Source organism: Apteryx mantelli, chromosome 3, assembly GCF_036417845.1.
Source record: "Apteryx mantelli isolate bAptMan1 chromosome 3, bAptMan1.hap1, whole genome shotgun sequence".
Lineage (NCBI taxonomy): Eukaryota > Metazoa > Chordata > Aves > Apterygiformes > Apterygidae > Apteryx > Apteryx mantelli.
Genome location: NC_089980.1, coordinates 14,319,952 through 14,464,130, shown reverse-complemented (window position 1 = coordinate 14,464,130; position 144,179 = coordinate 14,319,952). Strand labels below are relative to the sequence as shown.

At 40.5% G+C, this 144,179-nt stretch overlaps 3 protein-coding genes across 5 annotated transcripts; 2 read left to right on the top strand and 1 right to left on the bottom strand.

Moving 5' to 3' along the window:
• The first annotated feature begins 23,716 nt into the window (after positions 1–23,716).
• Positions 23,717–64,382, top strand: PAPOLG (poly(A) polymerase gamma). Of its 3 annotated transcripts, XM_067294662.1 has the most exons (23): positions 23,717–23,750; positions 27,425–27,583; positions 27,655–27,721; positions 28,473–28,554; positions 28,640–28,749; positions 31,225–31,278; positions 32,804–32,915; positions 33,560–33,649; positions 34,295–34,433; positions 34,596–34,668; positions 34,751–34,871; positions 35,046–35,130; positions 35,579–35,632; positions 38,153–38,272; positions 38,626–38,735; positions 41,339–41,460; positions 41,545–41,714; positions 42,650–42,756; positions 42,843–43,069; positions 43,925–43,996; positions 44,499–44,555; positions 45,395–45,510; positions 45,665–46,705. In XM_067294662.1, exons 2-22 carry the CDS (start codon positions 27,432–27,434, stop codon positions 45,491–45,493), a joined length of 2,223 nt encoding a protein of 740 aa, XP_067150763.1. In that variant the 5' UTR covers positions 23,717–23,750; positions 27,425–27,431; the 3' UTR covers positions 45,494–45,510; positions 45,665–46,705. The 3 variants fall into 3 exon arrangements, with proteins under 3 accessions (XP_067150763.1, XP_067150762.1, XP_067150761.1); XM_067294661.1 differs by lacking the exons at positions 23,717–23,750; positions 45,665–46,705 and adding an exon at positions 64,229–64,382 and having other exon boundaries at positions 27,568–27,721; positions 44,499–44,585; XM_067294660.1 differs by lacking the exon at positions 23,717–23,750 and having other exon boundaries at positions 27,568–27,721; positions 44,499–44,585.
• A 1,630-nt stretch (positions 64,383–66,012) lies between these two features.
• Positions 66,013–103,999, top strand: REL (REL proto-oncogene, NF-kB subunit). The gene is made up of 10 exons (XM_067292729.1): positions 66,013–66,039; positions 71,677–71,819; positions 75,041–75,189; positions 79,794–79,885; positions 93,320–93,460; positions 98,450–98,554; positions 98,847–99,059; positions 99,432–99,500; positions 99,610–99,684; positions 100,594–103,999. The coding sequence occupies exons 1-10, from the start codon at positions 66,033–66,035 to the stop codon at positions 101,379–101,381; spliced, it is 1,782 nt and encodes a 593-aa protein (XP_067148830.1). The 5' UTR covers positions 66,013–66,032; the 3' UTR covers positions 101,382–103,999.
• A 95-nt stretch (positions 104,000–104,094) lies between these two features.
• Positions 104,095–141,507, bottom strand: LOC106494997 (pseudouridine synthase 10). The gene is made up of 18 exons (XM_067292731.1): positions 141,481–141,507; positions 139,161–139,297; positions 137,488–137,754; positions 135,595–135,681; positions 128,429–128,463; positions 125,429–125,540; positions 123,881–123,942; positions 121,163–121,208; positions 118,566–118,630; positions 117,423–117,508; positions 114,345–114,470; positions 112,127–112,183; positions 111,108–111,184; positions 110,960–111,015; positions 110,717–110,834; positions 109,401–109,543; positions 108,722–108,821; positions 104,095–106,920 (listed from the first exon to the last, which is right to left on the bottom strand). The coding sequence occupies exons 2-18, from the start codon at positions 139,284–139,286 to the stop codon at positions 106,882–106,884; spliced, it is 1,602 nt and encodes a 533-aa protein (XP_067148832.1). The 5' UTR covers positions 139,287–139,297; positions 141,481–141,507; the 3' UTR covers positions 104,095–106,881.
• Between the last annotated feature and the right edge of the window lie 2,672 nt (positions 141,508–144,179).

Sequence of the window (144,179 nt, the reverse complement as noted above, 5' to 3'; positions counted from 1 at the left end):
TGATTGCTATCAATGATTAATTCAAGCAGAGTTCCAAGACGTAGAACTTACTCCATGCTATCCTGCAGATGATTACTCCTGGCAGTTTGTATGACCCTTTATCCTCTTAGTCTATGGCCTGATCGATAGCTCCTACACTTGCAGCAAGTTCCTTCCCCCCCCCTCCCCTTTTTGGAACTAGGTTTGACCAGCGAGCAATGGCAAGTACAAGAAGAATCTATATAAACACTGTGCACAAGTTTCCTATTCTTTCAATATCTGAAGTTGAAATAACTAAACTGCATGGTTCTCTGGGCCACATCACACCTGTGTATAAGCTGGCTATATAGCCAGGAACTTTAAAGCCAACAACATATTCAAGCAATCCAAACCATCTCAGAGATGCCAGCTACAGCTCAATAAAACAATTGCAGAAAGACAGCTGTACTGCTTCAAAGTCGCTATCATACTCAGAGCAGAATCATCAGTGAACTGGTATCAGGGAGCAGATAAAAGAACAGCCCCAACCTTCCCTGGTTCCTAGTGACACAGAAAACTGTTAAAGGCAGAGCACAAACAGATGGGACAGACCTTTGGGAAAAGCGTGCTAAGATTTGTGAAAGCACAGTGAGATATGATGCCATAAATGAAGAATTCTTGGATCATTTCACGGACAAACTTGGGAACTTCCAGGAGGGTTTGCAGCCAGGCCTGTGCTCCTTGCTGCTCAAGCCACCCGGAGCCCAGTGCGTCTACGGGCCAGCTTACAGGCCACGGGTACAGTGCACAAGTCGTTCCACTGGAGCCGACTGCACTGCCTAAGTACATCCTTAAGTGCACTAAAATGACCAACGCTAGAGTGCTCAGCACCTTGCAGAATCAAACCCTAAATTAGTCATGTGGGTCAATAACAAACGTGATGAGCAAGTTACAGCACTAAGGAAGAGGGCCAAGAACAAAAAGTAACTGTGCAATAGCAAGTCTCATGTTAGAGGAGACTTTCATTTATTCTTGTTCAAGCATCATTTTGGGGCAGTCTGCAAGTATTCTATTACATAATTTGATCTCATGGTGGGGGGGCGGGGGGAAGAGGATTTATGGCTTTTTATGGCTAAATACCTTACTTTCTACCTGTACAAACATACCAGTACAGCAAACATATTCTAAATGCAACCACCTTTCTAGTACAAGATTTTGTTTTCCAAGAACTGCTACTAATAGATCCCAAATAAAAAGTCATAGTAATAAATTATCATTTATCCTAGGGCACCTACTGATTTGCAGTGGAGTAAAACCGTGCTCAAAGCACACACCTGGGCATCATCTGACCCAAAACAAAATGGCAATCTTTACATCCTGCTGCAGTCAGCCCTGAGGAACACCATCTGGTGCAAAGAAGTACAAAACAGCCATGAAATGTAAGACTATTCTTCTTCTTCTGCAACAGTCAGTAATCCTAAAAGATGATCACACTAGGTATAGGGGAGGAATGTGTTTGCAGGCAGAATCTTAACAAACATAAGCTCAGTCACTAAACCAGAGAAGAGGACTGACTGTCTGGCCTATGAGTTTTCTCTCCACAGTATCTTTTTAACCTATTCTATTTTTTATTTTGTTGCCATTGCTTTGCTTGGTGGATTAATTGTAATTTTTTTATCTGCTCATGTTTTATTTTTATTTTGAGTTGACAATAAGTATGGATTACGCTTAGTAGATTCCTTCCTTATATTTTCAGCTTCTTTCTATAATCCTTTTTCTGTTTCTCCTTTTCATTTTGACTTAATCCTTTTCAAATACCCCGGCCCAAGACTTTACAGGAGTACGTCTACACTGGCAATTTAAAGCATAACGAGCTTGAGTATTTGATGCAAATATTTAAATCCAAATTAACCTCCCACCCTGGCTAAGTAGAGATATGAGGAGCTCAGAAGCAAGTGCTTCAGGCCAATGCTTTTCTGCCATTACCATGAGAAAATTGACAGTGTAAACACTGCCTATTTCTCTGCAGCTTAGTGATTACTCATACATTTCTTAAGTGGGTTAGCAGTATCTGGTAGTGCCTTGCACTCACTTTCCTTAAGTATAAAAGACTACAGGAGGTAACTGGCAGCAGTGAAAGATCACTCAGGAGGTTTTTTTGTTTGTTTGTTTACTCAACTATTTTATGGTCACCTCTACAGCTACTCTAAAGCAGCATACTTTAAAAGATCTGACCCCTGAATCTGTTTGTTGTGCAGTCTGTCTTCTAGTTATACCTTCTAGCTTGGGAAGCATCTTATCCCACCCTAACACTGCATTGCACTTAATCAGATTCTGAAGTGTAAATAACAGAAACCTGACTGAAAAACAAGGTTTTTTTAGAACATAGTAACTAAAGTATTCTGTAATCTTAGTGCAGACAGGGGAAGTCATAATTTTTACATGCATAAACTAGATGAATTGAATCCCAAAGAAGGAGAAAGAAGTGAGTCTTTAGGCAAGAGAAAATTCTATTATTTCAGATAGGATCCAAAAAAAAATACATTTGATACAATTGTTTTCCCCTAGTCACCCCAGAATATTAATAGCAATACATATTAATCACCATATCTATATGGGGCTATCTTATCTAATCGTAAGGACCATACCTAGTATTTTCTTCACTAGAAGAAATAAGAAATAAAAATATTACAAAGACCTGTGAGAAGCAGGGTAAACCTAGATTATAAACAGGGTTTATCAGCACCTGTTTATTAACAGGTTCAATCATTGGAAAAGCATCAGTGTAAATTTGCTCTGAAAGAAGAACCAGAACTGTCGTATATAAACTATGGGGAAAATGATGAATCCATATTAAATCCATAAGTGCTCAGGCATACTCAGAAGTGAACATCTGTCTTTCCTGAAATTTCTTAACACAGAAGTTTGAAACCAACATCCTTCTCGATTTGCTTAGTCAGTCCTGGATTTGTTCCTGTTTCAATGAGTAAGAATTACCCAGAGCATCAGTCGTTTCTCCATTCCCAGAGGCACGTCTAGATTTGCTGTAGATAAGGATTTGTCCATTCAAAAGACTCGTATAAAACATGCAGAGTTTGCCCAACTATAACTAGGCAACTCTACATATGCCAAGTCAAACTGCAAAATCAGTTGTAGTACATTCTCATACCAGGCTGACAGGACTTTGTCACATAGAGATTTTCATGGATATATTGAGAATTGCCCTTTTATCATATTTAGATGTTTAGATGTTTATTTTATTTATATATGTGTGTGTTTGTGTGAGTGTGTGTGTGTGTGTGCACACACATGGTTTTAGAGGAGGAGAGTTACTGTGCAGTGGGCATTTTCATTAATTAATAAAAGCTTTGGGTAAACCTTAGGTCAGATAAAAACCCTCTGTGCACAAAAGGAGAGATTAAATTAGTCTGTGAACCACTTCTGATATTTAATATTCCATCTGTTCTATTTGCTTTGGCTAAAGACTTTGTCAACTTAAGCAATTTCTGTTCTATCTAAATGACAGGTCTAACTATAACAGTTCATTTTATGACTTATTTTTCATTTGTCTGAAAAAGCAAGAATGCCCCCTTTTGACAATTCCATATATTTCCCTTATGAGGCCAGGAGAGGGAGTAGTAGGTGTATGTTCCCCCCAGAAAAATTAATACTATGGGTTGGGAAGTATTGTATTCTGTTCCCCAGCAGACAAAAGAGTTCATCCCCCCCCCCCTTTTTTTTTTTAAGACCAAATAGAGATTTATTCCAGGAAAAACTGCACATGGAGAGAAAAATATCTACCACAAGAAAGTTTCAGGCATGAACTATATGCTCTGTAAAAATCAAATCAGTCACATCAGTGGATAGAAAGAGATGCATGTGCCTACCCAGGTTAATCTGTGTAAGTTCTGTGCTCACTTACACAGCTGACTGAGCAACATAAATCCAGATCACCTGCAATCATGTAACTATGCACATGCTGGCCAACACGTGATAGCAATGCCAAATAAAAATAGACCCTCCCAGTCCTCTGCCTTCAGTTATACAACTTACAATGAAAAACCCCCCAACAGATGTTTCTCCAGAATCTCACCCAAATTTTAGGGCTTTTGAGCTCCTGATGGATTTTGAGTTCCTGATGGAAAGCAAAGACTGTATGCATGAACTTTTGCTTCAGGTTCATCTGCTGCAAAACCTGAAACATGCCTTCTCAAATTTTCAAGAGTTCTGAAAATTCACTGCCCGATCCTGAGCAACACAAATAAGTCCCTGTGTTAGGAAGCTAGTCTTTGTGACCTCTCTAAATGGACACTGCAGAATGACACGGTCTTCCAGAAGGTGATTCAGAGAGGGGTGAAAAAAATCCTAAAAACTTACCTGTATATTTTTCAGCTCTTCCAGAGGTGATTTTCTCAGCCTGAAAAAAAGAAGAGAAAAAAAAAGAAATCATAAAATGTATCAATTCAGGTGATAGAGAGAGAAAGAGCGAGGGGGGTTATAAATAAGATGGGAGAAGGCACTAGTCAGATACCAGCTATGGTTATCCTCACCCACATCTAAAACAGCAGAACTAAAAGCAGAAGGACTGCACAGGCCCACACTAGCGAACGGGTCTCCCCTGAGCTCAGGGACCACGCAAGCGACCAGCTTTGAGAGGTATCTGTTAGGTGAGTCACCCACACACAGCAACGCCAGTCTCAGTCTCTCACACCCAAACTGAGAATTAGCGTGGTCTACTGGATGCTGGGCATTGAAAGCCAGTCCAAAGTCCTGGACTGTTTCTCTAGCATAACTACAAGGCAAGTCCCTGCACCTCTGTGACCCTGGAAATTGGAGATGATTATACTTTTCTTGAGACTGATTAATAAGTCATCCTATATAATAACTAAGAATTACTATGTGAAATTGTAGCCTCCTCCTGCAAGAAACATGAAGGTGTTTATGTTATTTAACTAACAATATACCACAGCTTTACGACAAGTGCAAAATATCTTATTCAGCTGAAAAAGCACAAATGTTAGCCAAGCAGGGTGGAATGGACACAACTGGAATCACAGGTAGGGGGGGAGAAATCTCAGCTCAAACATGGAACAAAACTTTTTTTTTTTTTTTTTTTTTTGCCTCACCAACTCAGAAAGGTACTTGAGAGCTAGCTGGTTTTATATATTTGCACAGGACCTTACATCTACAGTGCAAGCACATGCAGCCATGGAGGAAAAGAATAGGTAGGAGCAAGGAATGGGACAGGAGCTCAGAAGGATGGCCTGGCACACACCCAAACCCTGTCACCCTGGACATGCTGTGTTCAAGACTACAAAGCATATTAAGCTGTCTGCCTTGTTGTCTGGGCTGTGTCAGCCTTAAACCAGCCCAAATTTAGGTGAGTTCAAAGTTAGTTTACAGCTGCCAAAAAGAAAACATCATAAAATCTTACCCTATATTCCTCAAAAGAAAAGACTCTTTCTCATGAAAGAAAAATTCTTTGTCCATCAGAAAGTGAAAAATAATTTGACTGATTCCTGATTTCAATTTTTGGACTACCAGGTAAGTTTCCTCTAACAGCACTTCTCTACAGTACTGGGTTTGAAGTGCTCATCATGATCTGTTGAAAACATAGCTGGATTGTGAAGCTGCATGAGTATTTAGTCACATACCTCCCATTAAAGTTAAACTGTCTTAGATAAAAGCAGTCTTATGTGCCTAACTTGCATGTGGCTCCTTGAGAAATTTTAAGAAACTACATTTACATTATATTCTCCCCTCTCCCATACAACAGGAAAACATTTGGCTTTTTCAAGCAGTGTTGCTTGCAAGCTAAGTTTTCATGCAATGCATCAGTGTGTCATTCACTGTTCGCAGAGGCCTTGATAATTTAAAAATTATAGTGTCCACAGTGCTAGCTAGAGGTACTTGAGGTGGCTCCAATTAAACTATGTAAGTTTAAATAAATATACAGATTTTCACCAGCTGAGGGTCTAGCTCATCACTTGTAAGTGAAGAAGAATCTATGAATAGGAAACAAGGTGTTTCATAATAGCATGGCACTGAATAGCTCTGTTTGTGAATACCTCTCTCATGGCGCTTCATCACCCATTATTTACCTAAGTGTGATGTGACTTAGTTCACATTGATATTTTTAACTTTCACTCCCTAAATTCATTCATAAACATTCCAAAACAAGTTACCTATAGGAAGGAGTGTCCCAAAAAAGCAAAGATCCCCTCACCTCAAAAACCAAAAGCATCTTGGAGCAAATCTTTCCCATCACCTCCATCTTTTGCTTATCTTTCTCATTCCACAAAAAGTAAGGGAGAAGTGATGAGACTTTTACCAGAGTTTGAAGAACAAGTTCAGGTTCAGTGTAATACTTTGGTCTGAACTTGGCTTCATACCAAATCTTGCTCAAATTTAAGCAGGTTGTTTGCTTTCTCAAATGACTTTCACCTTAGACTTATCTTTTACAGTAAGGATACCTTTTCACCTTCCTGAACCTTTTCATCTTCCTTGTATTATCCAGATTCTTAGCTGCCTACATAGTCTGCATTGTTTCCACTCCTGTTTAGTGTTACAAAAGTTTTATTTTCCCCTTTTGTAAATGCTGTTAATAAGTATACTTGGTTTTGTTTCTAATTTTCTAAAACAGGGCTGTCATCAGAGAAAATAATCACTTGATGATAGATTTAGAAAATTAATTTAGATCATTTTAGCCTTTTTTCCTACCTCTGAGGACATTCACTGCTACACTCCTCTGACCACTGTTTTCATTATTAAGCAGCTTACTGAAGATATTACTCTGTGATTTAGAGAATATTTTACTGGCAGCAAGTTCCAAAGAGCCTCTTTCCTTCCATATTCAATGTGTTTAGCATTCGCTATCAGCTCTGGGATTTACTGAGAACTCTGAAAAGTCTGTTCTCATTCTCCATCAAAGATTAGAAAATCTAGGTATTTCTATAGATACAATGGATTGGTTTCTAGAAATCCCTTTATCATGAATGAACCCTGCTTCACTGAAATTAGATTCTCCTTATCATTATTTTAAAAATTCTCAAGATCATCTAGTCAGCATTAAAGGGATTCCACATAGTCACACAGTGACTATTCAACCAGCATTTACTACGCTCTGTCCTCTCCCAGGAAACTGAAGGCTTATCTATTGCCAGCCAAGAAGTACTCTCTAGACTGCAAGTCTACTGTATAGTTTTGGAAAAGTGCAGAACTGGAGGCAAAGACTGAATAGCAGACAGGTTTCTTTTCTAATCTTATTCAAGTTTTGCACTTCACATTAGGGGGCATTCTTGAAGGCTATTAATTACAGTGCAGTATGAAACTAGCAATATGAAAACCTATTTATTCTCAATCTAAGTCATTGAAGGTAATTACTACTTTTATCTTCCTACACACTTCATTGATGGGCTACATAAAAAGAGAAGTGGAACAAATCCACACGTAGTTAAAAAATATCAATCTATAAAGATACAGTCCAAGAAAAGAGGTGTGTCAGCCTACAGGTTAGTCTCCTGCTGTAGTGAAAAATACGGAAGATTTCTACACGAGTAAAAATAAACACCAAATTGCTGAGCTATAAGGTAACAGTTCCTGATCTGTTTCTATGCTATCACTTTAGACCCAACCTCTAGGAGAGAAGTTCACACAGGATTTAGATTTTATTGTATGATTACAAGATATGCACAGCATAGTCATGAATCAGATATTTAGCAAGTTGGCTCTCTCCCGACCACGATTAACCAGGGGCAGAGCATGCATACCACTTAAACATCTAAGTGCCTGATCACATTACAGGCATACCTCATTTTATTGCGCTTCGCTTCATTGCGCTTCGCAGGTATTGTGTTTTTTACGAATTGAAGGTTTGGGGCAACCCTGCGTTGAGCAAGTCTATCAGCGCCATTTTTCCAACTGCATATGCTTGCTTCATATCTCTGTGTCACATTTTGGTAATTCTCGCAATATTTCAAACTTTTTGTTATCATTATATCCGTTATGGTGATCTGTGATCAGTGATCTTTGATGTTACTACTGTAATTGTTTTGGGGCACAATGAACCATGCCCAAATAAGATGGTGAACTTGATCAATAAATGTTGTGTGTGCTCTCGCTGCTCCACCGACCGGCCATTCCCCTGTCTCTCTCCCTCTCCTCAGGCCTCCCAATTCCCTGAGACACAACAGTATTGAAATTAGGGCAATTAATAACCCTACAATGGCCTCTAGGTCTTCAAGTGAAAGGAAGAGTCACACATCTGTCACTTTAGATCAAAAGCTAGAAATGATGAAGCTCAGTGAGGAAGGCATGTCCAAAGCTGAGAGAGGCCGAAAGCGAGGCCTCTTGCGCCAAACAGTTCGCCAAGTTGTGAATGCAAAGGAAAAGGTCTTGAAGGAAATTCAAAGTGCTACTCCAGTGAACACACAAATGATAGGAAAGCCAAACAGCCTTATTGCTGCTGATATGGAGAAAGTTTTAGTGGTCTGGATAGAAGATCAGACCAGCCACAACAGTCCCTTAAGCCAAAGCCTCCTCCAGAGCAAGGCCCAAACTCTCTTCAATTCTATGAAGGCTGAGAGAGGTGAGGAAGCTGCAGAAGAAGAGCTGGAAGCTAGCAGAGGTTGGTTCATGAGATTTAAGGAAAGAAGCCGTCTCCATAACCTCAAAGTGCAAGGCAAAGCAGCAAGTGCTGACGTAGAAGCTGCAGCAAGTTATACAGAAGATCTAGCTGAGATAACTGATGAAGGTGGCTACACTAAACAACAGATTTTCAATGTAGATGAAACAGCCTTCTGTTGGAAGAAGATGCCATCTAGGACTTTCATAGCTGGAGAGGAGAAGTCAATGCCTGGCTTCAAAGCTTCAAAGGACAGGCTGACAGCAAGAGAACTAGAACTGACAGCAAGAGAACTAGAGTTAGAAGTGGAGCCTGAAGATGTGACTGAATTGCTGCAATCTCATGATAAAACTTTCACAGATGAGGACTTGCTTCTTATGGATGAGCAAAGAAAGTGGTTTCTCGAGATGGAATCTACTCCTGGTGAAGATGCTGTGAACGTTGTTGAAATGACAACAAAGGATTTAGACTGTTCCATAAACTTAGTGGATAAAGCAGTGGCAGGGTTTGAGAGGACTAACTCCAATTTTGAAAGAAGTTCTACCGTGGGTAAAACACTATCAAACAGCATTGCGTGCTACCAAGAAATCCTTCGTGAAAGGAAGAGTCAATCGATGTGGCAAGCTTCTTTGCTGTCTTATTTTAAGAAACTGCTACAGCCACCCCAGCCTTCAGCAACCACCACCCTGATCAGCCAGCAGCCATCAATATTGAGGCAAGACCCTCCATCAGCAAAAAGATTACGACTCGCTGAAGGCTCAGATGATGGTTAGCATTTTTTAGCAATAAAGTATTTTTTAATTAAGGTATGTACATTGTTTTTTTAGACATAATGCTATTGCACACTTAGTAGACTACAGTATAGTGTAAACATAACTTTTATATGCACTGGGAAACCAAAAAATGTGTGTGACTCACTTTATTGCGATACTCCCTTTATTGTGGTGGTCTGGAACCAAACCCTCAATACCTCTGAGGTATGCCTGTATTTACACCTCAGAAAATTAAATTTTACTTCCTGTTATTTGCCTCAAGAAATCAAAGGCATTAAAAAAAAACTAAAGCAAAACCAGCCAATTCATAGACACTGTTGCACACATGTGGGTGCCATACCGAGGACAATCCTCCCAGCAGCAAGATCACTGTAGTTTCATTGCTAGAAGCTCTCAGCCCTGAGTTCAGAGCTGAGCTCTGCTCGTACTGTGCTCCTCAGATGGGTGTTCTGCAAAATTGCCATGCCTGTGACTGGGGAACTACATGGCAGAGCCACGTGCCAATGTCTCCCAGGAAGTCAGATTAGAGAGAGTTGCAGCAGAGTCCACTTCACACAGCATCTGTGGAAAAACCCTCTGCCCCACTGAAAAAAAATCTGATGCCTGAAGTTTATACAAGAATCATCATTCTATCATTTGTTTCGGAAACAAACAAAATGACATGGATAGGGTAGGGTAATCACCAAACCTAACTCAAGAGTTAGAAAGATAATACGTGAACTAAAAGTTTAGTTTAACCATTATCCATTGTTTTCTAGGATCATTGCAACAAGTTGTATTTATCCAGGCTGTAGAGTGTATTCAGTGTTATTATTCTTATTTATTAAGCAACAGTCCCCAAAAACCTTAAAGAGCATCTTGGTCATCCATCAAGACAAGGAACCAGTATTTTAACTAATAGAGTACTTGCACATATGTGGACCACATCCACCTCTGAATATACACTCCTCTTCCTGTGCTGCATATTCTCCTGGCAGATTTACTGGCACATGAAGACCACAGTTGTACTCTCCCCCCACCACCCTCCCCCCAATTAATTGCAACAGAACATATTTTTTCAAGCATAGTTTTCAGCTCTCTTACAATGGCACACTTTATTTTCATGGCCACGTCAGTGTGGCCAGAATTTTTTCTTCACCAAGGTGTGTACGGATGTAGCTGTGCAACTGTAATCCCTGTAAATGCTGGCTGTTTTCACAGGTGATATAGCAAAGTATGTACCAAAGCAAAGTGTTCAAGCATGACTTTTGAATTCATACTTGTCTCCAGCTTTATACTACAGTAAAACATTCCCAGAGCTTGGCAGATGAGAGCATAAATAAAAGCAACCTCACACAAATTAATATCATTTCCTACATATCTGGAAGAATGCACTATTCCTGTGCAAAATAGCAAAGAACTGCTAGAGACATCTTTCAAGAGTGAACTGAGCCATCCCAGAAGATGTTACCATATCTAGTTCTCATCGATTCAACAAGAGCTCCTCAACAAGAGGAAAACATAGTGCTTCAAGATAGAAAATTTATCTAGCAACAAATTGCTACTGAATCAATATTGAACAATCTCAGAAAGCAATAACACAGAACATCTGAGATCTTCACAGGAACCTTCCTTGTGAACCTCCCTTTTATTATATTGTCATAAACAACAAGAATATTAAGTAAAAGCTTTTAAACTAAACTGAAATATCTGTTAATAATAAAAAAGAGCAAATATACATTATTTAAGAGAAACCAGATGGATGAAAGTGCAATATAGACATAAATGTGACTGCTAGACACAGAATAACCTGTGTATTCTCATAGACCATGGGCTTATTTGTACTACGGCTATTTTATGCTTTTCTTACAGCATAAAGAAACCTTAGAACAGGATTAAATTATATTTATACCATCTGAAGCCCCTTTGTATTTCAGTAGAAAGTAGACTTGATGTACATGAGAATGAAACCTGTATTCAGGAGCTCTGAGTGTTTCAGGGTTCTCCCGCACACAGCAGCCTTCACACTGCCTTATTCCCCAGCAATTGCCATGAACATTATGTTAATCTCTTCTGCTATTCAATATTTAGTCTTTTTTGTTTGTTTGCTTGCTTGGTTTTGGACATTATTGTTCTTTAAAGTGGCTTTATAACCCTTCTCTTGTTCTTTCTTTTCTCTCACAAAGAAAGATTTTACTTGTAGCTGAGAGAATACATAGTAATAGATGTGTTAGAAAATTTTAAACATAATTGAAAGCACTTTTGTATTTGATGTTGATTCTGTCCCATACGTTTGTTTGCCAGTCATCAAGGCAAAAGTGATTGGATATTCATGTCCACATGTACAAACACAGATACACAAGGTGTCCTAAAGGATGTTCAAATAAACTATGTAATTGTACAACTTTGTTCTGTGATTTCGTAATCCTTCTCTTACATTTTCCGAAGCTCTCACTCCATTATTTGTCACTCTTCATTACTTCATCCTCCCTTCATTTTGGGTTAGAATTCAAGGCAGAAGACTTTTTTTTTAAATTTGTTTATGAGGAATTCAGTGTTATTCTATGCTTATCTTGTATATCAATTGCGTGATTAGACAATTGGTCAGAAAAAAACTACCAGAAAAGATTAAAATGAACAATTCCTTATGGTTTACTTGATCATGTACAATGAACAAGTCCCATGAACCAGCACCAGGCTGGGTACAAGTAGTATTCCATCTCCTTCTGCGTTCCCATTAAAAAAAGAAGAAAAAGAAAATAAAAAGCCCTAGAAGAAGATGATCTCTAGCTGTGTCAGTAGTCATCTCTTTTCTAGCTCCTCTCCAGCTACTCTGAATTATATTCTTTATTTTAGACGAAAATGGCAGTAAGCTTTAGTGAACTTTCAGTACACTTTCTGCCCTAAACGTGAAGGTATAAATACAGTGGAAAAGCCAGAACAGCGCTTATGTCACACTGCGTTTTTTAAAGCTCTCATCCCCTCCATCATCCTCTAATACGGCCCATGTGATCCCTGTGATTTGCCCCTTCATAATTACCCAGGAAAGACACCACAAATATACAAATATGGGATGGAAAGCCCAGAACAGAAGCAAGCATACAGAGAACATCAGGAGTTTGTACAATTCGTCTTCACCTTTTATTTTGTCCCCCTCTACTTCAGTATAAGGAATGTTGAAACACATATACTGCAGGAAAATACATATTGTGAACAAACAACAACAGCAAGAACAAATAGTATTTTCCCTGGAAAACTCCTTGTCGAGACCCACTGACTCATGAACACATCTCCACCCAGACAAAGATCACTGCAAGATTATAAACTTTTGGATGCACTGCCCCATTCACATGGCTGTCACAGGAGCAATTATTGAAAGGGTCAATTTGATTTACTCATGTTTTATGTTAAAGCAGAATTACTCAGTATTTGTTTTCTACTATTATTATTTGTTTTCCTTCAAACAAAGGGCCAAATCAAGAGCTGGTTAAAAACCAGTACAGCTATATGACTTCCCTAGAGCTTTGCCAGTTTTCCCCAGCTAAGGAGGTACTCTGTTTCCTCAAGCACAAGAAACCAGCTAGATGAAGCTGGCCAGCTGAGAGCTCCCTACTATGGGCTCAAATTCTGCAAAGACAAACTGACAATCAAATCAACTTACTTTTTGAAACAGAACAGATGCTAAATTTGTGCATGAAGTTAAACAGATTGCTATCACGTAAAAAGGTGAGGAAAAAAAAATTCAACAAGGTCTTACTACAAGGTTAATGGATATGAAAATTTCTCCTAATTTTCACACAGAATTGAGGTGTTTCGGTAATTATCGGTATCCATTACTCTCTTTAAAGTTTCCCAGCAAGCAGCAATCAGAATTATATACAATCTCTGCATGAAATTAATGAATTCATGACAAAGACAAGTCCTAGACATGATAAGAGACACTGCATCAGGGTAGTAGTATCAGACTTTAATGCCCAAAACCAATCTCATGGCCACGTTCAAACTATAATGGAACTAGAACAAATACCGGAGCTACACAGCATCAACTGTCCAAGGACTTGGGTCTCCCCCACTCCAAAATAAGAGAAAGTAAAGAACAATATGAAGATTAAACAGGTTTACTCTCTTCCTCTATCAGGAGAAAAATAATAAACATTTCTGCTCACTATGTATAGCTAGTCATAGACAAAGATACAGCATGCTCATCTATAGCAACTTCCACTCAAATAAGGGATAGCACTTTTTAAACATTAATAAATTATACCTCTCAGAACTCCTATGAAATAAATACAACTATCTGCATTTTAGAGGTAAAAAACTGGGGGGTGAAGCAAAGGAGGCAAAGTCTCTTAAGTTTGGCCAACATCTTCCAGACAATTATTCCTGAGCCAAGAGACTTTCTAAACTAAGACCTACCACATCAGATTTTTCCTTCCTCGGGTGTTTATAAGAACAGTGCTCTTTGCTAGCAATCTTTAAGATTATTTCTCCAAAACAAGTGCATTGCTAACTCAACTTTCTTCCCCCAAAGGAAACATCTTGAAGGTAAACAGCAAAGGCAAAGAATTTTATGTGCATGATACCTTTGAAGGGCATCAGAGTTCAAATCAAATCTTTACAAGGCACCCAAGTTGCCTATAATAAATCCAGACACTTCAGATGTATGGGCGGTCAGACTCACCATGTTAATCTTTCTCTTGCAGTGACACCCCAAGAAATTGGGGGGGAAAAAAAGCCTGTATGGTACCTACAAAAGAGATGAGCTACTAGAAAGTTTCTCATGCTTTAGGACTATGCAGTCCTATGACATTTTGGGTATTGGGTCCTGTGATTCCCTCTGCCAGCTGATTATCCAAATGCCAGGGTACATAGACCTTGTCAAACAGACCCTTAGCTTGGGATAAGTTGTCAAGCAAAGGTCCTGTCAGCACTCCTACATAAACGAACATCCCCAACATACTGTTGCTATGCTTTTTTTCTTTGCTGCTAATCTTTATGTGACAAACAAGTATCAGCTCTGTGCTATGCAGAAGTATTTTATCTAAATAAGTAGAAGTTCTGGTTTGTCTCTCTTGCAACATAGGAGAGTAATCAGATTGAATTTAAAATTTCCCAGAAGTTAATATTCAGTAAAGGGGAGAGCCTGAACTTAGTTAACTCCATTGCAAAGCTCTCATTGACTTCAGCTGGGGGGGTGGGGGGTGGGATTTGGATCCCCTGCAGAACGGTTAGAGGCCTGCCTCAAAAGAATACAGCGACACCATGGTTTAAGTTGTAGATAACCTCTGTTAATATAGCATCTGAGCAGTTTGGGGTGTTGGTAGATACTAAGGAAAATGAAAATCAGAAGTAATTCATTTAAGTGAATGAGGAATTCTGTGTGAGAGAAGGGGAAGCTAACTGTGAATGGAGGTTGCATATTGGATACTTTCCTCACCTTACATTTGCTGTGTTCCAAGTACTACTTCTAATACGGGCTGAAGTGAAATAGAGTTAACTTTAATCTTTACAGAGTCTTTTATCTATTATAGAGTAAATGCTTCATAAGCACTTGTTAATTTATTTTCACAAGACACATTAGATGATGAAATATGTTCCCAGTTGAACTATTGTAGGTCCAAAAAAAGAGACCAACACCAAAAAATTACTAATATTTAATCTGTGGTTAGACACCTTGCACCTAGTTTTCAGACTGCCTAGCACCATACAGTCAGATGTTCAGAATGACTCCCCAGTGACTACAGATGAATTTGGGCTCAGCATCTCTGCAAATTAGAAAATGAAACATGGAAATACAATTCCAACATCCATCCCCCTAAATCAGTATTACGCCCATGAACACTGCTTTAAATGACTTGCCCTGCATCACATGAGAACTCTGGCAGAGACAAAATCCTCCCTGTTGGCATTTGGCTACCTTAGCTATACATTTCTCCCTTTATTCCTTCTTTCTTGACTGCATACTTTGCAGCACCTACAACAAGTAAGCACTCGTGCTGACAAATCGAGACCGCATAAGAAGGTAAGGTTACAGTTATTCTGAAAGCGCGGGAAATGAATGAGGCCGGGGTAGTCTGAGGGGGCTTCTGAGAAACAAATCCTGTTCAAGTTGGCGCTTTTAAACCTGCAGGAAGTTAGTCTTCAGTGACCAGGGTGACCACCTGTGTCATGTAGTGTCATCAGCAAAGTTGCAACCTCTGCTGTGCTTTCCCTGTACTTTCCCACACAGATTTGTACTGCTTGAGCTGAGGGATGACTTGTACAGCTCAAGCCATTTGCTCGTAGGTTTAAGAAAGGGTTGCAGGGAGCCCCGAGTTCTCCTGCTCAGGTTTCCCAGCCCATTCCCTTGTCACTGAATCCTAGGGGAAACGGGGGTGGAAGGGAGCTCCACTTCATCAAAGCAATTTGTACAATTTTTCTTAAAAAAAATATTTTTTCTGCATTTTCTTTTTTTAATTCCTTTTTTCTAAAATATTTTATCTTTAAATATTTAAATATTTTTCTAAAGTATTTTAAAATTTTATATATTCTTTATTTTTCCTCATTTTTCTGAAAATTTAAAAAAATCTTTATTTTTTTAAAAAATTATTTTTCCTAAAATGTCTTTAATTTTTTAAAATACTTTTAAAAGCATTTAATTATTTTTTCTAAAGTGCTTTTAAAATTCTTCAATTTTTAAAAAAGTTAACATTTTCTAAAGCATTTTTTTACTTTTCTAAAGTTTTTTAAAAATTAAATTAAAAATCTAAAGTATTTTGATTTTTTCAGATTTTTTTTTAAAAAAATTTTTTTTCTAAAGTATAGACCAAGGGCAGAGAGCCAAGGAGCCAGGTGTCATTTTTTGCTAGTTAATGTTGGAATTGGGTCTAGGGGATCCCCACCTAAAATGAAACCTTGAAGCAGTTATCTGGCAGGCACTTCAGCATGGATTTGTCCTTTGGTCCCTTAAGCCCATGTTCTGCTGTGCCTTGGAGGTAAGTATCCCAAAGCTTTTAGTGGCACTTTGTGGGCACGAATTTGAAACCTCTCTGTTTAAAAGCATAAAATAAAGAATATTGCTAATGCAGGATCTGAGGTTATGCAGCCAATTAGGAGGCGACTTAATGGAATAAGTATAGAACAACCACATTACTCTTTCGGGGCTGTGAAACTAGAGGAAAGTGGAGAACTGGCCTATGTCAATAAATAAAAAGGCGGGGGGCTTTTAAAGGTCAAATTAAAAGCCCCTTAAAAAAATCATTCACTTAAATTCAGACTGGTGTTATATGCAGCATACCGGCACTACCAGGTTAACTCTAAATCTTTCTATTAAAGGAATTTGCAATGACAATTTGCCAAAAGCCAAGCCGCTGCCTAGCAGAAGCACCCATGGGTGGCATCTGAAAAACCCGACAGCTCGCAATCATTTGCATCACTGACTGTGACTGACTTTCCCTGTTCCTCCTCTTCCATTTCTGATCATGCCTGATCTTTGCCTTGACCTCCTCCTCCTCCATTGATTATATACTTGGAAACGTTCCAGGAATCTAGGTGCTCCTACCCAAAGGGTTGCTTGGCTTGTTTGCTGGTAGCCAGATGATTATAAGAGCTAAGCCCACATAAGACACCTAAATTTGTGTTGATTTCCAAATCTGTCAGCTTAAGAGATACACAACACCCAACAACTCAGACTTGAGTCTTGAAAATGAAATCTTGCTAATTCACTTAGGTGTGTTGGTAGGAATTAAGCTACTTCAAAAGTCTGTCTGAAAGTCTCTGGTTAGAATACACCGAGTTAAGATTCCTCCTCCTTTTTTTCATTTTTTATTTTCATGTTCTGGATTTGAGTGGGTTAGCAAAGAAGTGAATCTCTGCTCCCTATTTTTTTTTTCAGCCATTGAGTTCTGGGTTTCCTCCCCCCCCCCCCCCGCTTTTTTTCCTCTCTTTCTCTTTTACAGGGCTCTATATAACTTTTTGAAGTAAAGGATACAGAGAGCTGAGAGGTAGCACTAATCACTTGTGCCCCATTACTGTCATCTTTAAAGGTGTGTATGGTTGCTAACACTGTTCATGGGAGTGATGAGCTGGTCAGCTCTTTGGGTGAGGAAACTGAATTCATGGCCTTCTTATGACTGACAGTAGAGGGTGTTCTGGGTAATAAAACAAGTTTTTCCATACAGTACAGTAATTTCTGTAAATATGAGCCACTCGTTTGTCATTTGAAACAAGTTTCTGATTCAGAGCTTTGATTCGCTCTTTCTTGAACGTAAATTGTAAAAAGAGGTTTTCATGCATCATGTATCTTTTTGCTTGTTGCCTACCTCTGCAATTCATGACTGCAAAGCAATACAAAAGCAACCAAACCGTCCTGTGTGTCAGAGGACTCTGCTCATGTGGAATGGGAAGCATTACTTGTAGAGATGACTAGAGAAGTTTATTTCCGCTCTTCTACCCCTAAAGATAAGGAGCCTGGCTTTTGGTGGGAGAGACTTGTACAAGTTTATATTTAGCTTTTAGAATGTCTGGTGCACACTGGTGGAATCAGGGAAGGCTTCTCTTTTATGGTCAGAGCAGATTGTTGTATGGGCAGGAGGGAGCGAAGCAGAAGAGCAAACAGCGACTTTGGATTTGGGCATGGTTGCAGGAGACAGCAAAGGAAAGAGTCGGAAAAGCAAGGAAGTTCCTCAGCTCTCTTTCCTAGCATCTTGCTGGTTCTGAGACATTTTGGCTGTACCCTACTATCACATGGAAAAATCACGCAGCCTTTTAGATGATTGGCTCAAGTAATTGAAGTAGAAAACAGCCAGAAATAATACTGCCAAGCAATTAGAAGAGAACTGGTTGTAAATTTAAACACCATTTTTATTCATTAATCTCCAACAGCTAAAGACAAACCTAAAGCAAAATTAACATGATTGTAAGCTAAGCACTCATATCCTGTGGCTATTTTTTGGCCTGCTGAGAGAGAATGAGCTGATCAAAGACAGCCAGCTCATTGAGAGCAGCAAGATTAGTGCTGCTTCAGTGAGCTCACAGTTAGTTCCTATTAACTAACCTGTTTTACAAGTTGGTAACACCATAATTAATCTTAGCTTCAATTTGGAGTGAAACAAGGGAGTGACCTGTCCATAAACTGATGACATTGTACCCTGTAATCCAATGCAAGTTTAGTCTTCTGTTTTTGTCGAGCAGGTGAAGAACTGTTACTAATTTCACATCAAGAGTGCAAGCATTAGACTTCCCTGGGAAAGCAGATCAGAGGTACTGTCCTGCTGGCTCAATGTAACACGGCAAGTTGGAGTCTTATCAGGTGATTGCAAATAAGCTAGGAATCCACTATAACTGTCAATATCAGGAACTAATTGCTAATAGCGATTTGTAGCAAACCAGCCTAGAAAGACATGCAACAGCCTAATAGCACAGTACCACAACCGTGCCCTCGGATGCAAGAATAGTCTTTCAGCAGCAGCAGAGTTAGGACTGACTTTTAAAACATGAATATTTTAAATATTTACATTTCAGGGTTTTCCTCTTAAAGCTTGTAAGGCTACCAATATTAATATTTCACAGAATTATATCCTTTAAAAAAAAAAAAGATGAATTTTACAAGGAAGGGAAAAAAAAAATCAAATCTTCAACCACTGTTGTTTAAATCAGTCTATATGAAATCTGTCTTTAGCAACCTACCTTCTACCGTTCGCTGTTATCTCTTACCATACATCTTTCCACCTAATGTAATAGATTGGTAAATCTTGAAAACATTTATTACAAAGTGCAGCCTTCCAGAATAGAATTTCATGTTATTTTTAGCTGATATTCATCAGGCCATAAATGTATATATACAAATTATTGCTGATAAAAATCTTTCCCAAGTGAAATATGGTCCATTATACAGATAAGATCCTCCTCATTTGTAAGAAAAATACAGTTTGGATACAATCTTTGTCTGATACATTATTCTGTTCTATGGATAATATTTTAATATTATACAAATATTTTCTCTGTAGCTGTTTCAGTTTTCAGTCAAATTTTGTATGCTGAGGTAGAAAGGTTCAGGTGCAATAGTTGGTACATAACATTTCCTGCACATACTTGAAGTTCCTCCAAAATTGCCTTCAAAAGTCTGTTTAAACTTGCACTGTCATTTAGTCATTAAAACATTAAAACATTCAAATGCAAGAAGAGCCATGAAGCACTTTATCAACTAAAATATGATATGGTATACAGATAAAAAGAACTTCCTGGATATAGTCTTCTTGGTATGGGTTGCAACACATGTAATGTATCTGATAAAAAGATACAAAACTAAGGAAATGACAGAGTAAATCATCACACCCTTTTCATTCACACAGAGGCACACTGCATATTGTTATCACTGTCACAGAACTCCAGCTGCACACTCCCTCATAAATATCAACCCTTCTGACATCCCATTTAGTAAGAGAACTATCTCCAAACACAAATATATTCAAGCAATAGTGCCAGTAGGTCAGCTGATAGATGGTAGGTGTGTTAAAGGGCAGATGTGAGTACATAATCCTTCACACACCCGTAAGATACAGAGAGCTCAACCTGTGACTCATGCATCACAAAATACTTTGAATGTGGTAATATTAAGGTGCATGCCTCAGTGGATAAGAGTTGATCTTATAAGGCTATTAGCTTTGAGGTCTTCTTTGGGGGGAGAGTAAATGTTCCTGTGCTAGTGAGATACTTTAAGTACTTCACAAGAAGTTGTGTTCACCTGGACATCTACATATGTGCTTGTACACAGATACAAGACACACACCCGGGTGCACACACTTTTTAATGCATGGGATTGAAAAAGGAGGATAAAAGAAGCCGAGTTTGTAGCAAGAGATGATAACTTTTATGAGATCAACTGATCCAAGATGCAAGTTTTTGGGCATGCCACCTTCCAAGGGTGCACCATAAACCAATCTAAATCCAGACTGCTACCATCCCAGCCCTCCACTCCTGCAGCCGTGTTGTGGTCCTTCTTCTGTCCTTGCACCAACAGTAGTTCAGGAGCCTGCAGGTGCTCAGGCAATTTGGAAACTGATCTGGCTCGACACCAACTTGGCACAGCCTTCTTGGGGGTAGAGGAGAAAAATCAGTTAAACCCAGGTTAGGTCAGTTTAAACTGCCATGGAAATACTCTGTAAAGATGTAGTTTAAATAAGTGAGAAGGATTTTAATTGTGTAATGCAGGCATATTGAAAGAAACCGCCCCATCCTCCCCTCTCCTCACAATATATTCTTTCTCCTTCTGTTCTGTCAGTGCTTCTGATCACATGGCTACCAGATAAGTCAGGTCAGCTGCCTGATCTAGCTGAAAGTTAACATAGCAAGGACTTAAATATAAAAGATGAGCCTGAACAACTTACAAGAATCATGCACTGGGCACAAAGCTAGTTAGTACACTTTGAATACACAAGAAGTGTTTGTTCGGGAAAAGGGGACAAGATTGCTATCTTCTGTCAGAGAGGGACAAAAACACACAAACAAGCATCCTCTATGGAATATGTGGGCAGAAGCTGAATATATGAGTGGAAAAGGGATTACAAACTTACAACAGCAGCAAACCTAAACAACAGCAAAACCTATACCGAACATATAAACAGCTTCTTTCTACCTGGAATAAATCTTTGGACTACTGAATTTTAGAAGTCTAACAAATACATGGTTCCCACAAGCTTTTTCTAAAATACACCGCACGACCACTAACTTAACAGATAAGATACAAAATACTAGCTCACAGAATATAACACACTAAAAGCACCAACATATATATTTATAGTGTACATCTCCATAAAAACAGTAACAACCTGTAATACACTAGAAGCACTCAGACATAACCTCATTTGCACTGAGAAGAACATTTTCTCCTTTAGAACATACCAACAATTTTAGAAAAAATATCCTAAATATCCTATATTACTTTAGGGAAATAGATTCCACTTTTTAATAAGCTATCTGAATAACTCATATACCCATGTTAAAAAAAAAGGAAATCCCTGACCAATGATTATTAGCATTCTATAGCTCAGACCCTACACAAAAACATTATTAAGCTGCTATAACAGATGCAGCCATCCCCAAATTCTACACATTCTATAACAGTGAGCTTTAGCCAGTGCTTCAGATGATGTTGTGGAAACTGCATCGGTATAATTCAACAGGTACATATCAGAGAATTACGTAAGTAGCTGATAAAGGATCCCATTCTCTATGAAAGAATATTACTCACAAAACAACCAGTCCACATACTGCTCCCCAGTGCTATCCTCCACAGAAGATTTTCAAGCACCTTTAAGAGATAAGATTAGAAATTAGAATTCATATTTCTATCAAACACTAAAAAACAGAGTTACTACTGAACTATTGCTTTCATACTATCTCATAATTGTTTATTTTCCACAAGAAGTAAATTATGTCTTTAGTCTGTCCCCAGCCCCTATAGGAACAAACAACCTTCTCATCACCCCCCCCTTTTGTTAACACCCTTCTGCGTTTCCCAGACACCACATATCTTTTCTCTTTAATGATATATCTGATTTAAGCAATCAAGTTAGGCTTGACTACTCTCCATTTATATTTAACATTAGAATTGCTGCTTCTCTATTACACCTGAACAAAAAGTTGTTTGCTTGAAGACTTGTTAATTTTTCCTGTTGAAGGTGTTTTAATAAAAGGTATCACCGTTCCCTTAAAAACCTTGCATCACTCACATCTGTAGGCAAATGTGGCTACTATAGCAATACTAAAGCACACAGCAGAAGCAGATAAAAAGAACATGGAATAATCAGCCATCTAAATTCAGAAAAAAGGAAGGTAGCTGTTTTCCTCACACAAAACAGATCATACTAATCTGAGAGAAAAGAACAGAAGGAAGTATACAAGCAATAGTTTTTCTGATCATAGAACAACAGGAGAACAATAGGGCATGACTAGAGATTAAAAACCTCTTAAGAAATTTGTTTGGAAATGTTTTTATGGCTTTACTAGTGCAACTCACTGCAGAAGCACCTGGTTTTCGAAGACTTTGAAAAGTTAGCACAAGTACTGCCACACAAATGGTCAAAAAATTTAAAGTTCTTAAATCTTTATAGCACGAAGTCATCTGAGAAGGGTATGTAAGGCTATCCTGCTAGAATTGCCTTCATGTCTGAAAATTAAATATCTGTTTTATTAGTTTTTGAAACTTCAGGACAAAAGACAAGTTTGGATTTCTTGAGAGTATCTTGTGAGATTAAATGTATTTTACTTAAAGGCACTACAGGCAACCCAGAAAAGTACAAAAATAATGCTTATGCTTGTCTCAGAGAAAGGCTCTGATATGGCAAGATATCAAAGCAGTTGCAAAGCAATTTTCTCCAAAGATTTGGTTAACTTTTCAAAAAACATTATGAAGGTTTTATCTGTAAATTTTTGCAGTCTCAAATATGGGAGTGGGGAATTGCCATCTAACTGTCATAGTATAGGAGAATACTCCTCAGGGTATTTTGGTCACCTTAATACTGTTTGCAATAGGCAGTGTTGGCCCCAAATGATAAATGGCAATAAGTTAACGTGAATAATCAAAACTATCTGCTGACTCTCATTAACAATGTATGTTAAATCCTCCCATGGATCCAGTGAACAGAGGCATACACGCTGACCACATTTTAAGATACAAGTTCTCAGCAACTACCTATGCCCGTCGCTGCCCTCCTGTATTAAGCCAGAACAGCAGGCAAAGCACCACTAAGCAGAACTGACCTCCAAAGGAAGAGGAGGGTGTACAAAGCAAGGTCCGAGGGGAGAAGTTTCTGGCCATTCTCTGTATCAATTTGAGAGCAAGACATCTGTGACGAACAGCAGCGACAGCTGCACCGGCCGAGGAGAGCCGCCCGGAGCCTTAAAGCGCGGCGGCGGGCCGCAGAAACGTCTAGGCGCATGGAAAGGGGCTGCCAGCTTTGGCGGGCAGGACAAGCGCTCGAGCTGCGGGTGACAGCAGGGCGCCAGGCGGCCTCGGCCTCGCCGCAGCGGCGCCGCTCCCCCGCCCCTGCCACCTGCGGCTCGGGCGGGGGCCGCTGGGGCGCGGCGTCCCGGCCCCGCTCGCCGGGCCACCTCTTCCAGCTCGTGCCACGGGGCGAGCGCGGCAGCGCCCGTGTCTCTGCCCGTGTGGGCGCCGAGCCAGCCCGCCACGGGGGCCGCTAACGGCCGGCGGGGCGGCACCGGCACCTGTGAGGGGAGGCCGGGCGCGAGCGCCGCGCGCCAACGGCCACCAGGGGGCAGCGAGTGGCGCGGCGCGGCGCAGCGCGGCGCGGCGCAGCGCAGCAGCCGGGGTGGGGCGGGGCCTCTCGCTGAGACCCCGCCCCGCCGGGAGCGCTCCCCCGCCCCATTGGCCGAGCCCCGCAGCGGCTGTCGGGAAGGAGGCGGTGGCCGCGCGCAGGGTACAAGGGGCGCGGGCGGTGGGCCGCGGCCGCGGGTTGGGTTGTGCAGTGCGCGCGCGTGTGGAGCGGGGCGCGGTGCGGCGTCGCGTGCGCCATGAAGGAGACGTGCGGGTGAGGAGGCGCGTGGGCGGCCGTTGGGGGAGCGCCCCTCCCCCCCCCCCAAACCTTCCCGCCTCGCGTCTCCCCTGCGGCCGGTACCGCCGCCCGCAGGTACCGTGCGAGGCGGCCTGGGGCCGCTTTCCCCGCCCGCCCGCCCTGCGAGGGGCTGCGTCCGTGCTGGGGCGGCTCGGCGGGAGGCTGCGGCCCGCCCGCGGGGGCTGCTTCAACTAACGGATTTTTTTTTTTTTTTTTAAGTAGTAGTATTTTTAAAAGGACCGATCTTGCTACTGTGAGGCCCGTGAAGGCAGGTCTTGTGGGCACAAGTTAAAGGCTTAGCGGGTAGCAAAAGTGGGGGCCTCCAGATGCTGAGGCGAAGCTGTTTGTTAGCCCTAGTTGCCTGGCATCTGTGGTTTTAGGGTGACTCCTTGGTTTGCATCTCTGTCTTGTCATACAGTTATTGCTTAACAGCCAGGTTGTCAAGCTGTTGGCTTTAAAATGGTTTTGTGCAGTATAAGGGGTAGCAGAAGCTTAAGTGTGAATAAATAACTTCCTCTGAGTGTGGATGTCTATAGCAAGATGCTCTGGCTTGCCAACAGGTGCCCACAGGCTTTTTGTATGAGTCTCTGTAACTTCCTAGGAATGAAAGTTGCAGCTTGTAACCAGAGCTGTTCAGTCTGGGTGGGTAGCTGGTGTTATTTCAGTGAAGTCTGAAGTCACTGTGATTACTTTATTTTGTCCTGTGCTGTCAATTGTGGTTCAGGAGGTAATTTCCAGTCATTTCTGCCCTTATGTGGTGAGGGTGGAAGAAAGTTGAATGTTAGTTAACCTTATCTGCAGCTCAAGGCAGGCTGACCTCATCAGTTAGAGGAATATATTCACAGTAAACACTTATACAGTGATGACTGAAGACAATTCTCTGAACCCAAATAATGTAAACTTATCTATTCTCTCCCAGAATATGCAGGAGAAGATAGTTTGCTGCTCAGTAAAACCATAGATAAGTAGGAAAACCTGAAACAAATTTTTTTAAATTCTGGTTTGTCATATGACACTAGGATCTGTTAGAACTGACAGATTTTGGACCTGTTTGCTGCAGTGTAGAAACTGAAGCAAAAGATTGGGAAATATTAAACTAAATAGATTCTTCATTTAAACAGAAGGCTTAAGGAGGTATAGATAACATAACATGCTATGCTACTTTTTGTCTCTGAAACTTTCTTCTTTGTGTATGCCTGGCAGCCTGGTAAACTTGAAAGAGAAAAGTAAGATTTTTTTTCTTTAACTTTCAAAGGAGGAACAAATTCCATTGGATATCAGTCGCTCCTTCAGTAAAGCTTTCTAAGTGCCTTTTTACTTCAACTATTAAATCATGAGATCACACTCTTTAGTAATGCATGCAAGAGACTGAAAAATATCTACTAATGACTAAAAGAATTTGTCATCAAAACTTCTGATTTATCTTTCCATCATGTGATGATGCATCTGGATGATATTGTTTATTATGTCAATCTCTAATTATAGTCTCTAGGAAGAACAGGAGCAAAGAAAGGCAAATGGTGTACTTCTGTGTGGTGGAAAGTTCTCAAATGCTAAAAGGTCTAAAACACACTCCTGCTTTGAGCAAACTTTCTGAAGTACAAGTTTTATGATGTAAATAATGCCTAAAACACATAAGTAACTGCTATAGATGTTTTAAACTTAGATGTACTGCACAGCAGGGCCTCTTTGAGAGAGAAATCCATCTTCCTTCAATGGAGAAGTGAAGCCAACAATGAGAAATAAAAAGACAGGTGGTCCTGCTCCCATAAATCAATTGCTGAAGGTGCCCTATGAGTGTTTTCAAATCCTATTCCAGTCAAAATTTGTCAGATATCTTAAATGGTCTTAAGTATTTCTTGGCTAACCCAGCTAATATTTGAAGTTGTCCATAAGTAAAGAAGAAAATATCCATTTTGAATAATGATGTGATTAATCACTTTAACTTTAGAATCTGGATATGGACTCTCTGACAGAGTAAGCTGAGATGTATTGACATTTTAATGTGTCGTCTTTTGCTACCAGTGTTTCTGTAGAGCCCTTTAATAGATTAAGTAGAGCTCCTGTCTCCCATCCTAGGTCTTTCTCTCTCCTCATCTTCAGCTGGTACATGAAGTCTTTTCTCTCCATCTTTCCCTTCTCACATGGTCTTCTCCTACAGCTTCATTGGGAGCTAACTGTGCCAGGCTAGAAGGGGATTTGGAAGTAAAATGGAAAGGCATGTCAAAACTGGCATGTATTCCTTCATTAATGGGTGTATGAGTTTAAAAACCACTTCATTGTCAGCATTGTCGTAACCACTGCTATGTGATCCTAAACCAGGGATAGACTCTCAACAGGAGAAGTGCTTGCCAAGGAAGGCTTGACAACCTCTTGGTAGCCATTGGCACTGGGAAAACTGCCATGAAAGTCATGTCAGAGGCTAGGGTGAAGTTCATTATGCAAATTTGCACTCATTAATAACCAAGACATGTGAATAGCTGAGTTTAAATTTAGAAACCTGTGAAATCTGAGACATGTAATGGCTGTGATATGAGAAGTAGGGCTGTAGTTCATTGACAAGTCATCAAATGCCATACTTCACAGTTGCCTTCACTATGTAAGGCCATATGCGTGGAAGGATTGCAAAATACTTGTTTCAAAGGCAGCAGAGCTAGAAGAGGAAGAGAATAACAAATAGTTGCATCTCCTTGCAGGGGGAAAAAACAACCTTACTTTGAGACATTTTAGTGTCTCAAACTCAGTATAAAAGCTAAGCTGCCTTTGACCGGCCTTTACAAGCACAGCTGGACTTGTGCTACTTTAAACACTGGAATCTCTTGGTTTCAGATAAAACTGATGCATAGTTTGTGTGTACAGTTAAGCTGCTGAGCTATAGAAATTAAACACTCAAAATTAAGAGTACAAGGCACTCCTGGCAACATTGCAGATTGCTGTTTCCATTCACATTCTTTCTTAACCAAAAATAAGGTAATACTTAAGCATCACTAATTCACTGCATCAACTCTATTTAAGGTACCGCTTCATTATATACCCTTCCTCTGTATAATCAAGTATAATGCCTTTCCAGAGTCAATAAAAGCACAGCAAATCTGTTCAGTTTTCTACTGGCTTGTTGTGATAGCATACCCCATCTAACTGAAAGGAGCCAGTGTTAAATGGTCTTGGTTTCCAGTAACAGGAAACTGATGGCGTGGGGAAAACTTCTGAAGTACGCGGTGTTGCCCTCACTGGGTTGCAGACCTTTTTATTTCCTGGCCATGAGTTATAATTATCTAGAGCAATGCATATAGATTGTGTTAAGGTAGCAGTAACTTGGTCTTTTCTTATATCCAGAATTTAAAAAGTTGTTGTGACTCTTAGTATTGGCAACTTGACCTCTAACTTACTATGCATAAGCAGGAGTTTCTTTTACTCATCTTTATAACATAAATGAGAAAAGGGCAAAAGCTTAATTGGAAATCTGTAAACTGAAGTGTGGTGCCCAATAAGATTTTTTTGCTTTTGTGAAGTCTTCAGCATTTTATTTTCTCCCACAGGACTTCTATGCTGCGGAACCAGCCTCAAAGGCACTATGGAGTTACCTCTCCAATTAGCTTGGCTCCTCCTAAGGATATAGATTATATTCATACTCAGAAGCTAGTTGAGGCAATGAAGCCATTTGGGGTATTTGAAGATGAAGAAGAACTGAATCACAGGTATAACAAGACTGTAAAATTTGTTAATCTCTTGTTTCTTGGGACAAATTTAATATGATTTTTCTTTACAGGCTCATTGTTCTTGGTAAACTGAATAACTTAGTCAAAGAATGGATTTCAGAACTTGGTGAGAGCAAGGTAAGAATTTTATAAGTTCTTCTCAAAACAACTAAAACCTTTAAATTTTTAAGTGTCATGCTACTAGAGCTTATGCTGAACTTCAGCTTTTGACTTTCCTCTTGTGTATCAAGTAGAGCTGTCGTAACAGTCATTGTAATAAGGTATTAAAGATCTTTCATATCAGGATCTTGCAGTCTTCAGGGCAGTGAATGAATTTGTAAAGTGGCTGTAGCAATTGACTGTAACTATGCACAAAACTGAAACAATATATTGTGGGATGAGCTAGATGGTAAACAGGCAATGGTTTTTGAATAATGCCCCAAGGTTTAAAGCACTCAGTCTGCTTAAACTACTTCATTAGACTTACCTTTTGTATAGCTCTTAGATTGTGTTAACTTATGTAAATCTGCTGCAGAGGAGAGTAATGATTTTAACTTCTATAAATTAATAGAAAGACTACTGCATTACTTGTACGTTTCTTGAGTGGCAAGCACTTGCTTTAGAAAAACAGTAACAATCTATTGGAGTAACAACTCGGTACCTACATAAAGACCTGTTTAAGGAGACAGGTGTAATCTTTCTAAATAACTTGGATGTTGCTGGGATCTTACTCTCAAGTACTCAGGAGTTACAAGCTGTGATCTATTGAGAGCCTAAAGACTTCAGCTGGGTGTCAAAACAAGCTCAAGCCAGTTAAGCTTGCACATAGGTCCATATATCTTGTATCTTGTATTCTAAAGTAAAGTATTTCTTTTTTTTTTACCCACAGAATCTTCCCCCTTCTGTAGTAGCAAATGTTGGTGGCAAAATATTTACATTTGGTTCTTACAGGCTTGGAGTACACACCAAAGGTAGAACTTTAGTTGTCTGGTCATAATACCAGTGTTTGAAAGTTGCTAGCTATGTTAACTGAAGAAATGGAATATCTCTTTGCAGGTGCTGACATAGATGCTCTTTGTGTTGCTCCTAGACATGTGGAAAGATCGGATTTCTTTCAGTCATTCTTTGAAAAACTAAAGCATCAAGAGGAAATAAAAAATCTAAGAGTAAGCTTTCTCTTTCATAGACTGCAACTTCTGCAAATAACAAGAATATTCATGTTCAGGATTCACACTGGTACAGACCAAAATTAAGTCCAGCTTTCAGTTCCTGTCCCCAGTGACTACATCCTAGAAATCTTTGTTGTGGTACTTATCCCCCCCCCCCCCCCCCAAAAAAAATATAAATAAATAAATAAAAGGTTTGGGAACGAGTCATCACTGTAGCAAAAAGCAAGGTTGTCCCTAGAACCCCTGCTTTACTGCTAGATGTATGAAGAGGTCTGGAAATAAGGCAATTGCAGGCACTGAGAGGAGAGGACAGCCTGAGAACTTAGGCAGATGAATATGATGTGGAAAGGCTTCTCCCAGTACCTTTGCCATAGAGTTCCTCTGGATGCTATCCAGGACTCCTAAATCATTCTTCTCCAGTATTGTTCCTTTCTGGGTACTCCAGCCTGAGACTTTTTGCTGAAGTGATGCATACTGACAGCTTTATATGAAGTCAGTAGGAGCTGTGCTGTGAATATGTAATACTAACTGCTTTGTAAAATCACCTTCAGGGTGTTGCAAATCTTGCATGCAAAACTAAACACCTGACCTGTCATTTTTTGAGCCGTAAAATAGGGATAATACCACTTCCCTTGTGCAGAAAAGGGAAGTGAAGATGCTTTTCTGGTAAAGTCCTTAAGGTGCACATTACTCAGGTGTCTAGGGAAAGCTTGAGGGGAAACTGCTAGACTATGTATCTTACACAGGAGATAAAATATGTTCAAACTCCTGTCTGTAGGACTAATCAAGCTGAAACATGATCTTAATTGCAGTATGGTGACATGCTTTCATAGCTAAGCTGTAAAAACTTCTTTTTTGTAACTGGCTGGCTGTTTTGAAAGATCTAGCAAGTAATACTATAGGTGCTGCTAGAACTGCAACTTTAGCATCAGTTGTCACCATAGTTAAACTAGCTGCCTTTGACATCTCTCCTGCTGTTGCTTCAGTCACTTGTGTGGACAATTCCTGTCAGTTAGCCTCCAAGGAGTCCATGTCTCTGAGTAAAATAGCAATGAGACTTGAGGCATCTTGAGATAATTAGAAGTCTGAAAAGTGCAAGGGGTACATGAACCCTTCAGAGGACATGGGCAGCTAGGTGTTTCCTTAGTTTCTCAAGTTCTGCTCTAATGTTGGTCTTTGCCTCCCACTGCAGGCCTGCAGTCATAGCCTCTGACTGAACAAGGCCAGTTTCGTTTGCCCTAGTCACTTTTTCCCTCAGGATGTCAGAGATGCTTCACTTTATTTTTTTCACTAGAATTTAATAGAATATCCCACAGCTTCTTTGATCTTGTCTTGTTCTCTTCATGTTAAGTGGCTCTGTTTCCAGATTCTTGCCCAGCTTATCCCCTGCATGTTCAGAAAGGACTGTTTTCTCTAATGCCATCTGTGGGAGACCGAGCCTAACTGAGCATAGGGGAGAAAAGCTTTGTCCCTCTGGGGCCAGGCAGTTACCACCTGTAAATGGCTAACCCCTTTGCTCCTCCTAGAAACTTGAGTTGGAAAGCATGATGTTCAAGTGTGTTCCAACTAAAGTTGAGGGCTGTACTTGCTCACTCCTGTCTAGTGTGTGGGTTCTTTTGGGGTTTTTTTGTTTTTTTGTTTTTTTTAAAGGGCAACACTAAACTCTAGCTGCTAAACTCTAACCTGTATTGAACATGCATACCTTTTCTTTGGAATAAGTGGTAAGTGCTTGACTCAGTTAAGGCTAATCTTCATAGTTAGCAAAAATGTTGAAGTGCTGCAGCTTCCTGCTGCAAGTTTGGGGATAAAGTCCAGAATAAAGCCTTTCTTCTGTCCCACCTCCAGTAAAGAAAGTGTTCACCTAGTCTAGTCTTCCTCTTGCAGTTTTTTGAAAGATTTTGTATGTAAAGCTAATGAGCCTTTGTTCAGATGACTCTCCTGAAAACAGGGTCTCGCAGTGGGCTGTGGGACAAATCTCACAAGTGATCTACTCTGAACATGACAAAACTGAAAACTGTCCAGTAAGAAAGCTGCTAGCTATTTCAGGCATGGTGGGAAACAAAAATATGGGAGACCAGTGCACACTGTCAAATGTGGACTGAATTTTTTTAGGTTTCTCTGGATGTTAGCCAGTAGTAAGATAGCTGCAGATATCTTGTTTTCCTCACTGCCTAGCTAAGTACCATACGAGTACTGACATTGGCTCATTGTGCAGTGACTGTTAATCAAAATACATGATCGACCTCCAAGCCTGTTGGCTAAATAGCTTTTAAGCTACTATTAGTATGATGCTGCTTGCTGCATGTAAACAATTTTGACTCAAAAACTATAACTGACAGCACTAAATCTGTATACTGAGTAGTTTAATTACATGAACTCTCTTCCTAGACTAGGATAAAATAATGGGAAAAGTAGCAAAAAGATGCGTTATTTTTTTTTTTTTTTTTTTTTTTACTCTTTTTCTCTTCACAGGCAGTTGAAGATGCCTATGTACCGGTTGTCAAGTTTGAATTTGATGGCATTGAGGTAAAAATTTCATTGCTCTTTTAATGAAGATTGTTTTTAAGCTTTGAAATAGGGTAGTTTTTCCAGGGACCAGTGACTGTGCTACTTAAAAGGTTATTGGTATGTTAAAGTGGATATAGGAAACTATAACTGTATAGCCTTCCTACAACCTGTCCTAAGACACTGACTGAAGACACTGCACTAGAATTGGTAGTTACAGGAGAATAATACAGAGGAGAAATCTGAAAGCTATTATGAAACCAACTGTCCTGATAAAACTGAAAACAAAATAAATGAATATAGTGGCACTGATAAAAGAATCTCTAAATCTCAAGTAAACTTTTGACAGTTAGGCTTGAAATACTCATTTCCTTAATGAAAGATGTGTTCCTTGATCTGCTAACATTTAAGGCAATGCTTAAATCAACTTAGAATGGATAGAAAAAAGAGCAGCTGAGTATCAAGAATGTGAGTTGCTGCTCATCTTTCCTTGCTACAGGTATTTAACCCTCTGTGCAGGACTGAATTCTTAGTTTGCTCTAGTCCACCAGGATGCAGGATCTAAAATGACAATGAGCAAGGAAGGCAGATATTATTACAAACTAATTGCCCCTAGGAAGCATGGCAGGCCTGGGAACAGGAGGCACATCTCTTTCTAAACCTGTTCTGTAAACCATGGTGGCCTAATCAAGTAGTATTTATTTCACAAGTATGTGTTGACTGGGAATAGAAGCAGTGTTTCTTGGTAACTCTTCTTCACTCTGACAAGCTAGCTTTCTGCAAAGGGCTGTCTTTATTTATATTGTGTGTGTGTATACAACTATGTGTGTAGTTCATTATATAAATCATATGGGCAGACTAAACTTCCTTGCAAAACAAAGGAAGCAGTTGTGAGGCAAACAGGATCTGGAAAATGAAAGGAGTCAAATGGCAATTTCATTTGCCTAGATTTTTTCAGCTGCAGGAATCCTCATATTTGAATAAATCTTATACAGTAAATAACATCTGAATGTTATAGCACCTAAGCAAGTTACTGCATTGGTATCACTGTCATGATGACACTTACTCAATGGCCTTTTGATGGTCTTCATTTGTACAGACATAACAGAATAATCTTCCTGTAACCTCACTGTACTAAAAAACATGCTTCAGGATCAGAATAACTTACTGAGTAAGGAAAATGCTCTCATCTTTGCTGAAGTAGAGTTGAGGTGGTTGAACCTAAACTTAGCCAAAGAATTATGATATAACTTCCCTTTTAAGTAGAAATTCTAAGTTTAGAATGATTACTCAACTTTTCTTAAACTGAAGGAAGTTTTTTTTTAAAAAAAGGTATGGTGCGGTGTAGTTTATGTAAATAGAATATGGTATTTCTAACAACTTTCTTGAATTTTCTGGCAAATGCATCTCTTTAGCTTTGCAGTCATATAATTCTAAATATGAATAATCCCTACTGTTCTCCAGACTTTACCAGTTGTCCTCCATTAGTGTGCTGTTTGCATGCAGTGCAGCATTCTAACTCATAGTTGGCACTTCTTTCTCCAAGATTGATCTCGTGTTTGCAAGACTGTCTGTACAAACTATTTCTGATAATCTTGATCTCAGAGATGACTCACGTCTGAGAAGTCTGGATATAAGATGTATACGGAGCTTAAATGGTAAGCATGTTCATGCTTATTTAAAAAGAAAATGTTACTGAAGTCGGTATAGAAATCTGTAAAGAAACACACATCACACAATCAAAGTTTGTGTGGAAGATGCAGAAACTGATCTCCTGTGTGCTTAAGATCTGAGGAGGTGGTGAATGGACTTAAGTTTAAAGGAGTGCAATCAGGTAGACCTATGTTTCCTGTTCCTTTGAACAAGCTCTGCATTGTTTCATTTTTTTGCCGCAGAACTTGCTGCGGATAATAAGGAGAGCACTTGATAGAGAAGTGTGTAGTAATTCATTAAAAAAAAAAGGGAGGGGGGGGTATTTAGAACACCTGAAGCCCAAATTACTTGCCATTTAACACTAGCTTAATTGTCCCTGGCTGTTGAAAGAAACCTAGCTTTCAAAATCCATGTAGAAAGGTCTTATTAAAAATTGTTTACTGAAGTCTAAACTATGAAAAAGATGTTCCATGCACAGGTCAAGACATGAAGAAATAGTGGATGTTATGTATAATAAGAAGCAAGTCATCCAAACTTGTTTTCATAGTCTCTTGATGATAAACAACTTTAAGGTATTGAACCAACATAGTAGGAAACTGGATTTGTACCTGTTACTGTGAACTTCTGTACGTCAACTTTTCTCTTACAGGCTGCAGAGTTACTGATGAAATACTACATCTAGTGCCAAATAAAGAGAACTTCCGGCTCACACTCCGTGCAATTAAACTGTGGGCAAAGCGTAAGTAATGTGATTGCTTATGATCTTTAAAATTCCAGAAGTTTCTCATGCTGAAAAATAAGTTTCTAAGCCTGTTAGAAGTGTGTCAGCTTTGGATAGTTGTTTAAATGTCAGTTTTATCTTGGGCACGGATTAACTCTTGATTAGGTGGTGATCTAAATCTAAACTAAAAATAGTAAAGGTCTGCCCATGTGCTAGATTCTCTGTGTGTGTCTGTTTTTGTTTTTCTTTTTATGGGGGGTTGGGGGGATGCATACAATACAAGGTGCTACATTGTTTATCAGGAATGTGAATACAAATGGTGAAAAAGCTGATTAAGACATAAAAGCTTGAGCATGTGGCTAGAGCAAGTGCTAGAAGAATGATAGAACTTTTTTCCTAAAGGAAGTTGTTGTTAAGTATATATCTGTAACAATATAAGTAAACTTCAGAGTAGCAATACTTTGGGAAGTAGTGGAATTTTTTTTTCCTCTTCTTCACTGTAAGAAGCAACATTTTTTCCTTATCCCACTGCAAAAATACTTGACTTCCCTGAGGCTAAAGTGTGCCAAGTAATCTACTGATTGTAAAGTTGGTGCTGTAAATCTGAAGGGATATACTTATGTATGCAAAGAATAAAGGCTAACTAAAATGTATCTGTTCTAGGACGTGGTATATACTCCAACATGCTGGGATTTCTTGGTGGGGTTTCCTGGGCGATGCTAGTAGCAAGAACATGTCAGCTCTATCCGAATGCGTTGGCTTCCACTCTTGTTAACAAGTTCTTCTTGGTTTTTTCGAAATGGTAAGAGATATTGTTTATGACACTTAACTGTACCAAGAAGCAAGTCTTGTAAAGCTAGTTATTGATTTAAGAATTATATCAAAGACATTCAGTTTTAACTTAGTTACATGCTTGAGCTTTAAATTGACAGTTAACTATTAGTTACTGGCTCTTCTTATATAGGGAGTGGCCAAATCCTGTATTGCTGAAACAACCTGAAGAGAGTAATCTTAACTTACCTGTATGGGACCCTAGGGTATGTAGACACTTAATTCAAAAGCCTTTAAATTTTATTCTATCCTAAATTTATGCTAAGCAGAACTGTTCTATTGCCATAGGTGAACCCATCTGACAGATATCATGTAATGCCTATAATCACACCAGCCTATCCACAGCAGAACTCTACATACAATGTATCTACATCAACACGAACTGTAATGGTGGAGGAGTTCAAACATGGTAAAGATATTAACTTCTTACCACACTTATTAATTGATGGAAAAAGTATAATGCTTTGTAACGTAGAACTGCCTTGTGTCAAGGGAATTACTGCTCTTTGATCTGTACATTAGTGTTCAGAACTTTTCTTGTAAAGTTCATAACTCGTGCTGATTCATTGGGTTTTAATTGCAGGTCTCGCAGTTACAAATGAGATTCTCCAAGGAAAATCAGACTGGCCAAAGCTCCTAGAACCACCAAACTTCTTTCAGAAGTATAAGTATGTATGAAATCTGTCTGAACTTGAAATGGTTTGCGTACTGGTTAGCACAGGGGATTTTGGCTTTCAGTCTAAACAGAAGATGGCATTAATGCTTGGGTTTGTTTTTTTTTTTTTTTTTTGAGAAAATGGAGGTGATCAGATGACTTTTGGTGTAAGCATGAGTGCAGGGATACTGGGCATGCAGAAACTGTATATGTCATACTGCTGACACCATTTTTATTAAAAAAAAAAACAAAAACAAAAAAAACCTGTAGTATTTTGACTGTAGCAGAAAGTGATCCTAAAGAATGTAATCAATTTTTCTTCAGTTAATACTTCATGGAATACAGGATATAATCTTTTTTGTTTGGAAGTCATATTCTACATATATTTATGGCAGTTGTTTTGGTTTCACTTAAATGTTAAGTCCTGAGCCAGTATATTAATTATTTTCATTTTCTTTTAGACATTATATTGTGCTGACTGCTAGCGCATCTACTGAAGAGCATCACTTAGAGTGGTAAGACTTTTTGTGGATTCAATGCATAACTGAAACCTGATTCAATGTTGCACTACGTTTTGCCAGCAAAGTATTAAAGTGTACAATCTTGCATCAAATACAGTATCAATTGAAGTAGAGAGTTCATCTGCTAAATCTTGTAAAAGGCAGCTAACATTAAACTTGCTGTTTGAGAAATTGACCCAAAGACTGAGTCGTGATGAGAAGGGACAAAGAGGGCTAGTGCGTGTACACCTCAGTCAGATGGTCTGAATCATCTGGAGAAGCAGATGCAGTGAGTCTAGGGTGACTGTTTACCCCAACACATTGCAAGTTAGAAGTTCCTTGTTACAGAGACTGAAGTGATCATGGAGTACTTGATGTGATCAGCTATGTAATGACCACTGAAGAGATGGATCTTCCAGTGACTTCTAGACCTTCTTAAAATGCTAGGCTTCATAACTTTATTACTGGATGTAATATTTAATTTACAATTAAATTATACTCAACACTAAGTTGCTCTGGTTATGCGGTCAGTGTATACCAAGACCTGCTCTTTCCCAGTGAAGTGAAACAAGCCTATTTAATCTGGGAGAAACATGCTAACACTCAAGGCAGAGCATCTGGATGCTGATAAGTCACACTTAGCAAATTTTAACCTAGTAGTGGACTTGGACCTTTTGGGTTCAGTCCTGAAAATGTCAGCATTTCAGTATGGTCAATAGCAGATGAGTGAAGTGCTGGTCTACTTTGCAAAACTTAATGTGAAAACAACCTCAGCTGTAATTAGAGGAAATCACTGCTTAGTGCACTGTTTGTTACTGTCTTAAAGGAAATATGTCAATATTTATTGCTTGACCTGTGTGAATGACAATGCCAAGTAATTGTATGAATCTTAAAATAGAAGAGAGAACTTAGGGGGAATCTTATCAATGTGTATAAGTGTGTGAAGAGGATGGGACCGGACTCTTTTCAGTGGTGCCCAGCAATAGGACAAAAGGCAATGGGTGCAGCCCGAAACACGGGAAGTTCGGTCTGAACATGAGGAAAAATTTCTTCACTGTGAGGGTGACTGAGCCCTGGAACAGGTTGCACAGAGAGGTTGTGGAGTCTCCATCCTTGGAGACATTCAAAAGCTGTCTGGATGCAATCCTGTGCAACATGCTCTCGGTGACCCTGCTTGAGCAGGGGGGTTGGACTAGAGGATCTCCAGAGGTCCCTTCCAACCTCAACCATTCTGTGAGGAACTAGAGAATACAGTACTGTAATGTGTATTTTGATCTTAACTTTGCAATGATTCTATAGAAAGAAATGAATACTTTGCTTGCTTCAAGCAAGCATAGGAGCTCTCTATATAACTATCCCCTGTTCTGAAGGCACGTTGATTACAGTTCCCAGTTTGGCTTGTGTTCTGTAAGATGAATCATTAATTTTTGCACTGTCTCTAAATGACAACATACTTAAATAGTTTTAATGGGTAGTACTTTTCCTCTGAACTTTTTAATCTGTTCAGTTAAAAATCATATCAGCTACAGTTTGATGTCAGTCATAAGTAGGTATGCAACAAAGTTGCAGGCAGAGGGCTTAAAGCTATAGATTTATTTTTAACATGAAATAATTCTAACAGAACAAAGTGTATTGGATCCCAGTATCTTACAAGAAAGACAAAAGTTCTGGCTCCAGGAAAAGCTACAGTTCTCTGTAATGGAAGGAATGAAGACAATGAAGCTCTAGTTATGTATCTGGGAAAACTAAAAAGCAGAAGATAGGTAGACTTGCTTCAGTTTGTCTGCTATAAGAACAGGTTTTTAGTTCGACAGCTTTTGGGTAGATTTGGAAGTAGATAACATACCTGTTTTTCCCCAACCTAAGACACTTCTGAATGACCTACAGATTTTTAACTGGCTTCCAAGTTAGCAGTGTTTTATGTAACTGCAGCAAATGACAGTACTTATTTTAAATGAAAAACCTTTGGGATCATGATTCTGATCTTGGGTAAGTTTCTGATGAAATTAAGGTGCCTAGATTATTCCTTTTAATAAAGGAACTAGGTTTTCAGTTTAGGTTGGAGGAGGGGAAACTTCACTCATCAGTCTGCAGGAAGAATTGCATCTCCACCCAGGTGTAACTCAATAGTGGTGTTGAAGGGTTTCTCTCTTTTTTTTTTTTTTCCCCCGAACTATTTTTCCCCTTGATTTTTGGAGTAAAAAGAGGAATTTTGTTCACTTGCAAATGCAGCCAAAGATGCTGGGATCTGCTTCTTACTACCGCCTTCATCATAGGTTCAGTGTTGAAGGGCTGTATCTAAATTGGTAGAGGAAACTTATACAACTCAATCTTTTGAACCTCTAAAGCTCAAATGTCACTTGGAACTTCCTTAAACTGCAGAGTGCATAATATAAAATCTAATGTCTACTCAGCTGGATGAAACTTGCTACTTATTGTTTGATTAGCATTTATGATTAACACTATATTTTAAACAGGCATATAATACTGTGCTGGATATGGTTTTAAAAAAAGCAAATCTTTTATTTTTACTAGGGTTGGCCTTGTTGAATCTAAAATCCGTGTGCTGGTTGGAAATTTGGAGAGGAATGAATTCATAAATATTGCACATGTAAATCCACAGTCTTTCCCTGGCAACAAAGAACACTGTAAACAGTGAGTTTCATTAATTTTCTTAAACGCAGTTTGGCCAGTATATTTCAACTTTTTAATGTTAAATCATCTTGGCTCATCTGTGAGACATTAAGGACATACTGTTTTGTCAGTACAGAATCTCATAGGCAAGATTCTGAACATGTAAGATTATATGTTTATACTCCACTTATTTTTAAATGAGAATTTCAGAGTACCTCAGTGCTCATGTACAGGCTTACTCTAAGCTTTAACTGCTGTGTATCACTAAATTGTGTAGGATGTTTTGCTTAATCCCTTTTTGAGACTAGATGCTAGCATCCAAATGGACCTGGCATCTGTGCATAAATGATAGACTTGTGAATCTGTCTTTTTAGGAGTGGCTATGTGTCAATGTGGTTTCTTGGAATCATATTTAGGAAAGTGGAAAATGCAGAAAGTGTTAACATTGATTTAACATATGATATACAGTCGTTCACAGATACAGGTAAGCCTATATTTTGCTTTAGTCTTGTAGGGTTTAATTTTTTTATTGTAGTGGAAGTTATTTCATGAAGTGAATTGTGCTTCCTCCAGTGTTAGTTATTTAGAGAGGAATGTATAGAACATTTAAGTTTCTTATTTTGACACTTTTTGGCAAAGGGAGCTCATCTTAAGAAGAGTGTGCACTACCGTCATGCACCAGGTGAGGAGACACTTCCAAGTAAGCCAAATATACTGGAAATATGGAACAGCAAATTCAGTTGACACCAGGACTGAATTGTAGTATTCAACACAGAAAAGGCAATGTCGCTGTAAACCTAGGACTTAAGTTATTCTAGTGGATGAGTAAAGATATTCCTTTTGACATAGGCATGTAGTAAATCTATAAATATAACCAGGTGAATGTGCTTACTGTGATCTGCAAAACTGCTATTTCAACACATTCATGAAGGAACTACACCTCGAAGTGGGTGGTCAGAGACCTAAAGCCTGGAGATATCCACTGCCATGTAGTTAGTTATACTTGTCAAAACGGTTGTCAGTTGTCAAACTTTGGAAGTGGGAATTAAACTGTATCAGGTTCTAAAATAAATTGTTAATGCCTGTTTACAGTGTTTTCCTGAAATACAATTTGAGTACGATACAGTCTCAGAACTGCTCCTTCCTACTTTAGAAGTCAGTGAGTTGTCACAATGTAATTACATGCAGTCTAGCATGTAAACATTCATGTTCATCTTTCTACTGTTACCTTTTGGTAGGTTTAGAAATAAAAATAGTCATACTGCAAGTGTTAGATACCGCTCGAATCAAGGCGCTTGGGGTGGTGGGGGCAGGGGTTATTTGAAAGCATAGGTTTTACTATTGTATAGTCCGTTTGCTTCCTCCCAGCTTGAATGCATTTGTATCTTTTGGAAATGCCTGTGTGCTGTTAGGCTTGTGAATAGCCATCTTGAAGAATTAAGGAAATCAGGTCAGTTGTGTCTGAAGTGGCAAGTGTGCTTGGGCAAAGAACTTTAAACGGTGGAATGACTCCCTTAAATGTTAGTTTGGTACTATGGATAATGTCTCCATCAGTACAATCAGAGCTGTCTGTTGTCTTGCTCTGGTTTCCACTTAAAAATGCAATGAAACTTGACTTCTTTTTAGCTTATGCTTTGGGATCTGAGGAAATGCAGAAGAATGTTTACATCAAAGTTCTTGTCTGAATTTCAGGCTGAGGGAGATGGTAATAGTGCAAGTCTTGGGAAAGATGCTTGTCTTGTATGTTACATCCAGTGGGTTGTACCTTTATTGCTTCAGGTTTCTTGCTTGTGGCAAATGTATGCTATGCCAAGATCTAGCAAGTGTTTTATGCTGCTAAGTCAGACTAGAACTAAGGCTTACCGCTTTATTTCTGCGTAAGAATGTTATCAGTATAATTGTGTGTTCTTAGTTTAGTAAGCACAGCCTATCATACATTCCAGGCTAGGGTTTGAATCACAAGAGATTGAACAGAAAAGGTATTTCTTAGGTGTGAAGTCCTCTGGCAGATGTGGGAGTGACTAGTAGTTATCTGACTGAGTAGGAAAGCTTTCTCCTTCACTTAGAATATTTTTAGAGGGCAAAGGTAACTACAAAGGTAACTACTCCAAGCTGTTAGGCTCAAGGACATAGAGCTATCTGCTTGGAAGGCTATCTGCTGTCTGCTTGGTTAAGTGAACTTTACGTCATTTTAAAATAAAAACATAACTGAATTTATTTTGAAGCAGCAGTTCATATCAGTGTGAATATTATTTGTGCATTTTTCACTTACAGGCCTTCTGTAGAAAGACTTGATAAGCTTTTGTGTAGCCCTGTCCTTCCTTTGATCCCCTATGTTTGTTAGTAAGCTGACTTCTCTTTCCAGTTCTTCTCAGGATAGGCCTAGTAGACAAGCTTGTCTAAATGTGTCTGAATTCCATAATAACTGCTATGCTAGTATAGAGTTTAAGTTGCATGAAAGGCTGTTTGTAAGCAGGTTAAGAAAAGCTTGCTTAAATTGTAGTGCCTATAAGTCAGACATCCTTTAAATCTAGTCTTGCTTTCTCTGACATTTTTTAATGTCTGAATTACTAGGAAATTAGATGATGTTACAGAACTTTTGTGAAAATGTAATCACCACCATAAATACCAAATAAAAACTAGTTTGAATCTTGAGAAAGGTGTCTAATGTCTCAATGTACACAGCAGTTATTTCAGGAAGTCATTTACATCTGTTCTTAATTCTTAGTCAGAAAACTAATGGTTAAGGAGTCTTTTCTCCTTTAGGTTAAAACAGCTCAGATATGATCTGTGCAATTAGCAAACTGGCTATAACTGACCTTAAACTTATATTTGAACTTAAATAGCTATGATGTAGCTAGTCTGTACTAAATGTGCAATGGATATCTTAGGTCACATTCATCTTTGAGACTATATATAGAGTGCTTGGGTAGCATTTTATGTTCCACTGTGCGGGAAACTCTTTTTGCTTTTTCATGGGCAGGACAGACTTAAAAGCTGCTGTTTCTGAAGAACCCATATATAGCTTCAACATATCTGTAACACGAACATCCCCATTAAGAGGCATAACACTAAATTTCATGTTAGTTTACAGGCAGGCGAACAACCTCAACATGCTGAAAGAAGGTATGAAGATTGAGGCAGCTCACATGAAGAGAAAGCAGCTCCACTATTTTTTGCCTGCAGAAACCTTACAGAAGAGAAAGAAGGTATAATAAAACTATGGCTCTTCAGGAAACTTCTTTTTGCTTGCTTATTCTTTTAAGATTTCACTTTCTAAACTGTTGTTTCAGCAAAGCATGCCAGATATTAGTCACAATGCTAGTGGACTTCAGCCCAAAAGGGCATCTTCAGATGGAAGCTGTTTGGACAGTTCCAGAGACACGGACTCCAGAACAGCATATAATTCCCCTTCGTTAAATAGAACATCTAAATTGGACACCTCTGCAGCAGAAATAGAAAGGTTAGCACTATAACCTTAGAACGGTGAAGAAGTTACTGTTAATTGACTCGCAGTGCAAACGAGTTCTAGGATTTCTTGTTTGAATCTGTAGATCACAAGCATGTGGAGTGCTCCAATGGCTTATAAACAAAGCTGACATCTTGGGGGTGGCGAGGGTGGGGGGGGGGTTTAAGAAATCCTTCAAAAACTAATTTAATGTACAGAAACATGTAGGAATAAAGAGGAACGTGGTACTGATGAAAGGATTTGGTCCTGAATATAAATCCACTTGGGCTAGTGTGTAATTTGAACCTGGAGCACTTGACCTGTAGGTAACTCTGTCCTTTCTAACAAAAGGTATGGTTAGTGCCAGCTGGGGTTAAGTTCCAATGAAGTACTGATCTTAATCACACAACCAAACCACCAACTTACTACTGCTAACTTACAGTGGGGCAGCATACGAGCTCCCTGGCAGTGATACTTCGGAGAAGTCCATTTGTCCATGAAGTACTTCAGCACAGAGGAATAAGGAATCTTGGAAGTAATAGCCCAAAAGTATCAAATATGTAGTGCTTGCTGTATTGTGGCCCAGTTCAGTAATGGAGAAATACTATGCAAAAATAAAAAAAACTTTGGGAGCGCATATATATGGAGCAGATAAACTTGTTAATAGCAGCATGGAGCGCTGGATATTCTAGGCTGGAAAACAAAACTAGAGCATGGGGGACTCAGCTCCACTGCACGAAGAAAATGCTTAAGTTTAAATTTGTAGTGTGAAGTTCAGCAAAATGAAGATCTCATGCTAGATTACCTACTAGTTTGCCTTTGCTCAGCAGAATTGTGACAATGAGCTAAGAAAGTAGTCCTTTGTCTTGCTTGAACTCTTGAGACTATGTACAGTATTTTGTAAACTAACACTTTGTAAGTCAAGCATTCAAAAATTTGATTTTTTACAGAAGTGCTGGAATTCAAAGAGCTAATGGTGCTAGCAGTAGAGAGAAGATACCTAACATAGTTGTTCCATCGGTGTCTAAGGGACTGTCCATTCCAGTTATTGGTTCAAGTATGTATTAAAGTAATGGGGGGGGAGGGGGAGGATGTAGTTTTTAATGTCACGGGTGGACTTTAAAAGCTGGGTGTCTCCTACAGAAATGGAGACTACAGTTACAATAAGAACATCGGGACCTCCCTGCATTGGTTGCACCATTCCTACAGTAGTAGGCCATAACACAATTTCTCGGCTTAGAACACATCTTGCCCAAGGACAGCATGAACTAAATGGGACTCCAGCTGCAAACTCTAAGAATGCTGCACCTAAACGACCTCACTCACCTACCTCAGAAGAATGCCCTAAAAGACCAAAAGACAGAGAAAAGGTAAAAGCTTGCGAGTAGCTAGGCAGGGGACAGTTCAAAATAGTGCTGGGTACTGTTACAGAATAAGTGGAGTAACTGAGAAGTCAAAATTGAAGCATAATGATTGTTTTACTAGGTTGTAGGTATGTGAAATTGTCTTGAATCTAATGTATACTACTAACAACAATTTTTTTTTGAGATCTGACACTAGTCTCTGTTCTGGTGATACAGTTTCTAAATACTATTGTACTTATTTTTACACTGCACTGTCATATCAGTTGCTAAATGAACTGACCCATTTGGAAGCAACTCTTAAAACAATCCAGAAAACATTTTTAATTGTCTAACTGAAAAGGATATGAATCTTAGAAATTTAAAAGTATGAGCTAATCTTGTTCTGGCAGATAATTTGAAAGCCTATTCATAGTTTTTTGTTCAGAAATAAATCTTATTTAACAGGCTATCCGCTACTGAAAAGGCAAAACATGGAGTTGCTTGTTAAATCTTGTTTTCATGGAAGGTTTAGATTAATGCTCGAGTTGTTTTAACATTGGCAAGAAGAGTTATTTTCTTTATATAATTTGACTTTCTCTTTGAGGCAGAGGCAAAGAAGGGGAAAAAAGCTTAAGTTTGGCACTTATAAAGGATCTGAGCCTTCAGAATTACAAATTAGTATTAGATATTTCACGTACAGGTTTCGAGGCTGAGTACCAAGACTCAGATCTGAGATTCCTGTGTGGTGGTAGTCTTTTTGCTTAAATGTCATTTTAAGAATGTCTGTTAATACTTCTAATACGTTGATTGGAAGCTGTACCCAAATATGAAGGTAACTTTAATGTAGCAATTATTTTGAGCCTGTGTATTCTGTTCTTCTAGCTAATTGGCCGTGATTCAGCATTCAAAGCTGGTGGCAATCCAGAAGATGTAACGAGAAGATCTACAGAAAATGTAATTTTGAGGTGGTTTTACTCAAAGTGAAGTAACTGAAAGCCTGAATGTTCTAGTGCCCAGATTACCTCACATAAGCTACAATAAAAAGCATATTTTTGTTTACATCAGTAAATGCAGTATCTATCTCAGTCTTCCCTTCTCCAATATTACACCCATGTGACTTACCTGTCAAGTGTTACTACTAGATAATGTGGTAGTATAAAGACTTAAGCATTTGACCTCTCAAAGGGAGGATAAAGAGCTGTATACGGAGTGTAGTTTGCTACTGAGGCATAATCTCTTGAGAGCATGCCCTCAAATCAAGATACAGTCTTGTTAGCAGCACTTTCATGAAGTTTGAAATATCTTATGCATGCTCATGGGGTGTCAAAAACCTTAGTATCTTCCATGGTCTTAAAGGAGGTGGAGGGTATCTATGCATGTATGTATTTTAGCTGTCTTTTTTATACCATGAATTTAATGATACCGTTTAATATGTCATTTCTGTGCATTTTTTTAGGATGGCCTTGGAGGAAAATCCATGCCTATTCCGATTATTGACACATCAAGGTCACAGGTATTATCTGTTGTGCCCTTATGTTCACAGGTAAATCAAAACTAGAATCTCCATCATATGTACAAAGGTTATGTATTATTAACTTCTGTAAGCTTGATTCTTCTGGATAGTTGGTAAGCTTTGCCTGTCATGCTTCCAGCAAATTGAATGGCTTAGACTCTAGCACACAATGAGCTTCTAGGTTTACTTGCAAAACTTAAGCCACAGATTGAAAGTTACTGCACTTGAAGAACCATGTCTACATACACTTGAGCACTGCCACAGTTTGTTTCCCAATTTGCTTCTTTCTTACCAAGGGAGATCATATATTCCTTGCAGATTCTTCATAAAGTGCTCTGAGCTGTCATTATCTTAAATATTTGTATACTAATTTCTGTGACAAGACTTGGAAGCTCTGAAGAGTATAAGTGGCTTTGACTCTTCTGTGAGATGTAAAATTTTGTGAGACTGAGGGTTATAAGACTGGAAGTAACTGGCTAGTAGTGACACCCTATATTCCTGATGTTTTCCACGGATCCTAGAAGAATGCTAGTTTCTTCTATTATGCTGTTAAGCAACTTCTTTCCTGACATGATTTGAGGCAGCTAATTCCTGAGGGAAGAATAAGTATGCAGAGGGGAAATGCTTTATCTTTGTAAACTGTGGTGGTAAGCAAACAAGTAATATGGTGGAAAAACAACCTTCTCTGTAAACATTTAATTTTGGCCATGCCAAAACAAGATAAAGAATGGTGCTATTCTATAGGTTTAGCTAGAAAAGGGGTTGTTTATCTGCTACTACTTCTGATTTAATGCATTTAAAACTTCCTTTTCTCTGTGGCATCCTTTTTTGTGTTGTAGAGGCTTTCCAGTAAAGAGCTACCTGATTCCTCATCTCCTGTTCCAACAAATAATATTCGTATTATTAAAAGATCCATCAGACTGACCCTTAACCGGTAACAAAAGTGTCTCTTCAGGTAAAGATGATGTGCGTTTATTTAGTGGTTCATAATATCAGTGTGTCTTGCAGTTACTGTCCAACAAAGTATGGAGGGTTACTGTTACCATACTGGAAGTTATTTAAATATAAACTAGCTAGTTCAACATTCTTATTTGCATTTTGACCTGCAGATGCTGTAGGATACTCCTATTACTGTGTAGCTTTTCCAGGATCGCCTGCTGACAAGCCACTGTCTACAAAATCATGCTGTTTTTTGGTTTTTTAGTATTGTTAGCTTAGATGCTTGCTTCCTTCAGAACTACTTTCTGCATACCCTTGCAACAGCTGTCCTTACTACTCTTTTAAAAGTCTTAACAGTCACTAGCTGAAAAAGCTTGTGTTGAAAAAGCCACAAAAAGCAATCTGTACTGTGACTTGGATTCAGAATGCATGTAAACAGGGTTTATTAGTCACTGGAACCACATTCTGGTTTGAAGTATGTGTGAATGTGCTTGCATTTGTTTATGCTTTTCTAGTTAATGTAGATAGACTGTTCTTGTGATCTTAAATTATTTTCCAGTTTGGCACATGCATCTATCACAATGGTGCTCAGCTTCTACAGGCAGTTGCTTTCCACTGTCTAGCACAGCCATGCACTACACAAGTGATATGTATTGCCTCCCGTGGAGGCCCATAAATAATCTAAATATTGAAGAGAATGCAACAGAGGATGCTACCAAGGTATGGAGATGGTAGAAATGTCTCATGCCATGTTATTTGATTTTTGTCTTAAGACTGCTCCAAAACAAGACTTGTTTTTTTGTTTTCACTGGGTAGCAAAGCTAAACTCGGAACACACAACTGAAGGTATGCTTAAACATTGAGACAGCTGAGGCTGTCATGACACTACTACCCACCTGCAAGCTACAGTCTTGAAAGTGATTGGCATGCGGAAAGTGGTATCGGGGTTTCACTGAAACCCTGGAGGCTGTTCTAAACCGTTACATGAAAACTTGTAGTAGTCTTAAGCTGGGTTTTGTAAACAAGCTGATAATACTGCTTACCCAGTTAAGTACATCAGGGGGCTTTAGGGGGTGGGGAGAAATTCTGATCATATGAAACAAATGCTGTGTTATCTTCCTATTGTAATTTCTTTAGTTCGGTGTTTTTGTAAATGAAGTTGTATGTTTTTTCCAGAGTATTTTTGTATGTACTGTAAAATACTATCTTCCAAAGAGAAACTTAAAATCTTTAGTCTTTTCTCAGTATTTTTTCTGTAGGTTAGATGTGCTAAAAACTAAGCCCTAACCCAAATGCTTGAGGAGGGTGGGGGGAGGGAGACAAATTGTTCTGCATAATGATGATAACATGCTAGAGTCAATTTGATGTGAGGAGACTGGGAACACTCCTTCCCTGCTTCTGGTATTTCCAGGCTTTGGATTAAAATTCTATGAATGAGTAGTGTAGTCTGTAAACTGAGTTGGTAGCTGAAGTCCCAATTTGCGATTTGGGCAATCGATGCCCCTGGAACTTTAAAAAGGAGAGTTGCTCAACTCAGTCGGACCTCAGAGTTGCTGTTCATCCTAAGCATCCACTGGAAATCTTCTCAGTTACAAGACCTAAGGACTGTAAAGGAAAAGGGAGAGGTATGTATCTTGTAAGGTCTCCATTCTGTGATGTTTTCCCTACCACTGGTATTCCAAACTTGTGGAGAAAGCATGATTGTTTAGCACAGTATACTTAGCTTTTCCTTATTACATCTGGCTCCTAGTTAGCTTCAAGTGCAAGTTAGCTTTTATAAGTCTTATAAACAGGGCAGTGGCATTTCACAGCCGTTTTGAAAGCTTTTTAACTTAAAATTGGTTTTAGTGGGTTTGAGAGGTCCTATTCTTGCCTCTTCCCCACTCTTCCCCTCAAAAAAAAAATAGACTGTTAGTCCTAGTTTAACATTAATCAAACAATTCATGTTTAAGTGACTTAGAACTACATCTTGAGTTTATAAATTAGTTCCTTCAATTTTCTAACCTTGTTTAAAACCTTGCTCTTTAAAATATCAAGTCTGTGTACTAACTACAATACGTATGCAACTTCAGCACCTGTGTAGTAAAGAAAAAAAATCCTTTGCAAATTTGAAGGAACTAAACCTGCACTAGGTGATAAGGTAAACAGCAAAGCAAATATGAAAATTGTGTTTTGTAGTAGTCTACAATCCTGTAATACTAACATGCTTTTAAACAAACTCTTCCCCTTGAGTCTTCTCTGACTTACGTCAGAAGCATCCTGCAGCAAAGTCTCTTGACACTTTCATCCAAATAATCTTTGGCTGTTTTGCATGTACATGTGTGCTGATAGAGGGATTATGCAACCAGCCTCCAAAATTAACCTGGCTAAAGGATGTTGAGTACATACCTTTGCGTAGGTGGGTCTTTTCTCTTTTTTTTTAACTCTTGCTTTGCAGTTTACCTTCTAATCACCCTTACTTCAATATTTCTTTACTCCTAAGGTTTGAAGAAGAATGTTTAAGAAGAATTTAGGTTATTAGTTACTGGGGCTTGATCCAGCATAGGTGAGATTAGACTTTCTCTTAACATCTCTGACTCAGCACTTGGTGCAGCACACAATGACCTCACCGTTCTGGGGTTTCCCTGGATATTACGGAAGTGCAGTACTGCCCCGGGGCCACATAGTTAATGTGGTGTTCTGAGTGCTTCCCTTTGCTTTTGGTGGGTTAATGGTTGTATTTCTGCTTTTCTGACTAAAGTTCAGATTGTAACAATTCATTTTAATGTTTTTCTTGGTTTATGGACCTAGTCCTCTGTTAAAATGACTGAAGGTAAAGTTACTCTTGTATAAAAAGATTCAGTGAGGTTCTTTCACATCAGACTTCCTGCAGATATTGCTGTTTTCTATCTGCTTTCTGAGCTAGTTGCTATACTTGTGGGTTGGAGATAGAAATGGAAGGGGTGAGGGATGTATGATCCTTAAAAAGGACCACTTCTAGTTAAATAGTGTATGATTAGTAACTTGGGCAAATTCCATCACAGAATTTAATGTCTTCTGCAGGTTTCTGTTTGTTAGGTATTAGTGAAGAAACAGTTAATGTGAAGTCATCTACACTTACGCTGTTGTAGCAACTAAGTGACCAAGTAACAGAGCATTCAACTCTTGCCTTAATGAGTAAAAAGCAAAGAAAAAAGGTATTTTGAAACTGTTATTCTTGGTTTTCTGGTGTTGTTAATGTCGCCTTTATGTAATACTTTCATGACATAAGCTCAGTAGCCCCAAAACAAGCCAAAACTCCTAAGTGTATTTTAGTTATTACCTCATCGCACTTCTTATAAAGAGCCTGGACCTATGTGTTATTCCAGTAACTGAAAGGCTGTGGTTGTAGTATGCCGAGGGAGGGGGATCCCTGACCTACTGCTAGCTGTGCTGGGATGGAGGCGCTGTGCCCTGGCCTCAAGCAGAAATCATACCACTGTAGCAGGCATTTCACTGTTCCTGTGAAAGCGGCCCCCTTCCTCTCCCACGGTGGGGCTGCGTGCCATTTCCCCAGCGGGCTGGCCAGGGGGAAGGGAAGGGGGGGGCAGCCTGTTCCTCACCTCCTCCCTGCCTCCTCTGGCCCCGGCTTCCTGAGTGGGGAGGCGGGTTTCGTGCTGTCAGGCCGGCAGTGGGGGCGGCCAGGGCACTGAGAGCTGCGCGCAGTGACGGCACCCGGCATGTGACGGCACCGCCACCACTGTGCTCCGAGGGCGGGTGGGAAACACCGCTGCGGCCCTGCGCCTGCCTGCTGCCCCTGCTCGCTAGCCTGCAGTACTAGCGGGGTGGCCCCCTGCTTTCCTGGCTGCTCTGCTGCTGCCTTGCCCTTCCTTGAATCTCACTAAGCTAAGTGTGGCAGGGTGTTTTCCAGCCCATGAAAAGCCCTGGGAGCTGGAGCCGAGAAGGAGGAGCAGTGGGCTGGGAGCGCTGCCTGCCTGCCTCCCTGCTGGCCGGGAGCAGCCCAGGCCTGGCAGGACTGTGGGCTGCCTTGGCCCTCACCTCCCTGCTGCGGCCAGCTGGCCTGGGTGCTGAGCTGTGAATGTGGCCCAAGGGCTCGGGCCTGCCCCAGGCTGCTGGACCCAATGTGGTGTTCCACAGGGGATCTTGGCAAAATAACACCCTGGCGGCTGATTCTTCTTCTATTTTGACAAATATGCCCTGTTGAGCTCTTAGTCTGACCTTCAAGAAGCTGAAATTGAGCTGATACGGCTCAGTGTTGGGCGGTTCCTTTTGCTGGGAAGACCCTGTCTGATTCAGCCTGCTCTCTGCCCATTCTCATTCACATCTCATCTTTCATTTCAACTGGTCCCAGGCTCCAGCCCATTTTCCTTTCTCTTGATACTCTCACATCTTCCTTTCTCACCCAAATCCATCTTTGCTTCCTCTGCGTTTGAACTGGGTGGTATTTTGTTCCATGCTAATGGGATGAAAGCAGTGGGAGTCTTGAAACCAGAGGAGAAAACCTTGATTTTTAGTGGGTGGCAGCATGGCAATCAGCAGGTACTGCAGGGACCATCCAGCTCAGTTTTTATGGTATGTGCAGTGGAGAGAAAGTGGCTGAAGACTTTAGCTGTTAATCAGGTCTGGCAAGCATGTGTAAGTCCAGACTTTTCAAAGGTTCAACATATGCCCAAATGTGTGGTTTTTCAAAGGAACAGCAAAAAGTCCACTAGTGATACCAGCACAGTCTCCATGCTAAATTTCATGTCCTTGTTTCTGAAATCTGAAGAAGTTAAGAGTTTCTTAATAAAACAGTTTTAAGAATTCTTTGAATATAAGTAAAGTTGCATCTTTTCCCCGTGCTTCATTCTTAGAAATGATTGAGTCATTTTTGTTCTTTCCTAAAAATCATCTGAAGGCAGTGTATGTAATCTTAGCCAAAGACAAGTTTTGGCAAGCTTAGGAGTAACTGAAAATAGGGTCTTAAAATAGGAAGTGTTGGCTAGCCTTTACTAACCAAGTGTACTGATGATAATACAACAAAAATAAAGTGTAGTTAATACTATAGCAAGTAGGCTCTAAAGCTGGAAAATGCTAGAGTTTTGTCCCTGCACTTTTAATTCTGACCCTTTTCTGTCTTGCCATATGGCAAGAACAGAAAGCGATCATTAATCTCCTCTGTGTCTGCACTTTGACGTAGTGTTTAAACTGAGGCTTTGTGAATATATCTTAATTTGTAAATACTTCATTGTGTGACTTAGCAATGTTGTTTCAGTATTTTTGTTGTGGGTTTTTTAGGATTTTTTCCTCCATTTTTTTCAATGTAGAACTTGTTTGATTACATACAACCTCTTCCACTACTGAGCAGAAGAGCACAAACTTGACATTGTGAATGCTACCACAAAGACTGCTAATAACTAAGCTAAGAAAGTAGCTGCTTAAGTTGCACATTTTCTGCTCTCTCAAATCAGGCAGGTATCAGAACATCATGAATCCAAAAGTTGGTTCTGTTTCTAAATCATATATTCAAAACATGAAATCTTTCAGTATTTCTTGCAAGACCTGTAGCTGGCTATTGCAAGTTTGGGGTTTTTTTGTCTGGGTGATATTGTATGTGTTAATTTTCCCAACTAATTTCGAGTGTTTTTACAGGTCTTTATCAACACTGTACCTTTCCACTGTGTAGTGTAACAGCTGTTGGTAGAGTTTGTTAAAAAAACAAAACAAAACCAAAAAACAATTCAGTGTAGATCTCTTGCTTAAAGCATTTACAAACAAAAATCCCATTTGTCAAATCATGAACAATGGGCAGTCAGATGCAGTATTTTCTACATAGTGCTTGTTTGTAGTAACAGTTAAATCAAATGCGACAAAAATTACGCATCTGGGAGCATTTTGAGGAAAACAAGTATGTTGTAATCAACAAAGTACTAGCAATGACAGGGAGAGGGAATCCCCTGTTTTCTTCCCCTATTCTCCCACTAAATAAATCACTGGGTTACACCAAGTGATAAGTTGCATAAGTACAGAGATGTCTACTTTTTCTGTAACTTGGGTAAATGTTTGGCATATGCCTGTGAAACTATAAATGTATTTAAGTGTAATCAACAGTGTTTTAATTTTCTCTCCCATTCTTGTGCTGTGGCTTCAAGTGGGGAAAATTCACTAAGGGTAGTATCTCAATTTTCTCTAGACTTAATGTGCTTACTTAAAGCTGTTTTCAGTTCACCTTTCAGTAGCAAATGAGCACAGATGGATTGGCCAGAAGCCCAACAGTGGAGCTGAGATAGGAGTTCGTATGTTCAGACTCAGGCTTGCATGTGTTCAGCCATAAAGGTCATCCCTAATTTCAGTGACTGTGATGTCAATGGGGAAAACCCTGCTACACTTTTATCTGACCCTGTGCTATGGTCTAAAACATCAAACAAGAATAAAGCAACTACTGAGATAAGTTTGACTTGTGTTTAAAAACTGACCACAGGTTCTTAGTAACTCCTAAGCAAAAGACTGGATTGCTGTCTCATTGGGTCTGTTTGTATGTGAACTTGATTCTCTTTTCAGTCCTTGCTCTGTTTGCTTAGATTTTGTTCAATTAAGGAGTGATTTCATTGGAAAACATGGGATGACCTTCTGTTTGATTAATAATGGATGCAGCTAACGCTGATGTTTGTTAAAAGATGACTTCTCAACTGAAATAGTTGGACAGAGGGTAGTGCCCACCAAATGTTCCTTAGAGTAAAATTTTTTCCATTAAGTTGTGATAGTATTGTGCCCTTTTTTTCAAGGCTTTTCCTGACAGTATATCAACACTTTTTGCAACATTTATTCTTTGACATCTCTGAGAAGTTTTGTTATCCCTGTCCTAACAAATGAAGAATCTGAGACACAGAGAGCTTAATGATTTATAAAGGGTCAGACAAAGTTTGTGGCAATACCAGACACTGAAGCCAAATTCCATAAATGTGCAAGATTCTAAGTGTTGTTTGACCCTTCCTCTCTAAAGTCACTTTGTCCATGGCTACTATGGGGATTCCCAGTACACGTTAGTGCATTATTGCATTCAGCTAACTGTAACTATCTCTAGAGATTGTAACTGTACCAACTACTGATTTTAAGCTACTACAGATGTGGTTTCTTTCTTTTTTAGCCTGCTATTCTTTCTTATGGCTTTTTAAAAGCTTGCAGTTTAACTTAACTTTCTACCAGATCTTGATAACATTAAGAAAAAAATCACAAATTGTTTCTCCCCCCACCCCCCAAAAAAAGCTTCATTAAGCACTTTAACAGAACATGCAGTACCATAGGACTGTCAAATCCATGTTAACACCTTACTAAATGTTGATTGCTAAGTTCATACATTTTTACTATTGGGGGCAGAGGGGTTGGTAAGGGAGAATATCAATGATTCCTAGCAGTAGAATTGTCCAAAAAATTGTGAATTCTTTTCTAAGGGATTGCACGTAGTCACTACAGGATGATAAATGGATGATAAATGTTGGCCCATTAAAAAAGGGGGGGAATAGTCAGTACTCACTGACTATCCAAATCAGACTTTAACTTAATATTCATCAAGATTCTAGATTTGACACCCTGCTAGAGATCCTTCTTGTAACCTTCCTGCTCTCTTGAACAGTTGCTGCAGCATGTCACCCCAGTTTCCAAGTGAAGGGTGAATGCAGCTCTTGGCTGAGTAAATCTCAGCAGAAGCCTCCAGTTAACTTTATAAAAAGAAATTGCGTATCCCAAGATAGCATTTCAATAATAGGAGGTTGCTTGCCTGAAGCTGTGCGTTAAAGCAGAAAGGCCTTAGGCATCGCAAAATACTGTTGAGGAACCCCATGAATTGCAGAAGCTCTGTTGCTTGGTGACACCTGAAATCCCCAAGATCTGTGTGTTAAGTACTGCAGTACTGAGCAGCAGAGTGCCTAGGTGTTGCTGTGGGTTTGTCTCAGACTCACAACCATAATATGAGAAGTTGAGCCAAAACTTATTAAATTCAGTGGAAGCCAAATGCCTTTATTTAGAAAAGGGATGTAGCTGCTGAATCAGGTAGGTTGAATTATTAATGCTACCTATGTGAGCTAGTATCTTGTTTCATCTTTATGAATGAATGACCATTTTCAGCAAGTAGTTGGTAGCCATGTCTCTCAATACTTAAATGAATGGTATGTTTGTATGGCTACGTATTTTGTCATTCATGGACAAAACTCAAGTGAACTGAAGTGGAAGTTTTGTCTGTAAAAGACATGTATGATTGGGCTCTTGACATGTCAACTGTGCTGCAGTGTTATGAATGTTTTACTACATGGCCCCAAAATTTAATGAACTTACTCTTGTAATCAGAGCTTGTTCAGTGCACTGAACAAGCACAATGAGCCCAAGAATATGCCATTGCTTAAAGCTCCTCAAACAGAGGTGGAGAAAGCCCTCAGTTAAGGGAAGCTGGCATACCCCATCTCCAGCTTTAGGAGTGTAAACCTTCCTAGATTTCCTGGCTAGAGCTGTTAATCAGTCTCTGCTGCTTGAGCATGTCATGAGCAAAGATGGAGACACCCTTATAAAGGAAGCCACAGAGAATTCTGGCTCCCCTCCATTTTACTCAGCCAGAACAGGAATTTTATAAAGACACCAAACTTTTCTTCTTAACACATTGCTATGCACACTGCATTAGAAAGCTCAGGGTTGGAAGATAGCCAGTATCTGTTGCAAAAGATGAAAGATTTGTGGGTTGGAAGCTTATGAAGGGGAAGATATTGCAAGAGAAAACTGGACAGGATTGTCAGAGGAGAGGTCCTCATAGTGCAGTTGTGGTGACTTATTAAGGGGAGGGGGGGAAAAAAACTTCAGTCTGTTAAGCAGTAGCCACATTTCTATTTGTATTCATAAGCCATAATCAGGTGGGTGTGGTTTTTGTTTGTTTTTTGGTTTAGGATATTCTTGATGCCATCTTTATCCCCAGCCAGTTGAGTCCTTTTCCTTCCTCCTGGCTAAACTTTGGCTTCTTCAGTTGTGGTGAATCAAATATATGCATAGCTAAGGGACTCAACACGCTGGGAGCAAAAATAACATTTCACTTATCTACCCCTGGTCTTTGTTATTTCAAATTAATTACAGGGATACTTATGAAGCAGGGTTGCTGACCACACAAAAATAAGTTGTTGATAATATATAAAGGCTGGGAGAAACTAACTGTTATGCTAAATATGATTTATTCTGTAGCTCCATTCAGCTATATATTTTATTCTGTTCTTCCACCCTTCTTTCAGGGGACCCTAGTAAATATTCTTCCAAGCAGTGATAGTAATGAGACAGTAATTGTCTCATTAGTAAATTATCTAGGCAGTCTTCTCTTCACTTCCTACATTTCTGGTGTCCTCCAGCATCAGGACAGAGGCATATGTTAGTCCTAAATTATGTAAATGAAAAGTCTGTATGTATTACAAATAAAAATGTGTCAGATCATGTGGTTTTTCCCCTTGACCAGCTACAGCAGTGCAGTTTTGCAAATAAGGTTTTAACTGTGTTGTAAGGGTAAAGTCCTGAACTGACCATGTACATCTGTAGTAACTGGGTCACCTGCCACAGTCTTTTGTGATGTAGATCATAATGCTTTTCTTTCTACTGATAACGCTATAATTGCACAGCTACAGCAATGTTTATGCTGGAAGTATTTGTATTGACACTGAAGCTTAGATGCACATTCAGGGAACAGAAACAATCCCATGTGTAACCAAGACATGTAAAAGGAACATAAATTCTTGTTTTACTAAAATCCAGTCACTAAATGGCTGGGGTTTTGAAGAAACATTCTAATTATTCAGGATTACACATGAATGGGCTTTTTGTATCCTGAGAACTCTGATATTACCCACTATTGGGGAAGGAGAACCAGTAGCCCTAGCAGATGCAATAGTACAGCAGAGCCAAGGGGCTGCAAAAAAGACAGTATGAGTCAGCATTAATTGCAGTTCTGTATGTTCTAGTTGCGTGTTTTTAATAACTGTCTAATTCCCAGCCATTTGGCAAATGACTTCAGATAGCAAGCCTACCTGAAAAATAAAGGTCTCTTCAGAATCATTTCCAGTTCTGAGCCTACGGCTAAGTTTGACAGGCACCCCAAATCTGAACCTCATCTGCCTCCCACTCTTTGAATCATCATGCAAAGGGGTTCCATACAGAAGATCTTACCTAATGATGCTTAAATCTTGTTTTGCACAGAGGTAGCTGACAGTATGAGAGAGAAAATAGTTGCCTTTCAGGGTCAGTGTTTTGTCCAGTTCTACTTTCAACTCAGTTCAATATCTTTTCAAAACAACAAAAGCTTTGCATATGTGAAAATTCTGTGATTTGGTCCAAGATTTCTGCATGGATAAAAATGGTGGGTTTAAATTAATTAAAACTGTTGGTTTAAAAGTGACTAGAATTGTATATTCTTAAGGATGTCAGGTCTGAACCCTCCTGAAAAGCCATCTGTCTTGTCTCGCAATAAAATTTCCTGTTTTTTAGACACAACTATGGGCTAAAAATCCAGTAATTTTTTATGAATAACGTGACTAGATTTATCATTATATTTAACTACCTTCTTAACTCTGTTAGCAGCAGCTCAGAATACATTTTCACATTTCTCATTCTTGGATGCTTGTGTGCTAAAAACAGTCTTTAACCATCCATTCCTGTAAGGCCAGTTGTACCTCTAGGGCATGTTGTCTGCCTTCTAATTTTGCTAATTCATGGAAGAGACTAAATGTTTAGAAAAGCAAACTGTGATTCTGACATTAAAAAAAACAACAAAAAAAAACCCAAAAAAACACTCAATGGGCCAAAGACAAAAAGTCCAGACTTGATGTTGAAAACCTACTGACGGTTACAGTATCGACACAAATGCTGGTTCCCTACTGTAGTTAGAATCTTGCACACTTTCTGGTACTAGATATGATAAGCCAGACTCACGCTTTCCCTCTTTTTCCATTCCCAAGGTCCATGATGGACTTTAATCACAAGGGACACAGGATTTCTTTTTTCAGGGAGACAGATTAAACATCCACATGGGTTTGTGGTATGTCATGTAGTGTGTCTATGTGAGGTTTGCTGAGACTTGCTCTGTCCATTTATCCATCAATTTCATCAGGGAATCTTTGGCTATACTATTGCTCTACTGAGCCTTTTGCGTGGAAAGTATCATGTGTTCTGCTTTTAAGGCCCCATCTAGTCAAAGGTTCAAGAAACTTTTCAGCTTGAATTGCATAAAGAATGCTCTTGACTTCAGGAGGGTAACTCATAAGGTTAAAAGTAAAGGTATGGTTTTCTGCTTGTGTAAGGCATGTGACACTTTTTTTCCTCCTTTGTGACCAATTAGCAGTGCTGATTGTGGCATGATGTTGATGTACCTGAGTAGCATTAAATAAGTACCTTGGTTGCATGACATGCCAAAGCTCGGTGCTTAGCTTCTCAAGTATACTTTGTGATCTGTTGTTGGACTGTTGCTTGTCAGTTGTTGCAGGTGAGTGAGTACAAATTCTGCAGTAAAATGGACAGATTCTACAATATGACTGTTTTAAAAGAAAATGTCTGTTACCAATACAAGTGTCCGTTGCAGTACCAACTGGACAGCCTCACCAAGCACTTCTCTCTACCCCGATGAAAGGAATCATATAAACATAAACCTCCAACAGGAACAGTACTGCAATTTGAAAAGGGTCAGATTTAAACTCTTGAAGGTGACATCCCTCCCCCCTCGGCTTGCTTTTAAGTCTGAGAGACAGTCATCAGTGCCTGTTGTTCAGATTCCATTTGTATGGGAGCCTCTGGTAGAAATCTCATGAAACTAGCTGGTTTCATGAAAGCCTCTATTTCAGATGATAGAGATCAAATGAAACCAGCCTGCAAGACTTTTCAACCAAAAACTTGCAAGAGTATTCATAGTATTTCAGCTTCATGACACAGTTCAGCCAGTGTACCTTTGAAGCTGATCTTCAAATTACAGTTTAAAACAACTCTAGTTACACTTCTGACTGCTGACTTCTTGGTTGGTTGCTCCTCTTTACTTGAGTCTGCTGAACTGCCAAAGATGCTTGAGGTTCTCATTTGTATTTAGGATTTCCTTGAGGCAAGACCTCGCTCCGGCCCTCTGACCCTATAGTCTTGTTTGGTAGGCCAGATGAGTTTGAAACACTTGCAGCATCTCTTTGCAACAGCAGTGAAAGTATCCAGAAGGGAATCCAGTCTCTGTACTAGTTTCTGAATTGTAGCAGTCTCTCTTCTAATTGTTTATAGGTGGATCTTGACACTAACCAATGTTAATTAAGCGTATTAGTTGAACTTTAGACAAGTCTCTTTGGAATCGCCCAACTACAGAACTGATATCCTTCACTGGACTATGAAGCTTGTATGCTATTGGGAATAGCTTTGAAAGTTCATTTACTGAATCGCCAGGCTCTAGTCTGTGTAAAGCTCTGAAGTGGTATTAAATCTGAATTGGTCTGCTTCACTGTTTCTTGCTCTTACAAGGTAAGAGAAGGTGATAACAAAAACTAACAGCTGTTCTTTTTGTTAAAAACAATAGCTTTAAAGTAGACCAAGTTTTGGCTTTTTTGTCTGATCTTTTTTCACCAAATGATTATGTAGACTGACAAATATTTTGCAAATTCAAGTGGGAACTTTGATCTCAGACAGTTGCCTTTTCTGTTATGCAGATCATGCAGGCTTTCTTTAATGGAAACTCCTGGAAAAGGCACTGTCAGCTATCTCTGCTTTTCTTGGAGACAAGAACCTGAGCTACTGCATCTAGTCCCCGATTTGTGCAGGAAGGTCTTTACCCTCTTGCACTGGAAGAAGGACAAAACCGTGCAAGCATGATGAGCTATTAGAAGCAGATTTAGTGACATTTATGGAGAAAGCGGTAGTTTGCACACCCTGTCAGAAATCCTTGTAGTGACCACAAGGGGGCATTTTATCAAGACACTGCGAACCCAGCTATATTGCTCATGAACGCTGAGGGAGTGGCATCAAGACGCGTAAAAGATGAGCTCTTGTGATGGCAAAGGAGTAAGGCTAGCAGAACAGGAATCAGGCACTTTACTCCACATCCCTCCTCGCAGTTTCTACTCTTTTGATACTGGAATCTGTAACACTTGTCTTCTAACATTAACAGCTGAGGCTGGTGCAATGGAAAATTTTGGCTAGCCAGATGTGTCTCAGCCTTTGTTTAAATAAGTAATTTAGCAGGTTGATTTTCAGCACTGCTGACTTTGCTTGCACCCCAGGGTCTCGCTGGAGACTAATCAGGAGTGGTACTAGGACGTCAGTGGCTTTACTACTTGTAATTTGTCTTTACTACATCTGTGTATTAAGGAACCTTTTCATTAAGCAGTTATCTCTTTTATATCCAACTTTCCATACACCACTGCCTTCTAGCTAACTCTAGGCCTTGCTCTAATTAAACTTTCTTCCCACTGGCTAGTTTTTCATCTCTTTCTTGAGGCAGGCTTTCCCCTTCCTTTACTTCCTTTATTCAGTTGTCAGAAGAAACTTGTGGTAATTTTTCTTTCCTATGTCTGCTTTGTTTCCACTCAGCAGGCTATGTCTAAATCTGTTTTTTGCCTCAGAGGAGAAAGAATCCATTCAGTTACTTTCTCTCTCTGTCTCCCTCCGTCTCTGTTGTGCAACAGAGGCAAATACATTGCGTCTTGAAGAATTATTATTTTTTCTGGCTTATTGTTCCTTTTTTAATCAAAAATAAAAGTCACAAGATTGAAACTTACTTTCCTTATTTGCGTACAGGAAGTTATGTTTACTTCTTCCAGGCATCTGAAAATCTTGTCCTTCTGAGTGTCATGCTGCATTACGCGTTTACTATGGCTAAGACACAATATTTAAGACTGAAAACCCTGAGATTCTTGTTTGGATTTTATCCCTTTTCAGCAATATTAGGATTTAGAAGTAGAATTACTGTGTGAATAAATGAGTATTTATCAAACACTTTTTTATGAGAGAGAGGCCAACCACTATACTGATTATTAAAAAAAAAAAAAAAGGAAAGGGAAAAAAATTCTTTCCCAAATGTCCTAAAAGCAAAATTAACATGTGATGCAAGGCACTGCTGCTTTGACTGCCAAATGAACAAGACTGAGAAATGGCAGAACCCATCACTGTTCTATGCATGAGAAAGCAAGGGGTTTCAAAGTGGTAATAAAGGAAGATCAGCACTAAAAATTGTAGCCTTACTAAATGTTAGTAAATATAAATTTTTAGTAAGTACAAATTATTTTACTGCTGTCTACTAGTAAATTGGATATACATATTTATATTATATGCCCCAAGTCCCTGACGGACACCGTTGAGACTAGGTATTCAAATGGGGTGAAGCAGCAGTGTTCATTGCTGTGGCTTACTCATGACTCTTGATGGTAAGACTTTGCATAGTGAGGTGGCAGTATGACACACAGTCCCAGGCAGTTTGTTTTTTAAAAAAAAAAAAGAAAGATGCAGGTCCAGATAAGATGAGTAGATGGACAACTTACAAATTGATTGTAAATATGCTTTGCATAGGCAGGAGGGCTTTCTGTGTAAATTTGCTTCCGAGAGGTATTATGCCCATGGCTATAACACTTCAGCCTGAAGAGTAGTGTCACTTTCTGTGATTCCTGAGTGAAATGGTTGAACTATGCAAGTCAGAACTGTGTGAGTCATTGGGCTAGAGATTTAAAAACAAGTTGTAAAACTTCAAAGTTAAAGGAGTCATGTTTAGTGGGGCTGTACTGAAACAACGCATTTTTCTATCTTTTACTATTTTGGCTGCAGATACAGTCTCCTGGGACTCTTGAAGCTCAAGGTGATGACAAGTAGCCTAAATACCTTGGTAGCCTTGAAGAAAAAGGGAAGGCTTGTAATAAAAACCTGGGTGACAGATGGTGTTGTTTTCTGTAGGTAGATCAGGGCATAACAGCTAACTGGTATATGCTGGGGTTTGGGTTTGCAATAGAGAGCATGTGTTGCTGGGATCTTTTGTTTTTCCCAGTGTGGTTTCATGTCATAACAAGGCCAATCTAACTGCTTGCTGGTGCCAAAAGGGGTGATTCCAGTCCTTCCTTCTGCCCTATCCTTTCATGGCTGTAGCTAGAGCAATTGCTTCCTTTCATACCAGCAATTGTGATCTGGCTTGGGAGCTAATCTAGGTGAAAATTCATCCTCGGTGGAAATAAGGTTGTTTTCTGCTGATGAGCTCATTGCACTCAGCCTAAGTTCATGTCTCCCTAAGCCATCTCACTGCAACAGCATCAGATGAATCCTAATTCTGGCATAAGTTTGCAATAGGACAGTCCATTTCAGAGGCCCCTAAGAAACCATACCATAAGGCTTTTACGTAGCACAGGGGAGAGAAAACACCCTTCTTCAGTTTGTTCTTCACCTGCCGACAACTAGGAAAGGTTTTTCTCTATTACAGTAATTAACTCACAATCTGTGCTATGTGCTTCTAGTATTGGGATAAGGAGAAGGGAATAGGAAACACTTGAGAGGGTTGGGGGAGAAGGTGGCTGAGAACTTCTGCTCTGAAAACTAAATCTCTGAGGGAAGGAATGTGAAATTTCACTCAGATACTTGCATCTTTCCCAAGCTAAGAATATACTGTTATGCTACAGTTTATGAAGACAGCACTTCAACATGAAGCTGTCTTCCAGAAACTCATTCTTGCCTTGGTGCTGTCCCATTTCTTGTTGCTGGTACAAGCATTTCTGTGATGTACAGGGAACTGGCTCAAGCTGATCGAGCAGAAAAGCAACCTTTTTATTTCCCCTGGGTTATTTTTAAGCAAGCTTCCCATATAGCCAAATAATGGTATAAGAATGCAATGGTGAAGGAGTTGCCTGGAGGCAAGGAGAGAAAGAGGGGCGACTGCCTTTTTCAAACATCACTACAGCCTAAAGTGTTCATGGAACTACAGTTTTACTGTGCTAGGCACTTGCATATAAAAACAGTTCATCCCCTGAAGAAGTTGCATCACAGATGAATAAGAAGTGTGGGAGCAAGGAAGTATCTTCTGGTTTTGGTTGAGGAAACTGAGGTCCACAGAATTAAAAGACTTGCCTAAGAGTAGAAAGGCTGAATTGCCAAGAACCAAATTCCAGTCTCCTGAATCATAGCTGTGTGCCTTATCCACAAGACCAACCTTCTCCTATTAGCATTTCCTTTCTCTCCACCCTGTGTTGAGAGGAGGCGCAGTAGCCTTGTTCTATGTCAAACTAAAAGCGTGTTTCAGGAATCTTCTAACAGAATGGCCTGAACAACCTTTGAGTTTGTCATTAATCTGGAAGCTATGACTTTTTTTAGAACAGCTTCTGCATTAGGCTCTTCCTCAGTGGGTACCATGAACCACAAAAGCTATTAACCATTGAAGGGTCTGTCAATATTTAAATAAGAGGTGCTTGAGACTTAAGCTAAACAACAAAAGATTTTATTAAAGGCATAGGGGATTTGAAATTGCTAATCAGGGGCATGTGGGAGGTGTGAGATATGATGGGCAGCAAAACAGGACTTCTAACTTTATTTGTAAGGAAAGAAGTGGATGACTTCTATTTTTTCCTCTGTCCCTCATTCCTCTTACAAGGAGAGCCTGATTCTAAAAGCACCTTAGTCAGTGGCTGCTTGGCTGCTTAATCAGGCCAGTGACAAGAGGGTTATCATTGATCCAATCCGATAGCTGGGAACAGGAAATAGAGACTTAACAGTATGCCTATGCCACTTGGTACTACAGCAGGCTTTAGCAGACTTTATTGGGCAATGCCTGTATTAAGCACCGCTAAAGATCCATCAGCCTATGGTTGACAAATATGCCAAACACCCTGTCCTTTGCTGTAGGAACAGGGTTTTTTCCATTCTTACCTTTTTTCCTCTTGCTGCCCCATGACATTCTCTACCAAAGCGGGAAGCTTTGTTTCTTACAGCAGTCTAGGTGTTAACCTTGCTAGTACTGCAGCCAGTGAAAACTAAGAGGGAGGACCTGTCTTTGGGCTTGATAAATGCAGAAAATGTGATGTTAAACACTTGCTTTAACTGGTAGACAGGAAGTGATGCACTGGATCAAACTGGTCTAAGAATTCTGGTATCTTGCCTCTGGCTATAGCTAAAGCCAATTGACAAAAGTAAGTGATGCACCTGGCCTTCCTTATGCAATGTTACGGAAGGGGAATTCCGTCCTGCCTTCTGCAAAGATCTGCATATGCCCAGCGTTAGGACATGTTCTTACACCTCATGACAGATGCTGACCAAGTTTCTGTAATTAGCAGAGCTATATTGCAATTCTCTATTTCACATCACTCTCCCAGGATAATCCCGGTGCCATAAATCCAGATCAGTGCAGAACACATTTGCATGCACAGCAATCATAGGAATAGAGGGATCTATATACTATCATGATTTTGAGCAAGGCATCTCTTATTTTGGTTAGGTTTTTGCCTTTCACCTCAAAGACTTCTCTATTGCTGTGGAACTTTCCCCTGGTTTAAGAATGTGAACGTGTTAATGTAGCAGCCATGCTGACTTAGACTAAAGATCTATTTAGCCCAATATTGCCCTCTTCCCTGGGCATCTGCTTATAACTACTTTCGGAGATGCAAGAACGGGTAAGAAAGATGTCTTACCTCACACTGTCCTTCCTCCCATTATTTTGTTCAGGGACTTCCTGAGCCAGATCCAGTTGCTATGCATCCAAATTGTAGGTGCACAAACCTCTTGTGCAGTGAAACATTTCACTTTTTTTTTTTTTTTCTTCTCTAGATTATTATAGGCTGTTTTCATTCAGGGGAGGGCCAGGGATAGAATTAAGGTTTTGGGGGTGTTAGAAGAAATGCACTCCACTCATCTCTCTCTTAAAAATAGTATCAAGAAGCAGTTTGCACCATAGACACTGGTGTGTATTTGTTAAATATTTCCCCAATTTCTAAAATACAGTCTTAAGGATTGTCTTAGGAGCAACCTGTTCCTGCAAGCCCTAAGAATTACAATTCAAAAGAGCTGTGGAAAAATAGGGAATGCTTATCGATGTTTTAGTCGTAACAGATGGTATTTGTACTGCCTGGAATAGTTGCCCTTAATTTCACATTGGTTTAGACTGTATACACTACAATAATGTTTTCCTTTTGAAGAAATGAGTAGATACTTCTATTCTGAGCCACAGAGTTTCCCGGTGCCTGGGTCTGTGCCTACTCAGCAGAGTCCTGGGCTGGAAAAGTAGATGGGAACCAAGGATCTGAACTTTATTTAGGGAAGCACCTAAATCCTTTCTTCCTAAAAGGCTTCAGTTTACTATCTGGCATCTTGCAAACCAGGCTGAAAATATGAAAGTAAAAATAAAGTTCAAACCCCAGTCTTTCCATATGGCTTTAGTTACAGCTTGCTTCACATCCAAAACCAAAACTCAGATCCATACTCCAGCTCTGGGGTAATAACATGGCAGGGCTTTTCCAGCTGCAGCTAGCTGAGAGGAGCGAGTGCATACCCTTCCCCTTTCTTTTTCATAATCCTGTTCAGATCAGTCACGTGATCTGCAAGAATGTGGTAGCACTTGAACTGGAAGCGTTTCTCCAGCCCTCCGACCTTGCGAATGGAGGCTTTCCAGAACAGTTGTGCCCTAGCCAGATGAGCGATTCAAAAGTTCAAGGAGCTTCTAACATTTTGTGTGCATAAACTAAACGTCAGTGTCTGTACGCAGGCAGTTAGCGAAGAGAAGTCCATGTTGCGTCGCTTTCCCATCAGCTGCTTTGTTGCTTCTTTTATCATAGAGCAGCAAAAGCAGTAAGGCTCTGAGCGCCCTCCCTGTGAACATGCCATACCTCTGGGATCTCTTAACCACGTTGCCTCAAATGTGAGAGAGAAGCATCGACCTTCACCTCAACTCCCAACGACCGATCTGAAGAACGTTTCTTTGTTGGTGTGTGCTTTGGGGGTTGTGTGTGTATGTGTAGGTAAAATCTAAGTTTGATTAGAATATGATTATAATCTCAACAACATCATTTACAACATCAATCAGTGAATCCAAGAAATCAAAGACATAAAGATCTAGTCCTAATTTCTTGCAGTTTTAGGGCACTATGGTTTTGTGCCTTTCGTGGTATTTGACATTGTGATTTTTGTGTAAACGATGAAAAAATTTGCTGTTCTGGCAAGAAACTAACACACAAACGTGATTCTTTTGGACAGCTTACTATCTAAATATAATCATCTAACTGTTCTTCCTTCTAGTCTTCTCAGAGCCAATGTTATAGAAATTTTGATTCTCCTGCTGATGACGTGTAGGATTCCCCCATTTTCATTTAGTTTTAAAGTTGACATGGGGGAAACAAATCCAGCTATGCTTACATAATGTATATTCATGACTTACATTTTTCATAGGATCATCTGCGGTATCTAGCTCTAAATCAGTGGAGCTTCATGGATTCACTCTCTGAAATCCATCCTGATAATACATTTAGATGAAACCCTGTGAATCCTAATTTAAATAAGGAAAGTTTTGCTTGGGGAAGGGAGAAGTATAACTTTCTGTAACTGCTAACATTACATATCTATAAATGATGATATCTGGGCAAAGCTAAGGTTATGAAGAAAGATTCCATCAAGTTGTGGTGGTGGACCCACAGAGCAGGAAGAGTAATAAGCATCAGGCACTTTCTTCTGCTTAAGCACCGGGGTTAGCGTATGGATTTGCAGGCTAGAGAACAGAATTTGCTGCTGTGGTTAATTCCTATATATACCAATAACTTCTGTTAAAAAAAAAAAAAAGGATAGCGAGGGAAAAAAAAGTAGTCAAAACACCAATTATATACCTTGCTTTGAGTGGTCTTTGAGTGGTCTGGCTGTTTCTGTTACTTTCAGTGTTTCTCTTTCAAGAATATTAATTCACTGAAATGCACTTTTTGCCTGTGGTGGTGTATTGCCTTCCCAGAGTGCAGACTTTTAAAAGCAAACTCCGCTGGTTGTTAAGCAGGCGCAGTGCCGTAGCACCCCCACGCTTGGGTTTGGTGGCCCCGTGCGCGCCTCTCTCCGCGCTTTGCTGCTTCGTTACTGGGGCCCCTGCGCAGCCGGTGGAGCTGATCGGCGCTGGGGGCGGGGGGGGGGCGAGCTCTTCCCGCTGCGTTGTCGCCTTGCCAGATTTGAGCCCGGGCCACCTCGCGAGGCCCGTTTCAGCCTCGGATCTCGAACGCCCCGGGAGCGGGCTACGTTCGAGGCGGAGGCTCTCCGCGTACAGCGAAGCCGGCGCACGCAGGCAGCCGCCGGCGAGGGGAGGGGAGGGGGGGGGGGCGGTACCGCTCCGCCCGCCCGCCCGCCGCGCAGGGGGGTTTCCGCCGCGGGCGCGGCCGCGGCCCCGCGGGCGCGGTGGGAGCCGGGGCGGGGGCACCGCGGGCCGCGCCCGCCCGGCGGGAAATCCCCCGGCGCCGGAGGCGGCGGCGCGTCAGCGCGGGGAGGAGGCAGGCACGCAGGGAGGGAAGCGAGGAGGAGGGCGGCCCGCCCGCCCCCCGCCGAGGTGCCGGCCCGGGCGGGGAGCCCCGCGGCGGCAGTCGGCCGGAGCGGCTGCGCGGAGCTGTCAGCATGGCCGGTGAGTGCGGGCCGGGCGCGCCCGGGCGGCGGCGGCGGCGGTGTCGTGCGGGTGCCCTTGCGGAGGGAGGCAGGCAGGCAGGCAGGCAGGGAGGCAGGTCGGCGCGGGGTGTGCGCGGCGCTCCCGGCCCCCTCGGCCCGGCGGGGCCCCCGCGGGCCTCCCTGCGCCGCTCCGCCGCCCGGGGGCTGCTCCTGCCCTGCTCCTTCTCGCCCGCGAGACCGCGCGGAGCGAGCGGTGGTTTCGGAGGAACGGCGAGCACCCGTTACGGCGTGGCCCGTCCTGCGAGGGGCACCTTGCCCCGCTCCTCTCCCTCTTCCTCTCCCTCTCCTCTCCCGGCACCCGCCTCCCGGCTGCGTCTGCCGGAGGCAGGTGGCGGCCGTGCGAAGAGGGGTGGCGGTGCTCTTCCCCCGTCATCCCGGCGTCTGCTTTGGACGCCAAATCCTTGCCCGCCTAGCTTGTTAAGCGGGCTTGCGGAAAAGCTCAGGGAATAAACGTCTTGGGGATGTTCGCACTAATTGCAGCAGATCTTACAAGGCTGTTACACGGATCCTTTAAATCTGGAAAGGCATCGCTGAAATGTCTGGGTGTTAAGTAAGCCCGTGGGTCTCAGATCTGGGACAGACAGACAGACAGGCATCAGTAGGCAGAGGCTCCTCAACGCTCAACTGGATCCTATTCACATGGGAACTTGCCGCTGAGAATGCAAATGAATAAGAAACAGAGATGGTGTAAATGCAAAATAATATAGATAAGGGATCATGTGCTGAGTAATTACATCAAAAAGCACAATTAAGTTTTTTTAGTCCAAATTAAACTGAATCTTTTAAAAAAAGTAGTTTTCTGGCATTTTTCGTTGGGATTAAAAAAAATCTGTTTCAGACTTGCTGGCATTAATTACAGTGGCCCTTTTAGGGAAAGATGCTCTCCAGCCTCCAAGTTAGGGGTGTGTGTTCTGTTATCTGTTACCAAAGTATAAGTGTTGTACTCTTGATATGTATATAAATGCTAACTATCAACAGAGAAATAGAATTAGTGGATTTGTGTGGAGGATATCTTTAAATTTTTTTTATTATTATTATGGTTATAATGGCTAAACTGAAGCAGGATATAGCACTTCTTTCTTATCTCTAGTGTATTCTCAGTGTAATTAGGAACCAGATAAGGAATTTTTCAGCAGGGGAAGTTCTTAACTTCCTGGTACTAGCTAGCTTTTGTAGCTGTGTTGTGTTTTTTTTTTTTTTTTGGTTGCTATTCTGTAATGTCACACAATAATAAAGAGGAAGTTCATGAGCAGTTTTGTATCTGTTAGACTGCGCAGTTTATGGAGTCCTAGGTAGATTACTGCTTTCTAAAATATGTATATGTTTACACTCTGGGTTATTTTAGATTGAGCCAGAATGTTGTAAAGCAAATCTTCTACCATGGTGTTTTTTGCCTGAGCCGTTGCAGGAAGTTGTAAGCATTTAGATTGCCTGCTCTAACTTTTGGGAAGTGGCTTTTGCTGTGGAGGATACGGGGTCACCAGAGTTCTGTGGAGAACAGTAACACTGGAGTTGAAGGGCAGCACTTTTCCCATCTGTGTCTCACTGCACCTACCTCAAACCATATGTTTTCGCGTGATGTATTCGCATCTTCCACAAAGGTCATGTTCCAGTTGCTCTTGTAGCCCACACCTACTTTGCTTTCATGCTCAGGTAACACTGAAGAATATGTTCACAGGAACTCCATGCAAGAGAACTACAAATTCTGTGGTCCCTCCAGAGCCTGTTTCATTTGAGCAAAGCAACAAGAGGAAACATGATTCCACCATCCAGTTGTCCCTCTGCTTGGTGGCATTTTATCTTCCTCCCATCTCACTCTACCTCTAAATGTCCTAATCCCACAGGTCTAAGTTTCCTCCACTTCCTCAGGAATTCCACTTTATAAATACAGACCCTCATTTCAAGATGAATGCTTTGCCTATTCCTCTTCCCTTGCCTGCAACACACGTTCCAGGGTAAAAAGACTTAGTCTTTGATAACTCTTCAGCAGACATGTTCAAAGAAGTTGCTTCTGAATGGAGGTGTAGGAGATAAGTAGGAAGCCTTTATTTATATCCTTTAGTTTTAATCCTAATGGCTTAGACCATGTTAGATTTTAAACTGTCCCAGGTTTCTCATCTTGGGGAGGTCTGATGGAAATGCTGTTTTGACTTTTTGGGGGGGTTGTCCTTTTGTTCCTTTTTGTATTGCTCCTACAGATCAGAACATAACAGCCTTTTGTTCTTGAATGAGTGTGACCTGGCTGAACTCAGTGCTGTTACTGGTTTTACCTTTTTTCCTTGCTTCTGTAATAGGAACGCTTGGTCTCCTACATTTCCTTTAAAATTATTTATTGGAGCATTGGGGGGCAACAATTTTACAATAAAAAGAAGAAGAGGCAGTTTGTAATATGTAGCGTAGTATTTCTATTGCTGGTATGTGTATAGACAGTTATAATCACAAATGTAGATAAAACTCTAAAGCGTTGTCTCCTTAAATGAAGGCTTAGCTAGATTTTTATTTTGCTTCCATTTCAAATGCTTGTCTGAGTAGATGTGGGCAAATAGGTAATATAAGCAGCCTTACGTTTCTCTTACAGAATTAGTGAAAGCGTGTCCATTTTTGACATAGTTCATATTTCTTTGACAAACAAAACAAGATCTGAAGAGGACAGATCTTTAGCAACTTTGTGGGAACTAACGGTGTGAGTGTAGGTTATGAAATAGTTAAGCCATGCCACTTCACAAGGGCATTGCTTATTTACAAAAATAGGGAACACTGAACAGACCTCCACTTCACTGCAGAGTGCTGATAATACCTTTAGTTCACACAACCACTTTTTTGTGTTTCCTCTCTACACAAGACATGATGACACTGATAATTGTGGTGGGGATGATAACATGATTCTTAAATAGGGAGAGTGAGAACCAAGATAAAATGAAGTTTAATATTTAATCTCTGGAGGCTACCGCGTCACCGAGCTCAACTTTCCCACAAACACACCTGCTGTTAAGTGGTGGGTTTGCCTTCAATGACATTTGTTTCAACCACAGTCCCCTAATGATTATTGAGCCCAGAGTTCTAAAATACTCAAATGATCTTAATGGGTGAGGGGAAGAAAAGGTCCTCTTAAACAGGTATTGGTGGAGCATGAAGGGAAATTATTGCTTAAAGCAGAGAGAGTTAAAGACTTGAAATGCTTGTGTACTATAGCAGTTTCACACAGCAAGGCTCTAGCTAGTTTTGACCAATATGTAATGTGTGTGGGTGTATTGTGGGTCTGTTTAGCAGCTATGCAAGCATGCGTTTGCCTCCAAAGTAAGATGACTAGTAGGCACTTTACTCCAATTTTGTCACTATAACATCTAAAATAGATTTTTAATTTAATATAGAGATAGATATCTGTATTTGTGATACACTGTGGTATCTAGGGATGGAAAAATGAGATTCTTTTCTCTCCTCACTTACATGATGGGAATGGGAGGCTAACGAATACCCAACAGTCACTCCTCTTATTGTCTGCTGGACTGTCCTGATATATATGTTAGCATAAGTAAGTTTTAAGTGTGAAAGTTGCATAGCCATGCACTGGTGTGTGGGCTTGACTTTGTGAGGAGCTGAGGCATCTGATTCCTCTCTGCAGTCAGCTTTGCATCAATTCTAGGCTTTTTTGTTGATATTGCCCATCCCTCCCCACCCTCTGCTGGACTTGCTCATTTTCCAGAAAGACAAAATATGAAAACTTATCTAAAGGATCTGAGAAGCATCCAGAAAATTGCCCATCCTTGTAAGTAACTGGAGCTAGAGTAGTGGCTAATGTGCATTTAATGTGACAGCTCATGGTCTATTTTCAGAAACTGACTTAAAATCTACTGGGTGGAAGGTGATTGATTTCATTATTGCTATTTTGATAAATTGTTAGGAAGCAATGTGAAACTGCAGTTCTCAAATTTTGCCACCAAATACAGCCTGAAGTTGAAATGCGGTTTGCCCTTTAAAAGGCATTCAGCTGACAGGCTTTGAAAAGGCAGGTAGTGTTGAAGACAATCCCAGCATCAGAGCTCCTTTCACGTGCTGCCAGTCCGTAGCTGTCTGTAAATGTCTTCTAGTAAAACATGCATGCAGGTAAGACCAAAGTGACATCTTGGAGGCATAATTCTTTACTTTCCTTCTCTTAATTGTTTCATCATTTAGTTTACAGTATTTTCTCACTTTGGGTTCTGAACTGCTGCAACATTAGAAGTCTTTTGCGACCAACATATCCCAGTCAAAGTTCAAGCTTTGTGTTGGCAGGTATGCTTAAGTCATTGTAAGTGCAGCAAAAGAAAAGCTTTTATTATGGAGTTAAGATTGGAATCCACCTCTTTGACAAAACTCATATCCTATAGAGGTGTTGACAGGCAGAAGGAAGTAGGGGAGCTTTTACCCGTTTAACATTTTCAATAAACTTAACTATTTTCCGTATTATGTTGATGTCTAAGCACTATTTTCAGAGCTATACCACAGGATGTTGCCTGTCATGTTTGTTTGTCATGTTCGCTAACCTTGCTCAAGTAGGATGCTATTATATGAAGATGACAGAGAGCACAGTAGGCATTTCCATAAGCTATGTTCTTCTGATCATGTAATACCACGATGATTCACCTTCTACAATATTTACTTTCCCTCTGTTATTTGTTTTTCACATGCCATCCCACTGTTGTCACTGTTTGACTGACTATCCTGTTTGGTGTTCTCGGTGAGATATATTAAATAGCTTGTTATTGGCTGTCAGTAAAACATTACTTTAAAAGTACCGATACTCATGCTAAGTCAAAGTCTTTCTAAACCTTTCATTAAAAACAGTTCTGCTGTCTCTCATTCTTGTCTATCACATTTCCTGAAAAGCCTCTTTTGACAACTGCCCAGTAGCCTTTACTAAGATTTTTGCTGTGTATGGGAAGATCCTGCAACTAGAGCTGGCCCTGTGGGAAATGGGCAGGTCAAAATATAGAATTCAGTACCATCAATCATGTATTTTCTGAGCCCACAGTGATGGTGTTCAAATGAGTAGTTAGTTGTTCCCCCCCCCCATAATTTGCATAGTTTCTGCTTCACTATGATGGGAACTAAATCAATCAATTCTGAGGAAACATCTTCACTTTCAGAGGACTTTCAAGAGAACACAGTACTGACAGTACCTGTACTTTGAGAGGACAACCATTCCTAAAAGTATATTATAATTAAAAATGTCAACTGTTCCCCTGAAATAATGATTTTTTTATTCTATCATATAAAATCCTCTTTCATCAGACATAACTTCTTTTAGCTATTAGTTTAACTTCCAAGGGAAATGAGAGGAGGGCAGAATCTTCTGCTAATTATCTACATGGCATTGATACTTGGAGACTTCATTTTAAATCTGTTGTCCCCCGTTACCCCTCACCTTCAATTGTGTGTATATACATTGAAAGAAGAGTTGATTGTCTGAAAAGGTAAACCAAGTGAAAGAAAGGTAATATCAATAAAAGAATCTAGAATTTCTAATTCCCATGTAGCAGCTAACCATATAGCTTGTCTTCTGCTGCTTTTTAGTCTCTACTACTAGTATTGAAAGCGTTTCATTTTTTTTTTAAAGGTGGCCCTGAACCCTACATTGAAATATTTGAACAACCCAGGCAAAGGGGAATGCGTTTCAGATACAAATGTGAGGGAAGATCGGCAGGCAGCATTCCAGGAGAACACAGTACAGAAAACAATAAGACATTCCCTTCCATACAGGTAATACTACTTTTATCCAGAATTATCATTGATTGCATTAACATTGTACTGTAGCTATGTGTTTGACTTGGTGCAATAAATAAAGAGAATGTTCCTCATTTCATGTTCTGCTGGTCATTAAAGATTTTGTTCCAAATTTACCAGAACAGGAGAAGATGTACAGGTAGGTAACAAAGCACCAGTATAGAGGGAGCTCAGAGTACTGTTACTCAGTGTTGGAGAATCATTTGTTACTAGCTTTTTCTGTATGTATGCTTGTTCTGGTTTCCTAGTTATGTGGTTTGAGTTTGGTTTAACTATTTGGACTGTAATGTGAATTTTGGGAGGGCTTTGAAGGAGGTTGTCTGTGTACAGAATTTGAAAAGGCCAGTCTAACTGCTGGTGCAGCATGAAAGAAGACGCTCTGCAGAAAGACATAAAGTAAGAAAGTGACTTGCAGCCAGTGATTCAGTGGTTAGGTTCTTCAAAAGAAACTACCATGAAGTATATGAAGTCAGAAGGGGATACAGAATTTAAAAAGGAGCTGAGAAAGGGAAATTATGTGGTCAGAGCACCTGCAGGTGAAGAAGAGCTAGGTGGTTGCATTGTGGAAAGGCTGGGAAATCCAGAATGAAGGGATTTAGGCTAGTCCTGGCAGCTGTGATCAAAACAGAGACAGAGGTATGGAAAGTGGAGATGGAATGGAATTGTTTTGGAGATGTTGTAAAGGAAACAATAGCAAGATTGGCAGTTAACTTTAATATGTGGGACAAAGGAATATGTCTGGGAAATCCTAGATGGGTAGGGTAAGATAGAAGAATTTCTGGTTTGTTATTTGAAGTTTTAAGGTGATAGTTTTTCCTTTATCCCTTACAATCTGGAGAAAATCTTTGAGAGTTGAGATTAGAACAGAAAGTTCAAGTATAAATGGAAGTCATCAGTGCTTGCAATCTTGAAGTATATTATGGTCCCCAGGAATGGAAGCTGCGCATCTGTGTGTCTGCAGTGTGCGCGAGTATGAAAAGAATGGAGCTAAAGATGGAGTCTTTGGAATTACAGCAGAGAAAGAGATACAGAGGAGGTGAAGTCTGAAAGATAGGGGATATTCTAAGCTGAGGCATAAAAGCCTCAGCCTTCTCCTTGAAAAGGGGGAGAGTTTGAAAATAATGGTATTGACAATGGTGTGCTGAGCAGCAGACTGAGCTTTTACTACACAGAGCAATCAGGCTGCTGCGGAAGCTGGTCTAACCCTGAAGCCAGAATTGCTAAAGGAACAAGCAAATAAGAAAGTGACCCCTTTACTAGCATAGTGCCAGAGCTGGTTAAGGAATACAGGAAACTAAGGAAATCTTGCTCGATTGTTCTTTCAGCGTTCTACCAATTGAAGAAGAAACTACGTAGGCTGCTGGAAAGAGTAAATGCTTTCACAGACCCTCAGCCTGAAGCAGTAGGTCCTTGGGCAGTATGAGCATGTGATCCCTTTTAGCCTGGACTGTGCTGCACATGAAGGTCAGCCAGAACCTGAAGGGAAGATGGGTTTTCATAGGTGACTGACAAATCCTGGCATAGTTTGTTCTTTAATACAGGTGACCATTGATGACAAAGCTGATTGTTACTGATAGGAGGTAATTTCTAGGTGAATTCCTGCGTCCCTGAAGACTGTAGGAGCTTTAGTGCTGATGAGCTGCTAGGGGAGTCCCCTCCAGAGATGGAAACATCAATGAGGATGAGAACAGAGAGGCCAGGAAGAGATTAAATTTTGTGGTGCAGTTGAGATGAAGATCATCAAGGAGGAACTGGAGAATCAAAGCAGCTAAACCAGGCTTCAAGTTCAAGGGACTGGGAGTGAAATGAGGGAGAAATGATGTAATATTTGAAGAAGCTGAAAGAGAAATGGGAGAGTTTTATTTTAAGGGTAAAAAGAAACAGTGGCCTATATGAAGGTCAAGAAAGAAGCCAAATTAGAGACTGCAGAAGCTAACAGATGCTGGAAGCTAGAAGTGGACAGGTTAAGTCCAAGATTGAGGTATTGGTTGAAAACATTATGGTGAATCCTTAGAGGTTTAGGAGGAGGAAAGAAAGGCCTGAAGGAGAGGAACAGTTAGTTATAGGGCAGGGGAAGTGGAGGAGGAGCGCTCACCTCTGCATGAATGTGTGCCTAAACATCTTATATTTGCTTTCAAGTTGTCATGCTTCAACCAATTTAGCCAAACTCTGTTTTTAGATTCACCCACACAACCCTTGCTGACTTCACTGGTAGCTGTTAGCATGAGGGCAGACTTGTATGCACCTGAGATGTGCGTGTGGAATTAGGCCCATGACAGCTGTGAAGGCTCTATTTAGTGCCCCTCTTCTTGATTATTCATCTGAGAATTAAGCGAATAGACTTCATAGGAGCTAATGTCACACTGTCATTGTTATCCTAAGATCCTCATTCACTACTTAGTGTATAGGTAATTATCCCTGAGGCTCTAAAGAGTTTTTCCCTAAGATCTTTGAACCTAGTCATGTCCTTCAGTAAGCATTTGTGTGTGGTCACCTGGGTAGAATTTTACATCTTTACATCTTTCATTATAAGGCAAGATACGATAATGAAATATGGCCTGTCATGTTTCGTCTTAGAGCATTATGAAGCATTTTACTGTCAGGTCTAAGCTTCTATAGCCTAGGTATTACCTCTGGCCTTTTGCCCAGGGATGAATTCAATTCATACAAGAGCCCTGATGATGTAGTGAAGTAATGGATCTCCATTCTCAAAACAAGAAAGAAAAAAAAACTCCCTAGAGACTTTAAGGCTTCCTTCCCATTCTCACAGTGTGGTAGTATAAGTGAACTCAGTGAGCTGAATGTCAAATACTGGTTTGTTTCACAGTGATCGGTGAAAGTTTTCATTGCAAATCACCCGGTAATGTTGCCAAAGAAGCTGGTCAAGTACGTTGGTTTAGTTTTTCAAATAGATGATGAATACTTTTTGAAAACTTTCACTTTTCAGATATTTTGCCAAATGCTTGTTTTCAGTGTAAAGTGAACTGAACTGAAACGGAATGAACAAAACTTATGAATTTTCACAGTTAGGGTCCTAACTTTTCTTTTACAAGGCAATAATGCAATTTTCTTTGTTGTAAAATGATGGTGGTGTTTTGTCCGTGAAGTATTTTGGAACAAACTCTGTTTTCTTTTAAATGTGGGGACTTAACTCAATCTGGTATCTAAAATCTAGAAAATCTCTCACTTATTTGTAGATTCTGAACTATTTTGGAAAAGTCAAAATAAGGACTACACTGGTAACAAAGAATGAACCCTACAAGCCGCACCCTCATGATCTGGTTGGCAAAGACTGCAGAGATGGTTACTATGAAGCAGAGTTTGGGCCAGAACGGCGAGTCCTGTCGTAAGTAATGATGTTGCTTGGGAATTAGATTAATTATGCAAATGATATGCTGATCTTGTCATTTAAACTTCTGACCAGATTAAGAGGACAATTAGTATGCCATCTCTGCTGAATTTTACTAATCCATCTCAGAGAGAGGGCAGCTTTTTTCTTTGAAGCATATCCTTTCTTTTTAATACTTCACACGCTCATCTTTTGTCCTATTCTTTTCCTAGTCCATTTTCTTTGCTTTGTTTGTTCCCCCATTATCTGTTTCCCTTTCCTTTCTCCCACTGCCTTACTTTTCTGGTCTTGTTCAGTAGCACTTCTTACTCTTGAACGTGACTGTCTCTCCCACATTGAGTATGCAAAAACGATAAGTAATAGAATGGGTAATGACAATATTAGAATTAGTGCTTCATGGTGATAAGACATTTAGGGAAGTTCGCATCTTCCACAGAAATTGTGTTTGGACTTTATGGAGGCTCTGGTAAACAAAATTTGTACTGACTGAATGTCACGTCTTTTAGAAGATTGTGGTTGTGACAGTAAGATCTAGAAATGTAATAGTAGGTTGTCACTGTTTTCTTGCTTTGGGGTGTTTGGTTTGTTTTTGCTTTGTTTTTTGAGTAAAAATGTAGATTCTGCTGAAGCCCATAAAATCCACAAGTATGGTTATCGTATTAAAAGATTCTAGTAGACTCTTTAGCTTTTCTTCATTATGAAGTAGGTCTTATTTTGCAGAGATGATTGTAACAGCTTTTTCAAATACCTTGGCATTGCTTGCTTAGCATGCATATTAAAGCAAGGTTTCTCAAGCTAGCTATCCACACTCAGTATTCACCTGTGAAAATCCTGCCCTTGATGTATTGAAAGATGCATAGGGTTGACTGTCATCCTTATAGATTTGATAGCTAGGACTCGTAGTGCAGTGATCAAGAGGAAATCATAAGATATAAAACTACATATGGCCAAGACTTGTATATTGTGCAACTCTGTAGAGCAAGCATGCCTGGGAAGGATTTACTTGTGGAGACAGTGAGAAAAATTCGGGCTTTGTATAAGATCTAATTCTGAGTACTATTCAGAAGGATGTTAGGAATATCTAAATTACAACTAGATGTGATAACATTTCTTACAAGTCTACCAATGTCCTATGAGGTAAAGTAAGGACGAAGAGAACTGTGAAAAATGTAAACTTCGATTATTTCCTTAGAAGGGAATTTAGAATTGACAAGCTGTTGTTGTGATATAGCATGTTTGGAAGTAGGTTATTGCTTTGGGGTAAATGTAACTGAGCTGAAGAAGAAGAAAACTGGGAAGAAAATATGGTAAATATTTCAGGGTGTAGATTTGTAGCTCTTATGTACTGCTTTTAAGCCTGATGTGATTCTGTTGCTGTTAGTGAAACTACTCCATATTTATGTGGGTTTAGTCAGCAGAACACTATTAAAGGAGAGAGCCGAAGACGGTCTGTTTGATGATGATTGCCTGATGATGAAATAAACACTTCTAATAGTGAAGACATTTTTTAAACACACAGCCCGGGCTCAACTGATCATGAATGTGCAGCAAATGTATTCAGTAGCACATAACATGTTGATTGTACTGTCTTTTGCTGTTACAGATGCAAACAATTTTATTAGCTTATTGTTTCTAGCTGTGTTCACAATATTCACCTAATCCTTATTGATATTGTATATAAAAGGATTAGTAAATGTAATTCCTCTGATTCCCCCCCCCACACATACTGTAATAAATCTCTAGAAAGGTAGAGCTCTCCCTTCAGGCACTTACCTCCCATTTTGATTGTTTTTTAACTCATCCTCACTGGCCTCTGCAAATACATCTTACATCATCTAAAAGGCAGCTGCGGCTATCTTGAAACTGTTGAGACCTGTTGCTTCCCTCTGACCATCCATTCACCAGCTTCCCCTTTGTCTTCTCAAATCAAGCTTCCTCACCCAAGGTCAAAGGATGTCTGCAGTTTTAGCCCATTCCACTTCCTGCTCTCATCTCTGTGGCTTCTGATCTGAAGAAAAAAAGCCTGATTCTTAACCCCTTTTCTGGTTATGTATTACATTTACTATCAGTGTCTTCCTGCACCCAGCAAGTTTTCCTCTTGGTCTTCTGGTGCACAAGGCAAGCCTCGTGCAAGTGTCTTGTCTTGAATCTAGAATTAGCTACAGGTTGTAATGCCAAAGAGCATTAGGATGCTCTGCATATATTTGCAAATTTTGATCTCATCTGCGTTCTGTGCGTGCATAAAATTAAATCCTGTTCTTTGACATAATGTTGTTTCTCCGTTTCATCCAAAGCACTTCTGGTTGTTTGCTATATTCATGAATTCTTCTCAGTATCAGTGGGTTGTAAGTCTGTGTGTTTCTTACAAAATGGTAACTGGGCTACTTTTCCTTCACTGAGAATGCAAAACTGTGAGCTTCAGTTGAGCTTGACATCTAAGATCCTGATGGGAAGAAGCTCTGAACACTCTTTGAAATATTCCCAGCATTGAGTACACTCATATTTTTTAACAAATCACTGGTTGCTTTAAGATGAAAGAACAGTATGATGCATAATTGGATCTGGATGTTTAAAGTCGTTTTCCTTTTTGTGGCTGGTGACTCAGTCTTCACATCCTTCTCTTGGAATCCATGTTAAAGAAAAACCTCACGTAATACCAGTGAGCAGGAGATGTCCTCTCTTGGTAGTGGTTCTGGCTGCCTGCTGATGCTGAGCATCCCAAACTGAGCAAAAATCCCAATTTTTGGCAGAAGTGGAATTACTAGCTGCAGATTTGGGGTTGGTCTGAGTAATTACTGTGCTTTCTACTTGTTTAAAATTCCCCATGCAGCTTCAGTTGAAGGAAATGTTCTGCCTGTTGTATAATGATGTGTATACTGCTACCTAGATTTGATCAGCTGTTGCTTGACCACGGGGCCCCCTGCGGCCAAAACATCAAGGCAAAAGTATGAACATTGGTGCTCAAGTGACTGCCTAGGTACTAAGGTTTTTACTTCCTAGTTCACTGTCTCTCTACACGGATGATATCATAGGGCTTTTGGGGGGGGGGGGTAAGTCTCTCTCTTTTTTTTTTTCCTCTCTTCCTACTTCTCCCTCTCTCTTCTCGTTATCTTGCTTACTTCCTCTCAGCCAAGGTTGATACGAAACCCCACAGGGTTGCTGAGGTTCTTGCCAGTTTCTTCTCTGATTCGGCCCTCTATTTAGTGATAATTAAATAGACACTTTCACTGTGACAGTGCATGCTTGAGTTAGAGTGTGCTTAAAAGTCTGCTCTGGCTCTATGAGAGGCTTGGTACTCAGTGGCTGAAAGATGCAGAGTAGTGGCTGGCAGTTCTTGCATAGCTAGCTAAACCTTTTGTTCAAGACTAATTCTTCCTATGTACGTGGGCACCCGTTCAATGTGTGCTGAGGTCAAGGCCTAAAGAAGTAGTGCCTACAAGATAATATAGAAGTGGGATCGCTCACCAACGTACAGTACTAATCGTGAATGTCAGTAGGCACAGTATAAAGCCAGAGTGCTGAATTAGGACTTACTACTGCATTTTATCTTCTTCTAGATCCCTGTGTAAAGTTGAAAGGGAAGCGCATGCATTCCTTTTGTGAAGAAAGGTTTTGGGGAGTGAAGCCTGCGATGGCAGAGGATTTGGGACCCTCTGAATGGAGCGCATAGGGTGGCAGATGGAGCGTACTGGGTGGCAGTTAGGGAACTCCTGTGAACTAGGATGGTCTTGTTCAGGGCAGGGAAACACAGGACTCCTCTTGAGAGTTGTGGCAGGAACAAAGAATGCCTTCAGGTGGATTAAAGCGTTTTTTCGGCATAGCTAAGCAAAGATATTCTGTGGGGTTTCAAAGGAAGGGAAGTTGCCAGTACTTCTGAAGCAGGATCAGCAGAGCCTGCTGGCAGAAGCTATCTTCTGAGCTTTTTGTAACATCGTGAACACAGATTTCTTTACTTCCTGCTTCACATCCACTCAGCTTTGATGATGTCATGGTTTTTCCATGTGGGAAAGAGTCACCTCGCATGGGACTCCCCCCACCTCCTGTGCCGGGGTGACCTGTACTTGTATGCAAATAAGGAAGGGCTGCAGCTCTTCAGAACTTTTCCATAACTAGATGAGACTTCAAAAGCTGTTTTTACTTGTTTTAAAAATCTTTAAAATACTGTTTGAGATATTTACATTCCCTGATTAAAAAAAATGTAGGGCAGATCCTTAGCTAATGCAAATTAGCAGTTTTATTAATATCCAAAGAAATTTGTCACTTTAGCTGAAACTATGGTCCTGAATATTTTAAGTTTACTTATTTTAATCACTGTAGTATTACTGTAGAGTAACAATTTTTAATATAGAAATGTATGTTTCTCTTTAGCATTTTACTTCAGTATTTTTCAGTTCTGTCTCTGCTCTCATTTTAGGAAAGTAATGTTCCTGCTTTTCAGATCTTTTACACCCTTCTCAAAATAAGCGTTTTCCCTTTTCTTGTTGTTTGTTTGTTTCTTATACCATCTCTTACCAGAGTATCTTTTAACAGCAAATAATTAATTTAGATTTTCTATACTGGGGTTTTTATTAGTTACTGAAGTCCTGCCATATGTGCTTCAGTTTTCAGAATTTGGGCATTCAGTGTGTGAAGAAGAGAGACCTGAAGGAATCCATTTCTTTACGAATCTCAAAGAAGATCAATCCTTTTAATGGTGAGTAGCACTTAGCTGGTTGTTTGAAAGGCAAGTTCATTTTGCAAGATGGTGAGGTTTGGTTTTTTTTCCTGTCCTGCCTTTGCTTTTGTGATGGAGCCGTGTTCTTATTTATTTATTTACTTTGAGAAATACCTTTCCTGTTCTGTGTCCCTCCTAGTCTTTCCTCACCCTTATCACATGGTGAATCTATTCAGATAGTTGTCTCTCTTCCCCCCCCCCAGTAGCAATGTAAGCCAACTGCATCATCTTGGCCAGATAGCATGGGCAAGGCCATCATACAAATAATACAGGTGAAAAGCTATCAGGAGAACCCTTCCCTGGGAACTTTTCCAAGTGTCTCAGGAATGAGGTTCTCTAATGTGATTAGTGTAATTCCATAGCAATTTAAACCAATATAAATCTAGCTTGCCACAGTGCCGTTCCTTCTTTTGGCCTGACACTGGTGCTCATGTGATCCCTCAGCGAGCCAGTTCAGGGAGCTGAGCCCATTGACAGCCTTCCTGAAGCTGCTCCTTGATTGATTTTTACAGCACAGGAGCTGGTATGGGCCATCAGGAAGTCCACAGCAGTATTTATCTCAGGCAAGCTATGCTGCTGTAGAACCACACCCATAGGGACCTACCCCACAGGCTGCAGTTTCACAGGGCAGCTGATCTGATCTAATTGTGGGCTGCTCCAGAAAGAGTGGTCTTGCTCTTCCCTCCATCCCTAGCCACGCACTTCCACCACTTCTGTCACAACAGATCTAAAGATCATGTGGCTGTATGGTGAGTGGACTCAACAAGTTGCTCCAATGGAAAACTAACTTGCAAAAAAAAAAAAAAAAAGGAGAGAGAGAGTAGTTTTCCCTCGGATCAGCCTGCTGAACCCATTCATCCCACAGCTGCATGACTGCTAAGTTCAATGCACAGAAGAGGTGGGGAACCCACAGCAAGGAGCAGGTCTGACTGGAGCAGGACCAACGTTTTCTGCACTCAGGCACAACTAGGGGGATTTAGATGGAAAGCATAAGTATACCCTCAAACTATTAACTCTTTGTAACTCTTTCACCACTTTACTGGCAGACTTGTCATGTGCTAGTGCGGCAAGGAGGAGTTAATGATTTTGAAAAGCAGTTCTGTTTAGTAAATGTAATGTTAATACTGCTTCTAGTTGCTTCTTTCCAGTTTTGTTTCCTTTTCAATTGCTATCTGGAAAAGAATTGTGTTTAAGCAATTTCTACTTGTAGTAGCTGCTGCTATTCTTGCTCCTGGTCATCCTGTAGAGAAAGGTAGGTTTGATGTCAGAATCCATTATGCAGAAGTGGAGTCGTCTTCATGGTCATGCTTTGTAAAGTAGGTTAGAGAATGAAATAACTTAATTTACACATTTCAACTTCCCCGTGTTCTTCTACTCCATATTCTTCAGCTGACAGCAGGAACATCTTGTACTTGTTTGTCGTTAGTCTTGTAGCTACAAGAATTTTAGGTTTTATATCGCTAATTACTTTATATAAAGGAGTTTCAAAATTAAAATATGTATCTGTTGGGGAGGGGGAGGAGAAGCAGACACATCCCAGACCCTTTAACTTTCTCATGTTGAAGATAATGCACACAGCAACACAGTTGCTAAATAGACAACCTATTGCAAGCGTAGTACCGTTGTCACTTACTGACACCTTGAACTTCTACAAATCAAGAAAGCTGAAATATTTATAAAACCTGTGAGCCCACAGTTTTTGACTATGTATTAAAAAAAAAAAGTCATTTAGGCTTCCAGTAAATTTATACTGTTACTTCAAAATTATATTGCTCTGATGTTGACTTTCTTTTTAATAATTTTTCTTAATCGTAGAAGTTAAATGTAGATTGGAAGCTATGGAAGCTTCTGTACTTGCCTGATTTCAAGCTCTAATAGTGTCTCTGAAATGTTATTGTGAATGCAGTTACATGTTTGATTAAGTGTTGTCAGAGCTTGGAAACTTTTCAAATATTTTATTTTATACCCATAGAAGTCTTGCAAAATTCAGGTGAGGCCTTCATTAGAGAGTTGAGAGCTGGATTTCTGGCCTGCTTGAAAATATATACTCTTTTTCTTTTTCTTTTTTTTTTTGTCCTGAGTTGGGACAAAAAGGTACATATTTAACTTTTTCCATAATGAAAGATGTTTTAGGTTATTTTCTGAAAAAAATGCAGTGATACTTGGTTAGTTTAACTAAAATATTTGTTCTTGAGTCACATCAATCCTAGACCTCATTCTGTCATAGTAGCTCACTCTGTCATTTGTCTGCATGGGCCAGCATCTGTTGATTCGTTTCTATCGCAATGTGCTCTGCTGTACCCTCACTGCAGCATGTAACATGTTATAGCGAAGACTGTTTAAGTATCATGGGAGGTTAGACTTCTTCCAAAGACCTTAACCTGTAGAAGAGAACCGTGACATAAAATAATTATAATATTCAGAAGGTGGCCAGTTAGTTGCAGCTGAATATGTTTGGCCTAAATGTCTCATGTTGATTTGGCCAGAGCAAATTCTGGTAAGTCAACCCAAACAAAATGTTTTAATTTTATTTTTCCCCAGAAAGTTAAAAAAAAAAAAAAAAAAAAAAAAAGTTGACAGTTATATTGGGGGAGATGGAGGGGAGAGAGTTTTAGCTATATTTTCCCAATGAAGTTAATCTGCTAGCTCTTGCAATAAACAAATAAAAAATGTAATACAGCCAGATACATTTCAGTCTTACTTTCTTAATTTTAGAACAGCTGTTCAGAGTCAGGCTGATGGTCCATCTAAATAATATCCTAGTTCTGATAATATATGCATACAATAGAAACTGTTTTTTACATGAGTTTACAGTGCTCTAACGCAATTAAACTGGTTTAAACCAAGTGCTTTACTTGTTTTACCTTGACTCAGCCAGTTCCACCTTGATTTCAGACATGAAAGAAGCACTCCCCTGTTCAGCCCTCTTGGCTTTCTTTACTTTACTCCATAAATAAAAATAGAGTTGACACTTCCTCTTGCCATTGTTGTGCAGTAAAAGAATATTATAAAATCCTTTTTCCAGGTTATTTCACCAAAGAACCTTTAGCGGTCACCTAGTCACTTCTATTTGTCATGCTGCTGAGTATGAGAGAGTAAGGACATGTTTACCTAAAAACGTTTGACATTCTTGGCGAGGCTGGCACATAACTCCAAATTCACTAATCACTTTTGGGCAATTAGAGGTTGTGCTCGGTAGCATCCGGTCGGATCCTGGCCTCCTTTCTGCCAATCCAGTAGCAGAAGAGACCATATAGCACTGCCCTGCCCCAGGCAATGCACGGTACGACACCCTCCCCTAGGCAGGGGGTGTGATGAGAAGGGACCCCAGTACTCATCGCTCGCTGGCAATCCCCAGCCTGTGTATTTGCCTTTGGGCGCTTGTTCACATGTCTGCATGAAGCAGAGCCGCCCTGAGACTGGTTTCCAGCTGCTCCAGGACAGTCCCACGCTAAGCAGAACCCAGAGAGGCTTAGGGTCAAGGCCTAATAAAACAGGATTAGTGGCAGAAATATTTTTATGTGTATTCAGTTGATCAAAAGAAAGTTTCATTAGCAGTAGTCACTATAATGTTTGCTGCTTGATTTTAAAGTTCTGTGTATGGATTTTTTTATTTTTTTTTAAGTCAGAAGGCTATCACTACATTCTCCAAAATTACAGAGGCTGTATTGTATCCATCCTGCATTGCGCTTTACTTATGTGTATTTTTCAGAAAGTAATCCAACTTTTTTCTTTAGGGAAATTTCATAGAGTTAAGTGTATCCTCCAAGTTGGTCACAAATTAGAGTTACTCATTTCTCATATGAACATCAAGTTCCGAAGAACTGCTAATATTTTTTCAGCTGTGTGGAAGATGCTTTAATGAACAGTTGAATTTTCATGAAGCTGAAAACTAGCCCTCAGACTGTGTTTTTTTCCATCTCCGGAAGAGAAAAGGACGGGGGCAAACAATCCCTGTCCTGAGTCCCCATTTTGGGCAGAGGTTCAATATTGACCCTATTGACAGGTACAAGCATCTACAGCCTGTCAACAGATGTGTTATTTGTCGTGTCAGTAAAGACTGAAGTAATAGCAAGATGTAGGTTTACAAAGTTGCTTTCCAATCTTCCGTGTGTAAATGGGCTGTCGTGTTTCAGGGGAGCGCAGGCATCACGGGCAGCTGCGGTGGCAGAGGGAGAAGTGAGCCCTCGTGCAAATTCTCTGGTAGTCCATCACCCCTCCCCTATACCGTCCAGCATGTGGTATGGACACGCCGAATAAGGGTCGTAATTGGCAGCAGTGGGGACTTGCTCAGGAAAGATAATGTTGTTCAAGATAATGTTCTCCTGTGCTCTTACCTATGTTCTTGAAGCAATTAATATCTGCCTTAGACCTCCTGAATGATAACAAGAAGGTATTTGCAGATCATACTCTGTGTCTAGCTGGAGCCTTCTGTATTGAAGTCATTCTGAAAGTACATCTGTAAGGCGGTTTCACTTTAAATTCCCTATTATTAGCTGGCAGTATTTATCCATTGTTAAACTCGGCCTTTAAACATACTTTCTGTACAAATTGTATGTATTCGCTGTTATGTAAGTCAGATTATCTGTTCTGAGATTGCTTCTCCTTAGTTAGCTTAGTTTGAGAGAGAATTGTTGTTTCTGCACTGTCACTGGATGTGTTCGTGACACTCGGTGCTTACAAGGCTTCAGCACGTGTCTCTTCGTGCTTTAATAAGCTGAATGATTCTAGAAATCTCTCTCAGCAAAGTGGGAAAACTCGTCTCATCCCTGAGCACACCAAGGGAATTGTGTGAGTTTATGCTGCACCTTGCAGAGTGGCAGCCTAATGAGTGACAAGGGCTCCATGGCGTGATGATGATACAAATAGTGCAGCATCGAAGGAGCAAAGTTACTCCTCCAGTGGAGCTTGTCTATGTCTGCTTTCTAGGGTGTTTGTTTTCTTTAGTAGTCGTTGAGTTGTGCCATATCCTTTTCTTCCCATGTGCTGTCTGATGTACTGCCAACCCAAACTAAAAGAACAACCAGTCTTGACTTAAGAGCTTTTGTGGATGGGTGTGACTTGAAGTAGAGACAACAATCGAATTAATAATAACTCAAGTTAATTATCAGTGAGGAAGAACCCTGAACGTCTTCTGTAAATTTAGGGGAAAACTACATAGCACAGTCTTACGGAGGGCTAACCTTTTTCTAGTCAAATGGATGACAACATGAAAACCCTATTTGACTTGGCCTAGAGAGAGAAACCCAGAGAGCAAATTCCAGGCAACTGATCGAGAGGGTACGAATAGGCTTTCCCTGGAGCCTGACAAATACCTAAGGCTCCTGTTCTTTTTGTAATTGCTCTAGCTAATAAGCATTTAATTAATTTTTAGGTCCTCCCATGCACTCCGTCAGTAATGCAGCTCCATTTACCTCCCCAGTCTTTCATTTGTTCTGTTTCCCCTTTCCACCCACGAGCAGCTGACCCCACATTCACTGTGCGCTCGTCACAGTCTCCACAACACCCCTGCACGCCTCCGCCTCGTCATGCTCTCGGGCTCGTCCCCACACAAGTCACACCAGCTTCCTGCCCACGCGCACCGTCACCCTCTCCGCAGCTTCCCTTGCCGGCCCCTGCGCGGCTGCACTCGTAAGACCCTCTGCTCTGACGCCACTCGCCCACACCAGCCGTGCTCGCCAGGATCGCCCGCCGCCACCCCCCTGCCGCACTGGAGCGCGTGCTGCATAGGGGGATTTAGTGGGTCACTGATTTAGCTGTGAATAAGCAAAATGTTCTGAATCAAAAGAAGAGTCCAGGAAAGAGTCGAGGGGTTTGGAAGGTTTGAAAGTGAAAAGCATCAAGAATCCTCTGTAGTGGACGTTCCAGATGTTTAAAGAAACTTAAAACTTGTTGTCCTTAAATTAAAACAAATATGTAAGCCCCGTCATTCTTGAGCTGAAAATGGTGGTAAGTGAGAGCAGTCGGCTTTTGAAGAGGTGCAGGGCAAACCCACCTGAGGAGAGCTGAATCTCCCCATCATAACATTACTTTAGCTTTTACCTTTGGAAGTCCCTTCATTCTTTTATTCCTCATGCATATGCTTTTTGCTGTTTGTGCTGAAATTTGTATATTAACCTAAAGGACAGCCCCTTTTCAAGTTGTTTAAAACTGAAAAAGAAAATTACCAGGCAGAAACATAAAAAAAGGAAATGCTGACTTTTTTTTTTTCTGCTATAAACAGAAACAGATAAGCTAAATCTTAGAAATGTACAGGGGCTGGTGGATATATTTGGTTCCAGTTGGGTTTTGGGGTTTTTTTTGTTTTTTTTTTTTTTTTTTTAGATTGGACCTAAAACAGGAAGAGAACCTGGGTTCAGGGAAACATTGTCTAGATGGAACAAGGACTAAATTTCAAGATTTCAAATTTCTATTCCCAGTTCTCCCCTTGGCTTTTGTGTCAGGCCAGGTCATTCACCTTCCTTGGGCTTATTTCTTCTGTAAAACAAGGATGATACTGCTTCCTTATGCTGGATGTATAGAGATTTATAGAGCATAGGTTAGCATCTGCCTTTCAGAGTCATTCGCACTAATCAATATCCCCCTCCATTTTTGCTTTTTGAAATTATTGGATGTTATTAACTGCCTATTCTGTTTCTAGGTATATGCAAAGCTTTCTTTTCTGCAGAACTGATTGAAACTTTTCTCTTCATGGATCACAGAGGTGCAAACCAGGCATGAATTTATCCGGAGGAAAAAATACAGTGTTGCCACAATCCTTCCCCTCCCCCTGATGGCAGCTTCTCCCTCTCAGCAAGTGCTAGTAGATGGTGTTGCGCACCTAGATGCAGCCGAACAGCCCAGCCCCTCGTGCCGTACGGTTTATCCAGTTACTTAACCCTAGCTACAAGGAGAGAGCATAACACTGCTTGTGACAGTAAGGGACAAATAGTAGACTAGGACTACTCTTTCTTTTGTACCAGTATGATTGTAGTTCATTTAGAAACGGCGAGTGTAGCGTTAAACGAGCTGGCAAGGTCATTTTCAGCAGCATAAAGAGTGCAACTGCTAGAGACACCAGTCAGACGCTCACGCTATTAACCTGCGCTGCGTTAGTCGCCTGGTGCAGCTCTTCCTAAGGCGAGCTGGTGTGTAGCTACACAAGCTACTGTCGCAACGGTGGCTGCAGCCCAGGTGTAGCCTGGGCGCCCTGGGAGGGCAGTGTGAATTGCATCCGAAGCGTCCTCCTGGGCACGGCTGAGTGGGACCTGGGGCTTGCGCCCCGTTTCCCTGATCAGCTCAACCTGGCGTAAATCAGTGCTGCCGCTGGAAGAGGCAGTCCTTCCTTTTGCTGCGACCGTCCGTTTCCACCTTTTCCCTTGTACCAGGGCTAGTGTTTGCAGGAACAGATCCCCTGAAAACAGACCTTTTCTCTTTTTCTTCTGTCAAGTTAGTTCTGAGCCCGACCAGTTCCTTCATCTGATTCACTCCCTGAGGGCTAGTCCCAGCAGAAGGGTGGCGCTGGAAACGAAGGTTGGGTAGAGGCGGGAGGAAGGGAAGTGCTGCCCTTTTACAGCACAACTTCTGGTATAGCCTGGGTTAAACTGGCTATGGATATCAGGGCAGAGGCGCGATATCTTTGTGCTCCAGATCGTCTGAGGAGCAAAGCACCTGAGGCAAACCACCTCTGTGTCATGAAACTCGGCTCCCAGCATATCCCTCAATTAATAAACACTGCATAAGGAAAAAGGCAGAATGCAGCTCACTGTGATTATTAGTGCTGTGTGTTCCTGAGCGGTCCGCTCAGTGAAGTGCTGATTTTTTTGTTTGCAGGAGGTCATTTTCTTTGTTTGATAGCTAGAGACTGTGTTGCTCATACGCCCCCTCAGCCGCTGTTTGAGAAGTGAAGGTCACAAGATGTCCCTTTGTAGGGTAAATTAGTGTTCTCAGCATAGCCCTCTCTGCATGTGTCACACTACATCATTTGCCCTGGAAGTTTCCGTGCGAGTTAAGTTTAGATGCTAACGTACCTCCAACTCCACCCACTCCAGAAGTTTCTGACATCATTACTTTAGAAGTTGGGTGCAGGGGTGTATGTGAGGAATCTGCTATTTAATCAGGTATCGTGTTATCAGTCAAAAAACAAACACTTCTTCCTTTTTCTTCAGTGTTCAAAATAAACACTCACTTTCCCTGTAAATCATCTTATGAGTAAACTTCAAAATCTTTAATCCCCCAATAATTTCAGCAGGTAAATGAGCTCTTAGTAGTCTTCCTGGACGCTTAAGACTATTGTTAAAATAATTTAAGAAATTAAATATCAATGAACACTAACAAACAGGAGGCCTGATATTATCAGCATCTTTAATTTTGTGCCAGAATTGGGAATTGCGTTTTGGTGAATTGGATCCAGAAAGTGTTCAGTTTTTACAGGAGCAAGTACAAGAAGTTCTCTGAGATCTCTTATTCAGTAGAAACCCCATTGCGCGTCTTTGGATTTCAGTGGCATAGGTGCCTCAGACAGGCACAACCCAAACCAAGAGCTTGTGTCAGTTGGGCTGCTCAGATTACCCAGCTCAGGTTGGGGAGGCGTCAAGGAGTTAGCTTGGGTGGGGTGTTTTTGTGCCTCGTTGGGACTGTATCAGTCTTCCCATGATAGTAGATACAGAAGTAGAGAAGTATTTCAAAGGTAATTATTTTTTAAGCTGAGGAATCAGCATTTATTTTAGAAGAGTTGTAAATAGATTTATAAAGATAGAATTTACTAGTTATTGCAGCCCCTTTCTGGTTCAACAGCTAATACTTCTCAAGTCCAATTGCAAATACCGATACAGTTTTTTAAGTCCTATTGACAGAATCTTGGTGAGTCGGTTATTTTTCTTTTATGATTGCTCTAGTTGTGTTTTTATGGGTTTTTTTGGCACAGTGCCCCCATAGTTATTCGAGAGTTTTAATTCTTTTAAATATTATTTTCATTTTCTATGCTTTTGAGTTGCTAAGGGTTACTTTTAAAAGCTCTCCTCTCACCTAGCAAAAGAGCTATACTTATAAACATTCCTTAATATACTCCTGTTTGCAGAGATAACTACAGAAAATGAATCCCTGCCAGATTAAGGTTAGATTTTTATTAGCCTGGGCCATCATAGGAACTTTGTTGCAGCATTTACCTAGATTATTATTTGGATTCCTGCTCTTCAAGTTGGATTCGTGTGAAGGCAGTAAGGTGTGGTACCACACAGCAAGAAGTAAAAAAAGGAAGTTGAACTCTTGCCAAGAGCATAGTACTTCTTCCTTTTATTAATGTGTTGTGTATAAGCCTTTTTTACTGTATCTGTTCTGAACACACTCCATTGTGCAATCCTTACTTCACGTGTGTAATGTCACAGACTTCAGCGGAGCTGCTTGTCTGAGCTTTGCACAGGGAGATGCTGTGTATATTGTTCTTCTTCATTCCTTTCTGTTCCCAAAATCTTTAACAGCATTTTTTTTAACTTTAGTCACTTAAAGTTTGTTAGGTTTGATGGTATTTGTTGTCCTTCAGTATGGAAGTTGGTGAAATAACACTGAATGACACCACCATCCTCCATATGGACATCTTCCAAGCGTTAGTCAGCATGTTTATGTCTGCCTCATTTGTGTTTGTTTTTAATATTCTCTAGGTGTGAGCCAGCATCCGTTTAAGTCAGTGGTTAATCTCAGATTGACTTTAGAGGGAGCAGAATTAGACATTCATTAAAAATAACAATGTTTTATTTTGTTTGGGTGATTGTCTTTTAGGTGTGAATGAAATATGTTTTGAAACTGAGGAAAGCTGTGTGCTTCTCTATACAAGCATGGAATTTAGCTTCTATATATTTTTAAACATGTCATCACAAGATGGAGTTGCAGCTGTCATGTTCTCCTTTTTTGCTCTGTTATGTTCTTCTCATCTGGTTAAAAATAGCCCAAGAGGAATCAGTCTTGACTGAGCACTTCCTCTTTCAAGCTGCAGATTTTTTTAATGTATTAAATCATTTACAAGAACATGCAAATTAGCAACAGTGTTTTCTGCAGCAGTACAATGAGCTGTATACAGTGATTCTGTGTTTTGCAGTTGTTGACCCACTGTATCTTTCCTATGTCAGTTGGGTCAAGCAGATTTACTGGGAAGTTGTGAAAGTTGATAGTATATGAAACTATATAATTTGAACACTAAGATTAACGTACACATTTTCTCCCTATCTAATGTGTTTTTGTATTTATAGAGTTCTGTCAGGGTTTAATTCTGCTACTGTTTGTTTCTGAGGTACAGGCTACTGTATCTGCGGAAACCACAGTCTAGGTCTGATGCTTTAATTTGTAAGAGAGAGGCGCTTGATTCCACAACCACAGAATCCTCACTTTGTTTCAGAATCAAAAGCCAGATCCAGATTTTGTGCTTGGCTTCTGTCTACAATGAGTTGAATTAGGCAAAAATACTGAATTTCTGTACTCAGTTTCATTTTTAGAGGGTTTGAAATTTGGCTACAGCCTGGGCTTTCTGGCTGGATCCAAGTTATCACCAAAGGCTAGTGCAACACACTGATATAAGCCTTAATGCCAGAGTGTCCTCGGGAGTCAGTTGCTTACCAGCTAAGATGTTAGAGCACAGATAAGAATCACTTGAATTGCTGGGAGCAAAATAGCATTATGCTTCTGATTATTCGTTCTGCAAGACTTAATCTAGAGAACACACTTCTTTTTTCTAACTCAGGTTGTACCAAGAAGCTGTAGAGACTGCCAAGGCTGAATTACACTGTACAGCCATTTGTTCCAGAGAAGTGCTGAGGTTCAGAGGCCTCATCCTGAATACCCAGTAAATCATCCAAGCATAAAAATGTTCCCAGGCTTAGTTTTAACAGCAGAAGTTTGCTGATAGTCACATCAGGTATGTTTTGGCATCAGCATCTACTTCATCCTTGGTTGGCTTCTTTGAGAGCCAGCTAATGGTCAGTGGATTGTAGAGGCCACCAGAACATGGACACAGGAATGGCTTCAAGGGCTCTGTCATGTCTACAGCATTCCTGACAGCAAGAGCTGCTCTGGAGTCAAATTATGACAGGTTGGATTTTAATTTGGAGGAGGAAGATTAACGGGATGGTGAAGGTGTACCACCCAGATTCTGTGTCAGTGCAGTCTCACAAGCTTTCTTGACTAAACTGCAATTTATGTTCTTGCGAAGAGTGCTCTTGCATCCAATGAGTACTGGTCCAGTGTCCCTGATGTGATACTGATGCCTCCTCGTTACTCCTCTCCCAGGATCCGCAGTGTAGTTCTGGGCTGAGAGAGTGAATTGCATTTCTGTTGCACGTTGTCAGCATCTGTAAATGCACATAACTTAAAAGATGGTGGCACCAGTGAGAAAACCTGTTTTGCAAAGATCCTATTTTATTAAGTCAGCAGGTCAGCTAGTAAAATACATTAAATTATGAAACTTTGCGTATCTGGTAATACAGTCAGACCCCAACCCACAAAGTTCACACTAGCAGAACTCCTCATTACAGTTCTGTCTCGTGCTCATTAGCTGGGGCCCAACGTTTTTAAGTTACAATAGCTGCTACTTAGTTTTGCACTCACTGCTGTATTTGTCTATAAGTATAGCTGATCACGGGCTTGTAAAATGGAAAGTGATCGGCTTTCTTTTTACAGTAGAGATCAGGAGAAACTGAGATGTTAAGAACATCAGAAAGATTGAAAATGCCAGTGGAAAGTATTCTGAATTCAATGCATTTAGTATTTCACACTATCGAAAGGTGAAAGGAAGAAATCAGTCGAGTGGGCATTGTGGAATCCTACTCATGGCAGGTTGGAGACCAACCCAGTGATAAGTGTTAAAGGTCAAAGTATTGCAATCTAATCAGTACAGCATGATCCACAGGCTTTTTATCACAAGCACATTTAGTGTTTTATTCTTGCAGGAGGGCTTTGAAAGGGCAGGGGAAGGAGTGAACTGAAGAGTTTGTGATCTGTTGACTTTGCAGACCTTTATGTAATTACTAGGCGTATCTAACCATGCTGAACTGCTGCTTTGAACAACTTTGGGAAAGAGAACCTCTTTAAATGATTTAATTATCAGTACTTCAATGTAAATTAAATAAAATCAGTCTTTCATTTGCTGTCATTGGGTGTCAACATAATAGTTTAATGTCAGACCTTAAAGGAAAGTGTTACCAAGTTCATATACTGCTGCTTTTCCCAGAATCACCTATTATGCTAAGAGTACATGAAACATTTAGTAATAATATCCTAGGTCCTATGTTTTGAAATTAAAATAAGTGAAAATGTGAACAAAACTGAAATGCTGGGCTTGGATTAAGCATTACTGAGTTTTATACTGGGAAGAATATGTAACTAAATATCCTTTCCGGAAAGGGTTTGCTTGTTGTGTCACGTAAGTATATCGTAATGATGCTACTAATCACTATTTTCAAAAGTACAGAAGTGACACAGATCTTGATGGCAAGGGGGGATTGTTTTGGCTTTATTCTTATGCCAAGAACTTCCTTCTGGTCATTTTTCCTTCTCAGCTTCTAAAGGAAAATAGTGGTAACGTGGCAGAAACCTCTCACTGTTGCCAAAGATCTTCAGCTAGATCCTAGGATTTTTTTGTACTGAAAGATTTCTATTTGGCAGTGTCATTCATTTCATAAACTTTACTATGCACAAACAAGAGAGAGAAATGTGTATTCAGGAAATTACTTTTAAACATACTTAGATATATGAAACTTGTCTGGAAGGCAAGGTGAGGAAACCAGTGAGCAAAGAGCACTCAAGGAACAACTGACCTGGAATAGCAGGGTGAGATCCTGAGAATCTGACCTGGAGTGAATCAAAAATCCCAGTCCGTGTTGGAGTTTGAGGAACTGCAGCCTCAAAACGCTGGGAACCATAATTTTAGAGTGAGTTGTCTTGCTAAGAGCATTGGCTGGCCAAAATGCTTGGCACCAGAGAGAGCCCCGTGTCGCTGCCTCCCAGGTGGATGTGGGCTGTGGTTTGGTGTGACAGAACCTCTGTTCCTGGTAGAGGTTCATCTTCCTTTACTGCAGCTCCCCAGGGGCAATACCGGTCTGGCTCATTAGGATTCATCCGAGAGATAGCCTGGTCAAAGAGCAAGATTTTGTAAAACATGAAAGTGGGGAGAAGACTGCCTTGGTAGGAGGAAAGGGTTTTTTACTTTTTTTGCTTCAAATTTAGCCTTGTTTAATGAAGGGAAGGTATTAAAGGCTTCTGTTCCGTTTGTTGTGTACAGGGATTTTATGCATGCAGCTCCTCTGAAGCTAGCCAGGACTATGGCCACGTTTCCTCTGCATTGGCAACACCATTTCTTTTCTCAGTGGACTCTCACCTCCAGTTTGGTTAAAGCATTTCTGCTGTTTCCAAAGAGTAATCCTCAGTCTCTTTCCTTCTGCTGTACAGTGCCTGAAGAACAGCTGCACAACATCGATGAGTATGATCTCAATGTCGTTCGCCTCTGCTTCCAAGCTTTCCTCCCCGATGAACATGGCAATTACACATTAGCTCTTCCTCCTTTGATTTCCAACCCGATCTACGACAACAGTAAGTACCAACTCAGTCAAATGCTTTTTTTTTTTTTTTCTCCTTCTTTGTTTGAGATGAAAAGTGCCAAGTTGGTTTCTGAGCTCTTTTTTAGCCCTCTGGGCCACGTCTGTGGCTTGGGACAGTGTGCCAGATGCATGCCTTCCACATGGTAACGCAGTTAGTATATACTCACAAGATCATTCAGGAGTGAAATTTCAGCTGTACCTGCTCATTTGATGCTTTCTTAGCCCTTGTTTTCATATCACAGTAATGACTGCAAGGAAAGGCCGGCCACTGACGTGCTGAACAATTAAAATAGTAGTGAGATGGATGGCTGCCATAAGACTGATCTGTTTTCCAAGGATGTCATCTCAAACCTTCTCGTATCAGTGAGGAGTCTTGCCTCTGACTTGAGAGGGCTTTGAAACGGGGCTCTTGGGAGATATTTAGCCTGTTGGGAAACTGGCTTAAAGCTTCTGTGTATCCCTTTTGTATCCCATTCCGTCCATATTTTCAGTGCGTAGGTAGATAACAAGGGAGGGTGTATTTGATTAGACTCTGGGAGGGTGCAGAGAGATGTGAAATAACCTTTCTTTAGCGTTGTTTTCCACATTCCAAAAAATTGGACTTCCATATGCCTTTGACAAATCATTTCAGCTGAGGATTTTAACCCTCAACATGTACAGTAGTTTTGAGCTGGACTTCTGTCCTGGGAAAGAATGTTGTCCATATTAATATATATTTCAAATATTTATTGCTGAGGCTTTATAAGCAATTTTACTATTCTTGGGAACTAGTCTGTAGTCCTGCTTGTCTTTGCAGAGTAGCCTTTAATCATTGAAAACTTTTTGGCAGTAATTCTTATTTCAGCAGTGCCAAAGTATTTCCATGCTAAATATTTAAGGTCAAGGGACATTATTTTAGCAGAAGCTGCTGAATGAGAACTGCATTTTATGCAGTTGATGTCTAGAACTTGTGTTGATGTTTGCACAACCATTATGAAAATGTTTAATCTGAACTCAGGTGTGTTTGATATTTTTGAAGCCTACTCTAGCATTACCTGGAAGCTGAAATTGTGCACATTGTGTTATTTAGAACACTTGTAGTAATGTAATTAAGGTTGAGATAAAATTGATGCAGAAGATCTGCAGCTACGTTTCAGATGCCATTTAGAAATATGCCAAATCATGATTACTAGTCCACGTTGATTGACGTCAGTCTTTTTGCTAAGCTGCTGAAATGACAGATAGCTATGTGTGGTGGGGGAAGCTTGGTTTTTTTATCGTGGGTGTATGTGGGCAGCTTCTGATATACTATAGGTATCTAAAATCCTCCATATAACGTAGCAGCAGTGTAAATAAAACAGTGCATAACTGCAACCACAAATCATAAAAATTATGCTGCTCTTGCTTGGAACAGCAGTTTCAGATCTGAATTTCTTTAAAAAATGTTAACGTTTTTAAACTAGCTCTTTAGTACAGAAATGGGTAAGGTCAGGCTATAATTTTAGATAAAAGATAAAATTGGATGGTGCATGGTACGTAAAGTTTCTGTTGCCAATGAGTTTGGGAAACCTCTGTTTTTATTCTTGAAGCTCTGGTGGTGGACCTGTTCAGATCAGGAGCAAAAAAATATTCAGAGCTTCTCTGAAAATCAGCTTGCACATTTTAAATCTAGTATTTGCTTTGCTTTCTAATACTTTTTAAGTCTGCATCTAATTTGGATGGAAGAGATGCATAAATGTATTATGGAATTTAAGAATAATGTGAACATAATATGGAAGCAATCACTTTAGCAGAGACTGAACAGTTCATAAAATTCAGCATTACAGGCAGCTTCTGTTTTCAGTTGCTTATAATGTTAACTGGTTTTGAACAGAAATTTCCCAGGTCGGGTATCTTACCAAGCTGAAAACTCTTGGGAAGAGCCAGATAAAGCCGCTTACCATTTCTGAGAAATGTGGTTAAGAAGAAACATGTTCTGCCCATGATGAGTGTGACATGATTTGGGGTGAAAAGCTTGACCTTCTAGGGATTTGTTGCCAGGGGCTTGCTTTTTGGTGCCCCTGGGGTAACTTGGGAGGTTTCTAAAGCCTCAAAATATGTTGCCTCTCGTGTCTGCGGCTGAGTTAGTCCAGAGGACGGGTGCCGCGTCGCTCCCGCCTTGCGGGGGAACCCCGTCCCCCGGCCTCAGCGCGTTCTGCAGCCTGGGGGGCGCAGGGGCTCTCCGCTGGCACGGGAGAGCGGAAGGTGGGGGGCAGAGGAGGCCGACGCGTCCTCCCTCTCCGCTGCTCTGGCACTGCCACCACAAAAAAAAAAGGGCAGGGGAGGGTTGGACTCTCACCAAGTCACCTGTCTGGAGTTCAGGGGTGTGAGGGCTGCGGGAGGGGAATCAGAGGTACATGGCAAGACCTGGAGAAGGGACACGGTGAAGAGCCAGCAGAGAAAGAGGAAAGTACAAAAGTAGAGAGAGCGAAATACAGAAACAAGGAGTGAGGAATAGGAATGGGCAGGAGTCGAAGTGACAGGGAGGAGGAGGTATGCAGGAGGGGAGAGGTGGGAAGCGGTGCCGGGCAGGGCAGGGGCAGAGGCCACAGAGCCCGTCTCCCTCTGAGGCTGCAGCCGCGCTCGGCGTTCCTGCCCAGCGCCAGGGCTGCGGCAGAGAGTGGTGCCACCAGCCGCATCCACCTCTGCTGGAATTCTTCTTTCTTTCCTTTTTCTTCCCTTCTAAACCCCTTAAAAAAAAAAGAAAAAAACCCAACAGACTTGACAAGCCTAGGATACCATCCCCAAAACCTGTTAAGTGGACACTGGCTGCCATTTGGGCATGCAGAAGTGAGAGAGAGGTAAAATTAAGCTTCTCCTTGCAATTCTTAATTTATTCTTCCTGTGAAAAACGCACAATGACACTGTCAATCATATGATCCTGTACTGTTTCTAGGTTTGGGGTTTTTTTCCCCTCCCTTTAAAGTTTCTGATTCATACAGCAAGTGAAGTCATGTAGTAAATGAGGCACACGCATCTCTAAATAATAATAGCTGCAGATAGTAACTACATAGCTGGGTCTGGCCTGAGGTTACCAGGAGCTCTGTGATAAACCTAGTCTGTATTATGCTACAGCATAGCTTTACAGGACACTGACAGATCAGGTGTGAATGGACTCAGACTGGGAGCCCAAAATTAAATGGATTTTTGGGGGGGTGATACCTTGAGCTTTGATCTTTGTATTTCAGTTCTATGCGTAGAACAGGGAGTTGGTGGTGGTGAGGCCTCACATTGCTGTGGTGGTAGGAGGATCGGTTTCTTGGGTTGTAAAGGAGTGCTAGCCCAGTCTGCCCAGGCATTTTAATACATTTGGAGTTCTGGGTCTTAAAGTAATGTAGCTAGAACACTATGGAAAAGTGTAGTGTAGTTTGGATTGGAGGGATGGAAGAGGATGCAGCAAATAAGGAATGTAGTCACACACAGTAGCAGAAAAATGAGCATCAGTCACCTTCTATTTTGAGTGAAGACAGGGTTTTTGGAAAACTCTGTATATGTTCATATACGTAAAAACGTCAACATAACGTATAGGAACAGGGGGTGAACTCAGTATTCTAGGAGGAGTTCTTCCATTCTGGCTTTTTTTTTTTTTTTTTTTTTTTTTTTAAACTTCTGAACCCCTAGGTTGTGACTTCAGTACCATTTAAATGAATTGTAATGTAGCCCACAAAGCTATTAGTGGCCTGTTCTTTACAAGTATTTCCATTTTGGAGAGACATGTTTACTATTTATGGAAGACAATGACTTGTAATAGTTTCCTACCAGTATCTATTCTGCAGGAAAGCTATTGTTGCTGAACTGGGCCAGACACAATAGTGCTTGCACGTATCCAGCGTTAAGAAGTCCCTCGCAGTGGTCAGGTTGTTTAGTCACAGTGTGTGAACTTCAGCACTGTTTTTTTATTGCAACATACAGGGCTGTCAAAGGTCTTGCACAGGGCAGTTCTCCATCCAGAACTATGTCATGAGTGCTGTCCAGTGATGTTGCACTTCTAGTTAAAGTTTGAAGTTGAATTTCAAGCGTTTCTGAGCAGAATCTGACACCCCGACTAACGGCCTAAAAGTTAGGCTCCTAGACCTGTTCTTAAATACCTAAATAAGGTGTTGGTATTGCAGGTCACTCAGCTGTAGGCCTGTGCGAATAAAAGTATGTTCTGGGACTCCCTGTGTGCAGGTCAAGCTCCCAGTTATTAAAATACAAGTCTCTGTCATTTAACTATCACTTGAATATAGTAAAGCCTAGAAATCTCAGGCCAGGGTTAGGCTCTCACGGTTGGTGTCATATAGTCACTGAGATGGATGATTTCCCCAGCCTATTTAGGTAACAGAGGAGAGGTCTGATGGCCTCATAGGTCTGTGAATAAAACTTCAACCAGATACTCAGAGAGGGGAATGCTTGACCTGCTAGCCCAACCTTTTCCAAAGAAGCATGGCTGCAACAGGTAATCAATCAGTCACTCAAAAAACTTTTGAATTCTACAGCTTGACGTGCAGCAGTGCCAAGCACAATAACATCATCTGGTGAAGTGTTTTGGGAAGACTGCTCTAGAACACCTAGGGAGTAAGCGGCACAGACCAGCTGCATTCGTACCTTGTGTTTTGAGATGAGCAGACAAGAGCTATAAAATAGCCCTGCTAGTTGCTGATTCCAGATTTGCATGGAAAATCAAACCATGCTTCTACATTTCCTATGTATTGGGGCACAATAATCACCAGACAGGCAGAGACCCCTCTGTGAACCATGAGTGCTCATCTGCAGTGCCATGGGTGGTTTTATAAAACTCACCTACTTGGCATGAAGTGGAGCAACTCTTTTAGTGTGGATTTCAGGGCCAGACCTATGAAGGTGCATCACATTCCTCCAGCTGTTACCTTCCCTTCATCTCTCTTCATTCCCTGCACCTCTTCTTCAACAGCAACAAAGTTACAGCAATTCTCAGTCATCACATTTGTCTGTTCATTTCCAGGAGCTCCCAACACAGCAGAATTGAGAATTTGTCGTGTGAATAAGAACTGTGGAAGTGTAAAAGGAGGAGATGAAATATTTCTACTGTGTGACAAGGTTCAAAAAGGTAATCTTGACTAGGTCTTTTTTCTTCCTTCCAAATGGCTGACACACTTTCTAGCTTGGGAACTTAAACCCTTCACCACACTCCTACATAAGTGTTCTGGTTTTAGCAAGGCAAAAGAGCTTTTAGATTCAAGAGTTCCCAGCACCTCTAAAAGATACTAAAGATACTGTGCAGCTTTAAAGTCAAGTCATTTACTTTGCTCCTTTCTTTGTTTCCCTTCCCCTCTTCTCTGCTGCAAGCTTTTAGTTTTCTTCTTTAGCTTAACAAGCATCTTTTTTTTCTAATGGACTAGATGATATAGAAGTCAGATTTGTCTTGGACAACTGGGAGGCGAAAGGTTCCTTCTCACAGGCTGATGTTCATCGTCAAGTTGCCATTGTGTTCAGAACACCACCATTCCTCAAAGACATCGCTGAACCTGTTACAGTAAAGATGCAGTTGCGAAGACCTTCAGACCAGGAAGTCAGTGAGCCAATGGATTTCAGATATCTACCAGATGAAAAGGGTACAGTTCCAATTAGTTTAATTTCTTAAAATTCATTATCTCTACAGAACTCTTGCTGATAATAAACTGTAACTTAATCATAGGTAAAAATTGTACAACACTACTTCTACAGAGTAGGTTTGGGGGTTGTTTTTTTTGTTTTTTTTGTTTTTTTAACAGTCAGTCTAGTCTCTCTTTCAATGAAAATATTAAGAATAATGGTTAATAACATTGTCTTGGTTTGTTAGACTGTAGTCGTATGTCTGAAATACAGTTTTTAAAATATATTTTATTACAATTAGGGCTACTAGTATAAGTTGTAGAAAGTTCCTTCACAAATTATATTGAAGAGAATCTTAATTAACAGTTTTTCCTTCCACTCTTTCTCTGCAGATCCATACGGTAACAAAGCGAAAAGGCAAAGATCAACGTTGGCTTGGCAAAAGCTCATACAGGGCTGTGGTAAGGAAAATATTTGGCTTTTTCTTGTTTCAGTGAACTTACAACTAGATAGAATTATTTTATTTAAAAACACAAATTTGGAGTAGATTCATGATTTCTTCCATTACAGGATCAAATGCATCGGAGAGGCCCAAAATAGCTCCATTCCCATCTGTCACTCCTGAAGGGAAGCTGATTAAGAAAGGTAGGTTTTTGCTTGCATATGCCAATCTGACAGTGGTTCAAAACAGTGTCTAATTGGTATGGGGAGAGGCTGGAGCTTTTTCAGGGATCACTTAAGTTTTCAAGGCAGCATCAGTGCCTCCTTCGTCCTCCTCCAAATTCTTCTCAAAGCCTCAGCAATGCTGCAAGTTTCTCTTTCTGCAGGAGAAGGCTACGGTCTCCTTGTCTTTACGTATTGCTAGCTGGCAGCCTTAGATGAAAGGAAGGTGTGGCAGCACGATGGGGCAGGAGAGCCACCCCATGACCTTACCCTAGATGATAAGCAAGCATTGATCAGCTTTTTCTGACATGGGGCAGAAAGAGTGCATGGGAAGGCCAAAGATAATTTAAAGCTGAGGTTATTTGCACAAACTCTAAAGCACACATCTTGTTAGAAGTGTTGGAGTTGATGGAATTAGCTTTCTAAGCAAATCATTTAGGCCCTTGGGTAACTTTACCATTTTCTCTGTGTTCAGATACGTTGTCCTTTAAATGTAACGCTCAGTTCCTGGCTCTCCCTCCTCTTTGCTTGAAGTTCTAAAATTCTCTCCAGGTTTTCTTTCCATAAGATACTGGTACTTTCAACTATGCAAACTAAAGCCATCGGTTTTTTTATACATAGGCTGCTATCTTCAGTATTTGTCATTAAGAGGGATGAGGTAGATAGCTGTCTTGCTGCTGTCCAAAACTCTAGGTCCTACCCTGGAGAGCATTTAAGCAAGTACTTAAGTGCAAATATACTTATAGTCTTAAGATAGCACCATTCTTGTTTTGCTGGGTCAAAAAATGCTTGAAGCCTTGAGCCTTTTCATTAGCTGTGCCTTCTACCATTTGTAAGTTTAAAAATGTATGTAATAGCATAAAAACATGGTAACGTCTTTCCTTTTCGTAGAACCAAACATGTTTTCATCTGCACTGATGATGCCAGGGCCAGGAACTCTGGCCAACACTAGTCAAATTTACTCTGCCTGCAATCAGATGCCACATCAGCCTGCGCAGGTGGGGCCAGGGAAGCAAGACACGCTCTCCTCGTGCTGGCAGCCTCTGTACACCCCCTCTTCAGCAGGCAGCCTGGTCAATGCACACCCACAGAGCAGCTTTGCAGCAGAGGTGCCTCACGCCAGCGCTCAGGGCAGCAGCGCTCTCCCAGCTTTCCATGAAAACCCTCTGAACTGGGCTGATGAGAAGGATCCAAGTTTCTACAGGAGTTTCGGCAACACAAATGGCATAGGAGCAGTGGCCGTGTCGCCTGCAGACATGCAGAATGTTTCTAGTAGCAGCCTTGTGCACCAGGCTCATCCCGCCAGTGTCACCACAGCGAGCATCGTCAGCATGGAGACCGATGACATGAACTGCACCAGTATAAACTTTGAAAAGTATAACCAAGTGCTACATGCAAGCAATCAGAGGCAGCAGCTCCATCAGGTGCCACCAGCTTGTACACCTGTAGCAGCCCCTGGCAGCACACCTTTTAATTCACAGTCTAATTTAGCTGATCCAGCAGCTTACAGTTTTATAGACCAAGAAGTTTTGAGTGAATCAAGACTATCCACCAACCCTATCCAGAATCATCAAAATAGCATTGCAGATAACCAGTACTATGACACAGATGGTGTCCACGGTGACGAGCTCTATCCATCTTTCCAATTTGATAGCATATTACCAAGCTATAACCATTGAGCCAGCGATGTCAGGCTGGAAGTGGGTACCTAGAGCTTTTCAAATGGCTAGCTGTGTGAAGAAGAGTAACTTATCCTTCTGGATTGCCTGCTTTCTCTCTCAGAATGTTATTATGCAAGTTTCATGATATAACTTAAGGCTATATATTATAGCCCTAAGATTGGTGCCCATTAAGAACAGAGGTGGGACTAGGGTTTAGAGTTTTGTACCTTAAAAGTACCTCATACACATTTTTACACTGTTGGAAAAAGGGATTTTTAACACTTAAAGCTTCCTTACTTTTGGGGAGCTCATTTGTAAAAGCTGGTATCTATCTTCAGAAGGGTCAAGTTTCAAATAATTCACAGAGTTAAAATTGTTTGGAAAGAAACCATTTTTTGCTATGGAAATTAACTATAAATTTTGATACAACAGAAGTTAGGAAAAAAAATACACATGGGCACTCTTGCTCAGTCTTGCTTAACAATATTAAAGTTTTACTCAACTTACTTACTTGAAAGGTTTAGGTTTCTTAACCTCTTTTATATGAAATAGTGTTCTCCTAAAACAAGATTATGCATTGATTTTTTTTCACATCTTCATCACATTCCATTTGCTTTGAAGGCAAATTTGCTCTAAAAAATTTTTAATGACTATGTCATTGTTAGATGTATTTTAAAAGACCGGAAGGTTTGTTTGAGTTTTTAAATAGTCCAGCTCTGTTGTAAATGAATCACTGCACAAAACAATGAACAGAAAATAAGGACTTTTCTGCACTTCATCCAAAGTGCACTATTTTAAATGACAAAACCCTGTTGCTTTAGGAATGGAGCATGCTGTTATTTCTCTGGAAGTTTTTTTTTTTTGTGTGGCTGTGATATATATTTTATTTTGAATAGCAGAAATATATTGGGCCAAGGCATCTACCTATTCTTTCCTCAGGTATCCTGGCAGTTTCCTGCTATGCAAGTGACTGCTTAAGAGAGGGTCAGATCCTGCCCTCCCCTCCCTCCCCAACCCCTTCACAAGAAAGCTTTGGGGCAAACCCAGAAGCGCAATCTCCGTGCATCCTACTCCAGATACACCGTATTAACAATTTAAGGCCATTTCAGTCGGTACTAATTAAAAGCACCCCTCTACGCTCTGGATCAGAAATTAGAACCTCCTTCCCTTTGCTTCCCAATCTTCATTCTTAGCCTGAGACATGAGATGTTTCATGACAACTCATAAGATGTTACTGGCTAGGTAAGACACTTTACTCCGCATATAGGGCTTTGCTGTTTTAATATATTATAACTATTTTTAAGAAGCAACACATCAACAAATACATGAGTACATTTCTTAAGTTACACAGCTGTTTCCTATGGCAGATAAGGCTTAAGAAACTAATTGTTACTGTTTGGCAACATAAAACTGCACCATGAAAGAAAGCAATAACTATTTCCCTTGCACACTTGACTCTATAAACAAACAAAAACAACCCACAATCCCGAATCAGAAGAGGCAGTTGAGATGTATAGTGGTATACAGGGCAGAAAAGAGCTCCAAGAAACCTTAGTGGTTTATGGGAGAGCAGTGACTCCTTACTGCAGTAATTCACTGCAGGATTCAAAGCAATAATGTACTGCAGCAGTAATGCATTATACCAGTTACACAAGTGACAGACTACACCCCTTAGATGATGTGTATAAATGAAGCTTGGAAAACTGTTCCCCATAATTCCAGATGATACACAACGGAATGAACTGACTTTATATTTTAAAGTAGTTTTTCCTCACTTCTTCAAAACACATACTTTTTCAGGAGCTCCTAATCAGTCTTAAGCAATACAAAGACCAAAGAAATACAAAGAACAGCAGAAAGCTTAAAATGTGTTGTTTATTCAGTTCTTTTTTTGAAGTTCTCAATTTTATTAAATGTAAACATTTTACTCATTTTATAGAAAGCTCTTTATAGTATGATTTGTTTTTGTTGTATAATTAAATATTTTCAATGTTCTGTTTTCCTTTGTAAACAAGTTGGTTTGGTAATTAAAAAACTGGTCATCATAAATACTCAGCTTCTGCAAGCTCCTCAAATTTAAAATGACATCCCACACCTCAGAAAAGCCACAGAAATCAGAGACGCTGGTTTTGGTTTGTTTATCCTGGGGCTTTCTTGGGTATTTTATTCTGCACGCAATTACTGCTGATCACAACGCAACCTAGAACACTGTGAACAGAAGGATTCAGTTTCACTCATCAGGTTTGTTTCTGATGTGGCAGGATAAAATTGCCTTTGGTAAGTCAGAGGAGCACAGTGCAGATGCAGTCATGCTCATCTAGAGATGCTCCACTGGCGCAGCTCACAGCCACCATCTTCCTTGGCAAACTGCTTTCTCCTAAATCTCCAAGTTCAGCTAAACTGATGCAAAAAATGTAGGGGGAGGATTTTAAGTGACCAATTGTTTGGAGAAATATTTATTTCGAGTGCTTGGAGTATGAAGAAGAATGATACTAAGAAACACTGCTCTGACCTTATTTTTCAGCATTTTCACATAATGTGCTAGAAGATGTCTACCTCTTTCATACAGTCTCCTCAAGAACAAGATTAAATCTTGCTCTTGTTAGTCTCACAAAACATCCTATTTAATTCACTGTGTATTTACAAGTAGGTATTTTACTTTAAAAACAAGATGAGGGCCAAAGTATAACATTAGTACTGCTGCTGCAATACTCATTACAGATTATGACAGTTCAAAGTATTTATCTTTCTTTATTAAAACTGCAGACTTTAAACAAAGTATGAAAATTGGAGATGTAATCTATTTTCAGTTTTCACATGATTACTGAACAATAAATGAGCATCTAAACAGCTGTACAGGCAGGCATTTGCACCATCAGCTTTTTTTTTTCCTCATTTGGATGCTTCAAATTTAATCACAGAAAATATGTGATTTAGACATTTTTGATGGCACTCTCCACATTGCATGAAGATCAGATTAGACTCTGCACACTTAGACTAATCGTTATAGCTTCATTTATCTGCACGCTGATTCTTAACTTGGTCTTCACTGTCACCATGACCCCCATACAGCATATTAAAGAACAAGCTGAAGATAAGAGCTCCTAGAGTGTCTTTGCATTATGATAGAAGGAGCGGTCCTTTCTGCTCCTGCCTTCTTAGCTCTGTTTCACTTTGGGGACAGCTCTTCTAATGTTTGTCATGTCCATACTGCTGTCTGGCTTATATTTTTTCCCCTGTAGTTTATGGAATTTATAAATCATATTCTAGCTCACTCTGAGTTTCTTTCAAGAAATCCCATAGATATGAGACTGAAATTCTCTTTTGTTTGTTTTCTGTATTCAGTTTCTTAAGTTTTCCATCATTCACAACACTTCCTTTCTAGGTGTTTGTAGCTACTTATACAGATTATTATCTGAGGCAGCTACTGCTGGAATCTCTTGCTCATAAGAGCTTTACGATTAAAAACAAAAAATGTTGCTGTCTGCTAATGTTCCTATTATTTATTTTTGCGTTAGAAAAACAGGAGCTTCTGAACTATAGCCATACTTAGGTACATCACAATGGACCAGACAAACAATGCGAGACGAGTTTTGAGAGCCCATCAATCATAGGCAGCGTGTGTAATATTTTTCCAGATCGGTTTTTAGGAGCTCCTTTAAAATCTATGTATTAATGTCTTTTTGAGCCTTCAGCTAAAGTTGTGCAGCTGTTCTATTATGAAGCCCCAGCACCACTAAATTGAAAGTAATGCATCTCACTGATCCTTCCCATCCCAAAATAGTGGTTTGTCTTGGAAAGTATTACCTTTATTACCTTTACTATTTCTGAACTGTTCATTAAGAAGAGCCCTTAAATTCCAAACCTTAATTTCTCTTTTCTGGACTCTTTTCTGTACTTCAGGTGAGCAGAAGCATCTTCCTAATGCATTTGCACACTAGCCATTAACAATGGATTGTATTTTGTTACCTTATCTTTATTCCTGCTTTTATCAACTACAATAGCTATGTTTTAATTCCTTATTCAGCTTTGCAACAGGATACAGGCATAAAAGTGGCTTTTCCTGAAGACATAAGTGGGGGGCCTGGCCAATAAGCAGGCCATAGGCCAATCTTGCATCCTTGCGATCCTGCTAGATTAATGAGTTAGATTCATGCTCCTCCGTGTGATAGCTATGCAGGTAGACATGCCCTGAGCAGGAAGAAGATGGTCCACTTTCACCTCATCAGCTAATATCTCGGGCACTCAGCACAGTTCCTTCCTTCCTGAGGCAATTGGCACTTTCCCCTTGCAGCGCTCCAGAGCCAGCCTATAACCGGCGTGTTCTAAAGGGCTCGGGGCCGCAGCTTTTGCACTCTCCCTTGGAGACTGCCCTGCGTTGTATAAAACATTTAAAATATTCACAGGAGCAAGGAAAGAAACTCAGGTCTTCCCTATTGCAGGCAAGTTCTCTAGGCAAAGTTCAACTAGTCCAGGCATCCATCCAAACCTTAGGTACTAGCAAAGATTTTTTTATCCTACAACCATGCTACAAACCAAAGCTTTTTACCTCTGTCTTCATCGCTCAATACCAGTATTTTACATTACATTTTATGTTTACTTGTACTTTTGGGTTCTCTGTATCCCTATTCTCTGGATTTCCATCATGTACCATTGCCAGGAATACCCAATCTTTTTATATATGGTGACTCAACAGTGGGGAAATCCTATGCATGAAGAGGACTGTAATCAAACCAGACAGCCATTAGACTACAGGTCCGAAGTACCTCAACTGTAGTTCCTAGGAAGTATCACTAATATTTTTAAATGAGAAAACAACCTCTGTTTTCAGTGCAAAGTTTTCATCTGAAAACTGTTTTTCTCTCTTACTTTGGGAGACAAATCTGCACATCTCTAAAACAGACATTGACTAAACAGCCGTCAGCACGCAGCAGAATGTCGCCTCGTTTCAGTAACTATCCCCCTGTTTTCAGAGTCTGCCCGACTTCTGGGAGTTGGATCTCTAATAGTCACGTATGAACAGTGCTCAGAAAAGGTTAGGACTGGGCTTCAGACAATTCGGTGGCACCTTTACCCAGACAAGAAAGCTGCAGCATCCAATATAAAAATACTTTAAAAAATCTGGTCTGAGGGAAGGTCACTTTAAACGTTTTCAAGCAGTATTGCAGAAAGCATATTTGATGTGCCTTGCTCAGTACCTTGTTTGCATGTTACACCATTTGCGTTTCTCTCAAATAATTGTTTTTAAAAGACTTACTATCAGTATACTAGCTTACCAATTTTTTTTTTATGAAAGATAGAAACTAAAATAAGGCTAGAGATTAAACGAACAAACACTACCTGTTCCAGAGTGTTGAAAGTCAATTCAAAGTAACAGCATCTTTTGGCAGATCAACATGATCCAAATGTTCAACAAAAAGACTTTGCAATGAACAAGCAAGCTGTAATACTGTACAATGTTCAATCAGTAACCAGCTGCTGACAGAGGAGCTGCTTTTCCTCGTCCCAACTTGAAGAGCTAATTATCCAGGGTTGGAGGCCAGTCAACATCAACAGACTAGAAGAGGGGGGAAAAAAGGCAAAATCAGCAGACTTGATATTCTAGGTATACAAAGAGACTTGTTGTTAGAACTCCATGCCTGTCAGCTATAGGTTAACAGTGGAGAGCAGAGTAAATAAAAGACAATGATGAGAGATGTAGCACAAGACAAGGAGACAGTGGCATGAAAGAGCCACCTTGTTCCAGTGGCTCCATAGGTCTGGAGCGAGTTCTCTGGGAGCCGGGTGTTCTTCCTGAAGCAGAATCAAAACTACTTGTACTACTACTTCCCAGAGTCAATTATGTTGGGCTGCATTTGCAAAGTGTCCAAAACCATTATTTAGAAACGTGAAGTGTCTGCAACCTCTACCAGGAAATCCTACAGATGGGCTGTGACGATGTGAAAACAAACAACTTGCTGATTGATGCAGCAGAAATACCCAGATACTGGGCAGTGTGGGCAACGCTTGAGTAGAATGCCATCACCTGTCCCCAAATCTGCCTCCTGAGCAAGTACAACTCTATTAAAAGAAAAAGCTGGCAAGCATTATGCACGAGAATTATGTAGGCGAGATAATTAAACAGTCATCCTGACTGTGGGCCAAAACACACAGAATGTGCTCACCACATTTTTTCAGAAGCAAATGTAGTAATTACTAGAACTTGGATTATATCTTCCTCCCCTAGCCTCACTGCTGCCACATCCCAATTCCCTTTAGACAAACCTGTTGCGCTCACCCTCTTCCAAAAGCAGCACACCCTACACTAGTGACGTATCACCATTTGTCAAAGCAGGATCACAACACAGTACATTAAACACTTTGGCTTCAAGACTGCCTAAATTAATCATACCTACTCCTTGCTTAATCTACAACTTCATCAAAGCATTAGGCTCTTAGGCTAAGCTAAAATGCATTGTTAGCAAGACTGATAATTATTTTCAAGTCCCTAGATATCTTTCACAGTTATGTCCAATAATTGTAGTGACACCTATCCATGTGAGAGCAACGCTTATCAGCTGCAGCCGAGTCAGCTGCTCAAATTTTCAGAGGTAACACAAGTTCCCTCCACAACTGCAAGTCTACCTGCCACAGAAAATGTAATGCAGAGGCAGTTTTACAGAAATATATGAGAACAAGCATGCTGACACTGCCTACTTCAGAAGGAAAATCATGTTTTAAATAAACCTTGCCCAACCATTAGGTTAAGTAATAAATCCAAATCGCTACATTCTTTTAAACAATGAATTTTGTAGTTAAAAGTTAGCATCCACCCCATCTAATTCCAGGAAGAGAACAGACATATTTTCTTGCTGTGTTTGAACTGGTGTTGAAAGAGGAAGTCAAATGTCTCTCTCCTGTTTTTCATCCAACTCCTTTTTAAAATACCAACAGAAAGAAATGATGTATGTATATATGTATCTAATATGTAACATGAAAAGAAAAGAACTACCTATTGCTAAGCTCCTATGCCAATGCGTGCTAATAATGAGAAGTGGCATCTTCTAAAATGTTTAACTTCCCAGCTCATCTTTTACCTCCAGATGCAGAATAATTTTGTATTAAGCACCCCAAAACTCACGGCATGTCCTCCCATCCCTCCCCTGACATGAATTCAGCAGAAGCAGTCCGATACATCATGAAAGCATGTGAGCATGGTACAACCCATTATCTTTGCATTAACATCAACTTTTGTATCAACTGTGGTAAGGAATGGATAGTTAGGACAGTTGATTTGGATAGAGCAATTCTACTGAAAGCATCTCACAAATACACCTACATTACTGATTTCCAGGAAAGATAAAAAACAAGCAACTTACTTCTACATCCAACTCCAGAATGTCAGCAGTTCGGTTCAGTAATGAGCCAATATTTGGCTTTGTTCTTCCAAAATCTCCATGCACAAATTCTTTAATGTAGCTAGAAATACTGGTTAAGGAAAGGTGCATTCTACTGCAAAGCACTCTGAAGGGGGGGCGGGGCGGGGGGCAATGGTTAAAAAAAGACTTTATAAGACTTCCTAATTCTTGACTTCTGACTCTAATGCCAAGAACCGCATTACCATCCTGTATTTTCTGTCCACCCCAAAGTGGATGGTGATTTTACGACAAAACTGTTAACTTGTAAGTAGCAACAATCTACAGCATGCATTGCAGTATGTTGAATAATGTGGAAAAGTTTGCTTTCTAAGGTGAAAAGTTTTAAATTAAAAAAAGAGCTTAAATGTATCTTTAACTAGTACATTTTTGTACTTATCATATACTTTAAAACTATTACACTGGTCATCAAAAAATAACACAGGCCGGTAAGATTTTTAAATGAAAGCCTGAACACGAAATTTTGACATAAGAGCAAACATTATACAGCAACATATGAGCTGCTGAAGAGCAGGGATTTAGAAACACTGGAGTGACAAAAGCAGAAAACTTCCCACTGCCTGAATTACTGTAGTCAACAAACTGTTTTGTACATGTATTGTGTAACAGGGTCTAAGGATACGTTCCTGCTTGAGTTTTCAGATGCAGGCGAAAATGATGCTCATCTATGTACTCAGATTTCATGGTGTGAATGATCCGATGCCTTACAGCTAGAGGCCTTCTGTGAAGAACCCGGAGAGGTGTTTTCTGGTCAAGTTTTAATTCCTATTAGAAGAAGCAACAAAACAAATGAAGAAGGAACTGTGCAACATACTGCACAGACTGGAAAAAAGATCTATACATACTGTTAATCAGTTATATCTTTTTAATACTGTATTATGGTGGTTCAAATCTTCCCAAGGACTTTTTTTTCCTGTTTATCAAAGGAAAAAAGGACAACCATCTCAAAGGGTAAATGAGAAGGCCTCATATGAACACAAGCTAATAGAATCACAAATACAGACGAATAACCTTGAAATCTCCATAGTCTTTTGCTGGAATAACTCCAGGATTTAAAAGCTCAGTAAGAGCCTCAGGGCAATTAAAAAAAAAAAAAAACCCACCCACAAAATGCTTTGTGTAAACTACAGCCAAACCTCTAGAAAGAAAAGTGTGAGAAAAGAACTGAAATGAGGTAAGATCTTATGATTAAAAAGCTCATTCCCCACCCCGTCCCCTTCCCCAAATAAGACGTATTAGTTTGAAAGGCATCCTTTAAGGCAGGGGGCGGGCATGCTAAAAAAACTGCTTCACATCTGTTGTTTTCCTGAATTGTAATGGTTCGAGCCCTTTGTTTCCTTACTTGAGAATTATTTCATGGCCAAGACCCATCGTGCAACACAATGAAACCTGAACACATCCCTCTGTCAGTGGAGTCTCTCTCTGACCAACATTTGGAGAAGTTCTCATTAACAAAATATACTTCTTACATCGAGCACTTGGCGAGGCCTCCTCTTTGTGTTATTTTCCATAGACACTACAAACTCCTAATTGCTGCTGCTGTGGAAGAGTGGCTTTAGAGCTAGTAGAACAAGTGACCATCTCCACTCCTTTCACTTAAGCAAAACAGAAAATCTAAGCCAAAGAAAGGGGTGCGGGTGTCAGATCTCCCCCTTGCCCATTCAGTGTTTTTTATTATTTGGTATAACATCTACCTTCCAGTAGACAATAATTTGTTCTCTTGGCTAACAGACAACTAGCTATATTGCTAGCACGGCAATAGGGAAGTAAGGAAGAGTGAGAAAGGGAAAGGAGGTATGAAAGTCCCTAGTGCAAAACCCCCCCCCCTAATTAAAAAGTCAAAGAGAAATAGGTGTTTCTGTGGGTGCATGTATATTAACTCTCCTCTAAGATTTCAGGACAGGTGCTCTAAAAATTAGCAAAAATAGATACAGATACCTTGAGATCATCTAGGAATGCAACGTCTTCTTTCTGTATTGCTTTGTCTGTCCATACTAAGGCACTATAGGTCTTTGTCTTTTCCTCTTCGCCTTCCTTCATATGTCCAATTGCCTCTCTAAACAAAAGGAATTAATTACTCACATAACATAAGCATAATTATATAATGCTGTGAGCAAGAATGCTTGCAGAACTCCCAAAGCATCACTTTGAAATCCCTTGCCAAAGATGATAAATACTGACCTGGTGACAAGCTGTAAATCTCGAACCTGTATTTTGTCTGAAGAGTTATTAATTGTCTGTGATATTTAAAAAAGAATCAGTTAGCAAAGCTGCTCAGTTAGAGGAGAAACATGTGCTTTACGAGTTCCATGAGGTGCAAATGATTTACCTGCTGAAGTCTCTTCATTTCCTCAGCAGTAAAATGTATTCTACGTGGATTCACAAGCTCAATTGCAAAGGGCCTTCCTGGCAACATGCGCAGGCATAAAACATAAAAACATGTTGTTCTAAATTAACGTTTGAATTTATGCAGTAAGGTTAGAAGGTGTGAAGATTGTTTGCTGTTATGCAAACAGGGATAGGGCTTGCGGGTTTAGGGATGTAGCATCAGATGGAAGGAAAGAAACAAGGGACTTTTTTTGGCTACTAAACCCCAGTATCAGCAATATGTGCAAATTACAACTTCCCAGAAGACGTCTTGTACAAGTCTGTGCTAATTAAAAAATAAAATAAGAAGAAAAAGTTAATTAGCTTATTTTCTGTCACCTACAGCAATGCCCAGGTGCAAGACAATGTTAAATCCCGCTCCCTCAGCTAAACATCTGTTGCAATGGCTGCACTTTCTGTGCTCAGGGCCAGGGATGATCCCAGTATAAGCAATGCCAAGAACTATGCTACAAATCAGACAGCAACAGGAACAACTCACTGTTACTTTTGCCTTTTTCTTCTCCCTCCCCCTTTGGCTATAGTAGCTTCAGTGTATTGGAAAGCAACTGACCTTTAGAAAGCAGACACGTTCAAAAAGAAAATAAGGCTTCCCCAGTCCCCAGTGACAGTGAGGCAAAGTAGAAGGACCCAGCAGAAACCAACAGAGGAATCGGTGTGACATAAATAGTTCAAAAATAGGAAACGAATACAATAAAATATTCCTAACAAGCTACGCATTTCTATGCATCTGTGCAGCCAAGGATACTGAGCAAAGGTCTCCTCTTTCCCGGTTCTTTCTATGAAACTGTTCAGTCTTTGGCAATAAATGCATACATACAACTAAAATGCTTCTGAGAGAAAGTTTCAGAGCACTGTCTATTCACACACTTATATACTTAGCATTCAGCAAGATCTATTCGAGTAGCTTCAGTTAACCGTTTTGTTTGTTTCTGTATTTAACAAGAGAAGTTCCAGCCTTACCGTTGCCTAGTGTTCTTACATCCACATCTTCTCTTCCAGAGGAAGAAAAATTAAAGCCTATAACAGATTTTAACAAGGAAGGTGAGATTCTATTTTACATTTTTAAAACTCTCCACAGCTTTTAAAAGGTGAAATATTTTCTTTCTAAACCTGTTTGTAAAGATACTTCCAACAGTTATCCTTATAAAATGCAGCCTGCACCATATTTAAACAAATCAGAGGATAATTACTGTTTATTCCTTCAGGTTCACAAGTTTCTTGAGGAGCACTTCTAGTTCTTTGGCCTGAATGAGACCACTACAGCCCTGAAAATGTGTGAAAAAGCAGCAGAATCCTAAAGGAATTCCCCTGTTTAATTCTGTTCATTTCTTACACAGATGCTTCAAGTCTATGAATAAAATTAAACTGAGCTGTCTTCCTCCAAAACGCAACCCTTTATCCTAAATACACCCAATGGTTTCCAATGATTTTACAGAAACTTCTGTTATTCATATACACCTGGACAGAAGAGGAAGAGAAATTCAAGTACAATCTGGCAGCTAACCTCTGTGTATTTGGGTATTTTGTCTTTCAAGATATAAAAATGTATTTTGAGGTACTTGGTTTCCTTCCTCATATCCCTTCCAACTTTAAGCTTTGCCTGAGGAAACAATGGGAGACAAAACCCTGGAGAGTAAATTTGCAGGTCCATCCCAAAGGGTCTCTGAAAGCTGGATAGTTTCAAAAACTTTCTCCTTGACAGGGAACATACAGGGTTCATAAAGATTTCCTCAGCTTTTGTTATCCCTCATTTCTCTGATCACAGTATGGCAACTACATAACCACAATAAAACTTTTCCATGGTCATGAAGGCTCATTTCTGTCACACCATCAGACTTTTTTTAGTTGGGACTTGAAAAATTTGCAACTAGGACATTTCAAAGAATCACAGAATAGCTGAAGTTGGCAGGGACCTCTGGAGAATGTCCAGTCCAGCCCCCCTACTCAAGCAGGGTCGATTAGAGCAGGTTGCCCAGGACCGTGCCCATTCAGGTTTTGAATATCTCCAAGCATAGAGACTCCACAACCTCTCTGGGAAACCTGTTCTGGTGTTTGACCACCCTCACAGTAAAAAGTTCTTTTCTTATGTTTAAACGGAATTTCCTATATTTCAATTTGTGTCCATTGCCTTGTCTTGTCACTGGGCACCACTGAAAAGAGTCTGGCTCTGTCTTCCTGACACCCTCCCACCAGGTATTTATAAACACTGATAAGTTCCCCCCTCAGTCTTCCTTTCTCCAGCGTAAGAGTCCCAGCTCCGAACCTCTCCTCATATGTTAGATGCTCCAGTCCCTTAATCATCTTTGTGGCCCTTTGCTGGACTCACTTCAGCAGGTTTGTGTCTCTCTTGCGCTGGGGAGCCCTGACCTAGACACAGCGCTACAGATGTGGCCTCACCAGCGCAGAGAAGAGAGAAAGGATCACCTCCCTCAACCTGCTGGCAATGCTTTGCCTATTTGTTTGTATCTTTTCTCAACATTAAGTGCACACGTACTTCTGGTAGTTACCTGTGGTAAATCAGGTATTGCATTGTACCTGGCCTAAAGACATGTTTTTCCTAGCATTCAGACTAACATATGCAAGGGGAGGGGAGAGAACAATGGCACAATGATGGTAGCTGTTTTTTCTAAACTGGTGTTTAATACCATTTTTCCCAGGACCTTCTAGATCACTAATTCCAAGTCTAGTATTATGACAAATGATGGGCAATGATTATTTCATCTGAACAAGCCCTAGATAAGCATTTAGCTTGTAACTCTATGCATTGCAAAAAATAAGTTCATCAGACAAAAACATGAAGGGGTTGGAGGCCAGGCAGGTATCATAGAATGCCGAAGGCAAAAACTTTCTGACTGGAAGTCACTGAATGAATTATCAACTGTTAAGAAGTATGGCTAGGCTAGAATACTACCACATAAAACTATAATACTTGTACCATCAGGATCAACTGAGGAGGTACTTTAGAAGGATAAAAGATATTACATAAAACAAAGCAGGCAACTAATTACACACAGATGAGAGCTTACAAAAGTGGACAAGCTTTGGCTTGGAATGATAAAAGGGGGATTAAGAATCTGTTTTTTCCATTGCTTTCTTATATTAAGTGAGTAACTACTAGGAAAAAATATTCTAGTAACAATGAAAAACATATATTGTAAGAGATCTCCTGGACACTTACTATCTGCTTTGAATTCTGCCATGAGATGCTCTGAAATCAGTTCTTCTACTGAAGATTCCAGCTTCCGCTCCCCATCAATAATCCAGGGAGTTTGTGGCAAATTCCTTGAATATTTATTGTATCTTCCTGTCAGAAAAATAAGTATGTTACCAGTAATCGCTCTATAGCAAGGGACAAAAGCTCCACAGCACAAAACACTTAACTTTCATAGGGGCATTGTGAAAATAAATTTACAGGGTTAAACTTGTATTATAGCAAGAGCAATATGGCAACAGTATGAAATGTGTGCTGCTACAGCCACAAGAGTGTCAGCATCTGAGCTGGCCAGTTTAAAGGTAGATGCACAGAGCCTACTGCTACAGTTGTAACTTCAAATACAGTCGTAGAAACAAAACTGTACAAAGCCTGACACAACTGGGAATAAAAAGCCAGAGGTTCAAGTGCCCGATCTGAGTCAACTTTATTCTGAACGCAAAATTCTTTTTGGAATCAAAGCATGGTCTTGAACCAGTCTCCCATATACCAAACTATTGCTATACACATGCCTGCCCACCCATGTATGTTAGGTCCCAAGTAAAGAAGTTCCCACCTCCCTGTATCAAGTAGTTCAGGTTTCAACTCAGGTTCTGCCATTTTCTGTACATTTAACAAAAAAAAAAAAGCCCAAACTAAAATGCTTGGGCTTGTTACTAGGAAAATCACACAAGCAAAATATCTTAACAATATACTAGTACAAATTTCCAGATGCTTGAAAAGTTGCCATGTAAAGAGATGGCCATCCTCCGATTGATTCTCGTATTATCTCACATTAACATGCCATCTCCCATGAAATGCAAAGACCGCTGCAGTCAAAGAACAAGTCCAATATGGATGACCAAGACAAGCCTTCTTATCTGTAGGTTTTGTAAGAAATGAGAACATGCACAAAAGAACAAACTCATTCACAAAAAATAGTGAGTAAACCCCTACGCTAAAAGTTTCAATTTGAAACCTAGTGTATTGAAAATAAAAAGGGAGTTCAAAGTATCTGTGCATATTATACCTGTGCCTCTGTCCTCTCAATTTTCGGGTTTTCAGTATCACATTTTCCTATTTCTAACAATGTTTCCTTCTTGCCTTTTGATCTGCAAAAAACCCCCACACAAACAAATGGGGAAACTGACTAATGCTGGTTCACTGGGGAGAAGAAAGAAATGACTATGAATAATCATCCATAAGTCAGATTCACACTGCTAAATTCTCTTTCCATAAAATGGCAAAAGGAAAATAATATTTTTTCTCTCAGTGACCCCATCTAATAATTTTAGCTTTTGATCTGAGCAACAGTGGGTTAAAAAAAACAGAAGTCTGCTTCTCAGTTTGACAGTTTTCCTGAGTCAAAAAAAGGAGTTGGGGGGAAGGGATCAGCAAACACCCAAGATAAGGTCAAGAGGGCAATTCCAGCTCTGAAACTGTGCTTACAAATTAAGATCCTGATCTCATTTAAAGTGCTGCAATAGCAAAATAACTGCACTATATTAAATAAATTCTTCTATTCTGGATTTAATTCCTCATAAATTAAAGAAAATATCCTGCCTGTTTTTTTGGTTGAAACACGAAAGAAAAAAAAAAAAAATAACCATCACAAGCTATAAACTGTAAATCACAAAACTGAAATTAAATCACGTGCAGAAAGCCAAGCCTCTATTTTTACTCCATATAGACGAATTCTGCTACAACCATTCAACAAACCAACCTAATATAAAGCAGCATGTTTGGAAAAGGCTAAAAGACTTTGGCTATTTTGGGTCCATGAAAACATACATTTAACTGTCTATTCAGTAATTAAAAATAAGAAACAGACATGTAATGAACATCACACTAGCCTGCCATGAGAACATTCACTTTTGCATTATTTTCTTCTCATTCTATGTTTTCTTTTATTCAGGATGTTTTTAACATCCTTTTAAACATACTATATTGGCCTAAAATTGTAGGCTTTGTAAAAAATAATCTATCATTTGCATATATTTAAATAATTGGTAGCTTATACATAGGGCCGGGGGAAGGTAGATGCTCTTTTAAGCAGATGATGGAAAAGTTCGTAGAATCATCAGTGTAACATTCAGCTCAGGGACAGTCAGTGTTGTTGCATTACCTGTATCAGACTAGTAATTACTTCAGATGCCATCTTAATTTGGAGGAGCAACCAGAAAGAGCTATGCTTTCTGCAATTTAACCTTTATTAATGGCATTAAGATCAGCAGTTTTGGCTGGAATAATATGCAGATAAATCCAGATGGTGAACACTGCTGCATCCAAATCAAAGTCCAAGCAAGTGAACAGCATCACTGGGAGCTTATTTACTGGGGCAGTGCCTTTCCCAAACCACACGCTTATCGTCAGGGGACATGCTACAACTGCAGGATTTGCAGGCATAAGGGTTCTTCCAAGGAAAGAGCAAGCTTTGACCACAGGACAAAATCCTTCATTTCATAAACTGCTTCTGGATGAGCCCCCTTAATCAGCAAGGGGGCAAAGAAAGTTTTTTGAAATCTTCACATCTTCCTGTGCTGTCTTCAGAAGCGAGAGCTTTTCCGTCTGCCGAAGCAAAAGAACGACGGTGCGGAAAAGCTGGAGCTTCCAAAACGTACAGAAAGGAGATGGTGGCCTACATAGCGGCAGAAGCGGAAGTGGCATGCTCCCCTGCTCCAGCTCCTAATATGGGAGCTGCCAGGGAGCCCTGCCTTGGTCCAGGCACCGCTGTCTGCAGTTCCCACCCCCACCAACCATGCCCAACACGCACCATCTCTAAGTTCTAATTCAAAATATAAGAGCAGGCAAACGGATTTGATTTTAACAAGTTGATCTGTGATTTCTAACTTTTGACAAAAACATTTCTTCAGCAAAGGCAAGCTAAGTATGATTTCTCCCCCTTTCAGATGAAGTCCTCTTGGACAGAGCTAGCTTTGGGTTTTTTGCTCCTTATAAATAATTAAATGAATCATAACGAATAGCAAATAGAGTTTCCTGGGTCTTGCAGCAATATTATATAGTTATGTTAAGACAACACAGCAGCAAAAAAATGGATTACTTTACCAGCCACAAAAACTGCACCATTATTGCACTGAATTTCCAGAGCAACACAGAAGTTCTTTGGTGAACTTGGGGGACATGGAAAATGCCTGTATAAGAAAAGATTGAAAAAAGACAAGTAATACCAGAACATGATGGAGAATCACTGTAGCAAAAATGACATGAAAGATGATGACTTCAGTTACACAAAACACAGCTACAGTATAAACTCAGTATTCACATTAAAAGCTGTAACAGCAACAAATGAATAAACATTAAGCAAATCAAGAACACTGCATTGCAAAATGCACTTTTGTCCATCTGTCATCCAGTATTATTGATGTATGATACCCCCAAGTGTGCTAATAAGATGTACCATACTATATCTATAGAAATAAAAAAACTAAATATTGAATGAAAACTAGTTTCAGGACCTGTTACTAAATCTTTGCTAGAAATCAAGGAAAAGACCTGAAAAGATTTAGTGCAATTAAACAAAGTGAACTATACAGAAAGTATCTATTAATGTCTTCCCACCGTTTGGAATTTTTACCATATTACAATATTCGGTGCTTTCTTAAAAAAGTCATTCTTGTGATGAGAAGTTTGCTTTACAAACTCTAACGTTCAAAATATGGAAGGCAAATTCCACAATCTGTAAAAGTCCTCTGTGGTTTTGGGGATGTAAATAAAGATTTTTGAAGGTATATGATTGGCAATACTACAACAAACTGTTTTGACTTCTAATCATTCTAAATTTTGTAGCAACCCAGAGACCTATAAGGACATACTGCTGAAAGCACAGAGTGGAACTGCAGCGCGCTGACCCACAATTTCTCCCCTGTGATGATCCTGGTATAATAAACCAATGAACCACTTCTACCAAAATGGAAAAGAACTTCGTTTTCAGCATGTACAGTTTTCCATCTTCCGTGGCTTAATTCAAGCATTTTAAGATTACTCCTTAAAAGATATGGAATGACATTTTATTATCATCAAAAGCACAGAAAGTGCAACATATTCTATCCAATAAACTAGCAGAATTTAAACAATTAAAAGTGTTTTTATAGACATCTTACCACTGCTTAGTCATCTAATATTTTCCTCCCCATCCTAATTCTATACAAAAGCACAGTACTAAGAACTACAGTTTCAATATATACTTACTTGCAAAAATCCTCTTCTTTTATCTTCTCCAGGGCTTTTACAACTGCCATTCTAGTGAAAACAGACTGCACAGTGAAATAAAAAATGAGTCAAGAAATAAGAGAAGCTTAGAAAGGATATACCTAAAGAGGAAAAAAAAACCCCAAACATACACACCATACACTTCTCACAATACAATTTTTTCAATTGTGTTTCACATTTCCTTATGCCTGAAAGCAACTTCTGTATCAGCAAGAGCTCTTAATCCTAACTTTAATAAGGCCATACAGAGCAACGTGTAATTTTGCCAACATACATTCAAGCAACTTTACTCATGACATGAAAGCAATACAACTAGGACCTCTGACAGACTGGAACATAAAGATTATTTAGTTGTACATTTAAACCAGTACCAAAAGCTGAGAGCTGGGATTTGACCAAGTATCTAAAGTTTGCCCCTTGTTTCTAGAAGACATGTATGAACAGTATTATCTGTTTTCTCACTCTGTTTTTACACAGGAAAAAAAAAAGAGTAAGTTCCACTGACTTTCAGCAGGTAAAAATACCCATTCTAGCTCCTTAAAATATTCAGTTGCTATGTCTGCCCTTGGTTAGCTGAAAGAAACACTAAGTAAATCTCTGGAAACTATCTTATTTCAGATGATATACAAAAGTATGCAAAAGCAAGAATAAAAAAAGTAGCACTGAGGAGCTCAATATTTGCAAAAGACATTAAAAAAAAGAATCCTAAATCCATGAATAGAAATCTAAACCAGCATCCCTATTTTCAAAGAGTTAAGCACCTAAATCCTAACTTTTATCTCAGTGCCAGTAGGTAGTTAGTTCTCCTGAAAATAAGACTGCTGAGTAGAAATCCATTTACAGGGTTCTAAAGTTCATTCATGCTTAGAAATAAGAGTGCTGAATGTTAAAGCTTGGCAGTTCCCAAACTGTGGAAGGCAAGTGACTTCAAAGTCCCAAGCAGCGTCAGTTCACAAGGGTGAGGTGCTCCTGCCACTACTACTGTCCTTTCATGCCCAGCCAGGTGCTGTTGTTTCCAACTCAAGTGAGGCTAAGGCAGAGAGCACAGTGTTGAAGTTCCTAGTATAGGAGAAACAAGAATAGTAACAGGATGAGGTGGTGTCCTACTTTACGTAGGCCTGGGACAGTAAATGAAAACACAGGACTGAAGTCCTTGTTTGGGAAATTAGGAGTTGCTGCTGCTGCCACTGTTGGTGGTGTGCAAGGGAATAAAGTTTAGGAACTTCTGTCACAGATAGCTAAGCAGCCCTGGAAATTTAGAGCAGAACATGTCTGTACAAGAAAGCAGACTTGACAGGGATAATATATATCCTATTGCACACAGAGAGAAGAAACTGGATGGGCAGGGGAGCATGCCTGTCATGAAACAGCAATGATGATGTTCAAGAAGAAGAAATCACCTGATGAACAGAACATAGCTCACTGTCCTTAAAGGAAAGAAACTGAGACAAAGTTGCAGCTAGGCCTGCTGCCAAAACAATGCCATTGCAGGCTGCCAAGTATAGGATCATAAGGCTGGAAGGGACCGCAGGTCTCCACCAACCTCCTGCTCAAAGAAGGGTCAGCTATGAGATCAAACCAGGTTGCTCAGAGTTTTTTCCAGTTGTTTTTTGAAAACCTCCAAGGATGAAGACTACACAACCTCTCTGGGTAGCCCACTCCATTGTCTGACTGTCCTCATGGAAAAAAGATTTTCCTTATATCTAGTCTGAACCTCTTCTGTTTCAGCTTACACCCACTGTTTCTCATCCTCCCACAACACACCACTGTGAAGAGCCTTGCTCCCTTTTCCCCATAACCCCCCTGTAGGTATTGGGGGCTTCCACTGGGTCCTCCCCGAAGCATTCTTTTCTCCAGGCTGAACAAGCCCAGGTCCCTCAGCCTCTTCTCCTAGGGCATGTGCTCCAGCCTCCTGACTGTCTTGGTGGTCATCTGCTGAACTCCAAGTTATTGATGTCTTTCATCTATTGATGGTCCAAATCCGGATGCCATATTCTAGATGTGGTCTCATGACTGCTGAGTAGAAGAGAATAATCTCCTCCCTTGATCTGCTTGCTATGCTCCTGTTAATAAGACCCAGGATGCTGTTGGCCTTCTCTGCTGCCAGGGCACGCTGCTCATGCTCATCTTGCTGTCTGCTGTGAGGACCCTCAGGGTCTCTTCAACAGAGCTGCTCCCCAGCCCGGCAGCCTCCAGCCTGTGTTGCTGTCAGAGTTTACTCCTTCCCAGATGCAGGACTTTGTATTTGTCACTGCTGAATTTCATACCGTTCCTGTCAGCCCATTCCTTCAACTTGTCTAGATGCCCGCGAGCGCATCTACTAGTTCTCCCAATTTGGTGTCATCTTCAAACTTGACAAGAATGCACTCCACAACCTCCTGCAGGTAGTTGATAAAGATGTTAAATAGGACAGATTCCAGGATAGAGCCCTGTGGCACTGACCTTCCCATAGGCATCCAGGTAGCGTACAACCCATTAACCACTACTCTCTGAGCCAATCATCCAGCTCTTCATTATAGTTCCTGCCATGAAATTCTGGATTTCAGAGAAGAACTGCAACAGCAGTGAGATCCTACCTGCTTGTTCTTTGCTGGTTTGAAACAATCCGGACAGGCTGTGGCTCTAAATACAAAAATGAAAATTAGTTGTTATTCTTAAAAAAAAAAAAAAAAAAAAAAAAAAAGGACTTATAAGCATAGCAAGTACCTAGATTAATCTTTGTACAGAAAAGCCCAATGTCTCACTTCTACAACTTAGGGTGGAGCAGATTTTTAAATTAATTTTATCTTAAACCACAAATGACAGGAGGTGTGTGTTACTTGATCTAGAAATTTTAGAGGACAGATAAATCATAAACAAAGCTGTGTAAATCTCTTTTGCTCTGACCAACACAATTGCGTCAGCTTTGAGATGGGATGGAAAAGCACACAAGTTTTCAGTCCTCCTCAATCCTTGTCAACAATGGTGATGACTAATGCTTAGCTCCTCTGCAAGGTATGCTGACATCTTGAAATCTATATTTGCTGTTCTTAGGCAATGCACACTGCAAACTAGACACATCCAAATCAGAGATTTGAGTTGCTGCTTCTGGATAGGAATATTCAATTTACTACAGAAAAAATAACGCCAGGTGTTTGATATTATTTGCACTTTGCCTCTTTAAAACTCTTGAAAGGAAACTATTGGCTGCTTCATGAAAGTGAAAGCTAAATCAGAGAAAAAACTTTTTTCTGAGTACTGTAGAGGAAGTTGCTGTTCCTATTAGTGGATTTCTACGTATGCAATTAGACATGATTTCTAGCCTACAACACAGTTTAGCATTTCTTGCTGCTCCTTTTCAACGCCTCTGCAATTACTTCATATTGAAAGGAAGCAGGTAACAAACGACCTCTTGGTGTTTTTACACAAGCTAGCCAGGAAAGTTGCTTGTAACAAAAAGCATTGCAACTTCCATCTTTCAGAATTTCAATATCACCTTTCCTTTAAATAAGGATCTCCAGATAAACTAACAAGAGCCAATTCAATCTTCCACTTCAAGCCAAGGGTCCTTTTAGCACACCCACCTACATATAGTTGTATAAAAACAGCTTGAGAGATAAGAAATTGCAGATGCCATTTTTGGAAACCTAATCTAAAAGCATACCTGGAGTTGGGAGGCCTTCTCCCAGTTGAGATGAGGTCCTACTTTCCTTTCACAACAAACACAGCTGTCATTATTTAAGCTCTGACAATTACCAAATTTACCATATTTATATTGAAATCAAACTAATGTCCCATAATATGTCCAGAGCCAGCCATTCCCATGGTATGCCCTGATACCTGAGAAACTACCATGCAATGAAATTACACATTTTTCTGAAGAAACAGCATATTACCTAAAACCTTAATCACTGTTTCAGTATGCTACAAAGAGAAGGCAAATAGAGAGATTTTGTCAAGTCACATGGAATAGACTCGAGTAGTTGGAACATGGAACTGAAGAGACAGAACTTCTTTACAACTTTCACCCCTCCAGTTACTGCTCTTGGAGGACTGACATTGGCACTCTTACTTGCTTTGCCTCAACATTTTTGAAAGGTCACAAAAAGAAGCAAAGAACTGGAAGGAAAAGCTGGAAATAAGAGTTGCTAGGTTTCGAAGGAAGAGTACTGTAAGAAACAAGAATTGATCAACTAAAACTACGTAAGAACAAAAAGATGTAGGATCTGGAGTCCTGAGTTTTTAACTGGACTATAGCTCTCAGTATTTAGAATTGCAGTTTGGCCCTGCTGCTTTCTGTCCCTTTTTCCCAGTCTTGAAGAAGCTGGATAGGAAGGAAATTAAGCAAACGCTGGCAATCAATTCTTCCTAATATCAGGCCCATCACATAGCAGGCCTCCCACCTCCCCACCCCTCTCCCCAGACATACAAAGAATGCAGTTGCTGAAAAGCAAGAAGGTGGCAGATTAGGCATTTAAGCAGAGATGACAAGTTGCCAGAAGGTGTAAAAGCAGAAACATCTAGAAAGGCTGCAAAGGTAATTTCTAGTCTCAAGGTATGAAGCCACCATGCAGCACACAGGTCAGAGAAATTCTATAGGAAGCCTCTTTCTATGACAGGATTTAACACATAGCAGGAGCACAAGTGATGAAACTGAGTGAAACGCTAGTTTTCCAGGAAGCATCAGCAAACAGGAAGAGGGTACCTAATTATCCAGAATATACTACTACTAGATTTTGAGAAATCAGATTAAACGGTAGCTAAATTCCCAGAAATATTTTGCTTCTTTGCGTTAAAGAAGGATTTAAATAGCAGATGCTCTATTGTGCCAGGCCAAAAATGACTACATGCAGTGGCCAGGGAACTTTTTTCTTTTTTAATGGACCAGCTAAGTTGGACAAATTCACTTCTGTGCCTTTCCTCCCAACTAAGTCTCCTACAAAATCAGAAAAACCTAGGCATCACCTAAAAAGATTTTTTTCTCCCAAGTATGTTATTGGAATTTATTTTTTAAAATGATGCAACTATATTGAAGAAGGTAATGACTTTGAAAATGCCTGAAATTGAACAACTTATCAGAATGCTCTCTTTCTAGCTCTAGACAACTTTGGAGCTTACTGGCCTTCGAGGACAGAATTAACCACATAGACATGTCACAATTTTAAACTTTGCAGCTCCATATGGCTAAGAGGAGGTTTAGATTCAGGTCCAGTTCTAGTTTATAAACACTGCAAATTCTCATTTGTAGCAAATCCAGACTAATAATGTTGCACAATATTTAGATAAAGATCTTTGTTATTTATATCAAAACTTACAGGAAATGGCACTCCTCATCTGTTTCTGGGTGAGCAAACACCACGCTAACTTCAAACAAACTCTAAATTAAAAAAAGGAAGGTAACAGTTTGTTAAACAAGCATAGAGAGGATACTCTCAAGCATCCTTATTGAAATATTAGGAAAACAGTGAAGAAGTAGAGAAAAGAGAAAGCAACCCATTTATGCTGCAACATCATCTAAAAAAAAAAAGATAGTAAATCTTGCATCATAACAGCATTGGCATTTCTGTAGCACCCAAAGATCTCAGAGCACTTTAAAAACATGAGTGACCTACACATCATAGATCCCGGCCCCATTTTGCACAGGGGGAACTGAGTCAGAGACAGTATCTGCGCAAAGCCTATTAGGGTCACTAAACTTAACAAACCTTCTGGGAGAGCAGGGCATAGCGTGAATAAAGATTAAAAAAAACTTTAGTAGCCACCACTGCAAAATTTTGGCAGGGGGCTTCGTTTGCAATGATTAGATGGCCTTGGGGCAAAGAAAGGCAACATGTCCTAGCAGATTGACAGCTAGACCAGAAACTCTAGTGTAATCTCAATTCTACCCCCAATTCCCTCTTTGGCCTTAGGCAAACAACACTCATTACTTCTGTTATTCAGATACCAGTATACCTCAAGAGGGCTATTGAGAAGATTGGGTAATATTCAAGTGCCTTGTAGATAAAGAGCACTAGACAAGTAACTTTTATTGTACAATAATGTCTGGAGTGGCTCAGTACGTAAGTGTTGTAGAGCTTTTGCTAACTAAGTATGCATGAAGTCTGTTTCTCCTTGGATCCTCTTCAGGATAACTGAGCAACTCTCTCTTCACTACGACAAAAAGGATGCTTTCAATTAGCACCCCGTGGAAAAGACAATCTGTATTTATTATGGAAGTTGACAATCAAGGTAAAGACTAAGTGAGTCTAGTTCTGGGGTCAATCCTAGTGCCTGATGACAAGTAAAGCTATAGACATTTAGGAATGTTAGTCGGAATCTGAAAGTTGAAAATAGGGTCTGAAAATAATATTCCTACTACCTGTTTACTGGAATCACAGCTTCCAACATGCTTATTTCTAGCAGCCATTAAAGTGAAAAAGGACCAGTCCTTCCTCCTAAAGGGCATTTCACAGATAGATTCTATTCACAGAATATAACATGCTAACAACCTGAACAATTTATCTCACAAAGCAGTAACAGTGTTGGCAGAAACGGGAAAGCCAAGAAGGAACGTGTGAGGAGGGTGGCTGCCCATGAACAAGAGATGTAGTACAAGACTGCAGTGGCTTCAGTCATTGCAGTGGTGTCTGTCTACAAAAATGGATACTGGATCCTTTAGTACTGAGGCTGGGAGATTTCAAGTTAAAAGAATTTTCCCTACTTTCCCCTACTTTGAAGATAAAATGAGTGCAACTTATTTATCGCTTAATGAGAATGTACCACCATCGGTATGAGAGAGACCGAGAGCGACCGAGAGAGCGACAGAGAGAGCAACAGAGAGACACAGACAGAGAGAAAGAAAATTTTCATTATTTATACAACACCTTTCCATCAGCAGGAACACCCAACTCCTCCGACAACTGGGGATGAATAATCCACTTATAAGCTTCCTTCAGCTGAACAATGTCATCCTTTGCCAAGGAAAGTCCCAGTTTTCTGAATCACATACATAAGAAATAATAACTTGAACAGAAGTCTTTCAAAGATAGATACATGACATGATATTCCAATGCAAACCTCAGTAACTAGTCCCAGGCAAACAAGCAAAGCACAAATAAAAAGCACAAAACTACTAAGCATACAGACCACGGCACGAAAGAATGAAAGGCTGTTCTATGGTCTCTTGTGATTATAATGAATGTTTGTATTGAATTAATAAACTGTTTATTATTACAAAACAATAAGGCCGGACAGTGGTTCCAGGTAAGATGCTTCCAATAGACACTTAAGAGTGTGGCTGGGAGTAGTTAAGGGTGTTGTTTTACAATCAGCTCAAGCAAAGTCAAAAAGACTATATTGCCTCTTTCCTGCCTCTGGCCATACATTCCTACGTTTCTCTCATTAACAATTTAAAAATAGATTCTCTTTCTGTTGTATGTGAGAACATGCTTTGTGGAAACCCATGCCATAGCTCCATGATAGATTCAAAGCTGTAAAAGCTTTCCCAGAGTCCACTTAGAGAACAGCTTAGAAAGAGACATGCACGTAGCTCTTTTGTTAAAAAAATCGTATGTTTGAATTCTGTTGTTAAGAGGACCATCTAGTTCTTCATTAAAGGAGGCACGAACTCCAACTGGTGCAAATTCCTAAGGATAAAAGCCCACACGACAATCTCAGTTGATCCCGCTGAGACAGGCACAACTGACTCTCTAGATACAAGACCAGACTTCGACTCCTGTGTCTTTGCCTTTGGAGAGAGAAATGTAAAAGAGCAGATGCCTGTGAAGACGCCACTAAATGATTTCAATCCACTTGTGACTCATCATCTTTTACTCTGTCTTTTTCTGCTTTTCTAACTCAGAATGGCACTTCCAGCCAACACGGCTTCCACCAAAAATTAATCCAGTATCCTCAACTAACTTTGAGCCCAACAGATTTCTTTCATCTTGCTCACAGAGACAATTATCCACTCATAATAGCTCTATACATTTTCATTTGGCCAGGAATGGGAGTGTCCTCGAGTAGGCAAGGAATCAGGCCCTTAAACTGATATCAAAACACTGAGGTATAAAAGAAGGGTCAAAATTAACTTGCAAACACTGTACTAATATCTTTCTCACTACACCATGTTAGTATCTCAGAGCTATTGTCCCTGGATTGAACGCCTGCTGTTTTAAAAATAATTCTAGAAAATGGAAGCTGGAGAAAGCACAATAGCAAGTTTATGCTTGATTACTATTATCCTTATCAAAACTAAAATTTTAATTCAAACTTGTAATGTATTGTAACTATTTATTGTAACCATCTTATGTAACCTGTAGCCCAGTTATTCATGTATCCAAGTAGCTAAATCAAGAGTTTTTGATATTATAAAACTTAACAGTGTAAGAACTAGATTTATTTGAATGCAAGTAAGTGGTGATGCTGAATTACCCAGAATAACCATTCTCTTTCAGTTCAAAAAGAAAAATTCTATGTTGATGTAAAGCACATGAAAAGTTGCACACTAAGATGAATTAGTAGTTATTGCAGAAGTGCAAGCTCTTTCAAAGTGCATGCTACCTCCCAAATACCCAGAAAAAATACCTGGAAGAGAATGATTCATGTATTCCCTAAAGCATAGGAAACCATTCAGCTAGCTTACCATTTTACAGCCTTTCCCCCAGGGAAGCAATAACAAAGGCATTACCCTGTGACACCAGTTCTGATAGCTGGTATTAAATGACTTGATAGCTCTAGTCCAGTCACAATTAATGACACAGATTATTACCATTTTATTGGTACAATGGTTGGTAGTCTTAGTCAACTGAATGATAGAGAGCCAAAGGTACACCTTCAAAACATCAGAGAGAATTTTTTCTATCAGAGGCTAAGGCACAGGAATGAAAGAAACTTTCTTTCCATTTGCTTTTTGAAGTACTTTTACTTTCTAAGTTACAACTTTTTAAGAACGAACTTATAAAACACAGTTTTAAGAATGAAAGGGTAGTTCGTATGATTCCTGTTCAAGTCTCAGCTTCCAACTTATCTGCAATAGAAACCTATTTTACACATAAACGTGTTTGTCAGAGACATTAACTATGGACTTTTCACCATTATCTGACTAACAGTTTTCAGTCACTATTAAAGTAAGCTAAATCTAATTCTGTGACAAAATGGAAGGGTCTGTATTTCATGATGTTCTGTGCACAAGATGAATCTGGCTCACTGATGTCATCATGGCACTCTCAGGAGCGTTAAGGTAGCTCTAAGCTGTACAACTGGACAGATAGCCCACACTCCACATTCATATGCTCTGTCCTAGCTATATCACAGTACAAGGCAAATGAGACAGGAAACCCCAAGTTAAGGTCAAACCAGGATACACCAAACCCCAGCTGTCATTTTATCCTTTGTAAGAACCAGTAAAGTGGACAACAGCATTATAACAAAATTATAAAATCAACTACTACTCTGCTCAATATCTATGTAGACAAATAGTGAAGAAGGCTTGTCAGACAGACAATAAAAGCTATGGACAATAAAAAGCAAAACAAATAAAATGACAGCACATCCCAATTCTGAATTTCCTGATGATTAGCTTTGAAGGGACAAAATAAGTAACAATCTTGGCCAAGGATAGAGGAAATGAGTCTACATATTCCACAACCGTTAGAAGAAGCACCTTTATATGAAAGTATCTGTCTTGATCTTGAAAATATGGTATTAATTGCTTGGTCATAAATTTCTCCTAACAGACATGTCTCAGCAGGTCCACTGCAATAAGCAATTTCTCATTACTGCTATGCTGGAAAAAAATTATAGGAAGAGCATCTCTCCTTTCTCTAAATCTGGAGGATTCTGTAGTAGAAGTGGTATGAAGGTTGCCAAAAGAAATTACTCACCCCGTTTCCTGTTTTACGAGCAGCCAAGCAGCACGCTATAGGTCATCAGCCATGCCCAGGAAGAAGAGAGAAAAAAATGCAAGTGAAATTCAGGCTCAAAAATACTCCAGCTGTTTCAGAGACTGTTAACAGAAGAGAAAACTAAAGTTTACAAAGCTCAGGAAAAAACTTAAGTACTAGGATTTAAATTTAGCATTTGCTTTAGAAGTGTAGAGGATAGAACTGGGGTTTGCTCTTTCCTCTATAGACTAACCAGGCAAGCCGACCTAAAGAAAGGTTCTTTCTTTTTCTCCAAAAGTGCTCAAAGAATCTTTTGCTCTGTGAGTATGGGCTGTTCCCTACTTTACTGTCTATTCTCCCATCTCTTGCCTGACAGAAACAAAGATAAGGTCTTTTGAGGAACAGAAAATTGAATCAATTACCCATTGCATCAGCTGGAAGCCTTAGTATAATTGTAAAACAAAAAGCCAGTCTTATGGCAGAAAGAGTACACTTCTTCGAGTGAGACACACTGTCCCAGTAACAGTAACTCAGATCAGATCCTAGGACAATTCGACATACGAAAAACTCTGGACATCGAAAAGCCGATAGTCAGAGGAAGACTTCAAAAAAAAAAAAAAAAAAGATTTCTTTTCTTGTATGCTAACCTAAGTTTTCCTGTTTCTCAAATACTTTGCTATTTTTCTCCTTCACTGCTCACTAGATTTTAAATTGTTAGCCAACAGAGTCCTTCCAAAGCTAGTCTGTCATATGATTTTCTATGTCCTATCTAAACCTCTTATAAAAATTCTCACTTTTACGCACTCCTCCCTCCACTTCTCTCATTTATCACATTTGAAATTTCACCCTACCTTTTTGAAATAACAAGTGTATATGGCATATGACGTAAAAAAAAAAAAAAACGCAGAAGCTCCCCCCTCTTTTTTTGGACAACTCTTCCAGTTGAGAAATACTGAAAAATAATCGGAGATAAACAGGCAAAACTAAAAGGTGTTCTGACTACAGTATACTTAAACTTTCAATGTATGCAAGCACAAGTCCTGAACACAGGAAACGCTTATGACTGGTTTTATCCCACACAGGCAAACAATTAGGCTTCTTTTATTGATAAAACTAGTTCCAGATCAAAAATCACCCCATTTTAAAACATTTCCAGTGACATACAATATACTTGTATATCTGGCTAAACTAAAAACAAATTAGTATTACTGAATATTAATGAGCATTCAGTCTGCTATTGGACGGATCTGGAAAGTGACATAAAAGACACTGGGAAGACCCAGCTCTCCAGAACAAATGGTGCATCTTTCTAAGGCATCATTTTGCAAAGGCACAGCCAATTCATCACAAATCCTACCTTGCTCTTAAAAGAAGATTAGGCTGCATTAAACACACTTTGAATCTTGCTATTAACGCTATAACTAAAAAAAAAGACTTTGACAGCCTAAGTCAAGTGCAACTAGTGTTATCTACCATATATAGAAATGAAAAAAACATATCTAAATGGATGGTCCCATATATGAAAATTGATTTGGCATATAAATTAAAAATCAAAAACAAGCAGCACCTATTATACAAAACATGAAATAAATAACATTCTTGGTCTGATGGTAATCACAATCTCTTTCCCTGAGGAGTGCCCCCTCATTTAAATCATACCACTTAGTTTGGGAGACATAAGCTGAATACGGAAAAAGTTGAGGAACAGAGGGAATAATATTAGAAATCAGAGACAGCTTTTGATATAAACTCCGGAGTTCACTAACAATTATTTACCAGACAGCATATCTAGAAACTGCTAGAAGACCTGATCTGAGAGTCATGGGCAGATTTCACCCTGAGTTCTTTTTCATTTCCCAACTGCCCCTCTGTTGCTTTCTGCAGACCTTCTGTGAATATCACCTTCTGCAGCTTCAGATGCACTCCTTTGTATAGAGCTTCCACAAATTAGTATTTGCTTGAAGTGAATGATCACAGGATAATTCAGTTGGAAGGAACCTCAGGAGGTCTCTATCCAATCTCCTGCACAAAGCAGGGTCAGCTATAAGATCAGACAAGGTTGCTCAGGACTTTATCCAGCCAGGTCTCCAATGCACTACCTCTCTGGACAACCTGCTCTAAAGCTTGACTGTCCTCAATCCAAGCACTGTAAATATTTTCTCAAACTCTACTCATCTCATCTGGAAGCTTTATATATGTAAAGTATACATATATATGTATATATATGAAGTGACACCGACAAAGAAAGATGACCCTATATCATCCCTTAGGTGTCCCAGCCAAGGAATAGAACACAGCAGTATGAGAATTACCATTGATTGTAACAAAAGTCAAAAGTAGAATTAAAACTACCAGTGGTGTGAAGGTATGATGGAAGAATACAAAAGTAAGCACAAGGGACTATCAGCCATCAAATCAATGCAGCCCTACATGACTTAAAATGAAAAAGGATCAGAAATTGAAGACTTCCAAAGAACGACACTGTCTATGCCAACAGCTTCCAAAAGCATATCTTTCATAAGCTTTGCTCTGGGGAACTAACATTTTTACAGGTGCATCCCTTCGCAGTCTCACTCACTTCTCTTTGGACCGACACACTGGTCCTACAGAATGATCTATTATTTCACTGTAGTAATTGTTTAGTGCTTTAGGCTTTAAATTTTGTCTCTGCGTGCTCTAAGAATGAATCCCATTCTCTGCACCACAATGAAGACATAATTTACAAATCTGAAGTGCACTACAGTTAACCATAATTTTAATTTTGACCTCAACGGATCTTTGCCTTTAATTACAAGATAATATAGTAGTCTAGGGAAAAAAAGAAAAAAAAAACCTTTTACGAACACTAATTTATATGCTTATATTTCTGGCAAGAGTGATGTTGGACACAGGTATTCAGAAAACCTGCACAATGTTTCCACTTCAACAAAACGCCTATCAGTGCAAAAGCAATTAATAAGAAGGGAGAAACTCCCCCAAATACTTCCTATAACTAAGCAACAACAACAATATTCTCTGTTCTTTCTTCCTCTAATAGTAGCAACAATACAAAAAAAGCCATCAAGACTGGCAAGAAGTCACTTAACTAACAGAATCTGTACTGTCAATACATAGTCTGGAGGTCCAGTCTCACTGCCCTCACAGAAGCTGAATTCCAAACCAAAGTTGCTTAGCTTGCTTACATGCCTACAACAAGAAATCAAGATTAGTAGTTTTCAACCTGTGGACAGCAGGCTACTAGTAAGGAGTCAGAGAAAGGCAATTCCATAAACTTGTCATGCAGTCATCCACACACTTGCGGTGTCCAAAAGACTTCATATCTCAAAAGCAGTAAACATCACTGATCTACATTCTTCAGCAGTTTAAATCCTTTCCCTGTCTTTCATTCTTCATATACGGTGCTTTAAGAAACAAGCAAATAAACCAAAATACCCCGGTCAAAATAACTACTCTCTATTGTCAAGGAAATAATTCTAATGAAGAAGTTTGAAAACATTTCTCAAACTTAAAGTAGCAACATCAGGATCACATCATCTTTTGGTTGAAATCAAAAGTAACCACGTCACAGATCACTTTTACACACTGATAGAAGAACGCAATCAAAAATCTCTATTATCCTTCCTTCGGTCCACCTAAAAGAATGGGGGAATCTTAAAAATAGTGCTAGAAATACTAAGGGGAGAGAGGAATGGTGGAGAGAGAACACAAACCTTTTAGATACATGATACACAAATCAGCACCCTATTGAACAGAATAAATGTAATTGTATTGATAGAATACTGTTTACTCAAATTCACTGATTCATTATACTATATATGTAGCAAATGTGAGCAAGACTGCCTCACAAAACACTATGAAGCATACCGCAATCTTGTTTGCATATTACGCAGATGAAATCATAAATAAAAATAGCTTCCAATCAAAATTCCTTGAGCATGCATCTTAACTAGAGAATACAACAAGCACAGAACGAGGTCTAGAACTCTTCATTTGACAAATGCTGATTTAAACAGTCTCATATTCCTTGATTTAAAGCACTTGCAGGTTTAGTACTCAGTCAGGTGGCTAATCTCACCCCTTTTACCTGTATTATGAGGGGCACAATTACAAACTAGAGAAAACTTCTGCCTGTAACTATGCTAAAATGAGACCATGTATCAAATTTCATTTCCTTTCCCCTGACTTCAAAAGTGAAAGAGAATTAAAGAAATTACTTTTCCCCTTCAATTAAGAGGAAACAATAGATTAAGGTACTGTGAAGCCAAAAGATCCCAAATTCCAAATTATATTCAACCAAGTCCCCTGCCTTGCTCTCTCCCAGTTGTATGCAAAGCAGGGGATCAGACCCCTCTACTTCATAATTACTTTATGTTTGTGAAGTGGTTTGAAAATGAAAAATGCTCATTACAGAACTCAAGCCTGCAGGGCAATGCTTAACAGCAAATATATTTCTGAAATACGCTAGCTCAGGCACTATATTGATTACAAGCTGCAGGATATTATTCTAATGCTATCTGAGGGATCACAGTGGCAACAGTTGAAATACCATGTGCAATCCCAGCCACTGCATTTTTTCACTGTATTAGAAAAGAGCCTGAGATGGGGAATTCCATGATGAGGTATACACAGTCCTAGAGGGAGTAATGACTACAGGTGCTATTTGCATCAATGTCCTTGTAGCAAGTACCAGGATGATGGATCACAACTGAGACTACAGACATAGCTAATAGTCACCTTTTCTGAAGGGCATGACTCACTTCATATTCTAATATATTTGTCTGACATAAACTTGGAACTCTTGTATTTATGATTTATTTTAATCAGATATCCTACTTATAGAAAGAGGAAATACAGTCTTTGCATTACAGATACAAATACTATGTAAATGTAAATTTTATGTCCCACTCTTCTTCAGGCCCTGTCCTATGTTTTAGGCTTGGCAAGATGACAACTCTCATCATTAAATTAGTTGAGGGTAATATTGAAAGACAATTTCTGAAATTTTTTAAAGGAAGTCAGAGAAAATCAGTGTGTCATACAAAAGGTCAATGGAAGGGGGCTGTCTTTGGGGCGTCCTTTTATGATAAAATGACGTGTTCTTGTACAGTGCAGTTCAAAAGAATTAAAAGAAGAACTTAACAAAAGATCATCTTTTCAACACAAAGCATCTTGGGATATGGCCTTATTGTATTATTTGCTGCTTTTCTGTAACAGGAAACAGGAACTTTTCTACTAATTATTTTTAGAAGTGATAAATGGATAGATGGTAAATAAAAATCCACAATTTTGAAGGGGTTCTTTCTTGCCTCCCCCTATTTTCACCCCTTCAATTAGAGCACAGCTACACTAACAGCTGCTTTAGCATTTGGCAAGACTCAGGGGGTAGAACAGAGGGATGGCAGGAACCTCCCAATGCAGCCCTGCTCCCAGCTGAACTGAAATTCAGGACAGCAGATCTGCTTTTGGAGGTTTTTACTCAGTCATCCCACCCCACCTATTCCCCAGAGCTTTTTATTCCTTGGTTGTACCACATGCTGAAGTACTGTTTGCTTGCCTGAACATAACGGCAAGAAACAACCTTGAAGGGAGTGGATGTAAAGGTGCTGTAAAGGTAAAAGTGCTGATAAAAATAACAGCAACCTCTCACCCCTTTTATCAAACTGATAATTTACTGCACTTAGAAGACAAAGTTCTTATAAGCACCACTGGGTACTAGACAACATGCAACAATTCAATCAGCAAGAGGAACTCTTTGAAGCAAACTATTACCTTTAGCCTCTACTTGCAGCCAAGACTGCCTCAAAAGCAGGCAGAAACACTTGCTCTACTTGTTCGGGCTAGTGTGAGAACATGACCGAGCTAGAACTGCAATGCAATAACACCCTCTACTGAGGCATTATGGCAAAGACCCACCGGGAGGGTGTGAAAGAACAGTAGCACCAAATTCTTCTTTCCTCACCTCTATAATTATATAGCCAAACTATGAATAAAAAAGGTTATTTTTAAGCTAGATAAACTGTAGCTGTTAGGTTAAAGGTGGATGTGATGGGAGTAAGAAGAGCTTATCCAGCCAGAAAGCACAAAGCAATTTGTGCTGGTATTCTTTTGCTACACATAATGGCAGCTGAAGTGAACACACTAAGTATGCTTAATTTAGGATGGAGAGTTAAAAGTCTTATGTTAAGCAGGTTTAGAGTAAAATATACATTAGCCCAATGCAGTTACTGCACTGATATTTGCCCAAGATACCAGAACACTGCTATTCAAGTCTAAAAGTGTAGTAGGTTATTTAACAATCAAACTGTGCAGGATAAGAACAGACCTCACTTCAGATTTATATATAAATCCAAGAAGACCTACACTTCATTCTGCCACATTCACTGAAGCTTCTATTACATCTTACCACAGGAGGCATCTGTCTTGAAGATTTACTTGCTGCTCTTTACAACAGTATTTTTGCATCACTTTATATCAGAAAGCAGGTAAACATTGTAAAATGCCTCACAACTAAGCAAAAACTGTTGCTTTATTGATCGTGCTATACTATGCTTAGTATACGTCTTCAATTTTCCAAAAAACTATCAGTTATATACCTGTCCATGTTATTGCTGCCTTCTATACTTAAATGACTGAAATGTAAACAATTTAAGCTTGATTAAAATTGCTGTCAAAATTAATACTTTTACAACTGCATTCATTTACATTTTCAACAATGCCCAGGACAGGTGACTATTAAAAATACATATTTTTACATCATTTAAAATACCGCAGAGTTAAAGGGTTCATCTTCAAATTCCTTCATTTGCATTCTGCACTACCAATTATCATTTATTTCAGGAAAGGCACCAGCTGTGCAGTTCCTTCTCCAAGAAGATCCACAAAGCAGAGCTGGCATCTGTACCAAAGGGAGCAATACACCAAGGATTTAAAGAAACTCCTTTCAGTTTTTCAGATGTATTCCTGGGCTAACTGAAATCTGAAGTGACTCAGACACTTTATTAATTAAAATAATACTTGGCAAAAAGAGCAGAACAGACTTCACTTTAAGCATGTGTTTTCTTCTAAAACAATAGCAATTAAAATCAAACCACCTCCAGTTTGCATGTTCCCAAGTAACTTTCTTTACTACACATTTAAGTAACAAAGAAATATCTGTAAACACTTACCTCTCTAACAGACAGCTGTGGGGGTAGGGATACGGAAAATACAAAACTAGTAAACTGGTAGTCAGCGGACTTAACCTTTTGGCACACCTGCAAGAGAAGGATTTTAATATTAAACTACAGCAATGAAACTCAGTTGATAATCTAGTGTAATCACTGCAAATCCATATTAATACACTTTCAGATAGATGTCAAATACACAAAAGAGAGTAATCTCTAACAACTTACTGAAACACAAGTTTTGTTTTGTAAGAGTATACTACTAAATGGTATCCTTATTGCTGCAGCATTACGAAACAATCTAACTCAGTATTTTAAGGCTAAAACCAACTGCGTGCATAAATTTTGGTATAAGGATTTATACCCCAGTGATCAAAGGCTAGAAGAGTTGGCTCAGCATGTTTTTCTTCATGACACTGATAGAATTCTACAACAATACAAATGTGTAAGGTCCTGGGATAATGCAGGAACAAACAGGTATCCACAGTATTAATTCCGTTGCTCTTCAAAGTAACAGAATAGAATGCAATATTTCATCTTTCAGTTTACAACAGAATGCCTGTGTTTTCTCAGGATTAGTATGCAATTACTACACACGTAAGCTGGAACGTTGCCTAGATTTCTAATGTGCTTTGATATAAAAATCAAATTTGCCACTAGAAATAAAGCAAGAACCTACACACTCCTGAAACATTTTAAAGTAAAAGCTAATGGTTAGATGTCTCACTGAAAATAAGCTTAAACACACATGGAGAAAATGCCCAACATGTCAATGATTTTAGTGAATGCTAACAAAGACTGGTTCTCAGCTTTCAAGATGAAATCAACATCTCAGATAAGGAAATTTCCTTATAAGAGAATCAGTTTTTGTGGGGCCTTAACAAATGCTGTCAGATTTTCCATCTCTACTCAAAAGTGTGAATCTGAAACAACAAGTCTTAAAAATGGGATCCATAAAAATATATATACTCTGGCAATGGAAACGAAAAAGAAACTTCTAAAACTTCTTCTAAACTGCAAAAAATTCACTGCAACAACAGAAACTATAAAATATGCTTTCTATTTAGTCTCCTTTTTAGATATATTCATGCCATTAAACCAAATACTTTTAAATTTGGTTTACACTTAACTTATTTGGTAAACACTTAAACACCTCAACTGCAGTGGGATTTTCCAGCTGATATTTCAGCTTGTTACATAAGCAATTTTATTCCTCAGAGATGATGTCTGCAGTAGTCATTATGCCCTTATTCTCCCCTAACTCATACTTCCTCCAGCATCTACAATCTGTTATGCCATTGAAACATTTTCTTCTTCTGTGGCTTTCTAAATATTAGTATATGGTAAAGACAGTGTTATACTACACTAAGAGCATCTAGTTAAGCTGAACAGCACAGCATTTGATGCCTCCACATTCTCCCATCACAGAGAAAAGTGGAGAGAGGTCATCATTTACGACGAGGTTTTAGTTGTACCCTAAGTAGCTGACCCTGTATTGTCACCTAAATTCATATAACTAGGTATCTATTAGTCCTTTGCTTTGGAAAATGTGTTCTAATCAGTCATTCCATTGCACCTGCATTCCTTTTTTTTTAATTATTATTTTTTAAGTTACATTAAGGCAAGCCTGGGTAAAATATGGTCACATAGACATAAAATTTATTTCCCAGCTGCACAAGAGGTATGCAAACACCATGTCAGTTAGTAGTATGTAGTTGAATAGCGCCATCTACATCTCAAACACTCAAAATGAGTAAATGTTTCAGTTTGTTTTCCCATATCTTGCTGGTGATTGTTTAATTGTACAGGGTTTTCATCACCAGACCTATACTGCAGGCTCCAACACACACCAGCTCCAAGAAAAGCACATATACAGGTCGAGAACTGATTATTTACCTTCTTAACAAAGTCCACCTCGCAGAACTCCTGAAGAATTCCCAAACACACATTGCAAACCTTCACAGCTGAGCTCTCCAAAGCAGTATTTTCTTCATTAACCAAAGGAATCGGCTTGAGCACTCCATTCTGGTTCAGATCATCAGGCCTCTCTTCTGTGTTTTCAAGTCTGATTCTCTTACAGGGTGGATCAGCTACTTCAAAACAAACTGCATCCTCTTTTTCTGGATTATTTTTCAGAAACTCTTTCAACTCCTTCATCAAATCCTAACATAAAAGACAAATATAACTGCTGTTGATTTTTCTTCTTTTCTTCAATGTTTATAAACACATTCCAAAAGGCAGTATTAACTATTCCAGTTCAGCCTTAGTGTAATTAAAAACTTGTAATTTATACCAAAAAACATCTACACAATAAAAAAGCTCCAAGCTGTACTTCTGCCAAAATGTTACCCAGAGGAATTGATTTTTACTGAACAGACTTCTTCATATCATCCAACAAGACTAGAAGCATTTTACATTCCTCATTTGCAGAAATGCATTTATCTTTGGCCCCAGCTCTAATCAATGAAAACTAAATGAAAATTAAAGGGTGTGCTGGTGAGGACAGGGAAGAATTACCTGCAAGTCTCTGAATTTTAGGAACTATGAGAGAGGTAAAATGTAGTTCAGAAAGAAAGATTTATTAAAGGTCTTCAGTAACAAACACAGCAGTTATTGTGTTGTTGCAACTCAGAGGGAAACTGGGTAGACCCAAAACAATAAAAAATGGCATACAGAATGAACACGTCTCAAATGATTGACAGAAAATGGAAAAGGATAAGGAAGAAAGCTATGAAAGATGAATTCCGGAGAGTCTGAACTTGAATGACGGTAGAAACGATCAAGATGGACACCTTCAAATGCAAGCATAATGACAAGGGATATGCATTACACCAGGTAAATGGAGATGTTTATTTGCACTAAACAATGAGAGAGGTCTCAGAGAAAAAACATGGAAGAAGAATAAATAGCCAAAAACCAGAGGAGGAACATCAAATACAAGAACAAGGGCAAGAATGATGGTGCATACTTAGGAAAAATTTGGAGAATACTGAATTCCAGCAGTAAGGTTTCTTAAAAAGGACGCCCAATAACACTCTGTTTGACTGATTAAAAAAGGAAAACTTGCCCTTAACCTGTGCTCTGCAATTCTTAAGTTATGGCACCCTAATCGGTTCTACCAAAAGAAGCAGGCAACATGAGGTTAAAACTTTGGTGCACAGGTGGTTCCTCCTCTGCTTCAGCTGCACTGACCCAAAGCTCCTTAGTTACTTATACTAAAGGGAAAAGAACAGAGAAAACAGCCATAGCTGTTCTGGTTCCAAAGTGATAGAGCCATACTGTGAAGAAGCTAATATGCCCTGTTTTCTGGTGTTTTCAGGAAACACTTAGCAACTTTCACAGTCAAACTTAACATTTAACCCGCAACAATTGTTATATTCTACCATTCCTGTAATTACCCAATAAAATTGCACTGTGTAAGCAGCAGTCATTTCCCATGACTCATTGTGCAAAGCAGGATCCTCTCAGGTAAAGAGCCCAATAATACAATGTCCTTCTAATCCAAGGTAGCGCAAAGAACACCGCATTCATATGTTCACATATTCTAAACAGAAATACAAAGAAGAAACCTTGTATGGACGTTTATAAGGTGTCTGTGATCCCACGCAGCAAAACCTGAAAATACATCGCGGGCAAGTACCAGTGTTCCATAACAGCTGAACAATAGGTCTGTCCTTTTCTGTGAGTGAAGACATGCTGGATAATTCTAAAATTAAAAAAAAAAAAAAGCTTAGAATAAGCATAATTCAAAAAAAAAGAAAAAAAAGAAATGGACTCACTTAACTTAGCAGTACTTTGAATCAATGAATTTTTTTTTCTTTTTGTCCTCTAGAGAACGTTTAGGTACATATTGTCTTAGACCAAAGGCACAATTGACTGGGAGAACCAATCCCAAAAGATCACTAACTCAGGGAAAAGCTTCTCTACTTCCTAAGTAAACCAGAAGTCAGGAGTTCTGATGAAGGTATGCTGAGCTTCTGACCAGAGCTTCATCTTCAGTAAAATGCATTACATGGCATGATATACTTTACTGAATGGGGAAGGAGGAAGAAGCAAAGACCTATTGTTTAAGCCATATGTAAAATGAAAATTCCTTCTAAAATCACAGCAACAAAAGAATTAACGTGTTAAGAATCACAGAAAAAACTGATGCCCTCCCTTTCTGTCATACAAAGCCTAAAAGGCAAAGGTAGCCTTTTCTATCCACTAGCATCTTCATTTTTTTGAGATTTCCTATTCTTCATCTCAAATATTTTTAAATAACAAGGTTTTGAATCAACGGGACTACTGTTTTTCAGACAGGCTTCTGTTTTTCTTTATAAGATTATGGCTAGTTTCACTCCCTGTCACTCTCTCTCCCAGTACTTTAGAACAGACTACTTTATTTGGCTGAAACTTGATGATGGGCTCTCCACAAAGTTAAGTTCCTATTTTTTTTGAAAAAAAGAAAAGAAAAAAGAGACTCTATTAATACCCCCAGTGCGGTACTCACCCTTACTGGGTATCTGTGAAACATGAGGGGGCATATAAGAATAACCAGAGTTGTTCAGAGCAAGGGTTCAATCAGTCTACTGTCTCCAACAGTGGGCAGAAATAAATGCCACACGAAGATTAAAAGCAGAGCAAGTATGTGCTGCACCTCTGTCAAGAGCTTTCTGTCTCCAATTATTTTGGGTCTGGGGGATCTCCTTAACCTTGGGGTGGTTTGCCTGTTAGTAACCCTTAACAGATCTTTCTTCCAATCCTTGTCCAGTCTGCTTGAAATTTTTTGCCTCTGTAACATCCTTTGACAAGGAATTCCACAAGCTTATTACCTACTGAAGGAAGAACCATCTGATTTTGTTTCAGGCTTAGCTCCTCTGAGCAACATTTGATATCCCCTAGTTCTTGTACATCACGAGATGGTGAACAGGCAGTATATATATGCCTTCTCCATGCCAATCACAATCTGGTAGACCTCCAATGTCCTATACTACTCAGGAGTTCCTTGCATAGTCTTATGAATGTCTCAATCCTTCTCAAAACCTTCACAGCACAGGAAAACCTAACTTAATTCAGTTTCTCCTGGATATGGATTCTTCAAGGTAGGCTGTAAGAACCAAGGACTACTCGAAATCTTCAGACCGGTCCCACTTTTTTTTTTTTTTAATGTTTAGATATTAACTTAATTGCACTTCATGAGACTTGAACCATACTGTCAAGATGTCTCAGGCTACAATCATTTGAACCAATATATTCAAAAAAAAAAGGCACCAGAGCAGTTCATTAAATCTTTCATTTCCAAGAAGAGGTTACAGACGTAATCTACGTGATGATGTGCTGAGTGTCAAAATCGCACAGTCTGGCACAAGCCGAAGGCGCGTGTCAGGCCGGGGTCGAGGCCCTGCCTGGAAGACGCGCGCAGACTTTTATGAAGCCTTTTTCTCAGCGCGTAACCCCCCCTCCCACCCCCAACGTCCCGGATTTCACGCGTTTTCTGCACCTGCCGAAACCCAGGCTAAGAACCACGAAGCAAAAGCGGCGGCGCGGACACCTCGGCTCTCGGCGGGGAGCGCCATCCGCCGCCGCCGCCACGCACCCGCCCACGCAGCAGCAGGCTCGGCGGGCAGCGGCGGCAGCGCCTGGGCGAGCCCCGCGCGCGGAGCTCCCCTCCCCTCCCCTCCCCCACCACCCCCGCGCCGAACGCCGCGCGCGCCCCGACCGTTGGAACCGTTAGAGCCCCCCCCCCCGCAGAGAGGGGGCTAACGCGGCGCGCGGGGAAAGGCGAGGGCTGCAGCGCGGGGGAAGGCGGGATGGGGACCGCGCCGCCGCCGCCCCACGCTCCGCGGAGAAGCCTTCACCTCGGAGCCCCCCCGCGGCGCGATCCACGCGCGACCTCGTCCCCCGCACCTGGCTGCTCGGGCGCAGCGAGCAGGACTGCGGCGAGCCGAGCAGGCCGAGGTAGCGGCAAGGCAGAGGGCATCGATCGGCGCTCGACGTCCTCTGCCTTGCCTGAAGGCTGGCCGGTGGGTGGCTCGGCGCTTGCGCGCGGCCGGCGGGCGGACGGAGGGGCGGGCGGGGGAGCGCAGCGCAGCGCCGCTCGGCCGGGCTGTGCGCTGCCGGCCTGGGTCTCCCCCCCCCCCGCCGCGGGCCAGGGCTGCCCGGCCCCGGCCCCTGCCCGCAGGCCGAGGGGGCTCAAAGGTCGCGGCCAGCCGGGCGGTGGCTCGGGTGGCCTGGGCGTCGGGGTTGTCTCCTTGGGGGTGCTTGTCCCACTTTTTTGAGGGATCGTGTGCACGTCCGGGGGGGGGGTGAGGGGGGGTCTCCTGCTGTTTCCCCTCCTCAGTGGGGAGAGGGGATGAAGGCGTCCAGCCTAGCTAGAGAGGCGCTGGCTTCCGAACGTACGTGTGTTTGCTTCCGGGAGGCTTGATGCTTAGCGCGGTGCGGGTGTACGCGCCGGTAAAGCTGCCGTGTCGCCGGGAGTGCTGTCCTAGGGACTGCAAAGCCGTGCGGGGATGCGTCGGGGTGCCTGCCTGCAGGAGCGGGGAAGCTGTGCCTCCTCCTTCCCGGGAGCGGGGAAAGAGAGATGTGTGTTTCTGTCGCTGCGGCAGAGCTGCCGCGGCCCCCGGGCGCCCCGCGAAGCCCCGCGCGACTCCGTCCCGGCGGGGGGGGGGCGGGGGACGATGCCCCGCGCCGCCGCCCGTCACCGGGCTGCAGCCAACACGGAGCAACACGGAGAGATCCGCTCCGGCCCGCGCCCGCCCCCGCGCCGCCCCAGCCGCCCTCAGCCGGCCCCGGCCCCCGCGGCAGGCAGAGCCGAGCCGAGCGCGGGGTCCCCGCCGCGCCGCCGGGGCCGGCGCGGCTGCAGCCCGGGACGGGGATCGCGGGCGCGGGGGGCGCAGCGCCGGGGCCGGACACGGGCAGCCCGGGCCCGCAGCGGGGCAGCGGCACCCGCCGATCGCCCCCGCGCTGCCGGGACGTAGCCCAGCGCGCGCGGCCGGGCCGAGAACGGCGCGCTCGTGACACGCGTGGCGGCGGGGGCGGGGCCAGGGGAGCGGAGGACCGGGAGGGGCGGGGCCAGAGCAGAGGGGGCGGGGCGGGAGGGAGCAGGGATGGGGATGGGGCGGGGCCGGGAGGGGCCGGGGCCGGGGCCGGGGGCGGCGCGCTCGGTTCGGTGCCTCGCGGTTGGCGGCCGCTCGCTGCCTCTGTGGCTCCGTCACGACGCGGGCGCTCGGGGCCGGGCGGGCGGCGGCGGCGGCCCCAGGTGAGGAGCGGGGGGGCTCGGCCGCGGGGCCGGGCGGGGGGAGCCGGGGCCGGGGCTGCGAGCGCGGCTGGGGCTGCCGGGCTGCGGCGGCCGGAGCCGGGCCCTGCTTCCCCCTGCGGAGCCGCCGCAGCCCGGCGCAGCGCAGCGGCTCCCGCCGCGGCTCGTGTCCCGCCGGGCCGGGGAATAAAGCGCGAAGGGCCGAAACCCGGCGCCCCCCTCCCGGGCTGCCCCGCACCCGGGGCCGGGCCCTCCTCTCTCCGCGGGGCCGCCCCGGCCCAGCTCCCAAGCAGGGCCCAGAGGCGCCCGGGCTGGGGCTGCTGCCCCGGGCCCCGCACATGGCCGAGGGCGACACGGGACCAAGTCTGGGGCTTCGGGGCCGGACATGGGCTGAGGGAACCCGGCTGCTCCTGGGGCTGGAAGCACGACTTAACTCCCGGGGGTTTGGGCTCCGGAACAGCGGCCACGGGGGGCTTTCGGGGGGCTTGAAAACAGAGGCAAGGTTGCTGTTTTCAGGTCTCCCAGAGGGGCCAAATGCTGCGTTTTGGGGGCTCCAGGCTCTGCGTTCAAGCAGGTGCCCAAGGCCTGTGTTTTTGAGCTCAGCAGCAGGGATGAAACCCTGTGTTTTGGGGTCACAACCAGAGGCTTCAGGGGCTGCTTGGGGGTTGAAGACAGAGGCTCAGGCCTGCGTTCAGGGGCCCGAAACAGGGGTTTTTAGTTGGCTGTTCTGTGGTTGCAAACAGCAACTAAGGGCTGTGTTTTGGGGGCCTGAAATGGAGGCTTAGTTGGCCATTTTTAATCCTCAAAGTGGAGACCAAGTTGTATGTTGTCAGGTCCAGAAACAGAGACTAAGAAGTCACATGCTTCTGGGACTTGGAAACAGAGGCAAGGCTGACTGTTCTGGGCACTAAAAACAGAGGCCAAGTACTGTGTTTTGGGGCCACAAAGGGCAGCTTAGTCCCTGTTTTCAAGCACAAGAACAGGTGAATGAGTCCTGCATTTTGGGGGTCCAAAAGAAAGGCTAAGTCCTGTGTTTTGGGGGCCACAAAAGGAGGCTCACTTGGCTGTTTCTGTGGCTGAAACCACAGACTAAGTCCTGTGTTTTTGGGACTTGGAAACAGAGGCAAATTTGTCTGTTTCCAGCCCCAAAGCGGAGGCTGAGGGGGCCCTTCTTGGGGTGGGGGGAGGCAGGGTGCACAGACCCTCCCTGAAGGGGGGGGGGGTCCATCTGTGAGTGCCCTGAGGGCAGGGAGGCTGGCATGCACCAGGCTGAACCTCGTGTCTGAGATGGTGCAAAAGCGGGTTTTCAGGGGGGAACACCAGGAGACACCCTCTGCCAGGGCCAGTATTT

What these genes read in the sequence shown, in the direction of transcription:
- PAPOLG (XM_067294662.1), top strand. Translation starts at nt 27,432, where the DNA reads ATGCTGCGGAACCAGCCTCAAAGGCACTATGGAGTTACCTCTCCAATT. An exon ending in CAGAACTTGGTGAGAGCAAG is followed by an intron (nt 27,722 to 28,472) that starts GTAAGAATTTTA and finishes TTTTACCCACAG; the next exon opens with AATCTTCCCCCTTCTGTAGT. An exon ending in GGTGGAGGAGTTCAAACATG is followed by an intron (nt 34,872 to 35,045) that starts GTAAAGATATTA and finishes TTTTAATTGCAG; the next exon opens with GTCTCGCAGTTACAAATGAG.
- REL (XM_067292729.1), top strand. An exon ending in CCAGAACGGCGAGTCCTGTC is followed by an intron (nt 75,190 to 79,793) that starts GTAAGTAATGAT and finishes TATGTGCTTCAG; the next exon opens with TTTTCAGAATTTGGGCATTC. An exon ending in ATATCTACCAGATGAAAAGG is followed by an intron (nt 99,060 to 99,431) that starts GTACAGTTCCAA and finishes CTTTCTCTGCAG; the next exon opens with ATCCATACGGTAACAAAGCG.
- LOC106494997 (XM_067292731.1), bottom strand. Translation starts at nt 139,286, where the DNA reads ATGTCTTCACTCACAGAAAAGGACAGACCTATTGTTCAGCTGTTATGG. An exon ending in GTGTTCCTGCTGATGGAAAG is followed by an intron (nt 123,943 to 125,428) that starts GTGTTGTATAAA and finishes TTTTTAATTTAG; the next exon opens with AGTTTGTTTGAAGTTAGCGT. An exon ending in AACCAGCAAAGAACAAGCAG is followed by an intron (nt 118,631 to 121,162) that starts GTAGGATCTCAC and finishes TTCACTGTGCAG; the next exon opens with TCTGTTTTCACTAGAATGGC.